At 39.1% G+C, this 144179-nt stretch overlaps 1 protein-coding gene and 1 pseudogene across 9 annotated transcripts; one reads left to right on the plus strand and one right to left on the minus strand.

The window, feature by feature from the left end:
- Positions 1 to 10615: 10615 nt before the first annotated feature.
- Positions 10616 to 10916, minus strand: LOC111094872 (annotated as a pseudogene).
- Positions 10917 to 18018: 7102 nt separating this feature from the next.
- On the plus strand, positions 18019 to 81483 carry MAGED1 (MAGE family member D1). 9 transcript variants are annotated; one of them, XM_038587460.1, is made up of 15 exons: positions 18037 to 18082; positions 31083 to 31149; positions 42783 to 42897; positions 75144 to 75217; positions 75963 to 76679; positions 77325 to 77993; positions 78118 to 78181; positions 78418 to 78497; positions 78670 to 78761; positions 78990 to 79069; positions 79163 to 79205; positions 79469 to 79531; positions 80321 to 80435; positions 80683 to 81068; positions 81274 to 81483. In XM_038587460.1, the coding sequence occupies exons 3-14, from the start codon at positions 42807 to 42809 to the stop codon at positions 81058 to 81060; spliced, it is 2466 nt and encodes an 821-aa protein (XP_038443388.1). In that variant the 5' UTR covers positions 18037 to 18082; positions 31083 to 31149; positions 42783 to 42806; the 3' UTR covers positions 81061 to 81068; positions 81274 to 81483. The 9 variants fall into 9 exon arrangements, with proteins under 9 accessions (XP_038443390.1, XP_038443389.1, XP_038443388.1 ...); XM_038587463.1 differs by having other exon boundaries at positions 42783 to 42870; XM_038587457.1 differs by lacking the exon at positions 31083 to 31149 and adding an exon at positions 64498 to 64706 and having other exon boundaries at positions 18038 to 18082; positions 42783 to 42870.
- Positions 81484 to 144179: the final 62696 nt, after the last annotated feature.

Genomic DNA, 144179 nt, shown 5'->3' on the forward strand with positions numbered 1-144179 from the left:
ATTCATTCCTCAACTCTGTGAGACAAGAACCCTGCAATCCTGCAACACTAGAAGCATTTTTTGTTCCAGTGAGGTGACTCTAGGTGGGATCTTGGATGGTGATTGGTCACTAGAAAGTCCAAGCCAAGATTAGATGCTTGAAGTTTTCAGCCTTATCAACCCTATCCCCATCCTCCAGAAATGGGACAAGGGCTGGAAATGGAGTTAATAATTGACCATACCTATGTGAGGAAGTCTCCATAAAATCCCAATAGTGTGGAATTCAAAGAGCTTCTAGGTTGGTGAAAACATCCACATACCAAGAGAGTGATGTACCCCAAAAGCATGGAGCTAGAAGTTCTGGTGCTCAGAACTATCCTAGACCTCATCCTATGTATCTCTTCAACTGACTATTCCTTTGTATCTTTAATCATATCCTTTAATAAACTGGTAAAAATAAGTGTTTCCCTGAGTCCTGTGAGTCACTGTAACAAATTAATCAAATATAAAGAGGGAGTTATGGGAGGCTCAGATTGTAATCCATCAGTCAAAAGCACAGGTCTTGTGGGCCTGAGTTCTTAACCTGTGGACCTGATGCTATCATCAGGCAGATAGTGCCAGAACTGAATTGAACTGAGTTAAATCATAGGACACCCAGCTGGTGCAGCAGATTATTACTTGGTGGGGGAAAAACCCACACACATCTGGTGTCAGAAGTGTTGTGAGTGTGGCAATACTGTGAAAATAAAGGAGAAACACATGAGGAGGACTGGGTTTTACCCTAACACAGCAGTTCTATAAGGTTTTCCTCCGTGTATTTTGATGCTCTTTTATTAGGTACATAAACATAATTGTTATGTTCTCTTACCTAATTGACTAATTTATCTTTATTAAATATCCTTATTTTAATGTGGTAATAGTCTTTGCCCTAAAATCTACTTTGTCTTTTCCTTACACTAGAGTTAACATGATATTTTTTTTATCAAACATTTTATTTTTATTCTTTTTGTCTTTAAAAGAAAAATGATCTTCTTATAGGCAGCAGATAGTTATTTCATTTTTATCCAACCTGCCAATCTAAGACATTAAACTGGAATGTTCAGACCAGTTATGTTTCATCATTATTGATACAGTTTGGTTTTGAGTAAATACTTTTCTATCTTTTATTTGTCCTATTTGTTCCTTTTTCTCTCATTTTCTGCCTTCTTTTCCATTAGTCAAGTATTTTTCTGAATCCATTTTATCCCTGTTTTAAGCTTATTACCTATAATTTTTAATTTTTTTTTATTTTCATGGTCTGTCTTGGATTTATGGCATACATTTTTAACTTACTGTAGTCTACCTTCATGTCATATTATACCAGTTTGGGGATCCCTGGATGGCTCAGTGGTTTAGTGCCTCCCTTCGGCCCAGGGTATGATCCTGGAGTCCCGGAATCGAGTTCCACGTAGGGCTCCCTGCATGGAGCCTGCTTCCCTCTGCCTGTGTCTCTGCCTCTCTCTCTCTCTCTCTCTCTCTCTCTCTCTGTGTCTCTCATGAATAAATAAAATCTTTAAAAATATATTATACCAGCTTGTGTACAATCTATGATCCTTAAAATAGCTTACTCATTTTTGCCTCTTGACCTTTATTCCATTGTTGTATACATTTTACTTTTACATATGTTATAAAACTTACAATATATATTATTATTTAGTTTTCTTTTAAAAAGTTTTAAATAATAAAAACATTTTATTATCCACTTTATTACCATTTCTAGATGAAAAATACACTTTTGTGTGTCTTCTCCACTCTCAGTACTTTACTATAAATACTATTTCACTTCTAACACCAGATGTGTGTGGATATGTGTGTGTGTTGGGGGATATAACCCCATACCAAACAATTATGCACTAGTTGAGTTTCCTACAATTTAATTCCACAGGTTAAAGTGTCAGTCCCACAAAATTGCTCCCCACAACTTCAGACACCAATAGCAAGTCGAAGTTGTTTCCTTTGATTCTGACCTACTTGATAGGGGAACAGGATTAGGTGAGGACAAAGCACAAGCCTGAGGCAGCACATTGACAAATCCTTGAAACAGGCAGAGGGACATTCCTCTACAGATTCAACTGCCTTGATGTTAATAATCTTGCTAAGAGCAAATGGCAATCTTAGCCCGACCCCCAGGATCCTGTAAGTCTACTTTAACATATAAAAATTTCTTTAGGGGCAGCCCGGGTGGCTCAGTGCTTTAGTACTGCCTTCAGCCCAGGGAGTGATCCTAGAGACCTGGGATCCAGTCCCACCTCAGCCTCCCTGCATGGAGCCTGCTTCTCCCTCTGCCTATGTCTCTGCCTCTCTCTCTCTCTCTCTCTCTCTCTGTCTCTCTCATAAATAAGTAAGTAAGTAAATAAATAAATAAATAAATAAATAAATAAGTAATTTTTAAAAAAAATTCCTTTAGAAATTTCCCTTTATCTCTAAACCACCAAGATACGTGCTGGCAATCATCCTCCAAGCACATGGCCCACTGATATACATCTGAAGGGCCTCATGACTCAGGTTATATTAGATGGTAATAAATGACCTTTTCCCAACAATGGCTAGCCCCGTCAAGGTTCTGGAAACCTTGCTTCCAAAATTCCTTAGAGAGTACGCCATCCTCAAACCCCTCCCAACTCCCAGGTATATAATCAGCCACCCCTCATAGGCCCAGGGCAGCAGCTCTTCCTGCCCATGGGTCCTGTCCCTGTGCTTAATAAAACCACCATTAGCACCAAAGACGTCTCAAGAATTCTTTCTTGGTCATCGGCTCTGGACCTGACCCCACCAAACTTCATCTATATTCCAAAACTTCATCATACTATGAATCAGAGTTTCATATTATCCCTCTTCAAGTTTGATTAATTTGCTAAAGCAGCTCTTATAAGGTAGAAAAATATTTACTTACTAGATTACTGATTTATTATAAAAGAATATAAATCAGGAACAGGCAGATGGAGGAGATACATTGGGCAGAGTTTCCATGCTCTCTTCGGGCACACAATTCTCCTTACATCTCCAAATATTCACTAACCTGGAAGTTCTCTGAACCCATTCATTTGAGTTTTTCATCGAGGCTTTATTACATAGGCATGATGGATTAAATCTTTGGCTATTAGTGATTGAACTCAATCTCCAGCCCCTCTCCCTTTCCTTCAGTTTGGGGCAGGGCAGGAGCAGGGGTGTGGGTGTAGATAGAACTAAAAATTCCAACCCCGTTATCAAGGTTGGTTCCCCTGGCAACCAGCCCGCATCCATAGAGGCTTTCCAAAAGTCGCTCATTAGCATAACCTCAGGTACGGTTGAAAGGGGTTTGTTATGAATAAAAAGAGACATCCACTTCACCTTTATGCTCTGAAGCTATTTCAGGAACTGAGGACAAAAGACCAAATACTATAACAAAAGATGTCCCTACAGCTCTTGAGAAATTACAAGGATTTTATGGGACGCCTGGGTGGCTCAGCAGTTAAGAGTCTGCCTTCAGCTCAGTGCGTGATCCTGGAGTCCCTGAATTGAGTCCCTGGATAGAGTCCCTGGATAAAGTCCCTGGATCAAGTCCCTGGATGGAGTCCCCGGATCGAGTCCCACATCAGGCTCCCTGAATGGAGCCTGCTTCTCCCTCTGCCTGTGTCTCTGCCTCTCTTTGTGTGTGTCTCTCATGAATAAATAAATAAAATATTTTTTAAAAAGGAAATTACAAGAATTTTATAAAACATGTGCCAGGAATAGTGAACAAAGACCAAATATGTATTTATTATAAGCAGCAATATCACACCATTTCTGGCCATCTTCATTCCTTTCTATAGGTGCATATTTTTATCTATCATTTTCCTTCTGCATAAAACACTTTCTTTAACATTTCTTATAGTAAAGGTCTGCCAGTGGTAAATTATTTCAGCTTTTTGTGGAGGCCGAGAAAAATTAAGGCCATCCCACCTAAAGTTTAGCATTAGCACAAGTACAGCCATCTTAGGCCCCTGTGAATAAGAGCTGAACCTTATGGGAAAAACTGCAGAATGTCCTCAATGTCCTCGGCAGGGAATCCCATATCAGAAAGACAACAGAGCTCAGAATTGCCCTCGGCAGAGAATCCCATATCAGAAAGACAACAGAGCCCACGCCCATGGTAGAAAGTCCCATATTAGAATGAGAACAGAGCTCAATGCCCTTGAAAGCCCCACATCAGAATGTAAACAGAACTTGGAGAAATTCTTCCACCCCTTCTGAAAATCCCCTAGACCAGCCTATAAAAAACCCAGCTGTAACCCACTTCGGGGTCCAAGTCCCTGCTTCGCTGTGTCCGGCACACTTGGATCCAAGCTCTAGCTTGCAAATAAACCCTCATGCGCTTGCATCGGTGTGGGCTCCTTGGTGGTTTCTCGTATTCACAATCTTGGGGACAACATTTTGTAAGTCTGAAAAAAGTCTTTATTTTACCTTCACTTTCGAAAGATATTCTTGTCAGATATGGAATTTTACCTTGACTTTTTTTTCTCTCAGTATGTTAAAAATGTTTCCTCACTGTATTGCATGCATTGTTTCCAAGGAGAAATAAGATGTCATCGTTATTTTTGTTACTCCAGACATAACATGCCTTTTATCTCTGGATGTTTTAAAGATTTTCTTTTTCACTGGTTTTAATAAATTTGGTCATAATATACACAGGATGTAGATTTCTTCATTTTTCTTGTGCTTGGAATTTATCTTCCTGGTTCTGTATGGTTCTGTATGTTTATAGTTTTCATCAATTTAGAAATTTTCAGCTGTTATTTCTTCAAATTTTCTCTATCTCCTTCCCCTCTCCTCTTTCAGACCCTCCAATTACCCGTCCATTTGTCACTTGGTAAATTGTCTCACAACTTACTGATCTCACTGATACTCTGTTCAGTTTGTAAGGATTCATTTTTTTCCTCTGTGTTTTATTTTGGACAGCTTATACTATCAACTACATTAATCTTTTTTTTTTCTGCAGCCTAATCTGCCATTAATTCTATCCATCATATTTACATTGAACAAAGTTTAGTTTTCATCTCCATTATGTCTATTTGGGTCTTTTTATAAATATTCCATCTCTACTTAATTTTCTGAATAGATGGAATATAGCTATAATGTCTATTTAAATGTCTATGACTCCTAATTCTTTTTTAAAAAAGATTTTATTTATTTGAGAGGGAGACAGAGAAAGTGAGAGAGAGCACAAGAGCAAGGGGAGGGAGAAGCAGACTCTCCACTGAGCAGGAAAGCAAGGTAGGGCTCAGTCCCCGGATGCTAGGTTTAAGATCTGGGCAAAAGGCAGACACTTGACTGAGCCGCCCACTGCCCTTATGCTCCTAATTCTAACATCTTTATCAGCCTTGGATCAGTTTCAATTGTTTTAATTTTCTCTTCGATGTAATTTATATTTTTATGCATTCTTTTCATTCTTTGTGATGTTTAGTTGTATATTAGCCAGACATTGTAGATTTTACCTTGTTCAATGCTGAATACGTCTATATTCCTTTAAATATTCTTGACATAGTTCTGTGACATGTTAAGGTACCAGGACATACTTGGATCCTTTTGAGTCATGCTTTTTAAGTTTTGTTACAGGATTGGAACAGTGTTCAACCTAGGCCTAATTATTTCCCTACCAAAGCCACCCTTCCGCATACTTGATCCAGTGCCCAATGATTTTTGAGGTTTTTTAGTATGGCTGGTGGGAACAGGCATTGTTTCTGGTCCTGAATTCACCCCACAGTTAGCTCTAATTCTTTTGGATGATTCTCTACCTGGCCTGGAGGGTACTTTCCTCAAATGCGTGTTCTGATCAGTCCTTAGCTACATGCTGAAGGGGAATCTTTGTAGATATCTGGAGTTTTACCTCTATGCAGTTTCTTTTCTTTAGTACTCTTTCTTGAAAATTCTAGCCATCTAGATCTCTCTGGACACTTAGCTCTATCTTCTCAATGTAGGGAGTCCATCAATCTTTTTTCAATTCTCCCTCCTTGAACCATAGCCCAGAAAAATCTCTCACAGCAATAGACAGGGAAAATCTTTGAGCTCACCTCATTTGTCTCCAAACTTGAATCTCTGGATCTCCAGTATCTTGAAAACTGATGTATCGTATGATTTGAAACATTTACTTGTTGTCTCAGCTATGAGAGTATTTCTGATCTTTTTTACTCTATATTGCTCATAAGCAAAAGCGTCTATTCTTTTTTCTTAATATCTTCTAGATGTAGGTATTTTACAGACAGTAATATGCACTACTCATATATGTACAGCTCAATTATTTATATATCTGTGCAATCACCACGAAGATCAAGATATTAAACTTTTCAAGCACTTCTAGAAGGCTCCCTCATCCCCCACCATTGCTCTGTTTTATTGAAAACTACCTTGTTCAGGGACGCCTGGTGGCTCAGTGGTTGAGCGTCTGCCTTCAGCTCAGGGCGTGATCCTGGAGTCCTAGGATCAAGTCCCACATCAGGCTCCCTGCATGGAGCCTGCTTCTCCCTCTGCCTATGTTTCTGCTTCTCTCTCTGTCTCTCATGAACAAATGAATAAAATCTTAAAAAAAAAGAAAGAAAACTACCTTGCTCTTCATTTTGACCTTGAAGAAACTTACGCTACTGTCAGAATAAAGCCATATAATTTTATTGCTGCCACACTTCAACTATAAATCCCTGTCTTCTATAAGTAGTCTCATTTTATATATTCTGTATTTTTTTTGCAGTTGGCAATTTCAAAATACAGTAAACTTTTTGCTTTTTTTGTTGAGGTATAATTGACATATAACATTATATTAATTTCAGCTGTATAACATAGTGATTCAGTACACATATATATTGTGAAATGATCACCACAAGTCTAGTTAATATCTATCATTATACATAGTTATACAAAAGAATTTTTTTCTTGTGATGAGAACTTTTAAGGTTTACTCTCTTAGCAACTTTCAATGCAATGCAGTATAGTTAATATAACTATAGTCAACACGCTTATATTACACCCCAAAATATATTTATTTTATAATTGGAGGTTTATGTCTTTTGACCCCCTTCACCCATTTTGCTGACCCCCTACCCTCTGCCTTTGGCAACCAGGTGTTGTCTGTGTCTGAGCTTGGTTTTTGTTTTGTTTTAAATTCCACTGTAAGCAGGATCATATGGTACTTGTCTTACTCTGACTTATTTCACTTAGCATAATGCCCTCAAGGCCCATCCATGATGTTGCAAATAGCAAGATTTCCTTCTTTTTTGGATGAATAGTATTCCACTGTGGAGTGTGTGTGTGTATAACACATCTTCTTTATCCATTTTTCCACTGATAGACACTAAATTGCTTACATATATTGGCTATTGTAAATAGTGCTGCAATGAACATGGGGGTCCATAGATTCTTTTCAAATTAGTGATCTTATTTTCTTTGGATAAATATCCAGAAGTGGAATTCCTGGATCATATGGTAGTTCTATTTTTAATATTCAAATAAGCTTCATACTATTTTCCATAGTTGTGACACCAATTTACACTACCATTAGCAGTGCAAGAGTGTTTCCTTTTCTCCACATTCTTGCCAACAATTTTCCCCAAAATACTGGGCCTAAATGTACAGTAATGGTCATAATATACACAGGACAGTTTGACACTAAAACCAGTTTGACACTAAAACCCACCCCAATCTCACTGTTATCTGTTGTTTATCATTCACATAGTAGAATATTGGTAGATGGTAGCAAAAATGAGTGATGCTAATGGAATTATGATCATGATTTTAATCGGGAAAAATAATGACTTACTCTTTTTCTTTTTTTGTCTATGCAATAAGTCAAAGTTTTTGTTTTTAAATGATATTCTTTTCTGAGTTTACGATTTTTTTTTTACCGTATCATTATTTTTAATGTCCAATGTTTATAATATGAAGGCCGGGGCTTTCTCCTCAACTCAAGTTTATAAATTTTCAATTGGCTTGTGAGGCCAATAGGGATACTTCTTCTTGTCTAATTTGGTTTCTGGGAAGACTTCATTCAGGTCCTCAATGGTCATCTGATCAAATGGAATTATGTTCTTCATCTTCTCCAGCTCTTTTTCATATTCTTCAATCCTGGCCTTTGAGAGGGACAAAAATTCAGCACAGCTTTTCACATCTTCTTTTTCCTCAGCATCCACCTGAACAGTGTATTTATCCTCTGGCACAGGAAACTTCAGGGCATTAAACTTCTTCTCAAAGTCATCTACCAAGCCAGCCTTTGCCACATTGGCCTTGTAGTAAGCCCAGTCAATAGCAGGTGGTTTCTCAGGAAGAGTAGCCAACCTGGAGGTAAGCATCTCATTCCAGGATTTCAGGGAGTTGGCAATGGCCTTCTGGTTTCGGGGTATGATCTCCCCAAAAGCTACCCAGTCAATGGTTTTTAGAGCAAGTTTTCGCCCAGCCATCTTGAGATCCTTCACCAACCCCGGCAGCCCACGGTCCACAGCCGAGTTTACAGATTTTTTTGTCTGCCAATTACCAATATTTCATGTTTCCCATACCTCAGCAACCAATAAATAAAATAATACTTTAAAAGGAACATTTCTTTTTTAAAAAAACAGTACAATGATATAGAGAAGTTTATTAATTCATACAAGTAATTTCTCAGATCGATACAGTGAAAGGCTAGACTGATCTGGGGGGGGAAATCCTTACATGATAGCAAAATATCTTCTAGTCTCCATAAACCATCTGTAATCACTTGCTAAGAAAAAAATTCCATAACCACATAGGTCATGCAGACTTGTTTTTATGCCATGTGTATTTGTTTTCTTTCAAAGTGAGCAAAACAATGTAACCTTTTACTTTTTATACATTTCAAAATCTTACTTTTATTAATGGAGCTCCCCACCCCAATTCATCTTATTAATTTTTTTTAAGATTTTATTTATTTGTTCATGGGAGACAAAGAGACAGAGAGAGGCAGAGACACAGGCAGAGGGAGAAGCAGGCCCCATGCAGGGGGCCTCACGTGGGACTCCATCTTGGGTCTCCAGGATCATACCCTGGGCTGAAGGCAGTGCTAAACCGCTGAGCCACCAGGGCTGCCCAATCCATCTTATTACTAAATAAGAATGAGATAAGGGGTGAGAAAAAGATCCTTGATTGTTTTTTCATTTTCTTCCTTTTCCCTCAGAGTAAACCAAGAATTCATCAAATATTTTCTAAAGTCAGAAGGATAACAAAAGACTCGATTTTTTCTTCACAGAAAAAAAAATAGACTAAATAAGTAAATAGCATTCAAATCTCAGTAACGAAATAGGCCCCCAATACAGCTTTAAGATAGTTCCATTTAACAGGGAAGTGTTAGAATGGAAAAGAAGGTTCCTGAGAGGCACTCATTTAACAAATAAATTATAGCTTAAATTATTACTGTATAGAATATACCTGGCAAAGGCAGAAAGAATGAACTTTTTTCCTCCTTTCGTGAACTTTGTGAGCTATGATGGGCTGTAAATCATCCACCATATTTAAGTCATGTTTATTTAAAGTTCTCCTAATATTAGACATTTTTGTGGGAATAAAAAACTTAGTAAACAACTATTTCTTTCCCCCTCCTTTTCTAGCCACATAAGCCAGCTGTAGTGGATGACACAGATTTGTAAAATATTCCAAAGGCTGCCACCGTGGAGGCTGAGAAAAATTAAGGCCATCCCACCTAAAGTTTAGCATTAGCACAAGTACAGCCATCTTAGGCCCCTGTGAATAAGAGCTGAACCTTATGGGAAAAACTGCAGAATGTCCCCAATGTCCTCGGCAGGGAATCCCATATCAGAAAGACAACAGAGCCCACGTCCATGGTGGAAAGTCCCATATTAGAATGGGAACAGAGCTCAATGCCCTTGAAGGTCCCATATCAGAATGTAAACAGAATTTGAGAAATTTTTCCACCCCTTCTGAAAATCCCCTAGACCAGCCTATAAAAAACCCAGCTGTAACCCACTTCGGGGTCCAAGTCCTTGCTCTGCTGTGTCGGGTATACTTGGACCCAAGCTCTAGCTTGCAAATAAACCCTCATGCGCTTGCATCAGTGTGGGCTCCTTGGTGGTTTCTCGGATTCGCAATCTTGGGCACAACAGCCACAGTCCCAAGAACTAGAAAAAACGCCACCCACTAAAAAGCATCAAGGTAAATGTAAATACAGTGTGGTTCTAATTTTTTTCATACAATCTCAGACAACCCCAAGTAACTTTATAAATATCTTATGAAAAAAAGCAATTTTAAAACCCATCAAAACTATTTAAAATATTTAAGGGCAGAGATCTCAAATTTCCTTCAATCAGGCCAGAAATCATCACCAAAAATTATGATCACAGTTACAAATAGAATGGGTAGAATGTTTAAGTTTAGGATAACCAAAAAAGCCCATGTAACTTTTTAAATATAATTATTTACTCAAATATACTGTAAAAAGGAATGGTGACAACTCAGGAAGCAAAAATAAGCTTGCAAGTGAAATTTCTAGAAGCTCATGGAAACAATACCATCCCATATTGCAGATGCCAAAGGAAAAACAGTCAAATGGGATTAAGAGTACTCTGGTCATCTTCGTTTATTTGGTCGTGCAAGGTGTTAACTATTTTCACTGCCTGTATCACAGTTAGTCCACAGGAGGGGCTGTTGGATCTTGTCCATTATGAGGACTGGTTGGCTTGCCAGTTAGGTTGGATCCTCTTAAATTAGGAGGTCTCAGTAGAAACAAGATCACTGCAATAACCATCCAGGTCATCAAGATCATGGTAATACTGATGCCATTATCACCAGAGGGCCCTGGTAATTCCTGAAGACATGCTGTCTGTGCAGTAGGACTGAGACTGCCTCAAGAAATTGATCAGCCTTCTCATTGCATGCTGCTCATGAGAGCAAACACATTCACGAGGATCGAATCCACCTTCTGCCATGATTGCCCAGCTTGATTTAACTTGACTGTTTAAATCTGCCCAGACAACAACCGATGGGTCGGGGAAGATGGGGGCTGGGACCAAGGCTCCGCAGAAAGACCGCCTGAAGCTTCCGGAACTGGCTGCTCGGGCGCCCGAAGCCGCTGCTGCTCCTGGCCGCTGGCTTCCTCCCCTCCTCTGTTTTCGGAATATTTCTTTAATTCTGTTCTCACTTAGTCTTCAGAAACTTCAGTTCTTGCCAAATTCTACCTAAATGGCTTTGAATAAACCTAGGGAGGTTTAATATGCCTCCAGGTTTCCTCACCTTGATCATTATCAAAATTATCTCAGATTCCATCCTCAGGGAATTGTTATGGTTCCTTTTATTTTTGCATCCTGCTTTTATTACCATAATCTTTCTCAAAAACTCAATCTTGGGCAGCCCGGGTGGCTCAGCATTTTAGCGCCGCCTTCAGCACCTGGGATCAAGTCCCACGTTGGGCTCCCTGCACGGAGCCTGCTTCTCTCTCTGCCTGTGTCTCTGCCTCTGTGTGTGCGTGTGTGTCTCTCATGAATAAATATAATATTTTTTTAAAAACCCTCAATCTTTGGGTCCCTGAGACAGGGCTGGTTGACGGTCTGAATAACTGACAAGGTTATATTTATAATTCCTCTCTTCGTGGCTTTGATATACATTTTCCTGATGGCTAATGATGTTGAGTATCTTTTCATGTACTCACTCGCCATTTGAGGAATGTCCATTTCTATCTATCGCCCATATTTTAAGTTGAGTTATTTGTCTTTGTTTTTGAGTTGTACAAATTCTTTATATATAATATATACAAGTCCTTTATCAGATATATGATTGACAAACATTTTCTCCCATTTTGAGGGTTTTCGCTTTCTTGATGGTATCCACTGAAGCATGAAAGATTTTAATTTTGTAAGTCCAAGTTCACCTATTAGTTTTTTATTTTGTTATTTGGACATTTGTATCCTATCTAAAAGGACTTTGTCTAACTAGTAGTCAGAAAGATTTACTTCTATATTTTCTTCTTAGATTTGCATAGCTTCAGCACTTATATTTAGTCCTATGATCCACGTTTTGCTAATTTGTGTATATAGTATGAGGTAGGGTTGAGGAAGCTTCATTCTATTCCTAGTTTGATGTTTTGTTTATTTATTTATTTATTTATTTATTTATTTATTTATTTAATTTATTTATTTTCATGAAAAGGTGTTGGATTTTGTAAAATGCTTTTTCTGTTTGTCCAAATGATTATTTGGGTTTTGTCCTTTATTTTATTGATATGATATCATCTTACTTTAATAGATTTTCAGATGTTATACCAACTTTGCATTTCTAGAATATATTCCACTTGATCATGAAGTATAATTCTTTAATTCTATAATTCTTGTCAGTGAGTTTGGTTTGACAGTATTTAAAAAAATTTTTTTTTATTCATGAAAGACACACAGAGAGGCAGAGACATAGGCAGAGGGAGAAGCAGACTTCCTGCAGGGAGCCCAATGTAGGACTCAAGGCAGACACTCAACCACTGAGCCACCCAGGCGTCCTGATTTGTTAGCATTTTATTGAGGATTTTGGCATAAATGCTTGTGGTTTTCTTTTCTGCTCATGCTTTTGTCTACTTTTATTTGTAGGAAAATACCAGCCTTACAGAATTTGGAAAATGTTTCTCTTCTATTTTCTGTAACAATTTGTAAAGAATTTGTATTGATTATAATTAGTTATTTAAAAGAATTTGGATATGGGCTTTTTCTTGTGAGAAGTTTTTTAAATTACAAATTCAATCTCTAGTTGTTATAGGTCTACTCTGATTTTCTACTTCTTGAATTTGTTTCAGTAGTTTGTTTCTTTCTAGGAATATGTCCATTTCACCTAGGTTATCTAATTTATTGGCAAACAGTTATTCATAGTATTCTCTTACATTCTTTCTCTTTCTTTAATGTCAGTAGTAACAACTGCTGTCTCATTACTTCTTTTAGTAATTTGAGTCTTCTCTTTTTTTTCTTGTTCTGTTTAGCTAAAGATTTATGAATTTGTTAGTCTTTTCAGAGAAACATTTTTTGTTTATTTTGTTGATTTTCAATTTATTGAAGCTTATTTTATGGCCTAACATATTGTTTATCCTGGGTAAGGTTCCATGTGTACTTGAGAAGAATATGTATTCTACCTTGTTAAAGGGGAGTTTATTATTAAGTCTCGTTTCTTTATATTGTTGTTCAAGTCTTCTGTTTCCTTGTTGATCTTCTGCTTTGTTGTCCTATACATTCCTGAAAGTGGAGCGTTAAAGTTTCCAACTATTGTTGAATTCTCCTTAACATTCTTCAATTCTATGACTTTGTTTCTCTTCTTTGGGGCTCCAGTTTTAGGTGCATATGCATCTGTGTTTGTATTTTTAATATCTTACAGATGGATATACTCTGTTATCATTATAAAATGTTTTTATTTACTTGTAATAAATTTTTCTGTTTTCAAGTCTATTTTTTTCTAATATTATAGCCATTCCTGCTTTACTTAATGCTGAAAAATAGAATGTTTTCCCTTTAATTTCTGGAACAAAGCAAAAAGATTCTTCTCATCACTCCTAGTCAACATCGTAGCGGAAGTCCAAAATGGTACAACTACTCATGAAGAAACAACATAATACTAATTGGAAAGGGGAAAACATTTTGCAGTTTCTTAAAAAGTTAAGTTAAAACAACTTAAAAAGTTAAGAAACAACATAATACTAATTGGAAAGGGAAAAACATTTTGCAGTTTCTTAAAAAGTTAAACTTCCACGTACTGTAACCATTCATGACCAATCCTACTCCTAGGTATTTCTTTCGAGATATTAAAACTATATTCATACAAAAAACTGCATATGAATATTATAGTCTTTTAATTCATCATCTCCAGAAGTGAAAACTACCCAAATGTTTCAATTGGTGAATGGATAAAAAATTTGTGATAATCTATACAATGAAGTACTATTCAAAAATAAAAAAACTAATGAACAAATGATACATATAACAACTTGGATGAATCTCAAAGGTGTTATCCTAAGCAAAAAAAGCCTGTCTCAATAGGTTACTTGTTCTATGCTTCCATGTATGACATTTTAGAAAAGCAGAAACTAGATTGAAAGAAAACAGGAGGGCAGCCCTGGTGGCCCAGCGGTTTAGCACCGCCTTCAGCCCGGGGTGTGATCCTGGAGACCCGGGATTGAGTCCCACATCGGGCTCCCTGCATGGCGTCTGCTTCTCCCTCTGCCTGTGTCTCTGCCTCTCTCTCTCTCTCTCTCTCTGTGTGTGTCTGTCATGAATAAATAAATAAATAAAGTCTTTAAAAAAATTTTTTTTTAAGAAGAAAGAGAACAGGAGTCTTTGTTAGGATTTGTGGGTAAGGAAGACTGTGTGACTAAAACAGGATATCATAGAGACTTTGGGGGGTTATGGGATTGTTATGTATCCTGATTGTGGTGTGGTAACATGAATCTATGCATGTGTTAATGTTCATGGTACTGTTCATACCAAAAAAGTAATCTATTATGTGTAATTTTAAGAAAAGACAGATCTCTTTATATGTAACAAGGTGAAACACATGCCTGCATATATAGTTAAGTAAAAAAAAATATTGATGCAAAATGGTTTGTATTATATGCTATTGTTTGGCAAAAATGTTAAAAAATATGTGTGTGTTTACTTTATGTATAAAATATCTTTGAAAGAATAACTAAGAAACTCACCAGATGACTAGGGGCCAGGTATAAGGTAGAAAGTTTTTACTGCATATGATTTTGTGTCAGTTTTGGGTACCTGTTTAAAATTATTCTTTTTAAAAAAGATTATTTATTTATTTACATGAGAGAGAGAGAGCAGAGTAAGTGGAAGAGAACATGAGTAGGGGGAGAGTAGAGGAAGAGGGAGAAGTAGGCTTCCTGCTGAGCAGGGGCTTGATCCCTGGACCCTGGATCATGAACTGAGCTGAAAGCCAGATGCTTATCTGACTGAGCCACCCAGGCACCTCTAAAATTATTCTTTATATCTTTATTATAATATATGATATATAGAAAATAATGCATGTGGTTATAATGGGCACCCAGAGGCAAGAACTACAGCTTTATAAATTCGTATTTATTATGTTATTTTGCTTATTGCTTGTCTTCCTCACTAAAATGTAAGTTTCAAATGTGTGAGGATTTTTTTCCACTCCTTTAATTAAACATGTATCTGTATTGCCTTGAACAGTGACAAGCACACAGTAGTTGACTAACAAATGTTTGTCGAGTGAATAAAATAAAGTGATAAGAACAAGGTACATGGTGGAAGCAGAAAAGAGGAACAGTTGTCTGGTTTTGATTAAGGAGTGGAAGGAAGAGTCAGCAAGGCTTAATGATAGAGATAAAATATGAGCTGATCTATGAAAGGTGATACTAGATAGCAGGGTGTGAAAGCATGTAGATTTGAGGTCTCAGTGCGCTTTCCAAATTGTAAGCACTTGTATGAGACTTTGACTTAGGGTGGGAAAAGGAAAAGCTGAGTAGTTAGAGAGGAGCCTGGAGAGAGAGAGAGACAAAGTTAGACTACCAAGGTTTTTGTATACCATGCTAAGGAGTTGGGATTTGGGGAGAAACATGGAGGGTTTGAACTAAGTGATCCTGATGACTGAGAGAAATGGATGAAATCTGTAACTATTCATATATCATCCTTTCAGTGAGTTTTTCCATAATAGCATTCGTCTCCTCTTCCCCTGTGTACATTGCTATCCTACTTACTTGCTTTGTTTCTTCATAATACTTGTCACCTTCTGGTATGTTTTTTCTTAAATATTTTATTATCCGACACAAAAATGTAGTTCCTGTGAGGGCAGAAATTTTTATCCATTTTGGTCATGGCTCTATCCTCAGAGCCTGGTGCATATTAACTGTTCGATAAATATTTGTTGCATGGATTTGTCAAAATTTTGAATGTGGAGGAAGTCGAGGAAAAATTATCAGATTTCGATGCCTCTGGATTTCTGATAATCCACTGGCTAACTTTTCCACCTCAATTCCCAAATACAATTAATTATTAATAGCATAAGCCCCTAATTTTCTGTATTTATTCTTTGATTACACCAATATCCTCTGAATCAACCTCTCTGCCTCCAGATTGCACCAGTACAACCCATTTTCTGTATTCTGGTTTTAAATATTACTAAATACTTTCTTGCTTAAAATTTTTCTTTGGCTTTCTGTTTTCCTCATAATTAAGCTCAAACTCCATGATCCTTCCTTCTCTGGCCTCTTCTAACATTCAGATTCATGACCCATTACTACTCCTTTCACAGTATACTTCAAGTCCACTGCCATTCTTCCCTTTCATTCGTCCATTCAATAATCTATTCAACATTAAACAAATCTTTATTGAGCACTCTCTAGTAGATAAGGTGTATTTTAGGTTTTTAGTATTCACCAATCAATGGGATAGTCATAGTTCCTACAAGGTCTCCTTTACCTATTATTTTGTCGCATTATAGCGTTGCTACTTGTTTATGTATTCATTTCCCCCACTGTTTGGAGGGTCTTGAAATCCAGGACTGAGTCTTATTCTTCTTTATATGGGCAATATCAGGAACGGAACCTTACGCTGAGTGGTTGTTCAGAATCTGCTGTTTGAATGACAAAATATGAGTTAAAATGTTGAAATGAACTATAAAAATACCATCAAAAGTAAGAACCTGGTGCTGGCCCCTGTCATTTCCCTGATCACATTTTGGTTATTTATTCATCTGACAAACATCAATAATCACCTATTTTATGCCAGGCTCTTATGTGTTTAAAATGTCACGTTTAGCTCCTAAGCTGTGGGTTCCTACTGCAATGCCCATGAGTGTAGCGCAGTATTTGGGACATGGTAGATGCTCACTGTATAGTAGTAGATTGACTGAAAATAACCACAAAAAAGGAAAACAGGTACAGATTTTGGACCCAGTGTTTTCTGGAGGTAGTGGCAATAGGTGATTCAATATTGAACTTTTAACCAGAGTAAGGATTATTCTTATTATTGAAAATTTTGGGAATCCCTGGGTGGCTCAGCGGTTTAGCACCTGCCTTCAGCCCAGGGCATGACCCTGGGGACCCCGGATCGAGTCCCACGTCGAGCTTCCTGCATGGAGCTTGCTTCTCCCTCTGCCTGTGTCTCTCATAATAAATAAATAAATAAATAAAATCTTAAAAAAAGAAAATTTTGTCAGTTGTCATTTTCTTGGGGGGGGTATATACATATACAAGAATGCTTTCTAGATGAATTTACCTTTATTTGTTAATTTGAGTATAGCATGTAACTCTTTGGATACTATTCCGAGACAAAAATGATTCAGATCTAAGATTTTTTAAAATCTCGAAATCGAAGTATGCCACTTATAAAAATGAACTTTTTACTCAACATGGTATGTTAGAAAATGGTAAACCAGTATGGCAAATACATAACTGTTGGCATCCAAGAGTCAAGGCACTAAGGGTTAGGAAGGTATTTTAAGGGCTAAATCAATAAGGCGAGGTGACAAATTTGGATATGTGGGGTTTGGCTGAAATAATGCAGTTCTTCGGATGACTAGAGTTAAAATTTCTTTTTTTTAAAGATTTTAGGGCAGCCCCGGTGGCTCGGCGGTTTAGCGCCGCCTTCAGCCCGGGGTGTGATCCTGGAGACCCGGGATCGAGTCCCACATGGGGCTCCCTGCGTGGAGCCTGCTTCTCCCTCTGCCTGTGTCTCTGCCTGCCTCTCTCTGTGTGTCTCTCATGAATAAATAAATAAAATCTTTAAAAAAATAAAGATTTTATTTATCCATAAGAGACACAGAAAGAGAGAGGCAGAGGGAGAGGGAGCCCGATATGGGACTCAATCCCGGGACTCCAGGATCACGCCCCGGGCCAAAGGCAGGCTCTAAACCGCTGAACTACCCAGGCGACCCTAGAGCTTTAATTAGTAAAAAGTTACTGTCTCTGAGCCGGTTCACATCACTAACCAGCTTCTGATACGCTGAAAGCCAGAGCAATAAAGTATTGTAAAAGCTTGCTAGAGAGGCACAGGAAGTTGCCTGTAAAGGGGGCGTGGCGTCGGAAAATAAGTTTCCGCCAAACGAAGGAAAATAGCGCTTCCGGTTACGCCATCGTTGTGTCGGGGCTTTCTTCACTGAGGTGAGTGGAAAGAAAGAGGCTCATAATTTTCACAAGTGAGTCTCCAAACCCTCCCGGGAAGCTTTCCTCCTTGCTTCAACATGGGGTGGAAAGATTTCATCCCCAGAGCACATTGTGTGAAGGATGTTTCTGACGCTTATGGTTCCGGTCGCCTGTCTACCTATTCTGAAGATGGCAGGCTGTCCTCCCTCTCTATTTTTGTCCTTTTATCCCTGGTCATTCTTCACCTCTCCTCGTTACCCCAGATCCTCTTCCTGATATTTCTGAGCCTGGGCCATTTCCTCTACCACAGATTTTTTTCCTACCTCTTAACTTCCACCTTCTTCCCCGGCCCCTTTTAGCCTCAAAACTTTTGCAACCCCCTTCTCCCGTTAGGAATCTACGCCCTTCCTTTTTCTTCAGCTCCAGTACTTTACTTTCCACCCCCCCCGCCCCTCCTGCCCGCCTCTTTCAGAGTCCTTTGAATTAAAAACTTGCCAAAACCAGGTGTGACTTCAGTTTCAAGGTCAACTCTTTTATTTCCTTAAAATAAGCAGTGGCAGAAATTTTAGTCCTAAGACACAGGAGCTTGTTCAGATTATTATATTATTGCTGAGTTTATTTTTACTCTTAACCAAAATGATACATCAGAAACTGCACTGATTTTAACCCTCCTGACATAAAAAAAAAAAAAAATTGGCACAGAACTCAATCCCCACTTTTTAGAGGAGCAGTCATAGGGGTTTTGCCTGTAAAACTTGTGTCAATTCTTGATGGTCGAAGCTTTCCCATCTCCTTTAGAACTTGTCATAGGACAGAAATGGTTGACGGATATGACATCCAATCACAAATTTATTTTTTCATATGAGTTATGCCTATTCAAATCTTTTTCTGGTCTTTGGTGGCAACATTGAACAGCAAGCTGACAGATTTTCAAAGTTTTCCTGGGAACTTCGCAAGTATTCTCTATTTCGTGCAAGGTGAAATATATTTTTCTGTTCCATTCATCATGTTTACTTTGTCTCGTGAGAACGTTAGTTAATCACAATTTATTATTCAATTTTTTACCCAAGAGAGGGGATATGATCATTAAACTTAAAATGAGTGTCAGGATTATTCAGGCTCTAAAGAGGAATTTATTCACCAAGAATTCCCTTGAACAAGCAATTTATTCCTTTCCTCCTGTAACTAGTGTGTTATACTTGCCAAAATAAGACGTAAATCTTTTTCTGGGCTAGGTGTAATTTTCAGTTCGTTTAGAAAAAAGTCAGGCTCGACTTCATGATACTAAAACACTTAAAAACTTTTTTGAAGGGTATTGCTGATGTCTCTGTATTCTCTAGTCAAGTTATAGTAACACAGCATTTAAATATCCCACGGCTTCAACCCAGTGTGCAACCATCATTTATTCATCTAAGAATTTTTTTATTGAATAACTTTATGTGTCAGACAGTGTTAAGCACTGAGGATACAACAGTGGAAAATAAAAAGCTTATTAAACTTTAGTTGAGAGACAGTAAATGAATATATAGTAAATATGAGTAAGTTGTAATGGAGAGGAGATGTAGTATTTTAAATAGGGATGGTGAGGAAGGCTTCCCTGGTAAGGCAACATTTGAGCAGAAACCTAAAGGAAGTGAGGGCACGAACTATGTACAGCTATTAATGGGAAAAACAGGATATATCTTATGTTGGTGTCTCTGTATTTGTTCACTCTGCTTCCACACCCCCCTTGCCCATTGTCACTTTTTTGCATGGCTTTAATGTAGCACTCTACATACTGAAATAACCTAATCCAGGCACATACATTTCCCATATTCTTTTGTTTTTTAATCTTGGCGAGCTTCTTGCTATCAATTAGGTATGTTGTTAGTTACCAGCCCTCTAGGAAGACATGTCTTTACATACATTTAGGTATGTTGTTAGTTACATACCTAATACGTCTAGAAGACGTATCTTTACATCCATCCTCACGTCTTCTTCAATCTTTTATCCGCAGTGCATTGTGTGCTATCCTACAGCATATTTGCTTACCTCTCTCACTGCTCTTATCACTGTGTGCTCATGATATGTTGCCCATAAATGTTTGGTATGTTAAATTGGAGGAATTGAGTACTTGTCTGTCTGTACAGGCAATCTTTTAAATATAGTTGGCCCTGGGATGCCTGGGTGACTAGGTAGTTGAGCATCTGCCTTTGGCTCAGGTCGTGATCCTTGGGTTTTGGGATTGAGTCCCGCATCAGGCTTCCTACAGGGAGCCTGCTTAACCTATGTGGTGGTATTGTTTGATCTTTCATTTGTATTCACAATTTATTTGTAATTGATTTCTTTGTATGTTTTCAGTATGAGTTATTGGTATGCGTAAAGGCCCCCCTTTTGTACATTTTTTGAAATGGACATTCAAGGGTGCCTGAGTGGCTCAGTCGGTTAAATGTCTGCCTTTGGCTCATTTCATGATCCCAGGGTCCTGGGATCAAGCCCTGTATTCGACTCTTTATTCAGCGGAGAGTCTACTTCTGCCTCTCCCTCTGTGCCCCCACTTCACCTCATGCTCCCACTCTTTAAAAAAGCAGATATTTAATCAACCTAATATCACTATTGAAAAGATAGCTATTTCCCTCCTATAGAGTCATGTTTTTCATAAATCAAATGACTAAGTTATTTATGTGGGTTTATTTCTTCTGAATTTTGTTCTGTTTGGTTAATTTTTCTATCCTTATATAAGTACCACTGTTATAATGGATGTCCTTTTATAATATATATCATATGTATATAGTCATTTAGTCTTACAGTTTTGTTCTTTTTTTTTCAATAATGCCTAGTGATTCTTGGTCTTTTGAATTTTCATATGCATTTTTAAAAAATATTTTATTTATTTACTCATGAGAGACAGAGAGAGGGAGAGGCAGAGACAGAGGCAGAGGGAGAAGCAGGCCCCGTGCAGGAAGCCGGATGTGGGACTTGATCCTGGGTCTCCTGGATCATGCCCTGAGCCAAATCAGACGCTCAACTGCTGAGCCACCCAGGCGTCCCTCATATGCATTTTAGACTCAGCTCATCAATTTCCACAAAAATTCTTCTTGACATTTTGATTGAAATACCACTTAATACATCCATTTGAGAAACATACATCATGGCACTTTACCCTTAAATATCTCAGTGTTTATCTCCTAATATTAGGGACATTTTATAGATAATTTAATTACCATTATGTCACCAATAAAAATTAAGAATAATTTCCTAATATCATCTAATACCTATACATTTTCTTTTTTTAATTAAAAGTTTTTTTAAAGATTTTATTTATGACAGAGAGACAGAGCATGAGTGGGGATAGAGGGAGAGGGAGAAGCAGACTCCTTGCTGAGCAGGGAGCCCAATGTGGGGTTCCATCCTAGGACCTGGGATCATGACCTGAGCCGAAGGCAGACGCTGAACCGACTGAACCACCCAGGTGCCCCACTTAATCCGTTTTCAAATTTCTTTCTTTTTCCCAATGTGCCTTTCATAGCTGATATTTCTGTTTTAAAAAAGACAAGTGGTGCTTACTAAGGTTCTATTTATCATCAGGCAATGTATAACATTTTATTTAATTAAAACAAAAAAAAGAATTATGATGTACAAATTCTTCCATTTAATAGGAAAGGAAAGGAATCAAATTGGTTAAGAAACTTGTTCAATTACAAAGCTTCAAAAGCTGGGACGCCTGGGTGGCTTAGTGGTTGAGTGTCTATTTTCGGCTCAGGGCATGTCCCGCATCGGGCTCCCTGCGAGGAACCTGCTTCTCCCTCTGCCTATGTCTCTGCCTCTCTCTGTGTGTCTCTCATGAATAAATAAATAAAATATTTTTTAAAAAGCCTCAAAAGCTCTTCACATTCAAATGCATAGTTCTATAATATCCCATGCTCTTATCACTGTATATCATATACAAAAGAATAAAGGTAAAAATCAAATAATAAAGAGGTAGGGAGAGGAAGAAATCCTGCTGAGGGACCTGTTATTTATAAAATGCAAAATATAAGTCTTAAAGCTGGTATTTAAAACCATCACCCATAAGGTATATTTATATTTTTTGAGATGTTTTTGTTGTCCTTTTCTCTATTTGTTCAACTTGTGCATATTTATATATTTAGTACTTTTCAATCCATTGCAGTCATCATTTCTTCTGTTGATCAAACTATCCAGTTTGGAAGAAGCTAGTTGGAACCCTTGACGTTGGCTCCTTTTTTCATTTATTACTAAAATTTTCAAATACATTTAAAGTTAGTAAAATAGACAAACATGTATCCATTCCACAGCTTCAACAATTAATACCATTTGTACAAATTCCTTTGATCTTTTCTCCTCACCCACTTTTTTCCCTGGGGTATTTTAAAGCAATCCCAAACATTATGTCATTACACAGGTAAATAACTCACTATACATCTCTAACTCTTAAATGCATTATACTAAGTAACCACAGGGCCATTATACTTAATAGGATTAACAGTAATTCCTTATATTATCTAATACCCAGGCTATATTCAAATTTCCATGATTGTCTCAAAGATGTCTTTTTAGGGGCACCTGGGTGGCTCAGTTGGTTAAGCATCCGACTTTTGATTTTGGCTCAGGTCATAATCTCAGGGTCATGATATCAAGCCCTGCATTGGGCTCAGGATTCTTTTTCCCTTGCCCTCTGCCCTTCCCCCCGCTTGTGCATGCACACACTCTCAAATAAATAAATCTTTTAAAAATCTATTATTTTTTTTAAAGATTTTATTCGTGAGAGACACAGAGAGAGGGGCAGGCTCCATGCAGGGAGCCTGATGTGGGACTCGATCCCGAGACCCCAGGATCTTGCCCTGGGCTGAAGGCAGGTGTTCAACTGCTGAGCCACCCAGGTGTCCCATTAAAAAGATATTAATAAAAATGTCATTTTATATTTGCTTTGTTTTGTTTTTTAAAGATTATTTATTTATTCAGGAGAGACAGAGAGGTGGAGACATAGGCAGAGGGAGAAGCAGGCTCCATGTAGGGAGCTTGATGTGGGACTTGATCCCAGGATCATGGGATCATGACTTGAGCCAAAGGCAGATTATGCTTTGTTAAATCTGTATCTAAACAAGGGCCACTGTTTATTACCACTGGATATTTTTCTTTTAAGTCTTTTCCTAACCATCTGTAGTCACCCCCCCATTTTAAAGACCACTGGTTTATTAGAGAAACTAAGTCACTTATCCTATCAACAAATGGATTTAGATGATTGCTTCCTTGAGGTGGTATTCAGTTTTTCCACTGCATGTTTCTGTTCACTGGCATTTAGAACTAGAGGATTTATTAGATTCAGTTTCAATGATTTTTTAAGGGAAGAAATCATTTCAGGTAGTGATATGCACTTTCTATGGCATTTCATCATATCTGGTTTAACTTTTTAACTGGTTCTGGGGTTGATTTTTGTTTTCAGGTTTTGTCAGCCTGATCTCTCCATTGTAGCACCTCCTCTCAACCTTTCTCCTATTGATTTTAGCCATTGAAGATAATTGTCTAAATTCACTATTTCAGTAGTAGTTGAAAAAGAGTGGTCTAATTTTATCAATCCTTCTGCATTTATTAGCTGAAATTATTTTGTAAAAAATACCTTTTCTTTATTAGCTTTTTTTTTGTCCCAAAATATTTTAGTAAAAGTCAGGATAAATGTTTTTTTTCATCTATCAGAGTAATGGGTTGGTTTCCTAGAGACTTTCGTTGTTTTCTTCAGTATCCTTGGGAATTCATGGATTTTTATGTATTTTATTGTATATATCTACTGTGATTTATTTTTGATGCCCAGACTGTGTCATCTTAGAAATTAGGAGACTTTTCTGTTTGGCTCCTGTATCCTTTACATGATTTCATTAGATCTTGGCCTCCTTGGTTTCTTTTTTTTTTAATTTAAATTTTAGTTAGTTAATCTGCAGTGCAGTATTGGTTTCTAGAGTAGAATTCAGTGGTTCATCACTTATATGCAGTGCTCATCACAAGTGCTCTCTTTAATACCCATCGCCCAGGGGCACCTGGGTGGCTCAGTCGGTTAAGCATCTGCCTTTCGGCTCCGGTTGTGATCTTGGGGTGCTGGGATCGAGCCCTACATCGGGCTCCCCACTCAGCAAGGAGTCTGTTTCTCCTTCTCTCTCTCCCTGTCCTCACCATTTGTGCTCTTTCTCATGCTCTCTCTCTGTTAAATAAATAAGTAAAATCTTTAAAAAAAAAACCCCACCCATCTAGCCTTTTCTTGCTTTCTGACACAAGATATTTTAGGCTCATTAATAATGAGTACATTTTCTGCGCCAGTCCTGGAATCAGCCATTTTGCAAGGAGGCATATATTCCTTCAGTAGTGATTGGTACTAAGAAAGCAAGATGTGAGTGCTCAGGGGATTATTCCTATTTTCAGTCACACTATGTGACCTTCTGTTTTGCCCTTTTCCTCACCTTTTTGAATACAAGTGAATGACTCCAGCAGCATTCCATTGAAAATTAGCTAAGTGTGGCTTTCATTTGTTTATGTAGTCATTCATTCAGTGAAAATTTATAGACCACACTACCTTGTATCTGGTCTCATGCTGGATACAGGCGATGTAAAGGTAAACCTGACTGGTTTCCTGTTCTTGATGAAGATTCATTATAGTGGGGGTATGAGTAAATGAACAGACAGTGTCTAAAGAGTATGATGAGTACTATGGTGGGTATCGGCAAGTGAGGGCAAATGATAGGCCGTGAGGAGGCCCAGAAGGAGCATTTGCAAATGATTTGGAAGGGAAGATAATGTTTGATATTGGATAAATAGAGGAAATATGAAGGTAGAAGAGCTATGAGGTGTGTTCTAGTCAGATGAACCTAGAAGAAGTGGGGGTGGGAATCTAGATATATTTAAAGAAAGGCACTTGTGTTGTTGGTTTTAACTGGAACATAAGTTTTATGTAGAGGAAGAGAAATGAAACTGAGATATAGATAAGGGCCAGGATATTGAGAGCCCCTAAAGTCAGGTCAGAAAAGTAGGATTTCACTCTGAAACCTATGAGGAAGAAATAATGGAATTGTCCTAAGTGGATGAGATATACAGTTCTCTTTGGGATGTACTGATGATGTGCGGGGTGGGCAGATGGGAGTGGGACAGTAGGAGACTCATGAGGAGGATAGAGGTGTAGCGGTCCAGGAGAGAGACAATGTCATGTTACACTGCACCTTATATTTGTGTGTGGTATATGGGAGAGTTGTGTGTGTGTAGTAGTACATCTGTTATAATCTAGTGTAATACATAATATATACATACACAAACATAGAGTACAGTGTAGCATGACATTTTATATATAATATATGTGATAAATATTACAGGTATATAAGATCTGTGCATACACATGGACATAGTGTTGCATGTCTATAATTCTATATGTGCATATATATCCTGGGGCCATCTCATTGCAACAGGTCTAAAATAGAGAATATTTCAGTGAAGAAACATTGCCCAAGGACAGGACAGCTGAAGAGTGGAAAAGGGCTAACAAATACTCCCTCCTTGACCAAATGGGAGTCATGCTCCTTGGAGCCCTCATTTCAACTAGATCTTATCTTTGGGCATGGTCTTTGACCTGCCTAGTCCAGTTTTAGAAAGAATCCTGCTGAATCAATTTAATGCGACTTTCCCCTACCCCTGATATATGTGATCATCCTGGTCTGCCTTCAACAAGAATTCTAAGTCTGTTTAGCAAGATTTCCCTGTTCTTAATGTTTCCTCTTAATTTTCTACCCATTGAGCCCCCCTCCCTGCATTCCCATCCAGATCTACTGCTTAGCTATAGATTCCCAGGTGTCTTTACCCTATTCAGATTGCAGTCCATTTTCTCTTCCCTATTGCAATAGTCTTGACACTATCACAATAGTCCTTTTAATCTTATCATTTTAACAAGTGTCAGGATAATTTTTTCTTTAACAGGCCCCACCAGAACTTTTGCTGATTGTGTTTCCTCCTTCAAAGCTCCACCAATTGGCACTGAGGCCCAGTTGTGTATCCTTAAGTAATCTGAGAATTCCTCTTCCTCTTCTTCATGGGATTCAAGAGTATGAGGAGGAATGAGATGATTGCTCAGCATTCCCCAGAGGTTGGACTGTAGCCTTAACAGTTATCTCTGGGAGAGTGGAATGATAATCAAAGATACTGAATCTCCTTTTATGAGTTTCTGTGTGTCAGGCACGGTTGTATACTAATGAACATGTATTGTGTTTGTCTTTTAAGACTACTATCTTAAACTTTTTAAAATATAAAATGTGAAATTTCTGTACATAATTAGATAGGATGTAGACTGAGAGGGTTCTATTTAATCTAATAGATTTAGGGGAAACCAGGGCAGCGAGTATGTATGGATCAGTGTTAGTGAAGGCTCATGTGCTGAGGACTAATATAATTGGTGAAAGTGTTGATGAAATGAGTGTAGACTTTGATGTCAAAGATCTTATCTGAAAAGTAGAATAGATAATAGGTGGTACATGTATATTTTTAAGATGAGAGATTTGAAAATGTTTAGGTGTTCTGCAGGGGAGGAACTGATAAAAACAGTTTAAATAATAGGAGCGAAAGGGGATAACTAGTGAAACAAAATGTAGAAAAGATTTGTAGAGACATATGAAGTACAGGCCATGAACAAGAGAAGGGGCATTACTTTTGACATTGGAGTTAAGGAGAGTCAGAAAGGGATGTTTTTAAGGTTTTGGAGAAGCAAGAAATAGGGGGAGTTTCTTGGTGCCCCTTTATTCTCTGTGAATAAGGTAGTAAGGGCATTTTGGAGTGTGAGAGGGGATGGCCAGGGGCCAGAGCAAAGAGGAGGAAGCTTGCAACTTTCTTTAGAGAATGAAAGAAGATTTATAGGCAGTATTGAACACCTATCTAGGTTGGAAATAAAATGTTTTTAGTTTTGTCTTTTTATCCAGGTATGTTAAGCTGCCTAGAAGTAGGAGCAAAGAAGGCAAACATTGGGTTTGATTTTAGACTGAATGGGGTGGTGATGATTGTGGGTGGTAGAAGGTTTGAGGGGCGAATAAGTTGTTGAGGTTACTGATGAGATTTGTTCAGGTTATAGGCCATGGGATCTAGTCTCGTCAGGGAAGAGTATATTCTCAGAAAGATTATTCTGTGGATCCAGAGAAAGAGAAGCTGTGTGAATATGTGCATGGGCGTGGGAGAAGTTACATAGAAATTTCAAAGCTCAAAGAGTAGAAGTAATAAGGTGATATGGCAGACAAGAAATTGTGGTCAGAGTAGGTTATTGGAACTTAGGATTTCAGAGGAAAAGTAGTTCTGGATGATGAGTAAGTTGAAGTAGAGGAGGTCAAGGAGCTGTGAAGCTGGGGTGATGGACAAGTTAGCTATGGGATCATCAAAGATATTTCAGAAGATAAAAGGTGATAAAAAGAGTAGAGAGGAAGACAAGGAAGATGCTATATTTTGTGGAGGGAGTGAGTATAGCTCTGAGATAGATGGCATGAAAATCAAAGGAGCAGAGATTTTCTTTTTTTTTTTTTTTTTTTTTGAGGCAGCCAGTTTATTCACATCTTCATTTAAGTTCTTCAAGTCTCTCAAATGTAAAAGGCAAAGTCCCTGCACTCTCACCTAAGATACAAATTAAGGTGATATTCAAAATATTTATCGGCTAGTACAAAGTGGACACCAGGTCCTCGTGCTCTTACCCCGGCCTCCCCTTCAGCCTGTGCTTGGTTGCTTTCACGTAACCACTTTGTGCTTCAACAACGTAGATTCCATCTTACTTTGGCCCCTGAAAGATTCAGAGCTTCAGAGCTCATCTTATGTCCCAACTTTAGTAACAATATGGCCTACCAAAGCATGCATTTCAAAGCACAAACGTTCTTTGTAATCATGCTACTTCTGCCCATTTGTCCTTAGCCAAAATAGTAGTCCTAAATTATACGTATGCATACATTTCTATTTTGTATATCTACATATTTTATGATATATGCATGATATAAATATGCTTAGGATATAAACGTAGAGAGTGGTGCGTGTGTATGATGTTAAGTGTCCCAGAGAGGAGCAGAGATTTTCATAGCAGAAAGAAGAAGTAGGGAATGGAAGCAGCAGTGGCTAGCATGAGTTGTTGCCCTTAACCAGCTTAGCAGTATATTCCTTGGCCTTGGCTTTGTTTGTTTCAGTTCTGTCTTTGTCTCTGTCTTTGCCTTTTGGCGGTGCATAACCAGGATTAGGGCCAAGAAAGAACTGGTGGTAAAATCTTGAATGTAAGAGCTAAGATAGCATTCTATATTGATCTCTATTCTTGGAGAGACTTGAACAACTGCCTTTAGCAACTTTAAGGTAAATGGTATGGCTGGTAGGACCCTGGCTTGCCCAGGTGTGTGTTTCCAAAAATCCTATTGCAAATGGATATGATAGCCAGTCCCTGCAGCTTTTATAGAAGTAGATGCTTTTTTTTATAATAATATTAATCACCTCAGAAAGGTTGAGAACACATGCTTTAAGGAACTTCCATAGGAAGGCCCTGGATTATTCCTTTTTTTAAAAAAAAAATTTTAAATGTGCAATGTAACAAAAATACAGAAAGTTGCATAAAATGTAAATGTACACTAAAGTGAATAATTATAAAGTAAGGACCCATAAAAGAACCTTCCAGAACCAAAAAACAGAACATTGGAAGTTATTCAGAAGCCTCCATTTGTAATCCTCTCTCTCTCTCCCAGAGGTAACCATATTTCCTGACTTGACTTTGTCTATGTGTATAGACACATGTGTACATATACACCTATTTATACATTTTACTGTTTGTAGACACTTGGTTTGCCTCCCATTTTTGCTGGTAAGAACATTCTTGTACACATCTGTTGCATCTGTGCATGAGTTTCTCTAGGATACATTTATGGCAAAGGGATTATGTGGTAATAGTATGTGCATCCTTTCAACTTTATTAGACAATGGAAAAATTGATCTTCACAAGAATTGTACCAGTTTTGACTATGAAATGTATGTGGATTTATACCTTGTTTTTTTTCCTCCCCCACAGTTTTGAGGCCAGAAAACTATGGCTTGGAGATGATCAGGGTCAGCCAGGACCTGTAATTGGCTGTGGATATGGGGGACTTGGTTACTATTTCACATTTCTCCTGGAACAGTTACATTTAGCTGCTTCAGGGGTATTCTACAGGAGAACCTTGGTTTGGTTTTATCTTTTCCAGAATCTTAAGGCCCAAGAATTGGGCACCACAATTGAATGTGGTTGCCCAGCTTCTGAGGCCATTTGAGAATGAGGGAGGCTGCTTTATTATTCTGTGATACACATAGTTGATTTTAGCAATTATTTTTTTATTTTATTTTATTTTATTTTTTAAATTTTTTTAAATTTATTTTTTATTGGTGTTCAATTTACCAACATACAGAATAACCCCCAGTGCCCGTCACCCATTCACTCCCACCCCCCACCCTTCTCCCCTTCTACCACCCCTAGTTCGTTTCCCAGAGTTAGGAGTCTTTATGTTCTGTCTCCCTTTCTGATATTTCCCACACATTTCTTCTCCCTTCCCTTATATTCCCTTTCACTATTATTTATATTCCCCAAATGAATGAGAACATACAATGTTTGTCCTTCTCCAATTGATTAGCCAAGGGTTCTGTAGGGGGGCTTTGAGCCCGTTGTCTCTTCTTCAGACTCAAGGGTCAAGAATCAGAACCAGGAAGTTAATAACCAGCATCTGTGGATGGCAGAGTATAAAGACTAGTGTAGTGGCTTAGATGACCCTGTGTCTTTGGAGGGTCCTTGAACAACTGTCTTTAGCCCACTCTCTCCTTATTCTTTTCTTTCCCAGAATCTGTCCTTTAGGGAGCCCTTGCATAGGGCCAGGAGGGCCCTGGCTTTTTTCTTTCCTTGCCAGAGTTCAAGGTTTTATAGAAGTAAATTGTAGTGATTAAAAATTAGGAGTTTATTAACTTTCAGAAAGTTGACAAAATGTTCTATATGAAGATGTGAAATATCATACATATATATTATTGATTTTTAATTTAATTTAATTTTTTGAAAGATTTTATTTATTAATTCATGAGAGACACACACAGAGAGAGAGGCAGAGACACAGGCAGACGGAGAAGCAGGCACCACACAGGGAGCCCGACGCCGGACTCCAGGATCACTCCCAGGGCCAAAGGCAGCGCCAAACCACTGAGCCACCGGGGCTGCCCTTGATTTTTAATTTTAAAACAGATAATGGAATAATAATTCCAAATTTTAATTACAATTAGTATTTAATGTACCTTTTGGACCTGACTATATTTTTTAGATATTTCACAAATATGAATGCATTAGCATATTTACACTTAGGAGATGCTTATTTCATGTTTTAGTTCATTATTTCTTTACTTTTTACTACTGTTACTACTTTTGCTTTCTCTATACATGTTGAGAATTTGAATTTTCAAGATAAATCATTGAAAACAGTGGCATGTTGTAGCTCTTCACTTGATTTCCTTTCATCCTTTGGCTGCTACTTGTGTAAAGTTGTTTTAATGCCTTGACTACAACCTCTCACATATTTGCAAGGCAAAGATATTCTAGAAAACATGTCATCTTTCTTTATTATCAGTTGGACACTAAACTAACCCTGTTATCTTTTACATGTTGTGCTTTGCTTTATATTACATGCAAACCCAGCTGAGGATGCCCATCTCACAGACACTGCTTGAATAGTGTGTTATTCATAGGTTTGGCATACCAGGGTACTGGGGTTTACTAGTTGGGAATGTTGGAACCGAGTGGGGGTGGGGAGAATCAGCATGCTTATGAGAAAACTATCTCATCTATGGCAAGGTGAAGGGTCGTTCTAAAAATACTGAAGGGTTTAGGTAAGCTTATTTTTTAAGGAGGGGGGATTCTAGAGGCCACTAAGGAAGGATTTCAAATGGGAAGGAGCACAGTGAACTGATAGTTTGAAGGGGAAATGGGCATAGCTTACTACTTTTCACTCCCTCTATTTATCTTCTTGGTTTTCAGGAAAATGTTTTCCCCAGGGCCCTGAAAGACAAGAAGTATGAGTGAACAAAAGGGGAAGTCATAGAAGGTGAGAAGGGAAATATACATAGTCTAAGAATATCGGAAGTGCTGGGATACTACTGGGAAAGATAGAGTGGAAGCCTTAGAAAAGTTAGATATACCATTAACTATCAATCAATTAAGTAAGCAAATATATAGTGATCTAGACTCTGCTGGATAATGAGGACATAGCTAAATTAGATGTATTTTCTACTGAGTCTGGTGGATGAGATAGACACAGACAATTGCAACAGGGAGTGCTATGATGGAAGGGAGACTGTACTGTCAGTAGAAACATGGAAGAGGGTCCTCCAACCCATTCTAGAACTCAGTGAAGGCCTCCTGGAAGGCATCAGGTTGAGAACTTAATTTTGCATAGAAGTAGCCATTAATCTGGCAGATAAGAATCCCTGAGTGTGGGGCCTAGCGAGCTACTGGTCATTAGACCATGTAGCTACCTGAGTATGCCATATAGCTTTTGAGTTTGGAAAGTACCTGAAGAAATGGGAAGTTCAGAAGCCATTCTGGTTTAGTAGAGCTAGGGAACAGGAGTCAAGCAGAAGTGAATAGTTTCAAAATGGTTACAATGATTGATTGATTGATTGTATATATTTTTATTGGAGTTCAATTTGCCAACATATAGCATAACACCCAGTGCTCATCTCGTCAATTGTCCCCCTTAGTGCCCATCACCCGTCACCCCAACCCCACGCCCACCTCCCTTTCGATTACCCCTTGTTCGTTTCCCAGAGGTAGGTATCTCTTGTGTTCTGTCACCCTCATTGATATTTCCCACTCATTTTTTCTCCTTTCCCCTTTACTCCCTTTCACTATTTTTTATATTCCCCAAATGAATGAGACCATAAATGTTTGTCCTTCTCCAATTGACTTACTTCATTCAGCATAATACCCTCCAGTTCCATCCACTTTGAAGCAAATGGGGGGTATTTGTTGTTTCTAATGGCTGAGTAATACTCCATTCTATATATAGACCACATCTTTATCCATTCATCATTCAGTGGACATCAAGGCTCCTTCCACAGTTAGGCTATTGTGGACATGGCTGCTATGAACATCGGGGTGCAGGTGTCCCAGCGTTTCACTGGATCTGTATCTTTGGGGTAAATCCCCAGCAGTGCAATTGCTGGGTCATAGAGCAGATCTATTTTTAACACTTTGAGGAACCTCCACGCAGTTTTCCAGAGTGGCTGCAGCGGTTCACATTCCCACCAACAGTGCAGGAGGGTTTCCCTTTCTCCACATCCTCTCCAACATTTGTGGTTTCCTGCCTTGTTAATTTCCCCCATCCTCACTAGTGTGAGGTGGTATCTCATTGTGGTTTTGATTTGTATCTCCCTGATGGCCAGTGATGTGTAGCATTTTCTCATGTGTTTGTTGGCCATGTCTATGTCTTCCTCTGTGAAATTTCTGTTCATGTCTTCTGCCCATTTCATGATTGGATTGTTTGTTTCTTTGCTGTTGAGTTTAATAAGTTCTTTATAGATCTTGGAAACTAGCCCTTTATCTGATAGGTCATTTGCAAATATCTTATCCCATTCTGTAGGTTGTCTTTTAGTTCTGTTGACAGTTTCTTTTGCTGTGCGGAAGCTTTTTATCTCGAAGAAGTTCCAATATTTCATTTTTGCTTTTGTTTCCCTTGCCTTCATGGATGTATTTTGCAAGAAGTTGCTGTGGCCAAGTTCAAAAAGGGTGTTGCCTTTGTTTTCCTCTACAATTTTGATGGATTCTTGTCTCACATTTAGATCTTTCATCCATTTTGAGTTACCTTTGTGTATGGTGTAAGACAGTGGTCTAGTTTCATTCTTCTGCACGTGGCTGTCGAATTTTCCCAGCACCATTTATTGAAAAGACTGTCCTTAATCCAGTGGATATTTTTTCCTGCTTTGTTGAATATTAGTTGACCATAGATTTCAGGGCCCATTTGTGGGTTCTCTATTCCATTCAGATGATCTGTGTGTCTGTTTTTGTGCCAGTGCTACACTGTCTTGATGATCGGAGCTTTGTAGTCCAACTTAAAATCTGGCATTGTGGTGGCCCCGGCTCTGGTTTTCTTTTTTAATATATCCCTGGCTATTCGGGGTCTTTTCTGATTGCACACAAATCTTAAGATGATTTGTTCCAACTCTCTAGAAGAAAGTCCATGGTATTTTGATAGGGATTGCTTTGAATGTGTAAATTGCCCTGGGAGCATTGACATTTTCACAATATTAATTCTTCCAATCCATGAGTATGGAATATTTTTCCATCTCTTTGTATCTTCCTCAATTTTTTCAGAAGTGTTCTGTAGTTTTTAGGGTATAGATCCTTTCCCTCTTTGGTTAGGTTTATTCCTAGGTATCTTATGCTTTTGGGTGCAATTGTAAATGGGATTGATTCCTTAATTTCTCTTTCTTCAGTCTCATTGCTAGTGTACAGAAATGCCACTGATTTCTGGGCATTGATTTTGTATCCTGCCGCACTGCCGAATTGCTGTATGAGTTCTAGCAATCTTGGGGTGGAGTCTTTTGGGTTTTCTATGTACAGTATCATGTCATCTGCGAAGAGGGAGAGTTTGACTTCTTCTTTGCCAATTTGAATGCCTTTTATTTCTTTTTGTTGCCTGATTAGTGAGGCAGGACTTCCAGTACTATGTTGAATAGCAGTGGTGAGAGTGGACATCCCTGTCTTGTTCCTGATCTTAGGGGAAAGGCTCCCAGTGTTTCCACATTGAGAATGATATTTGCTGTGGGTTTTCATAGATAGCTTTTAAGATGCTAAGGAATGTTGCCTCTATCCCTACACTCTGAAGAGTTTTGATCAGGAATGGATGCTGTATTTTGCCAAATGCTTTCTCTGCATCCATTGAGAGGATCTTATGGTTCTTGTTTTTTCTCTTGCTGATATGATCTATCACATTGATTGGCTTTAGGAATGTTGAACCAGCCTTGCATCCGGGGATAATTCCCAGTTGGTCAGGGTGAATAATTTTCTTAATGTTGGCTATTGGCTAGGATCTTTTTGAGAATGTTAGCATCTGTGTTCATCAGGGATATTGGTCTATAATTCTTTTTTGGTGGGGTCTTTGGTTTTGGAATTAAGGTGATGCTGGCCTCATCGATCGAGTTTGAAGGTATTCCATCACTTTCTATCTTTCCCAACAGCTTTAGTAGAATAGGTATTGTTTCTTCTTTAAATGTTTGATAGAATTCCCCTGGGAAGCCATCTGGCCCTGGAGTTTTGTGTCTTGGGAGTTTTTTGATGACTGCTTTAATTTCCTCCCTGGTTATTAGCCTGTTTAGGTTTTCTATTTCTTTCTGTTCCAGTTTTGGTAGTTTGTAGTTTTCCAGAAATGCGTCCATTTCTTCTAGGTTGCCTAATTTATTGGCGTATAGCTGCTCATAATAAGTTTTTAAAATCATTTGTATTTCCTTGGTATTGGTGGTGATCTCTCCTTTTTCATTTGTGATTTTATTAATTTGAGTCTTTTCTCTTGTGTTTTTAATAAGGCTGGCTAATGGTTTATCTATCTTATGAATTCTTTCAAAGAACCAACTCTGATTTTGTTGATCTGTTCTACAGTTCTTCTGGTCTCTGTTTAATTGATTTCTGCTTGAATCTTTATTATCTCTCTTCTGCTTGGTATAGGTTTTATTTGCTGTTCTTTTTCCAGTTCCTTTAGGTGTAAGGTTAGCTTGTGTATTTGAGTTTTTTTCCAGTTTTTTGAGGGAGGCTTGTATTGCAATGTTCCCTCTGTTATTTCTGATGTTCCCTAGTTCCGTCTCAGGACTGCTTTTGCTGTATCCCAAAGATTTTGATTGGTTGTATCTTCATTCTCATTAGTTTCCAATCTAATCTCATTAGTTTCCAAAGAATCTTTTTAATTCTTCCTTAATTTCCTGGTTGACCCTTTCATCTTTTAGCAGGATGCTCTTTAACCTCCACGTGTTTGGGTTTCTTCCAAATTTCTTCTTGTGATTTAGTTCAAGTTTCAAAGCATTATGGTCTGAAAATATGCAGGGGACAATTCCAGTCTTTTGGTATGAGTTGAGAACCTGATTTGTGACCCAGTATGTGGTCTATTCTGGAGAAAGTTCCATGTGCACCTGAGAAGAATATGTATTCAGTTGCTTTTGGATGTAAAGTTCTGTAAATATCTGTGAAATCCATCTGGTCCAGTGTATCATTTAAAGCTCTTGTTTTTTTGGAGATGTTGTCCTTAGAAGATCTGTCGATTGTAAAAAGCGGTGTGTTCAAGTCTCCCAGTATCAGTGTATTATTATCTAAGTATGTCTTTACTTTGTTTATTAATTGATTGATATACTGCAGCTCCCACATTCGGGGCATAAATGTTCATGATTGTTAGGTCCTCTTGTTGCAAAGATTCTTTAAGTATGATATAGTGTCCCTCTTCATCTCTTGACTACAGTCTTTGGATAAACTTTAATTTATCTGATATATGAATGGCTACCCCTGCTTTCTTTTGAGGACCATTTGAATGGTAAATGGTTCTCCCACCTTTCATTTTCAGGCTGTAGGTGTCCTTAGGTCTAAAATGAGTCTCTTGTAGACAGCAAATAGATTAGTTTTTCTTTTTTATCCAGTCTGAAACCCTCCGCCTTTTGATGGGATCATTAAGCCCATTGATGTTCAGAGTCACTATGGAAAGATATGAATTTAGTGTGATCATAATACCTATTCAGTCCCTGTTTTTTGTGGATTGTTTCCTTGGACTTCCTCTTTCTTTTAGAGTCCCCCTTAATATTTCTTGCAGAGCTCCTTGGTGGTCACAGATTCTTTCAGTTTCTGCCTATCTTGGAAGCTCTTTATCTCTCCTTCTAATCTGAATGAGAGCCTTGCTGGATAAAGTATTCTTGGCTGCAGGTTCTTCTCCTTTAGGACTCTGAATATATCCTGCCAGCCTTATCTGGCCTGCCAGATCTCTGTGGAGAGGTCTGCTATTAACTAATACTTCTCCCCATAAAGGTTAGGGATCTCTTGTCTCTTGCTGCTTTAAGGATCTTCTCTTTATCTTTGGGATTTGCAAGTTTCACTATTAAATGTTGAGGTGTGAGTGGTTTTCATTGATTTTTTTGGGGGGCGTGGGAATCTCTCTACCTCCTGGATCTGAATGCCGGTTTCACTTCCCAAGTTAGGGAAGTTCTCAGCTATGATTTGTTCAAATACAGTTTCTGGTCCTCTGTCCCTTTCGGCGCCCTCAAGAACCCCAATTAAAGGAAGATTTTTCCTTCTGAGGCTGTCGTATCCTCCAGTTCCATCCACTTCGAAGCTAATGGTGGGTATTTGTCGTTTCTAATGGCTGAGTAATATTCCATTGTATACATAAACCACATCTTCTTTTTCCATTCATCTTTCGATGGATGCTGAGGCTCCTCCCACACTTTGGCTATTGTGGACATTGCCGCTATAAACATCGGGGTGCAGGTGTCCTGGCGTTTCACTGCATCTGTATCTTTGGGGTAAATCCCCAACAGTGCAATTGCTGGGTGGTAGGGCAGTTCTATTTTTAACTCTGAAGAACCTCCACACAGTTTTCCAGAGTGGCTGCACCAGTTCACATTCCCACCAACAGTGCAGGAGGGTTTCCCTTTCTCCACATCCTCTCCAACATTTGTGGTTTCCTGCCTTGTTAATTTCCCCCATCCTCACTAGTGTGAGGTGGTATCTCATTGTGGTTTGGATTTGTATTTCCCTGATGGCAAGTGATGCGGAGCATTTTCTCATGTGCGTGTTGGCCATGTCTATGTCTTCCTCTGTGAGATTTCTCTTCATGTCTTTTGCCCATTTCAGGTTGGATTGTTTGTATCTTTTCTGTTGAGTTTAATAAGTTCTTTATAGATAATGGATACTAGGCCTTTATCTGATACGTCATTTGCAAATATCTTCTCCCATTCTGTAGGTTGTCTTTGAGTTTTGTTCACTGTTTCTTTTGCTGTGCAAAAGCTTCTTATCTTGATGAAATCCCAATAGTTTATTTTTACTTTTGTTTCTCTGGCCTTTATGGATGTATCTTGCAAGAAGTTACTGTGGCCAAGTTCTAAAAGGGTGTTGCTTGTGTTCTTCTCTAGGATTTTGATGGAATCTTGTCTCACATTTAGATCTTTCATCCATTTTGAGTTTATCTTTGTTTATGGTGTAAGAGAATGGTCTAGTTTCATTCTTGTGCATGTGGGTGTGCAATTTTCCCAACACCATTTATTGAAGAGACTGGTTTTTTTCCAGTGGATAGTCTTTCCTGCTTTGTCGAATATGAGTTGACCATAAAGTTGAGGGTCCACTTCTGGATTCTCTCTTCTGTTCCATTAATCTATGTGTCTATTTTTGTGCCAGTACCACACTGTCTTGATGACCACATCTTTGTAGTACAACCTGAAAATGAAATAAAAGGCATTCAAATTGGAAAAGAAGAAGTCAAACTCTCCCTCTTTGCAGATGACATGATAATGTACATAGAAAACCCAAAAGACTCCACCCCAAGATTGCTAGAACTCATACAGCAATTCAGCAGTGTGGCAAGATACAAAATCAATGCCCAGAAATCAGTACACTAGCAATGAGACTGAAGAAAGCGAAATTAAGGAGTCAGTCCCATTGACAATAGCACCCACATGCCTAAGATACCTAGGAATAATCCTAACCAAAGAGTGAAAGGATCTATACCCTAAAAACTACGGAACACTTCTGCAAGAAATTGAGGAAGACACAAAGAGATGGAAAAATATTCCACGATCCTGGATTGGAAGAATTAATATTGTGCAAATGTCAATGCTACCCAGGGCAATTTACACATTTAATACTATCCCTATCAAAATACCATGGACTTTCTTCAGAAAGTTGGAACAAATTATCTTAAGATTTGTGTGGAATCTGAAAAGCCCCTGAATAGCCAGGGTAATATTAAAAAAGAAAACCACAGCTGGGGGCATTACAATGCCAGATTTCAGGTTGTACTACAAAGCTGTGGTCATCAAGACAGTGTGGTACTGGCACAAAAACAGACACATAGATCAATGGAACAGAATAGAGAATCCAGAATTGGACCCTCAACTTTATGGTCAGCTCATATTCGACAAAGCAGGACAGACTATCCACTGGAAAAAAGACCATCTCTTCAATAAATGGTGCTGGGAAAATTGGACATCCACATGCAGAAGAATGAAACTAGACCATTCTCTTACACCATACACAAAGATCAACTCAAAATGGATGAAAGATCTAAATGTGAGACAATATTCCTTTTATCTCGTTAAGCCTCGTCGTTATGACCTCCAGTTTGGATTGCATCTCATTTAATTGATTTTTATTTTCGGCCTGATTAGTTCTAAATTCTGCAGTCATGAAGTCTCTTGAATCCTTTATGCTTTTTTCTAGAGCCACTAGTAGCTTTATAATTGTGCTTCTGAATTGGCTTTCAGACATTGAATTGTAATCCAAATTTTGTAACTCTGTGGTAGAGAGTACTGTTTCTGATTCTTTCTTTTGTGGTGAGTTTTTCCTTTGCTCAGTGCAGAATGGCTAAAAATAAGTTGTACTGGAAAAAGGAGAAAAAGAGAGAAAAATAGGAGTGTAGGGGAACAAAGAGAAAACAAAAAACGAGGGTATCCTCTGATTCTATATACTGTAAATCCCTCGACTTCCCCTGGAACTTTCTAGTGCTGCTTGGTCAATAACTTGCTTTTCCCCTTCTTCCAGGTGGTCTTCTGGGGGAGGGGCCTGCTTTGCTGATTTGAGGTTGTGCACCTGGGGGAGCTGCCCAGCCCCCTGCCAGGTGTATGGCTCAGTGGGAGCTGTTTATCTTGTGAGGCCCCTGCTCCCTGGTGGCCCTGCTCAGTTCCAGGCACTAGGTGACACCAGGAGGAACAACAGTGGCGGTGGCCAGCTTTCCAGTTCTGGAGTCAGCTTCCACAGGAACTACCGCAGCTCCCAGTCTATGGGTTCCTGGATGCTCCAGGGTGAGGGTGCTGATCTGCACAGCTCGGGGCCACCCAGAGGCAGGAGCTTCCTTGCTGCCCTACATCCTCCCGGCCTCCGCTGAGTGCCGGATATTGGGCTGTGTCCCCCAGCGCCCTCGGCTCTGGGGCCTGCACTGCTGGAATCCCGTTCCCGGGGCCACATGGAGCCGCTGCCTGAGTTGCTCCCAGGCTCGCCAGGCGTGAATTCCAGCCCTTTCGGGAGCTTGCCCCGTGGTGTGTGGTGCACTCTCCTCCGGGGAACAGTTCCTCTGTTAGTGCTCCTGGTAGCATGATGGTATCCCTGCCCCTCCTGGGATCCTGCCCGAGTTCCCCGGGAGCGCCTTTCCATCTGGGAAGATTTGTACAGTTTCAGCTTCTCCCGGACTGGCCTTTCCTGTCCTGGGGGCATTCGCCATCCCGCCCTAGCTCGGCTCCTGACGAGGGATCCTCCCCCCTAGGATGCTTTTCTATTTCATTTTTTCCTCGTCTTCCTACCTTGATAGAAGCACGAACTCTTCTCACTGTAGAATTCCAGCTGTTCTCTCTGTAAATCTCAGGCCGAATTCATAGGTTTTCAGGATGATTTGAAAGTTATCTAGGTAAGTTGGTGGGGACAGGTGACTTGGGGACCCTATTCTTCTGCCATCTTGCCCTGCCTCCCTCTCTGTATAAGTTTTATAGTTTTCTTTTCACAATTAGTTTCTAGTTGGAATTTATTTTTGTGTATTGTATGATGTAGAGAATTTATTATTTTTTTCTCAATGATATATCATTGGTTCCGGGACTATTTACTGCATAGTCTCTTCTTTCACCACAGATTTATAATGCTGTGCCTATCATATACCAAGTTGTAATAGATGTATATGTCTGCCCTTAGACTTTCTTTCTGTTCTATTGGTCTATTTTACTGTATCTATACTAATACTATATTGTTAATTACAATAGCTTTGTAATGCATGTTAATATTTGGTAGGGAAAGGCCTCTTATTCCTCTTCCTCAAAAGTACATTTTTTACCCTTCACTTTTCCATACAGATTTTAAGGTAAGCTTAATATGATCTATATGAAACATTGAGATTTTGACTTGAACTTCTTCGTATTTATTGGTTTATAGATTCTGTTACATCTTTTCAACAATGCAAGTGGTTCATCCCTCCTTTTGTCTAGATATCTTTAATACCTTTGAAAAAATGTTTTATAGTTTTCTCCATAAGGGTGTCATGCATATTCTTTTAGAGGTATTTCTATGACCTGTAAGTTTTTGTTGCTCTCATGAGTATTTTTAAATTACATTTTTTAACTGATTGTGACTGGTGTATGGGAGTGTTTGATTCTGGTGCACTGTTTTTAGATCCATTCACTTTGCTTACCTGCTTCTCTAGGTCCAATTGTTGTTTATAGGTTTTGTTGAATTTTTATATAAACTTTATATAAAACATACTTAGAAGTATGTAAATCTTAACTATACAGCTCACTGAATTATCACAAAGTGTTTTGGGCTTGTTAGTGTAATTTGTGAATAATTGTAATTTTTCCGCTTTCAGCCCTATGCCTCCAAATATTGATATCATTTTGTATAAAATAAAATAGAATTTCTTTTCTAAAGCAATTTCACTGAAGTGTTTCCGAGGCTTTGTGCTCTAAATAGTGGTGTTTGATATGTAAATACTTTTGAAGTTATCAAAGAAAGGAAATTATCTTTATTTGGAAATTCCAACAGTATTTAATAAAAGAGCCTTGATCACTTCTGCAAAGTCCCATTTGCTGTGTAAAGTCACATATTCACAGGATCAGGACATCTTGGGAAGGTTATTATTCTGTCTAGTATACCAGGTTAATGAGTTAATAAACAAGATATCTAGTTAGAATTACACATTCCTTTTGTAGGTTATTTTCATAGTTTGTCAATTTCTAAAGTTGTGGGAGTCCTTACAAAATGTCTTTCTTTAAATAGTACTTCTAAGGAAAGATTTGTATTAACAAAGAATAGAACTAGTTGGTAAGTTATTATTGATAAGTCTCCGTATTGTAAAAGAGAACTAGATTGACATTCTTGTTAAAATGTTTCAATTTAACATCTTTTAAATTTAGATTATTTGAAATAAGTGTGAAGTACTATGGTTTCTATCCCTCCACAGCTGGAGGGAAGAGAGTACAGAACCTTTATGTCTCTGTAAGTTTCCTTTTTGTTGATTGTGAAGATTTGTATTTGTAAAGTTAGGCTCTGGATTCCATAAGTTAATTTTAAATAAAAGGGAATCTGGAGCCTAATTTTGCTTGTAGAAATGGAGAAAGGGCTGAAAAGAATTTTATTATCAATGAAACACTATATTTTGTGCCTTGTATAAGATTCAGTGTGATCACTTCACAAGGCCCTGACGCCTGTTAAGTGAAAGAGAGAAGTTTGAGCAGTTCAGAGTTTTAAAGAATCCTCTCTCTGTACTTTCCACCTTTTTGTCTCTTTGTACTGTACTCTAATAATTTTTTTTACAAATTATTAATCTCTTGATTAATGCAATCTCTTGGGTTTTTCATGTGAGATGCTATATTTTTCTTCCAAAAGTTTGATTAGGTTTGTGATATATTATGTATTATGGTTTCCTGATGCTTGGAAATATCTTCAAGTTTGTTTACTTCTTTATCTGTAGTAAAGTTGTTGTCTTACAGTTTGTTATTTGCTAACCCCAGTGTTACGTCTTTTCTTTTATCAGCTGATCCTGCTGTTTTGCCTCTTTATCTAATTCGTCTCAAGGATCCCCAGGGCTAGTCATGTAATTTAGCCTGAACTGCAAAATGACCTGCTTGCATTCATTCAACCCCCTGAGAGGGTAGCCTTTTGGCATCCCTACTTATTGTAGGGAGAGTCTCCTATTAGTTTTCCTACTCTGTGTAGATCTGACTTTAATCTGTCTCTTTTGCCTACAAAACAACCAAAATGAAAGTTAAAATTTTATTGGGAATGGATAGATATCCTCAGGGCAGAAATTGCCTCCCTGCATACCTGTTTCTCTACTCTAGATTCCCCTTTTCTCCTGCTGTGCCCTGTTGTTTCCATATTTTAATTGCCCTCTATTTTTACTGTTTTTAAGTAGATGTTGTTTCTCTTTTGTCAAAAATTTGTTTTGTTTTCAGCATGAGGGTTTGTCCAAAAAGCCTTGTGGGCAATTACCAGAAATATGAAAATTTTCCTGTAACTCTTTCCTACATTTTCTTTGAGATTAAGTTTAGGCTCAGAACTTTTCGTTACCTTGTAGGTTTTCTTTACTTTATGGATGAAACATCCAGGGCTCAGAAAAATAAAGATACTTGCCCAAGATCATATAGCAAGTAAGTAGTAATACCGGTTTTGAGCCCAGCTCTGTCCAGCCCTGAAGCCTGTGTGCATAACCAGTTCAGTGCACAGCATCCTTTAGATTCCATTGTTTTTTGTGCCTGGAATATGGGACATGTAGGAGAGTAAATGTCATATTGTTTTCTCCTATCAGGTTTTTCTCCCTCAAAGTCAGCACTCTCTCTTGTTCCTGGGGCACCATGCATTTCTATGCCTCTTTCAGAAGATCCATGCCTGTTTACGAGACATCCTATTAAATAACAGACCCTCTTCTACCACCTACACTGTACCTTTCAGAACTGAATTTAGGGGCAGTTTCCCAGCTTTAACTACAAAGTTTTATGTTCTTTTTAACTGCAGGATTTTCCACCTCGAAAGACCAAAATGCATTCCCAGCTCAATTTGGAAAGATCTAAGGACAAAGGGATCGAGGAAGAAATTCTCTTAGGTGAGCAAAGAAGGGAGAATGAAACAGGTAGGAGCTTGAGAACTTGTTTTGTTAGTGTTAGGATGGTTTTGGATTTTGGTTGGTGAATGCCCATGGCACCTTGACTTGGTGGAAAACACAGGAGCTTTGGAGCTGGACATACTTGAATTGACACTCGGTTCCCTTACTTACTCACTCTAAAATATTCGGTAAGCCAGTTCTCTTTTCTGACATCAGTTTCTTCAGCTAGACGATTTGAATAATACCTATTTCTCAAGGTTTCCATCTGAAATATAATTAATATATTTTGGTGAAGTGTTGTGTTTGGTACATGCTTACTAAGTATTTGTAGTATTATTATCATTATTGTTACAACTATAGGGGCAGAAAAATGTTCCTTTTTTTTCTAGGTGTATTTAATTTTCTGTTTGCATTTCTTTTTTGTGAATGGTTTACTCATGTTCTTTGCCCATTTCTGTATGTGGGTCTATCATTTAGTTGATAAAATTTTGACTAGGAATAGTGTCTACTTCAAAGAGGGAAATTTCAGAAAAAAATCAAAATTCTAAAGAATGTTATGGATCTAGAATCCAAGGCTGCTTCATCATAATCTCTACTGTAGAGAAGACTTGGCATGTGATGACAAAGGCTGAAGGAAAGCTTGGCAGAGAAGTATCTAATATACTCCTTTTTCTGTGGAAATCTGCTGTGGGCACAATACCGCCACTTAGAAAAAATAATCCTACCGAAGAAGACTGTAAGTACCTTGACTGAGGAAAGACTGAGCTAGATGTTTTTATATGAGGAAAACCTGTAGGAGAAAAAGCAGAGAGGTATGGTTTATTTATTTATTTTAAAATTTTTATTTAAATTCAATTAATTAACTAATCAACATAGAGTATATTATTAGTTTCAGAGGTAGAGTTCAATGATTCATCAGTCTTGTATACCCAGTGCTCAATACATCATGCCCTCCTTAATGTCCATCACCCAGAGATGGGGTAACTGGGTAGGTAACAGAGGTATAGTTTATAGGACTAAAACTCTGCAAAGGTTTTAGAATTTGTGAGATGCTGGAAAATTTCCAATGGGTAGAAGCGCTACATGTATGATTAATGTCTAAAAGCCTTTTGTCGATGTTGAAGGCTGATGCCTCAGAGTACTCATAGTAGAGAGAAACCCTATGAAGGTAATAAATATAGAAATTTCTTGTCATGATGCCCAGCTTATATGACATCTGAGAATCCCCACCTGAGAATTTATTAATTCATATGGCTATGAAAACAAGGGAAGGCCTTCAGGCAGAATTTAATTCTCTTTTCAACACCAGAGATTTTATAGGGTAGGAAAACTTTCCCAGTGTGAGAGAAATTACAGTGAGTAATCAAGCTTTTCCAACATACGAAAATGCACAGTGGAGAAACTCTATGAATGTGTTGACTATGGGAAAGACTTCAGGACAAACTCATACTTTTTTTTTAATGTAAGAGAGTTCATAGAGAAGAACTCTATGTTTGCAATGCTTGTGGGAAGACTTGCAGATCCCGCTCAGACCTTACTCAGTATGAAAGAATTGGTAGTGCAAAGAAACCTTATGGTGTGTAATGAGTGTGGGAAAGGGATTTTGGTGATATCAGTCCTTATAGAACATCAAAAAATGTATAATGGAGATGGAAGGAGGAGATCCTTGTTTAGCATCTGTAAATTCATAGTGGAGGGAAACTGTACCCATAATAATAAGCCTTCATTTAGAGGCTAAGTCTTAACTATCATCAAATGATTCATAGAGGCAGGATCTTCTATGTATGTAAAAAATGTGAATCTGCTTTCAGTAGGATTTAGTCTTATTTGACGTCAGTGGGTCCATAGTGGAAAAGAATCTTTCAGATGCAGTGAATGTGGAAAAGCCTTCCATTTGAAGTATAATCTTACTCAGCATTAGACAGTACAGGCATCTTACTAACGTAATGCTATGGAAAGGTCTTTGTGAGAAAATCAGATTGTAGTAAAAATGAAAATAAAGATTCATAATAAAAGTTGATTAAAATACATTTTTCCCATATAATTATACACCTACCATGTGCCAAGCAGTATAAGAACTTTATGTAGTCTGTTTAATCATTTAACTGTTGCAACAATCATGTAATATAGGAACTCTCATCCTTGTTTTACATGTGAAGAAACTAATGAAATGAGATGGAAGAATTTTCCCAAGGTCACATAGCTATCACTGGAAGAGCCAGGATTTGAATGCTACATCATTTAATTGTTATGGTTTTATAATGACAATGTGTAAATATTCAGAGATGTGTTAGCCTTTATTTGTCACTAAGAAATGCATTCCAGAAATTGGAATTCACTCGTCAGTGCAATGAGTTTTGGAAGCCTTATGTCAATTTTGGGATCTGGTAGATACTCCCAGAAACTCCACATCGGGCTTCATAAAATGAAGTAAGGGTTATAAAGAGTTAATCCTGTAACTCTCTTTGAATGGGGATTACCTCTGGAAAGATTTCATTAATAGCAAAATTCTGTTCTCAAATGTCCATCCTAACCACTTCTCATGGCTTAGACAATTTGGTGTACTATAGAGAACACAGACTTGGGGATTAGCTTGGACAGCTTCATCATCAGGAAATAAGGGAGAGCAGCAGTCCAATTCTGAGTAGAAATGGAAGACAGATGTGCTGGGAGCTTTAGGAACAGAGCCAGGTCATTTTAGGAATTATAACTAGACAAGCCAAAATAAACAGAATCTAGCCCATAAGATGTAGAGAAACTAGATTATATACTATGATTTTCCTCCTTGGATGGGTATAGATACAGGTTGCTTGTCTGTCACCCAGTATTCAGAGGAACTGCTACTTGAAATTGCACAGGAATATTAATTGTTCTAGCAGTGAAAGATCAGTGTGACTTCCAGAAACCCAAAGTATAAGAAATAATAATAAATTGATTTTTATACCCTCTCATTCTAAGGAGGCAACATGGTATAGCAGAAAGTATCTGGGTTCTAGAACTGGATATACCTAGATTTATTTCCCAGCTTAACCACCTTCTAGCTATGTGACTTAATTACATTAACAAATCTCTCTGAGCTTCACATTGTTCATTTTTAGGTCAGAATATTAATACCATGCCCAGTTGTGAATATTCGAAGGATTATAAGGGATATAAAGTGTCTAGTATAATGCCCGCCACGTAGTACGCACTTAATGAATGTTTGTTATTATTTTTGTTGCCAGGGCCTCAAGCCTCTATAATACAGAATTCTTCCACCCTTGTGGTTTTACAGCTGTGTTGAGATATTGATCCCTTTAGACCATGGGGCTTCTGCTAACTCATATGGTACCTTTGTGTAAATTGGAAAATGGTACCTCTTTATCAAAATACTTTATTACTACTTGTTAGAAAAATGTCATAATCAATATAAGTATCTATGATGTAATGTGAATGATATTCTACAGAATCACATGATGCACAGTTTGTGCCACCTGCATTTGGTAGGCTAAATAATGGACCTCCAAAAATGCCCTTTTTTTTGAGAGAGAGTGAGAGAGCATGCACAAGTGATGGGGAAGAAGAGGGGCCGAGAGAAAGGGGGAGAGTGAATCCCAAGCAGGCTTCACACCCAGCACATAGCCTGATGCGGGGGCTCGATCTCACGACCCTGAGATCATGACCTGAGCCAAAATCAGGAGTTGGATGCTTAAGTGACTGAGTCACCTGGGAGCCCCACAAAATGTTTGCCTCTTAATCCCCAGAACCTGAATGTAAACTTGATATGTTACCTGAAATGGTCGAAGGGACTTTGCAGGTATGATTAAGATTTTGAGATGGCAGAGATTATTCTGGACTGTTAAGGTGGGCCCAATGTAGTCACAAGGGTCCTTATAGGAAAGAAGATCAGAGTTCTAGATAGATGATGCAATGAGGACAGAAGCAGAGGTCAGAGAGGAAAGAAGATGTTAAGCTGCTGGCTTTCATGATTAAGAACCAAGAAGTGTAGGCACTTGCTAAAAACTAGAAAAAGCAAGGAAATGGATTCTTCCTTAGAGCTACCAGAAGGAATGTAGCCTTGCGAACCCATTGTAGATTTGTGACTGCCAGAATTGTAAGAAAATAAACTTATACTGCTTTAAGACACTAAGTTTGTGATAGTTTGTTGTGGCAGTAAGAAATGAATTCCCTGCACAGGCGGCCCAGTTTGCCTGGAGTCTCCAGGCCAGTTACTTGTGGTCATGAACAGTCTTATACCTCCATGAGCTGTACATAAATCATCATTTTATTTATGCGTTAATGGATTTTGGTATTTGGGAAAAATGCTCCAAAAGATTGTTTTTCCTTTGAGAAAGAGGTTTTTAGTCTCCATTGTACTTTTCCAGGGGGTCTAGATATAGAAGGAATGAATAAGATAAATTGATCCATTGTTTCTCTAAGTATGATAGGCCTGTTACCTGGTTTCTCAGGTGTAGTACTTTGCTTGTTATCAGATTTTTGATCCTCAGAGATGAATATTTTTCTGAATGAATTGATAAAGCTGGAGTATAAATCAGAACAACAGTATATGGGGTTTTGTCTTTGATGACAAGATGTCTCTTCAGTGGGTGATGTTGGATGCACATGGACAGAACTTACCTCTCAACACCCAATTTTTGCTACAACATTCCTTTGTTATATGGGCCATTGCTGTATTCATACTGTTGCAAAGATGGTTTAGGAGATACTCTGCCTAATCCCATATTAATTTGCTTAGACGAACTCTGATAATTATTGAGGCACATCATTGTGGTGCCCTGCACTCCAAGAAGAGAATTGTATATCTCATGCCAATTCCAACTGATTGAAGTAGATTTTCATGGTATGCTGTCTTGAGAATGACTCTGAGGTCCAGGGCACTATATTGGGGTTGATTACTGATGTCTGCCATGGATGTGAGATTGGTGTCAGACTGGCCTCATATATTACATCCTCATGATGACTCTTACTTATTCAGAAACATTTGTTAAGCATCTTCTCTGTGCCAAGCACTGTGATAGATGCTTTGAGTAGAGATGTTAATAATATCCTTCTGCTCCCAGAGGAGCTGATATTAGTAGAAGAGACAGGTAAACAAATATACACAGTAGAATATTACACATGTTTGATAAAAAATACATATGGAATACATTAGAGACATAAAGGAGGAAATAGTTAATTCCAGTGGGTGGGAGAGGGTTCCAGAAAGAAATTAATGCTTAAGTATTGAAAGGTATGTAGATGCTATCAGTGTTAACTGCTGGGGCTGAGGAATAGAAGAGTTAGTCCAAGCAGTGGTGGTATGAGCAGAGATTTATATGAAATATCTCTGTTTATAGTATGTTTATGGTCCCTTTAAGAAGCTAAGTGTAGTTGGAACATAGAGAATGAGAGAGGATGTAATGAAAAGGAGACAGTGGGTTAGATCAGGGAGAACCTTGAATGCTATACTAAGAACAGTGGAGAGATATTTGGAAATTTTAATCAATAGATTAACAGAATCAGATTTGTATTTTAGAACTATCCAGTGGATGAGAATAAAATGGGTAAACTGGAAAAGATAGAACTGGGTATAGGAAGACTAATTCAGAGGCTATTACAGAAGAGAAGAGATGTTGAAGCCTGAGTTAAAGCAATGGGAATGAAATGAGAATACAAATGTGAGAAACTATGATCACTGGGATGCCTGGGTGGCTCAGTGGATGAGTCTGCCTTCAGCTCAGGGCATGGTCCTGGGGTCCTGGGATCGAGTCCCGCATCGGGTTCCCCATGGGCTGCATACTTCTCCCTCTGCCTATGTCTCTGCCTCTCTTTCTGTATCGCTCATGAATAAATAAAATCTTAAAAAAAAAAAGAACTCAGTCACTGACTGGATATGGGAGCGGGGCAATGGAGAAGAAGGAATCTAGGATGATCTTCCATTTTCTTTCTGCCTTAGGTGGTTGAGAAGACATAAAAGCCATACTATGAGGGCTGCCTGGGTGGCTGAATTGATTAAGCATCTGCCTTTGGCTCAGGTCCATGATCCTAGGGTCCTGGGATTGAGCCCCACATCTGGCTCCCTGCTCTCAGCTTCTCCCTCCCTCTCTGCCCCCCTCCCCTTGCTTGTGTGCACATGCTCTCTCTTGCTCAAATAAGTAAAATCTTAAAAAAAAAAAAAAAGTAGGGAACCCTGGGTGGCGCAGTGGGTTTAGCGCCTGCCTTTGGCCCAGGGCGCGATCCTGGAGACCCGGGATCGAATCCCACGTTGGGCTCCCGGTGCATGGAGCCTGCTTCTTCCTCTGCCTATGTCTCTGCCTCTCTCTCTCTGTGACTATCATAAATAATAAATAAATAAAAAAATAAAGTTTTAAAAAAAAAAAAGTGCCATTCCATGAGCTGGAGAATTTAGAACGAGGAACAGATTTGAGTTGGGGGGCTAGAAATGATGAGTTTCAATTTTGAGCATGCAAAATCTCAGGTACCTTCAGAGTGTCCAAGAGGAATTATCCAGTAGGCAGGCAGGAATTTATTCTGCTGCCATGAAGTAAGATTATGGATAGATTTGGAAGTCATCAGGGATAGAGGTGGTGGTTTTAAGGTATGAATGAGATTTCTCCAGGGGAGTGTGTGGAGTGAGGGAGAAAAAGGCAGGGCCAGAGAGCATAGCAGAATCCCAGAAACACAGGCATTGTAATGGAGGGAGGGCAAAGCAAGCTGAAAAAGAGCTGCAGGGAAGGTAGGAGGGGAACCAGAGGAACTTGTGCATTCAAGTTGTGCCCTCTTGTGGTGGTCTGAGTTTCTTTCCCAGAATAAATCTCTTTCCTGTGTTCAGTCTCCCGTCTCTCCTGTCCCTAACTGATTTGGACCTATAATTCTCAGCCCCACTCTTCATGTAAGACTGGGACTACTGGGTCCTTTGGCAGTTACTTCTCAAGTGTAAAACTCCTCTTTGCACAATTTAAGAGCGATTTGGAACATCCCCACCCCTCAAAGAGTTGTAAAAGAATTAAGAAGCAAACATTGGAGGCCCTTCAGTTTCTCTCTTTATATCTTCCCCACCTCTTTTGATCTGTACTGTTGGCCACATTAATTTCAGTAAATCCCAGTTCTCATCACATCCCTTTCCTTTATAATTAAATGGCTCCCTTTACAACGAAAATATATTTTTGTTTTTATTATATGTATAATAGTATAATATATATTCTGTATTAATGTAAGACCTATATATGGCTTAAAAACCAAATAGTAACAAAAATAGTAGTATTTACCTTCATCTTTTCCCACTCACCAGGCTTAAATACCCGAAGTAGCCAGCTTTGAAATCTATTGGCTATTTGTTTTGGTTTTTATCTCAGTTCATGCTAAACAATATGGCTATACCAGCATAGCTTGGAGGTGCTGCAGGTTCAGTTCCAGACATAGAATAAAATGAGTAAAATATTTATGGTTTCTCAATGCATGTAAAAGTTATGTTTATACTATACTGTAGTCCATTAGGTATTCAATAACATTAGGTCTACAAAAACAATTTACAGACCTTAATTGGAAAATACTTTATGGCTAAAAAATGCTGACCATCCTATCATCTCAGCTTTTGGTGAGTTGTAATCAGTGATCACAGATCACCATAGTAAATATAATAATACTAAAAAAAACTTGAAATCTTGCAAGAATTACCAAAACGTTGCACAGAGACACAAAGTGAGCAAATCCTGTTGGAAAATTGGTACCAATTGACTTGCTTGATGCAGAGTTGCCACAAATCTTCAGTTTGTAAAAAAAAAAAAAAAAAAAAAAATGCAACTATCCATGAAGCTCAATAAAATGAAGTGCAATTAAAATATGCCTATATAATGGGATGAGTACTGGGTGTTGTATGTTAGCAAATTGAACACCAATAAAAAATAAATTTATAAAAAATGCCTATAATATTTCTTGCATTATTTCAGATATTAACTGTTGATTGCCTGTTATAGTAGATGAAGATTAAACTCTTTTTCTCTTCCACTTTTCTTCTCCACCTCTTTAACATCGTTGTAGCATATATTTTGGTTAATGATAATGTTTATGTCATAATTGTGCAAACACTGTACACTAAAGATACAAGTGATTAATTGTGATTACATTTCTCTTGTATACATTTTTGTCATTTCTAGAGTTAATAATTGCTTTTCATCTTCATATTTTTAATATATTCCTATCTTTTCCATCAGATCTATCATGTCTTTTTTATTTCAACACAAGTCAGATTATCCAAACAAATTTTTTTCTGGAAATCCCCTTTCTAGGGCCTTCTGTTCTGCTTCAGTCTGGACTATTTCCATTCCTGATTCCTGGAAGCTTTTAGAATTTCCATTTTATAACTGATATTTAGAAATTTCATGATCATATGTAGATATTGCATCTATTGTGCTGGACACTTGGTAGACCCCTTCAGTTTGTATGTTCTTGTACTTAGGCTCTAGAAATTTTTATTATTTATTTTTATAATTTGTGAGCTCCATAAAGACAGTGATTTTTATTTGTCTTATTTCTGTGTCCCCAGTGCCTGAATAATAATAATAATTCCTGATATATGATAGGCACTTATTTGTTGAACGAATTGCTATTTACATTTAAAATAATATAAATAAAGTGACGCCAGTAAACCCACTAGCCAGGACAAGTAATAGAACATTAGTAGTACCTTAGTGTCCACCCTCCCCACGTGTCCTTTTCTGGTCTCAGTCCTGTCTACTTCCACCTAGAGATAGCAGTAGTCTATGTATTAATAATCACCTTGGTCTTCTCCTTCTTTTTTTTTAAAGATTTTATTTATTTATTCATGAGAATACACAGAGAGGAGAGAGAGAGAGGCAGAGACACAGGCAGAGGCAGAAGCAGGCTCCATGCAGGGAGCCTGATGGGGGACTTGATCTCGGGTCTTCAGGATCGCGCCCCGGGCCGAAGGTGGCGCTAAACCGCTGAGCCACCCGGGGTGCCCTCACCTTGGTCTTCTTACAGTTTTATCACCTATATGTATTACTGGGTGATACTATATACAGCATGTTATTTAGTTTAAAAAAAATTGAAAAGCAAGTGGAAATCTAGTTGAATGAGGAATGGGTACTATTGCCCTTGTTAAGGTCTTCCAGGAAAACAGGTTCTGGGTCAGACTGACTTCACCTTCCCTGAGAATTTAATAAAGCCATTTCTGGGAAAATTAGTGAATGATATCATGAAGTTTGGTGTTACTGATGAGAATCCTGTGTGTGTGTAGTGTACTTTTTCCAATTTAGGCAATTTTTCCTTTCTATCTGTAAGCTTATAGGATGTTTTCTTTATTTTTTGAGTTCAGGAATTTGATCAGGGTATGCCTAAAGTGTGTCTTAGAATGTAAGCTCCATGAAAGCAGGGATTTTTTTTTTGTCTCTTTTGCTCACTGATATATCTCAAGTGTCTAGAAGAGTGCCAGACACATAATAGATCCTTATTAAATGTATTGATAAGATGACTGTATGAAGTATAAATTAATAAATGGATGGGTGAATGGATAAATAAATCAATCTTGTCTGGAACTCTGAGGGCCCTTTCTATAGCTGAGAGAAATTTTCTTCTGTCATTTATTTAATATGGCCTTTCTTCTCCATGTCTCTTTTCTCCTTTATATCTACCCACCCATAGTCACCTGGTAGGTCCCTAAGTATCTTGTCCCTCACTGACTCTATTACTTTATAATAATAGTAATTCTTATTATTATTTCAGTGCTTTGATATAAATCTTGCATTTCATTTTCTAGTCCAGTAACTCAGAGCTCATTAGTGACCCATCATTTTCATTTTATTATTTAATTGGAATGTTTTAAAGCTTTGAGTTTCCAGAAAATTTTTGATATGTGTGTGCTGTACTTGACTTTTCTTAGGTGTTGTTATTACTTTTTAGTCAGGTTTTCACATATCTTATCCAACAGTTTTTATTTCATTTTGTTGAGACATACTTTTGTTTATATGTTTGTTTTTATGAATGATCACTTTTTAAGCCCTGATGTAAATAGGAAAAGGTGTATTTGGGTCAGTACCTCTAGAACACCAACTATGTGTGAGTATGAAAAGTGTTCCTTTGCAAAAGAGGTCACATATGAATTCTAATCCTTACTCTGCTGTATTTCTAGAGAACAGTTGGCATTTCTTCACAACACTGATTGTCCCAGGGTAGAACTGAAAATTCCAATATTTGGGCCTAGTAACCTTGGACACAAATTGTACTCTGAAATGGTGTTCTTTCATGGACAGCAGACAAACACAGTATTTAAATTTGTATGCAAAGGTTCAAAAACTAGCATGAAGCTAACTAGCAAAAAGAATGAAAACTAAAATGACTGTTAGATCTAAATTTTCAGAGAATTTGTTGTTAACAAGCACATCCTATGAGACTAAATTCTAGTTTTGTATTAAAAGGTTTCTTACTTTTTAAGAAATGATTCTTATTGATCTTTCTTTAAAAAAAAAGATTTTATTTATTTATTTGAGAGACGGTGAGCAAAAACACAGAGGGAGAGGGAGAAGCAGACTCCCTCTGAGCAGAAAGCCTGATGCCAAGGCTCAATTCCAAGACCCCGAGATCGTGACCTGAGCCAAAGGCAGACGCTCAACCCATTGAGCCACCCAGGTGCCCCTTGTTTTTTTTTTTTTTTTTTTTAGGATTTATTTATTTTGAGAAGAGAACAAGGCTTCCATACATCTGGATGAATGGCTAAGCCCCTTTCTGATACTCCATATAAGGTTTGCCACCCCATCCCATGACAGAGCTCTTTGGTTTTGCCCTCCTAGGACTTAACAGTATGGCCAGGGAAGATAGATCTGGTTGGTGCCTGCTCCCCACCATTCTGATTAAGTAGTACCTACTGTACAATGGTAACTCTACTCCTTCAGATTTTGGACTCCCCAAGCCAGAGGAACTGAGAGTCTAGGGATGGTGGACATTCACTTTTCTTGTTTAGACCTAATCTTAGTTGTTGCCAAATGTTTGTCTTAAGTGCTAATCAAAAACAGACTTCACTTAGAGACTTCTCTGTGTTAAAACATGGATAAAGCCAATAAAGAATTTCCATGATTTCAGTGGTGTGGGAATTGTAAGCAACCAACCAATAAATAACACTTGTCTTCCCTGCCTAGGTTCAGAACCAAGGAATCAGAAAGATGGAGATCAAAATATCTTCATTAATAATAAGGATGGTTGGAGAAGGTGGTTTTGGTGTGAACTTCCTCATGCTGGGCCCCAGAATTAGGTAGACGTATCTAGGCAGTTACACACAATGCTGAAAGCCAAGAGACTCCAGGCCAAAAGTAGGCCCCTATTGCATGGCAAAGAGATAGTCAGAATGCATGTTTTCTATAAGCATACAGACCCCTGGGAGAAAAGCAGAGAGCAAGGGCGTGAGCCAAGCACACTCAGGTATGTCTCTCAAACATACTAGTCTTATAACTCATTCATCCTCCAGTGGGCAGAAAAGCAGGAGTGCTAGTCTACTTGAAGTTCTTCTGCATGGAAACATGAGAAGTAAAGATTAAGTGTTCCCTCTAACATCTCAGTGATATATTCAGTATTGCCATTTGCTTGAAGCTCTCTGTCTCTTCAGGACCAAAAATATCACAATTTTGCTGTAGTGAAACAAGCTATTAGGATATTTTAGGAAGACTTAAGTATAGTGCAAATAGCTTAACTGCATAGATCATAATTAAAGACACATTAGTGAAATGTTTAAAAACCTCATCTAAATACTGTAACAAAACATGAAGAAATGCTTCTTGAAGGCAAATATATCAAAAGGAATCCATTCACAACTATTTACCAAGTGGGAACATTAAATATTGTACCTTTTGAGTGTGATATGTACCTCTACTTACTAGAGCTTTGAAATGAGGCTTTGGGTGAGAAGTTTCTCTGTATTATCTGGGTTCATGTAGTATCCGCATGTAGGGAAAGTGTGTACATATAGGTAGGGAGAAGAAAAGGAAGGGAGAAAAGGAAATGGGACTTCAGGGGATGGGCACCATGTGTAAAATTGTGGATGATTTGGGCCATGTGTTTGCAGAGATGGGGAGAGTATTGAGTGACAGTGGGATAGTGGGAGTGATATGGGCAAGCAAGATATATGTGATAATCATGACATTGGGATCAATGTGAATGATGGGGGAGAATGGTCTGAAATCACTGAAAATGAAGGGGGGCAATGTGAATGATAGTGACAGGACAACATCAGAATGTATGTGATAATGGTAGTTAAGGACGGGAAGTATGTCATACTGTGGAAGATGAGAACTGTGCGTGTGCATGTGTATGGTTGTGTGAGAGAGTAAGAAAGGAGAGAGTAGTGTTAAAGGACACAATGAGAAAGTGGGATTGTTGTGTGTAAAAATGTGGAGGGATATTTCAAGTGGTCATAGGAGGACGTAAATGGTGTAATGGGGAAAGTTTAAGTAATGATAGAAGATTCATAGTGGAAGTGATAGGGTTAGTGTTTGTATATGTGTCATGCTGGGGGAAATGAGAAGTATATTTACTTTCGGGAGCAGACAGATGCAGTGAGTATGTGTGATAAGGGGGAATGGAAAAGTTTTATGATAATTTGGAGTGTGGATATCATGAATGCCTGAGGGGGGTTGTTGAATGAAGCATATGGGAAAATGCAGAGTATCAGGTGTCAGTGAGGAACAGGAAAATTATGTATGTGATAATAGAGGCGATGTAGGTATTGGTTGTGAGTGTATATAATAGGGAGATGGCATTAGCATGTGAGAAAGTTTTGGAAGATGATGAAGGTTTTATAGTGGGGTTGTGAACTATGTGATTGTGAATGTGTTAGACACTGATAGTCTAGGGATTGAGTGATTATAGGTGTGACGGGGTGGCAGTGGTATGTGTTGATTAGAACTAGTTGTATTTGACAGTGAGTCATGGTACTGTATGGACATTGTGTGTATAATAGTACAGGATAGAACAATGTATGTGCAGAAATGGGAGTAATAGAGTAGTGTGCATGCTAGTGGGATAGTTTGGAGAATTGGGACAGTGTGTAGAGATCATAAGTCATAAATCATAGACATTGTAAGTCATAGAGGGAATCATCTGTGAATGAGATAGTCTGTTAAAGACTGTGTACATGCAGGAGAAATTTTTCATGTTAACAAATCTGAAAATGAGTTGTTTAACATGATTAGGGAGTGTCTTTATCTTATCTAAAATCCAACGGATTGAGGTCCAGGACCTCCATGATTTTATCAATGTCTCAGGCCCCTCACATACACATACTTTTTTGATTCATGATCTTTAGCATGTGGTTCCCATCTTTCAGGTGCCTCGTGGTTGCAGGATGCCTTATACAACTTTATCCATCATGTCTGTCTCAGGTAGGAAGGTAGGGAAGAGGAGAGAACAAAATACCTTGTCAGTAGAAGTAGTCTCCTTTTTACAGAGCTTTCCCCAAGATCTTACCCAACAATTTCCACTTACATCCATTGAACAGAACTGACACATATGGCTACCACTGTCTGCAAGGGGGTCAGGGAAATGTAAGTTTACAGCTGAGAACGTTGTCACCTATAATAAAAGTTGAGGTTTATTTAATAAGAAAGAAGGGATGCTAGGTAGGATATAGCCAGGAAAGAGTGGTTGCAGATATGAGAGAGAGGGTATAATTAAAAGATCAAAATCCCAGAGGTAACAGATATAGGTAGGATTCAGCGTACAGGGGTACTATAAGACTGGCATAGTTCAAGATGCTGGAGATACCAGGGCAAACAAAAATAAACATGTTTTCTCTGCCCTCATGGAGCTACTGTCTTCTAATTTAAGACAGACGATCACAGACCCAAATATTTGTGAGATTGACATTGTAATAAGTGTTATAGTTTAAAGAGAGTTTGACCTACTCTGGAAGGCCAACGAAGGAGGAAGTGACAATTGAACTGAGACCAGAAGGTAGGTAGGTTCAGAATTTATATATATATTTTATTGGAGTTCGATTTGCCAACATGTAACACCCAGTGCTCATCCCGTCAAGTGCCCCCCTCAGTGCCTGTCACCCAGTCACCCCATCCCCCCTTCCACTTCCCCTTCCACTACCCCTTGTTCATTTCCCAGAGTTAGAAGTCTCTCATGTAGATTCAGAATTGATTGGTTGAAGGATGGATGGATGGTTGGGATGGGGGAAGAGTATTCCCAGAAGAGGAAATGGCATGAACAAAAAGCACTTAATGTGCTGTTTATTTTTGTATTTTAATTTTATTTCATTTAGAATATTTGCTGTTATGTCTTAAGTTCACTAATTTATTTACTAGTTAATTCCATCCAGTAAATTCATTTCAAATATTATGATTTTTATTACTAGACATGATTTGTACCTTACTAATAATGTCTCATTTCTCTACTTAATATGACAATTCTTCTAGGTTTTTGCACATAAGGAACACAGTTATAGTAACTTTTTAGGGAGAGCGACAGAAAGCACTTGTAGGGAGTAGAGGGAGGGGCAGGGGGAGAGAAAGATTAATTTAAGCAGGCCAGTGTGGTAGAGCCTGAGGCAAGGCTCAGTCTCACCACCCTGAGATTATGACCTGAACTGCTGAAATCAAGAGTGGATTCTTAACTGACTGAGCCATCCAGGCACCCCAGTTATAGTAACTTTTTAAATGAGCTTGTCTGCGAAATATAACACATATGAAAGTTGTGGGTCAGTTTGGATTGATCGATTTTTACCCCCTCACATTTTTCTGCTGCCTTGCATGCCTGGTTATTACTATTATTATCATTTTTGAATGCCAGGCATTACGAACTTTACCTTTTGAACTTTACATTTTGGTGAAATTTTGGTAAATTTTTTGCCTTTTGGTGCTAGATATCTTTGTATTATTATACATCTTCTTGACACTTACTATGAGATGCAGTTATTTGGAAGCAATTAAATCTTTTTTGAGTTTTGCTTTTAAGATTTTAGGCAGGACCACAGCAATGTTTTCCATAAAACTAATTATCCCAGACTACTGAGGCAAGTCCCATCTGAATAGCCCATGCCTCATGAATTAAAGAGTTTTTCTGCTGTGGATGGTAGGAACAGGCGGGAAGAGGCATGATCCCCCAGACCTGTTTGAGCTTTTGACACTTGTTCCCTCTAATCTTTTCAAGTGGTTCTTTCTCCAGCTTTGGGTAATTTACTTTTATGCATTAACTGATCAGTATTCTGCCAAATACTTTATGGCATCTTTCAAAATTTTTCAAAATTCTGCTTAAGTGCAGTTCTCTGCTTCTTGGTATTCTGTTCTCCGACCTCTAGCTGCTTTGGTCTTTCTGATGTCATCTGTCACCTCAACGAAGGAAAACCTCTGGGCTCTGACTGCATTCTCCTTCATTGCACTATGAGCTGGAAACATCCAAATTGTTAAAGCTCACCTCATTCCCCTGCCCCCTCCCAATCTCTCAGGGATCACGGTTTTTTACTGCCTAGTGTCTAATGTCTTAGAAACAATGATTTCATGTGTTTGTCCTTTTTTGTAGTGTTTTTCTTTTTTTCAGATTGGAGGGTAAATCCAGTCCCTGGCTTCCCTCTTAAGAAGCTATATAGTGGAGACTTGTTAGATAATCCTTTCCTTTTTAGTTTTCCTTTTTTCTCTTCCTTTTTTCTCCTTCTCCTCTCTTCTCCTTTGAGCTTGTTGGTTTCCTTAGTACTGCCAAGTATCAGATAATAAGTGACAGTTGTACTTCTAAAATTTTTGTTATCAAGATGAGAAGGAAGAGTCTGAACAAAATGAGAAACATATTCAACATCAGGGGTTTGAAGATTTTTGGATCACAGGGGACATGACCACATATATCAAGGGTAAATCTTTATACTTGAGTATAAAGTTAAAGAGACAGATTAACGTCCCTTCAAAGGATAGATGTTTAAGGCTTGGGATAGATACAGGATTGGCTCCCAACCAGGGAGCTTCCAAGACTATAGTAAATGTTGGAATAATCGTGCTCTAATCTCAGACACTGTCCTACATGAGGATGAACCCATACATAGGATAGGCAGCCTATGGTGTGGGTCACAGGATCTTAACTTTACCCAATTTCAGAGATTACAGGTCACCAAGAAGGTTATGATGGTGAGAAAACACATCTAAAGAGCATTAAAGAGCCTTTAGCCAGGCTTCTGATTTTGTTAACATCAGAAAATTCATCAGTAGAGATAAACCCTATAAATGTAATGATCATGGATCTTTCAGCCAGAGTTCAAATGTTAATTTGGTATAGTTGAATACAGAGTGAAGAGAAGCCATAGGAATGCAGTCTATGTTGAAAAGCCTTTAGGAGTGAGTCAAACTTGAGTAACCATCAGAAATTTCAATCTGGAGAGAAACTATTAAATATCCAAAATGTGTTAAAATACTTCCCTCTATTCTTATCCTATGCAGGCTTCCCCAAACTCTATAAGTGATTCTTTGGATCTCTCCTCTCATGGCCTTGACAAAGGAGGGAGACCACTCCTTATAAGACAAGGACTTATAACACTGTGAATTCTCTCATTTTTCCTGGTCTCTTAAGCACATTTGGTCAGAGAAGGGATAAAATATGTATCAGTAGGGTGACTAGTCTGCTATTCTGACTAAGTCTTGTAAGAATGTGTTGTTCAGAACTCCTTGGTGGCTCCCTTTAGGATAGGGAGATACTTGGTGTCTTTTTTTTTTTTTAAGCTATGTGGCTTTAACTAAAATTTTGAGGCAATATTAAAAGTCGCATTCAATATTCTGCTAAATTTGTATTGTGTTTTCTTCATGCTATAAAAGAAGTTTCTGTCATTGTTTAAACATCAGAATAATTTAGATATTTTGATTTCCAGCTAAGAACAAAGTTTCATAGGTAAATTACTGAGAAAGCATAGATTATTTTAGGCATAAGTATGCATTTCTGAATTACTTTCCATAAAAATGAATATTTACTTGGGTTTTGAATGGGTAAGGACACCCCTAGTGTTTTTCTAAAAAATGGAGGAAATGACAGTGGAAAAGAAAGTAATAGTTTGCAGGTTATCCTAGATCAAGAATTCACGAGCAAGATTGATTGCTATTATTTCTTTTCTTTTCTTTTCTTTTTAAGGTTTTATTTATTTATTTATTTATTTATATTTATTTATTTATTTATTTATTCAAGCCACAAACCAAAAAAAATGTATTTGCAATGAATATGATAGACATAAAGTTAATATCCTTAATGTTTAAAAAACTCTCACAGAAGTAGAAATGACTAAAAAACACTGAAAGTGTGTTCCCCTTCATTAATCACAAAATGAATACAATTTAAATCAATTAAATATTTTGTTTAACCAGACTAATATTTTTAAAGCAAATACTTAATATGATCAAGGGTACATGAGAACTCTTCTATATTACTAGTGTTGTAAAAACTTTCTGGAAAGCATTTTGGTATTGAATAACAGCCTTAAAATGGTTCATACCCCCTTGACCTAGTAATTCTATTTCTAATAATATATCATAAGGAAGTAATTGGAGATATGCACAGAGCTTTGTGGGGAAAAATCACCACAATGATAATCTGATGAACAAAAATAAATGGAAACTACACCTTTGTTAATTAGTTGAGTAGATAAATTTATATAATGGGATATTATATAATTATAAAGAAGTTTGCAAAGGCTTTTTAATATCTTGGAAAATGTTTTATCAGAATAATTATTATATAACATTATGTTCTAAAAATTTCAGATGCAGTGTATGTATCATTGTGCATGTGGGGGTGTATGTGCAATGTTGGAGTTGGTATGGACCATCTTTTCAGTGTTTTTCAGATGATTCTTGTGTCATTAAATGAAATCAGAAAATGCCTTAAGCTCAAGTATGTGATGACTTAAGTCCAGGTCTATATCCGTTATAGTTGTTAATGCTTCATGATTCTCAAATTAGGTGGTTTATAAGTTTTATATTGATGCTAAACATTGAGGACACCTGTGGAGCTAAATCATATCCCAGGTATCTAAGAACATTTACATTCAGATATACCTGTGAATTTTCCAGTGCAAATGACAGGTCTCCAAGTCATAAGATACCAAAAGCCCATGTGGTACAATTATCTGATGAGATATCAAACAAACACCCTCAAACTGCATAGAGGTTCTACTTGCAGGCTTCCTCCTCTTGTTTCTTCTGATAACCTTCTCCCTAAATGAAATGTTAATTGCTGTGGTGATGGGAGTGAGGAATCAATTGGAAGGGAATAAGAAATTGTTCAATGTGAAGGAAGATGTAACCTATTTAAGTTTATGCCAAGATCATTTGATATAATCTTGGGAGGTCACTTTGCCTTCTCTTATGGTGCAAATTGGCATCACAAACTCAATAAAAATATCTCAAAATTGTGCAGGTCTAACTGGACTAAGTTTTGTTCATATTTGACTGAAATCCAGTAGTCCTTGAAAACAGGTAATAAATGTGTTTTTTCTCATCATTGTTTCCCCAGGACTTACACAATGCATAGCATTTAGTAGGCATACTTTAAAATTTCTTTTAAAATACTTGCACATATATAAATCAAGTTAACTTCTACCCAAAAACACAGAAGAAGGATTTAAGAATTCTGTAGTGCGCATTTTGAGGCAACATAATGTTTTTATTAAATTTTTTAAGTTTTTAAATTCCAGTATAGTTAACATACAGTATAATATTAGTTTCAGGTGTACAATACAGTGATTCAGCAATTTCTAAAGTTTTTTATGATTTATGTATTCATGAGAGACACACAGAGAGGCAGAGACATAGGCAGAGGGAGAAGCAGGCTCCCTATGGACATCCTAATGTGGTACTTGATCCTAGGACCCTGGGATCACTACCTGAGCCAAAGGCAGATGCTCAACCACTGAGCCACCCAGATGCCCCTGATTCAGCAATTCTATACACAACTCAGTGCTCATCATGATTAAGTGTCACCTTTAATCCTTGTCACCTATTTCACACACACACCCACTTCCCCTCTGGTAGCCATCAATTGCTTTCTGTAGTCTGTTTCTTGGTTTCTCTCTCTCTTTCTCTTTTTCCTTTACTTGTTGGTTTTGTTTCTTAAATTGCACATATGAATGGATTCATATTGTATTGTCTTCCTCTGACTTATTTTGCTTAGCATTATACCCTCTAGCTCCATTCGTTCTTTGTTATGGCTTAATATTCCACTGTATATATACATCACATCTTTATCCATTCATCTGTCAGTGGATTGCTTGGGCTGCTTCCATAATTTGGCTATTGTAAATAGTGCTGCAATAAGCGTATATCCCTTTAAATTAGTGTTTTTATATTTTTTGGGTAGATACCCAGTAGGAAGCACCATAATGTTTTATGTTTGGGTCTCAATGTATAGAACCTATGTAGAAATTTCAAGAAGGACCCATTATTTTGCATGATTATTCTATCATTAACTCCTCTATGATTTTGGTTTTAGTATTTCTTCATGCATATCTGTTAAATTATGATTTGTGTATTATTTATATTATGCCGCGAACTTTTTCATCTAAAATGTTTTGCCTTAAAGTACTATGTCTGATATTAATACATCATTTGTTTATTGTATGCCATAATTTATTCCATTCTTTTATTTTTGATATATGTTTATGTTTGAAATGTTTCTCTTATGTGTTGCATGCAATAATGGAGAAATGTATCGCATAAATTTCCTTTGATTAAAGCACGCCAAATTATCTATAATTGCAGTTTTCTAAAAAATATTTTATTTATTCATGAGAGACACAGAGAGAGGGACAGAGACATAGGCAGAGGGAGAGGCAGGCTCCCTGCGAGGAGCCCAATGCAGGACTCGATCCCAGGACTCTGGGATCACGCCCTGAGTTGAAGGCAGATGCTCTACTGCTGAGCCACCCAGGCTCCCCTATCATTGCAGTTTTGATTTCCTCTTTGAAGGAAAGCTTCATTTGTCCCCTCTCCAATGCTCCTGTTTTTATGTAATTACAAGTTTCTGCTATATATTGTTTTCCTTCTGCTCCAAGAAAATCTTTTAACATTTCTTGTAGGATAGATCTAAAGGTGATGAATTCCTTGTTTTTGTTTGTCTGAGAAAGTATTTCTCTTCCACTTTTAAAGGATACTTTGCTAGATATAGAAATGTAGGTCAGTGGGTTTTTTTCTTTAATGTTTTAAATATTTCACTCCACTCTCTTCTTGCTTGCATGGTTTCTGATGAGAAGCTTTTAGTTCTTAACCATGTTCCATTATAAATGAGAAACTTTTTTCATCTAGCTTCTTTCAAGATTTTCTCTTTTTTTAAAAAAATATTTTATTTATTCATGAGAGACACAGAGGCAGAGACGAAGGCAGAGGGAGAAGCAGGTTCCCTGTGGGGAGCCTGATGTGGGACTCGATCCCAGGACCCCGGGATCATGACCTGAGCCAAAGGCAGACGCTCAAGCACTGAGCCACCCAGGTGCCCCTCAAGATTTTTTCTTTGTCTTTGGTCTTATGCATTAATTCTCTTTGAGTATTAATGTGCCTCAGTGTAAATCTTTTAATATTTACCTGTTTGATGTTCTTTGAGCTTCCTGGATCTGTACTTTGTTGTCTTTGTTAATTCTGGAAAATTCTTAGCCACTATTATTTGCAATATTTCTTCCACTTCATTCTTCTCCCTCTGTGTTCCAGTTATGCATATGCTGCATATTTTGAAATTTTCCCACAGTTCTTAAATGTTCCTTTTTAAAAAATTATTTTTCCTGTTTACCTTTCAGTTTAGAAAGTCTCTCTTAATCTACCTTCCAGCTTTCTTCAGCTATGTCTAGTCTACTAATGAGTCACCAAAGGCATTCTTCATTTGTTAGGATTTTTTTCTAGCATTTCCTTTTGATTCTTAGAATTTCCATCACTCTGCTTATTTTACCCATATCTATTCTTGCGTGTTGTTTGCTTTTCTCATTAGGTCCTTTAACATATTAATTACAGTGTGTTGAATTCCCCATCTGATAAGTCCAACACTCTGTCATATTTGAGTTTTATGTTTCCTTTGTCTCTTCAGACTTTTTCTTCTTGCTTTTTGGTGTGCCTTCTAATTTTTTGTTGAAAGCTGGACATGATATACTAGGTAATAGATAGATTGGTCTCTAGTGTGAAGATTTATGTTAATATTGTTAGGACTGGGCTTTGTTTAAAGTTTCCATTAGCATTAGGTGCCAAAGGCTCCATATTCTTTCAGCATCCTTGATTTTGTTTCCTCTCTTGACTTTAGGCTTCCTTAAGTCTTCTTCCTTAGAGAGTCTTTGTTTTGAAGTTCATTCAGCTGTAACCCACTGTTAATATACTGGAGCCCCTGTTGGTGTGGTGGTATGGTATGGGAGAAAAGAGAGTGTTTTGTAAGATTCCAATTAAATCTCAGAGTTTTAGTGGGCCTGTGACCTTTACAGATATTTCTTCTTGTGTAGTCCCCCTCTCTGTGACCCTGTCTTAGATGAGATAGGAAAACTAGAGGGGTTTGGAATGAGAAGGATGTCCTTCTTCCATGGCTCGGGAACAAGGCCCTGGTAATCTTTTCTCCTAGAAATTAGGCCTTTGTTATGGAGAAGGCTCTGGGCATATTTCATAAAGATATTCACAAAGATTCTTCCCCTCTTCCTGCCAGGACTACAAGGGTGTCTTTTTTGGACCTGCACTGTGAGAACCTGGTGAGATTCCTGGAAGTAAAGCCCATGAAAGTGTGCCTCCCCCCAAGACTACCACTCCCAGGAGTTTCTCACTTTCACTCTAGTCCACACTCAGCCTCCAGCATCTTGTCAAAATTATCAGTTAAGTGTTCCTACAAGTTTATAGCTCTAGTGGCTTCTGTTTCAGGTAAGTATATCTCATTTGTGATTCTGGATTTGCCTGTTCCTCAAGACTTCAGGATGGTGGTTTATTTTAAAACTTCATTTCTCTGTCGAGTCCAAGAAAAGTCATTGATTTTTATTTGTTTAGCCTTTTGTTGTTTTTAGCACTTCTTTTCAAGGCTGTGCCTCCAGCTTCACATTGATTGTGTTAAGAAGAAAAGCAGACAGGAAGCAAAGAGTCAGTAGCTATTGTGGGTTCCTGAAAACTGAAAAAACCTAGGCCCTGTATTTCAGGGATAGGAAGAAACCCCAAGGTAGGTTTGTGAGCTCCTCTAGCAATGTGGCTTCTAGCTTCACTTCCTGGGTAAGACCAGCTCCTTGTTGATGAAGACTACAAAATAGATAGAAATGGTTGTATGGTGTCCGTAGGGATTTTGAGCTTTGGGTTTCCTCACATAGTTTCTCTCAGCTCAGGATGTCATGGGAATATAAGGATATGTTAGGCAAAGTCAGCCGCACAGAGTTGAACAGGCCCCATCGCAATAGATATGATAGGAGAAGCAGAATGTTTCTCATGTATAAGAGTGGTATATGACACCCTCAGAGAGACCCCAAGAGGGTTTTGTAGTAAAGAATGAGGCTCAACTCAACAGCTACCTGCTTAAATAGACACTGGTAAACCAGCTATCTATCACATGAATGTCAGAATGGATATAGGAGACTCCACGGAACCCATTCTGATGGTTTAACACTAAGGTCTCATAAATTAGATACAACCCCAAAGAAAGGGATGAGGAGAACTCCATACTGCTGGAGATTGAGTTTCAACCACTCAAAAGATTGGGAAACTGGCACAGAATTTATAAATTGAGTTGCAGAGAAAAAGAAAACTTATTATTTCCTGCATACCTGAAATGTCAGATAACATCCATACCTGATGAACAACCAGCAGCAGAAAGTATGTGGTAAATGATGAGTATTGCAAACAAATTTATCTATTCAAAATGTGGGGCACATGGCTCTTACTAGTTGAAAACCACAGTGGTCTTACCTTAAGAGTGACATAATGTGAGAAATGACCTTGGGCACTTTGGTGGGTACCAAATATAAAGGGAACTGGGTATTTAAGGAGAAAAAAGAGGAACTTCTTATAGTGGACATTCTCTCTGCAGAATGAAATCTGCCATTTGTGAGGTGTGACTCCACATCATTTCTTCTTGTCCCCGTCCCTCTTACTTCAAACACACTCTTTTCTCCCGTATTACTTCCTTTGCTCCCTTCTTCCCCATTTTCTTCCTTCTCCTTTTTTTATTTTCCTTTCTTTTCCATCTACTTATTAATCTCTCTCCTTCTGTCTCCCTTCATACTCTTCTACATCTTTTCTTCCTTCTGCATTCTGGTTCCTTATTCTCTTTCTTACTGCTTTTTCTGTTTCAACTTAATATCTATTCTTTCTCCACTCTTATTTTTCCTTATCTTAATTATTCCATTTATTTACAAGTATTTTCATTCATCCTTTCTTTGATCCTTGTTTTCTTCTTTTTTCTTTCCTTCTTCCATCTATTCCTCTTCTGCCTCATTCTTCAAATTTTCTTTCTCCATTTCCCTCTTTATTCATGCTCCCTTCTAACAATAGGATGATAGAATAGACGGTAGTTAAGGTGTACTTAAAATAGTAGAATCAACAGGAATAGGTGGTGGATTAGATTTGTGACTAAGACAGAGGAAGCATTATGAATAAGTAAAATAAGAAGAGAAACTACTATATATAAAAAAATATATAAAAAATAAAAAGAAGAGAAACTACTAAATATGATTTTTAAAACTACTTGTAAAAAAGCAACAAACATTCTAAATTGGGGAAATGGTAAAGTCATTTCAGGAAAAAGAAAAGTATGTTACTTACTGAAATTATTACCCCAAATTGTTCTTGATGTTTTAGCAAATCATCTAAGACAACAAGATAAGTGCTGTATATATTGTAAAATAAGAGATCAAATTATTTTTCTTATAGTATGATTGTACATTAGAAATGCCAGTTAGTTGTACTTTTTCTTTTTAAAGCATCAGAATTGAGGACTTCTGCTTCCAGCAGGAAGGGCAAATGGTGTAGATGTACTTTTTCCTATTGATCCTTGGGGATTATATATAAACCAAACATGAGAAGACCTTGAAAGTTAGAGATAAGATGGCATACCCTCTAGGGAATTTGGATCCCAAAGAATGACATGGTGGTGAGTTCCCTGGGATTTCTTTTGGCCTCATATATCCCAAACCAGATGCTGGGGAAGCTTGCAAACTAGAAACACGTAAGGACATAGATCAAAAAATAAAAAGCCCCAACATCTTTATATACCTAAAAGACAAAGATAGAATAGCAAGACAGAAAAAAATTTTTAGACAGTAACTTCCCTACTTTAGCTAAATGCCAGAGGGGAGACTCTGGCCCTACACTTACCAACAAAAGCCAACGAGAGACTGTATACTTCCATTCTTGCCCTACACTTACAACAAAAGCCAACGAGAGACTGTATACTTCCACTCTTGCCCATGAGGTCTTTAGTCTCCTGACAGAGTGTCAGGGTAGGGCAAATGGGGAGTGGGAATAGCCCAATCTCCACAATGTCAGAAACCATGTGGGGACCCTGGATCTCCATCCCTAAAGATGATAATGAGATGCATCTTTCCCTAACCAATGAAGTCATGTTAAAAGAAGCTAGTGGAGAATTGAGATTTTTATCACCACCCAGCACTAAAAATGATACACATTTACCATGTAATGAGGTACCCAGGTCCCTCCCAGTGAGGCTGATATCAGTAAAACCTTAATATGAAGCTGGAACTCTCACTTAGCCATCAATAAAAAGGAGATCTTCTCTCTCAGGTGTCAGTGGAGGCTGAGTGGGAATGTGGACTTACCCACATGTGATAAAACAGAAGATTTAAATAAGATTCAGATCCTCCTACTATGCAGAATATCTAGGATTCATTTGAAAATGACTTGTTATATCAAGAACTATGATAATTACGACTAGAATGAGAAAAGACAGTCAACACACATCAACACCAAGATGACACAGATATTAGAATCATCTAATAAGGATTTTTAAATAGCCATCATAAACATGTTTCTTTTTTCAAAAAGATTTTATTTATTCATGAGAGACAGAGAGAGAGAGAGAGAGAGAGGCAGAGACAGAGACATAGGCAGAGGGAGAAGCAGGCTCCATGCAGGGAGCCCAATGAGGGACTCAGTCCGGTACTCCAGGATCACACCCTGAGCTGATGGCAGATGCCCAACTGCTGAGCCACCCAGACGTCCCTCATAAACATGTTTCAGTGAGCAGTTGTGAGCATTCTTAGAACAAATGGAAAAAGAGAAAGTCTAAACAAAGAAACAGAACATCTTCCAAAGAAATAGAAAGTATAAAGACAAGTCAAAAAGAAACTTAAGAACTGAAAAATCTAATAAATGAACTTTAAGAAAAACCTCAATAGATGACTTCAACAGTAGAATAATATGACAGAATGAATCTGTGAACTCTAAGATGGAATAGAAATTATTCCATCAGACCAAGAGAAAAGAATAAAGTGAAAAACAAAAACAGCCTCAAGCCCATGTTGGACTATTACAAAAAATTTAACATACTTGTCATAGTCACAGAAGAAGAAAGAAGGGCTAGAAAGTAGCTGAAAATTCCCCAAATTTGGAAAAAAGCATAATCCTATAGACTTAAGAAGCTGAGTGAACTCCAGAAAGGATACAGCCAAATAAATTTACACCCAAGGCGCATCATTTTCAAACTTCTGAAAGCTAAAGACAAATTAAAAATATTGAAAGCCACCAGAGAGAGAAATGATACCTTACTTGTAAGAACACCAAGTCAATGACAACAGACATCTCATTAGAAACCATGAAGGCCCGGGGGCACCTGGGTGGCTCAGTGGTTTTTTATATATATAGATATCTCAAAACATAAATAAAATAGACTTTGTCGTAATCCATTTGGGTTGCTATAATAGAATACCACAGACTAGGTATAAACAACAAATTTATTCATCACAGTTCTGGAGACCGAGAAACCTAAGATCAAGGCACCAGCATGGTTGCATTTGGTGAGGGTCTTTTCATAGCTGGCCTTTTCTCACTATGTCCTCACATGGTGGAAGGGATTAAAAGTATCTCTGGAGCCTCTAAAGCACTAATCCCTTTCATGAGAACTCTATTTTCACAACCTAAGCACTTCCCAAAGGCCCACCTCCTAATACTATCATCTATGGTGAGGTTTGGATTTCAACATGAATTTTGGAGGGGTACAAATAGAATAGCCCAATTCTACAAAAAAGTTTAGCTCATCGGAAGGCAAGAAATAGAGAAATGAAAAAGAGAAAGAAGAAGAAAAATGAATTAGAAAATGGGCAAAAGACAAACAGTTTACCAAAGAGGATATATGGATGACTATAAATAAGTACATGTTAAAAATCTTCAACATCATTAGACATTAGGGAAATGGAAATTAGAACCACAATTAGTTATTAGTTCACATTTATGAGAGTGGCTAAAAAAATGCAACAGATGCTGGCAAGGATTTGGAGAAAATGGATCACTCACACGTTGCTGATGAGAATGAAAAATGATACAACCACTCTGGGAAAGTTTGGCAGTTTCTTATAAAACTAACATGTACTTACTGTAATACCCAGCAGTTGCACTGTTGAGCATTTGTCCCAGAGAAATGAGAACTTCTGTTCACAGAAAAAAAAATTGTAGACAAATGTTTATAGCAGCTTTATTCATAATAGCCCAAAATTAGAAACTACTCAGATATGATTCAGTGGGTGAATTGTTAAACCGACTGTGCCACATCTATATCATGGAATAGTACTCAGCAATAAAAAGGAACAAACCATTGATACATACATATAACAGTTTGGGTGTATCTCACAAGCATTATACTGAGTGAAAAAAAAGTCAGTGTGACAAATGGTGTGATTCCAGTTTTATAACCTTTTTAAGTGTCAAAATTATAAAAATGGAGAACACATTAATGGCTGCTAAGGGTTAGGGATAGTGGAGGGAAGGTTGATGAATGTGAGTGTAAAGGGGAGTACAGGGAAATCTGTGGAGGTGGAATAATTCTGGATATTGATTGCTGTGGTGATTACTACAGAAAACTCCACATGTGATAGAACTATGTATGTATACCAATGTCGTTTCTTGGTTTTTATATTGTATTATAATTTTATAACTGTGCCCATTGGAAGAAGTGGTTGAAGGGGTACATAGGACTTCTCTGTACTATCTTTGCAATTTCCTATGTATCTATAATTATTTCAAAATAAAAAGTTAAAACATTTCTAAAGTAGAATTAATAAAATAATTTGTTATTTCAAAAATCATGCCATAATTATTAGCTGGGTGGCTACCATTACTGCCACCAGTGAACACTGGATACTAGCTGCCCGTGGTCCTGCTACCAATACTGCTCCTAGAAACTGGATTTTCTTCTGGCTGCTGCTCCCACCACTACAGATATGGCATGAATTCCTTCATCGCATCTCTGAATCACTCCACTCAGACTAAGTGTTAGGTTGGAGTTGTGATTATTTATGCAGTAAAAGCATTGACTCCACAGGTGTGTGGGCTCTATAAACCCTGTGATTTCCAGAAAATATCTACACATTCTAAAGATAGGTCTGGCTCTTGACAAACTCCCAGGGGAAAATCTCCAAGCCCTTGGAATATCCTGCTTGATTAGAGTGCCTTTTGGTTCGCTTGGAACTTTGGGCCATACTAGATTGTTAACAGTGTGATTTATAGTGGGCCTGTGGCCTTGTGGTACCTCTGTAAAGCCTGGAGGTTGAGTAGCTAAGGTCAGCCACGCTGGTGTCCCGTGCCTACCTGACTGATCCCCAGTAAAATTCCAGCTTAGGCAAACTTCCCTGGTTGCCACATCTTGCTGGGAGATTGAAGCACGACCATACAACTCCACTGAGAGAAGACAACCAGAAGCATATGCCTGGTTTCTCCTGGAGTCTTACCTATGTACCTTTTAGTTTTGTTGATTTAAAATCAGTATGCTTTCACTGTAATAAACAATAGCTGTGAATATAACTATTTTTCGGAGTTCTGTGAGTCCTTCTAGTGAATCAAATGAATCATTGAATCCCAGAGTAGATTTCAAGACCTTGCCACATTGGTAAATCCTAGATCACATTCTCTTGGCTGCTAAGGGAATGTAAAAAAGTGAATATCTGGCCCTCAAGGCTTTTGCAGTTGAACTATTATGTAATATAGAGTATATTCCCTTACTAAAATGTGAAAAAAAATAATTGAAATGTAGGGTGGATCTAGTTTTCAATAAGTATCTGTAAGACTATATAAAGTAAAGCAGTCCTAAAAATAAGACAAAAACAGACAACACAAGATAAATAGATAAAAGACTTGCACAATTACTTTACAAAAGAAATCTAGAAGTTCCGTTATTAACATATGAATGTGTTTCACTACTTACATCAGAAATGTAAATTAGGGCAGCCTGGGTGGCTGGCTAAGCGGTTTAGTGCCGCCTTCAGCCCAGGGCCTGATCCTGGAGACCCAGGATCAAGTCCCATGTCAGGCTACCTGCATAGAGCCTGCTTCTCCCTCTGCCTGTCTCTGCCTCTCTCTCTGTGTGTGTCTCTCATGAATAAATAAATAGAATCTTTAAAAAAATGTAAATTAAAACCACAGGAGATAGCCAATAAAACCGACATCACATTGGCAAAATGTTGGAAAAAGTTTTTATATTGCCAAGCACTGTAGAGGATGTCAGTCTTAGTCCTGGGAATCTAGTGTCACAGGAATGAAAAACATGAAGCATAAAATACAAGGATATATGTACGAATATTTTATTTCAGTGTTGTTTGTATGTACGTGCTCCCCAAAACCTTGAAACTAAAATGGCCATGAGTGGTGAAATAATTGACTACATCATGGGACATCCCTATCATCGAATATTATGCAGCAATGTAAAAGAATTAATAGATTAGTGTTAAATAAATATGCATTAAAGTGTATATGATCTTAATTTTTGTAAAATGGTTAAAAATAACATGACTTTTTGAACATGGAAAGATACAAAAATGGTTGTTAAAATGCATGTTTGGCAGAGTAGGGTATAAGTGGAAGAAAGGAGTGGGAGGCAAGTAAGCAAAAGAATGCAATTTAAAATATGTATGGCATACATAGTCCCATTTATGTAAGCATATATATGCACCAAGTATTACATGAAAAGGTAGCATCAAATCTTAACAAATATCTCAGGTCGGTGCCATTTGGAGTGATGTTTACTTAATTTCTAAAATAATGCTTAAATTTTTATTTTTATTTTTATTTTTTTAAAGATTTATTTATTTAGAGAGTGTATGTGAGCGAGGGAGGGACAGAGGGAGAGGAAGAGAATCTCAAGCAGACTCCATACTGAGTGCGGAGCCCGACTGGGGTCTCGATCTCAAAACCCTGAGATCATGATCTGAGCTGAAATCAAGAGTCAGACACTCAACCGACTGAGCCACCCAGGTGCCCCAATGTTTAATTTTAATGACAAATATGCATTGTTTGTATAAGGAAAAGTAAGTGAATTCATCACAGGAAGGAAAAAAGAAAAAATACCTGTCAGTTTTCTTGCTTGAGCAATAGGGTGGATAGTGTGATTTATCCATTTATTAACAAACATTTATAAGCATATAAAATACACCAGGTATCATTGTAGGTACAGGGTATTTATACAGCAATGAATAAAACCAAAATCCATCTCCCTAAAAGGTTTTATTCTAAGTGGGAGAGAGTGACATAACTAAAGGAGAAACACAGCGTTGGTAAGGAAGAGGATATATACAAAGGAATCAGTTTGAGACCTGTTAGATTTGAACATATTAGGAATATCCAGTTGCAGAAGTGAGGCAGGCAGTTGAATTATGGATCTAGAATTCATAGGCCAAGTCAAGACTGGAGATACAGATACAGAAGCAGGTAGCATATAAAATGGTGTTTTCAGACCTCCTTTCCTGAGTCTGATCACGTCCCACTGCAGACATTTTACAGAGGAAGTGCTTAGGAAAAACAGGCAGCTGACAGGGGAGGTTGCTATGCAACAGATGAGGAAAGTCATCCAGCCAGGCAGAATTGATGTTGGCCCTTGGGGACCAAATGCTGCCATCCTTCCTAGTATTAGCTTTCTTTCATATGCAGACTCCCGGCAGGAGCTGTTGCCAGAACAAATGTGAAATGTACCAAGGTCTGCCTTGTATTTTTGGAAAGTATCCGTTCAATTTGAGTCATTTCACATCTGTATATGATTTTCTGTCTGAGTCTCCAGTCATCTGGAAGCACAGCAGCATGTGTGTCCTTCGGTTGGACTCCAGGCAGTGCTATTTGTGCTTCCCATTTTGTATTGAGAAGCTGGCTCAGAGAAGTGGAATGACCTGAGTCAGTTCACACAGCGAGGGATAGAACGGCCCAGCAATTTGTCCCAGGAATTGAGGCGCAAGGCCTGGAAGGAACCAGGGTAAACATTTACACAGAATCAGGGTTTGCCATGGTTCAGGCACACAACTGCCTGATTGTCCTGGCTGCTCAAGCAGGCACCAAGAAGGCCTCAGGGGTAGCGGTGTTCATGCCACTCAGGGGGGGAGACCCGACAATTTGAGCAGGGAATGGGCCCCAAGGAACAATTCCCACACTTGGATGTATCCATATAGAGGGGGTGGGGACTAGGAATCTCTATCTGGGTACACCTAAATGCAGAGCATGAGCTTAGGTCTTGGAGAACACAAACCTTGCTTGTTTGGGACAGGTGTTGACAGTGCAGGGGAGGTGTATGTGTGGGAACTGTCGCTCAAACTGGAGAGGAGAGGGTGCCTCAGTTCCCAGGCCAGCACTAGTGGAACATAGGTTTTGGAGTCAAGAAGACTCCAAGGCCCACATTTTGCATTTGCTCTTTACTGGCTCTGTGGCCTTGTCTGGTTCATGCAGTGTGTCTGTGCTTTGGCTTCCTGACCTGTAAAATGGGGATGCTGACATCCACCTCCCAGGGCTGCTGTGAGAGACAAGTCCCAGCACAGATTGCGCTGTGGTGGTCAAGCTGTTCCCTTCCCTCCCTTCCTCACCTGCGCAAAAAATATGCGCATGGCTGGAGCTGCACAAAGGGCACGAAAGAAGCTAATGTTTATGACCCTGGGATCTGTTGAGAGAGATCATACAGATTCATGTGGCAGGTGCACACTTTTTCTACCTCTTACAACGTATTCTCTCTGGCCATTCCTTCTCCTGGGTCCCAAAGTCGGAGAGCTTAGCGGGAGCCTAGCACTTGTTGCAGTTAGAGACCCCACACGGACACCTCCTTATTAATGACCTAAGTGTTGCTAAGCGGGGGGTGGAGATTCTTGCCGAACGAAAGGACAGGACTGGAGGGGCCGCTAGAGGGGAGGGATAGAACTGAGACGCATTGCGGAAAAGGTAGGGGGCCAGTGTGTGGGCAAGGGGTGGGACCTAAAGGCACAGCGCATCTGTTTGGGGGAGGGGATGTTGTGGAGGGGGGTGGGGCCGTGGTGTACTGTCGACCTGGTTGGTAGTGGGGTGGTGTGTTGGCAAAGGGGCGGGATTGCCTCCCACTGCACATGCGCACCATGGCGTTAAGGACGAAGCTTTTGTTGGGAAAGCGGGCGGGACTTTTATTTGGTCGGTCAGTTCTTGCGCATGCGCACAACTATCTGAGGCGGTGGGTGGTATATTAGGCGGAGAGGCGGGGTCGTCCTAGCTGCCGCGCTGGCATTTTCTCCTGGACAAGGAGAGGGTGCGGCTGCGGAGAGCCGAACACTGCAATCCCGATCCTCTGAGTCGTGAAGAAGGGAGGCAACGAGGGGGTTGGGGTTGGGGCCTGAGGCAAGGTGAGAATTAGCCCCCAGACAGGGCATCTGCCCCCTGGTGCGGGCCACCCATTTTTCATTTCAATCCCTTTACCCCGGATTCTGATTCCCCTTCCACTCCCCTAATCCCCATTCACACCCTTCACCCGATCCTCCCTTACTCAGAACCCCTGTTCATCCTCCGAACCCCTCCCATCGTTAAAAATCTCCACAGATTTCTCGAGCTTAATCTGTACTGTCATACGATTCCTCCTGATTGGAAACCTCCATTCAATTTACCATATGCGCGTCCCAACCCATTCCCCCTAGATTCAGAACTGTTGTTGGCTTTCCGAATCCCGATTTGAAGCTTCTCCCGGGTCAGTAGCTTCTCAGGATTCAGAGCCTCCATCCTGACATCCATTCACTTTTCCCACTCTGATCCAACCGGTTCCCCTCACATTCAGCGCCTCGTTCGCCCCCACAGTCAAATCCCAGACACCCCCCCCCCCCATTCAGTCCTTCGCATTTGCCCTTTGGAGTATAACGCCCAGCTCCTCCTACCCCCACCCAGGCTCTGCTCTTGCCAGAGGGACTGGAGCCATGGCTCAGAAAATGGACTGTGGTGCGGGCCTCCTCGGCTTCCAGGTGAGATATTCACTCCCCACCCCACTATTTACCTAGCCGATAGTTCCCTGGGGCCCCTTTGGCCGCCCAAAACCCTCGATCTGATTTTGCCCTCTTCATGCCTAGACTCCATCGCTTTTCAAATTCCCATGGTTTATCGGGGGGGAGGGGCGTCCCCTTTCAGCCATCAATCCCTGCTTAGAGAAAGGGGAGACCCTGTTAATAGTGAGGGCAGTCTATCCAGAGAATGCGGGTTGGGTAAGGAACCATTTTTTTCCTCAGTCCTGACGCTTGTAGAGAGAGCAGTCTGCCACCCCCTCCCCCAACCTCCGGCCGCCACCCTCTCTTCTGCATTCCCCACCGCTGAGACCCCCCCCCCCTTATTCTCCTCAACTCCTCGAGGCGGCACCCTTGCTCTGGCTCCCCTCGCGTCCGCCCTTAGCTTCTGCCGCACACCGCATTGCTCTGCTCTAACCTCCTCCATCAACCCCCACCGCTCCCTTCATTCTACTTCTTCCCCACTATTCATTCCGCCCCACCCCTCACTTAGTCCCTGCCCCACTCCAGCCCTACCACACGTTTTGTTACCACTCTGCCTCCCATCGCCCCTTGCTGGTGGTCTAGATCTGTGCCTCAGCCTTTTTGCACCATCCGCCTGCCTGTACCTTCCCAGCACTGCTCCCCCTACCCTCCTGCTTCTACTTCGGAGGCCCAGAAATTTCATTCCCACCCCCCATCCCCCCCCCCCCCCCCGCTGTATTTGCAGGCTGAGGCCTCCGTAGAAGACAGCACCTTGCTTATGCAGACCCTGATGGAGGCCATCCAGATCTCAGAGGCTCCACCTACCAACCAGGCCACAGCAGCTGGGCTGAATGCTAGTGCCCAGAGTTCACAGCCCCCAACATCCAGTGAGATGGCTGATATTCAGGTTTTGGCAGCTGCCACTAGGCCCAAAACAGCCTTTAAGGCTCAGAATGCCACCACAAAAGGCCCAAATGGTGCCTATGATTTCTCTCAGGCTCTTAATGCCAAGGAGATGCCCAATGTACCACCTAAGGCAGCCTTTAAGTCCCAGAATGCCACCCTAAAGGGCCCAAATGCTGCCTATGATTTTTCCCAGGCAGCAACCACCAGTGAATTAACTGCTAACAAGTCCGAGATGGCCTTTAAGGCCCAGAATGCCACTACTAAGGTGGGCCCAAATGCCACCTACAATTTCTCTCAGTCTCTCAGTGCCACTGAGATGGTTAATGCTCAACCTAAGACAGCCTTTAAGGCTTGGAATGACACCACTAAGGCCCCAACAGTTGATACCCAGACCCAGAATATTAACCAAGCCAAGATGGCCACTTCCCAGACTGAGGTAGAGACCAACCCAGGTATCCCTGAATCTGATGGTGCAGCTGCACAGACATCAGCAGATGGTTCCCCTGCTCAGAATCTGGAGTCCAGGACTATAATTCGGGGCAAGAGGACCCGCAAGGTGAGATCCCTGCTAGCTTCATTTTGCTTTGGGCTCTCTCCTTTCTTCTCTGAGTTTCATTTGTTCTCCACAAAACAAAGCATACATATGTAATGGCCTGTGTTGAGTTAGGTTGTAGGGGATAATAAGGTGAATGTCATAATTTCTGCCCTCTGAATATCCAGACTAATGGGGAGATGAGACATGGACAGGTAATATGTACACTATGTAATTCAGTTTACATTTTCATAATAGCCACCATGTGTTAGGTCTTGAGCTAGGCATATTCACACAGGTTACCTCATTAAATCTTCAAGGTATTACTAGCTAAGGATAATAGTCCCAGTTTTACAGAGAAGGAAACTCAGTCCCAGAGAGGTGAGTGACTTGAGTGATTTGTCCAGGGTGGTACAAGCAGAGCCAGTGTTGGACATAGGAAGAGGAGAAGCCTCAGGCCCCACCCTTGGGTTGCTCCTGGCCTGATTCAGAGATGAAACTCCTGCCTGGAAGACAGTGAAAGACAAGCCCAGGACTCAGGGTGACCATTGACTAGTGGGTCAGGCTGTCACTACAGGTGAGGGTTTTAGAGGGCCTTCCTGGAATAGATAGGGTGAGGACACAGAAACAACTGGTGACTCTGGACTTTCCTTCTCTCTGATGATGCAGATTAATAACTTGAATGTGGACGAGAACAGCAATGGGGATCAGAGGCGGGCCCCACTGGCTACAGGGACGTGGAGGTCTGCACCTGTTCCAGTTACCACTCAGAACCCACCTGGCGCACCCCCCAATGTGCTCTGGCAGACCCCATTGGCCTGGCAGAACCCATCAGGCTGGCAAAACCAGCCAGCCAGGCAGACCCCACCAGCACGTCAGAGTCCCCCAGCTAGGCAGACCCCACCAGCCTGGCAAAACCCGGTTGCTTGGCAGAACCCAGTGATCTGGCCGAACCCAGTGATCTGGCAAAATCCAGTGATCTGGCCAAACCCCATTGTCTGGCCCGGTCCAGTTGTCTGGCCAAACCCACTGGCCTGGCAGAATCCACCTGGATGGCAGACCCCACCTGGATGGCAGAACCCACCAGGCTGGCAGGGTCCTCCAGATTGGCAGGGCCCTCCTGACTGGCCACTACCACCTGACTGGCCTCTACCACCTGATTGGCCACTTCCCACTGACTGGCCACTCCCACCTGACTGGATCCCCACTGATTGGCCAGTTCCACCTGACTGGCAGAACCTGCGGCCCTCACCAAACCTGCGCCCCTCTCCCAATTCACGTGCCTCACAGAACCTGGGTGCCTCACAGCCCCGAGATGTGGCCCTTCTTCAGGAAAGAGTAAGAACTTATTCCCAGTCACTTTTTCCTCTCTTCCTTTTGTCTTTATTGGCCTTCTATCTATAATCCAATCAAGTTTTCTTGAAGTATCAATAAATTTAATGATTTCCTTTTCCCCTTCCAGGCAAATAAGTTGGTCAAGTACCTGATGCTTAAAGATTATACCAAGGTGCCCATTAAGCGCTCAGGTAGGCATCCAGTGCCCTCCCCCAAGCACACTCTCCTTCCCCTCACCCCATGCTCTGTGGACATCCCTTTGCTTATATGTCCCCTCGCCTTCCATGGTTTTAATCCCCTTTCCATGGCTGATTCTTCATTTTTCATCCTTGAGGGTCCTGACTGTGTTCCCTTTAGCAGGCCTGGCAAAGAGGATGTAGCTCTGTGGCCTCTGCTCAGCTCAGGTGCTCTCTTCTCTCTCCTACAGAAATGCTGAGGGATATCATCCGTGAATACACTGATGTTTATCCAGAAATCATTGAACGTGCATGCTTTGTCCTGGAGAAGGTGAGAAGGCAGCCCTGAGGAACACAGGAATGAGGGAAGATTTTGATATCAAAGATGTGTGGGATTCCTACTGGTAATTTAGAGCTGAAGACTCACAGGGTGGTAAGCAACTGAGCATGGGTAGTTGATGCTGGATTTTGTAATTTCACAGTCCATTTTCTTGTCCATGTAGAAATTTGGGATTCAACTGAAGGAGATCGACAAAGAAGAACACCTGTATATTCTCATCAGCACCCCCGAGTCCCTGGCTGGCATATTGGGAACGTAAGATGGGAAAAGAGGTGGAACATTGCCTTTCTCAGTGGTGCTTTTTTTCCCTGGGAGCATCAAGTAGTTCGGGGTCCAAGATTCAGGGTCGTATACCAGGTCATGGTCGGGACTGTGGCAGAAATAGCCCTTTGCTGAGGAATACTGGGGAAGCTAGATGAATAAGCTGCCTGAGCTGTTTCATACAAATGGCTGCTGAAAATATCTTTTTTTGTACACTTTTAGGACCAAAGACACACCCAAGCTGGGTCTCCTCTTAGTGATATTGGGCGTTATCTTCATGAATGGCAACCGTGCCAGTGAAGGTGAGTGGCTGGACCTGCAGCTGGGGATTGGCTACCACCTGATTTCCATGCTCATCTTCCATCCCTTGTCTCTCCCCTTGCCTCCCACTGCAGCTGTCCTCTGGGAGGCACTACGCAAGATGGGACTGCGTCCTGGGTATGATTGGGCTCTCTCATCTCTTGCCTGTTCATATCATCCTTTGGCAACAGAGGATGGTCCCAGGATTGCATCAGCCTGGTGGTATAGGGAATTGGTCTGGGGAGGTACCAGAGCCCAAGGATGTGACCTGGGTGGATGGGCAAATAGTTCTGAACTCTATGCCTCTCCTCTCATCTCTGATCTCCACTAGAAAGCTCTTTTCTTTTCTTTGGGCAATGTCATAGTCTTTGATTATGGGTTTCTTTTTTTTATACTATCAGTGTGAGACATCCTCTTCTTGGAGATCTGAGGAAACTTCTCACTTATGAGTTTGTAAAACAAAAGTAAGTGATGTCTAAGGGTTTTTTTCTGGTCTTCATGAGTTCTGTGTGCTAGTCAGCCTCAGACAGTCCTTACTATGCTCATTTCTTACACTATACCTATATATCCCCATAGAAAAACACATACATACTTGGAAGTGTTTATTGAGTATCCCTGCTTGTGGTTGGATTTTTCTGCAGTATTATAGTTATCTTGCAGGTGAAGTCTGTCCACTATACCCACAGTAGACATTTCCAAGGCTGAGGTTTACATTGCATAGTAATCATTGCAATGGGCCAACTGTGGCTCAATAACAAGATTACAAGAACATGGAGCTAGAGCTGTGACACAAGGGGAGAGATTAAGTGTTGCCCTTTCTATGACCCTATATAAGCCACCCTGCAGTTTTAGGTGACTGCTTAATGTAGAAGCACTGGTACAGGAATTTGAAGGCCTGACTATTAGAATATAATTAAGCTAGGTTTATGGGGCAGCTGGGTGACTCAGTTGGTTAAGTGTCTGATTCGATCTCAGCTCAGGTCTTGATCTCAGGGTCGTGAGTTCAAGCCTCAAGTATGGAGCCTACTTTAAAAAAATAAATTTAAAAAAGAATATAATTAAGCTAGGTTTAAGAATGAGTCTGGGTGGGATTGCTACCTGAAATTGGGGGTATCAAAATAGAGTATTATGCATTGTTGGACTACTATCTGGGTGGGATTGCTACCTGAAATTGGGGGTATCAAAATAGAGTATTATGTATTGTTGGACTACTGTTCTTTCTTGGGTAGAAACAAAGACCTTTCTGCTCTAAGGTACCTGGATTACAGACGAGTGCCCAACAGCAACCCTCCTGAGTATGAGTTCCTCTGGGGCCTCCGTTCCTACCATGAAACTAGCAAGATGAAAGTGCTGAGATTCATTGCAGAGGTAATAGAGGAACTGCTCCAGACTTGATAGGTCAAAAGATGAGGTGTGGCTGGCTGGAAAGGGTCCAGAGCAGGGATAAGACCTTAGATACTGCACGTGGTACTGCATTACTGGTGGTATTGATTGTTGCTGTTACGTAAATAGTAGCACAAAGTAGGGCACTAAATATATAGCAAGTGCTTCATAAATATTAACTCCCATTATTACGGGTTTTGTTTTATTTTCTATTTTCTGTTCTTCATCTCAGGTTCAGAAAAGAGATCCTCGTGACTGGACTGCACAGTTCATGGAGGCTGCAGATGAGGCCTTGGATGCTCTGGATGCTGCTGCAGCTGAGGCTGAGGCCCGGGCTGAGGCGAGAACCCGCATGGGGATTGGAGATGAGGCCGTATCTGGGCCCTGGAGCTGGGATGACATTGAATTTGAGCTGCTGACCTGGGATGAGGAAGGAGATTTTGGCGATCCCTGGTCTAGAATCCCATTTACCTTCTGGGCCAGATACCACCAGAATGCCCGCTCCCGATTTCCTCAGACCTTCACTGGCCCCATTATTGGCCCTGGTGGTACAGCCAGCACCAACTTTGCTGCCAACTTTGGTGCCATTGGTTTCTTCTGGGTTGAGTGAGATGTTGGGTAGGTATATCACTTTGGTTTGGGCAGTTAGGGTTATCGGGAGATACAGGGTCCATGGGAATGTGTTTATGTCACAACCTGGGAGTCCTAGAAAACCCATGGTGGGGAGGTGAGGGAAGTATAGGGAAGCATATACTTGGTATATTTCTTACTATTTGATATATATCACTGATTATTTGGGTTTTTTTCTTTCTTATGTTCACAGATATTGCTAATCAGTTGCAATAGTCTTTCCCCTGAGTGAGGCTGAAGCCTCAGATTCCTTCTAAACACAGCTATCTAGAGAGCCACATCCTGTTGACTGAAAGTGGCATGCAAGATAAATTTATTTGCTGTTCCTTGTCTGTTGCTTTTTTTCCCCTTGTGTGCTGTCAAGTTTTGGTATCAGAAATAAACGTTGAAACTGCAAAGTGAATTACGTGTGCTCTCTGTTTTTAACACATTGGGGAGAGATTGACTTGTTTATATGGGAAAGAGAGCGCCTCACTTCTAGCCTGAGGGGCAGATTAGCTTTCAATTGGTAAAAATATGGGTAGATTCCGTTAATGGATTGGAAAACAAAGGAGGAAGTAATGAACACAAGTGTTAATGAGGTCCAAGAACCAGTATAGTTTACCTTAGAAATATTACCTCAGGAACTCATGTGATAGGCTGCTAGGAGTCCTGGAGTGATGATGCTTAAAGAGATGAGAGACAGGGTGTAGGTGGTCAGACAGTTGAATTTAAGAAGGCAGAGGAGGTGGAACCCCAGTTAATGACAAAGTCCAGAGAGTGGGTGGTTGAAGGGGAGTGAAGATAACTGTTTCTGGTGATGCATCTCCTGAGATTCTAGGGTGTTGGTTGTATGTGGAAAGTGAAACAACTCCAGGATGGGGGCAAGAGGAGGAACAGAGAACACTGTGATCCAGGTGCTGGAGTCTCCTGTGTGAAAAGGAAGATCTCATACTCCTAGTCACATTGCCCATAAAGAGATGGGCTCATAGGGCCCCCTTCATCTCTGGAAATGCTACCCAGGAACTTGTCCCTCTAGAAAGCCCTCACAATCCCCCTGCCCTGCCCCCCACAACAGGACCAGGGCCTCATCACAGAGACAAGTTCTTATGGATAGTGAAGGAAACCTCACATTGGCCTCTTCTCTCCTCCTGCAGGGAGAAAGGAATCTTTATCGCTTAGAGAATAAGAATTGAGAAAGTAAGACGGGCAAGGTTTTATGGTTTTATGTAAAGCTAGACTGCCTTTCAGTGTTACTGTGAACAAGGACCTGGCTTGAGCTACTGAAGTCTTCACTAGAACTCTGAGGATGAAATTAGGCCTAGGCCATAAATTCCTCAGAGGCTTGGTGATACTTAAGCATGTGGGCAAGGGCAGAAACAGGAGCTCCCAGGGTAGAAAAAAGCAAGAGCAAAGGTAATTTAGCCTCCTGGGAAGGTCTCGAGAGTGGGAAGGGACAGTGTCCAGGGTTTCCTCAGATTCTGGAGTGATGTCCACATTCTAGGGGGATAGAGCCCAGGATTAAAAGGAAGGAGTCAGCACTGTGAAGCCCCAGCCCCTCACCTGCCTTTTGTCCTCACTGCCAGGCTCCTTTCCTTCAGCCAGGCCTGGATCCTGACCTTTTCTCAGGCAAGCTTCTGGGGAATCTCAACCTGAGGACTTTGGGGTAGGGGTTGCTATAGCCCTGCGTCTCTATGGCACCTCAGGCCTGAGCCACAGTTCCTGCATTTCTGGGTGCTGATTATTCTACCTGTTGGTATGAAACACCCAAGTGCTGAGGGATTGGGCCAGCCTTTCTCTGCAGGTGGGTGCTTTCACCATGTGCCAGCTCAGGCCACAGAATCCCTCACCTACTTCAAGTTTCTCCTGGTTTGTGTTTACGGCTCCCACATTCAGATAGATGGACTCCACTTTGCAGCCTCAAAAGAACAGCCTGCCTATCCATAAGATCCCTAAGTTGGGGTCTTTCTTTGAAGTGCCATTCGCTCCCACACCCCTACCCCCAGCTCTACCCTGTGTGGAGATTGTGACTGCTCTCTAAGGAAGGAAATGTAGACCAGCTGGGTGATGTATGGGGAAGACACCAGGTCTAAGAGAAGACAATGGGATGTTCTCCCAACTGCCCCTAATAGTCTCAGAGTTCTCTGAGCCTCAGTTGCTCAAATGGGAATGGAAAGATAAGAATAGATCACCTCTGGGGCCTCCCCCAACTCTTGTACTCTGTGAGACAGCAATCTAATCTATATAATAGTGATGGAACTCTCTGGGTATTCTAAGCTGTGCTAGGAGTTGAAGTGTTGGAAGAGTCTTGGGACAATCAGTCCCAGGTAAAGTTTATTTAGAGAAAAACGTGTTTAGGGCAACATCAGAGGTGTGGAAGGTCACAAAGGAATTCTGGAAGCCTGAAGAGAGGAGGGGTTGTATCATTGGAGCCTGGGGATAGCAGAAAGGCCCAATACCCATGGAAACATTCTTAACTCTGTGGGGATTGTACCCTACTCTGGGCTTTAGTACACTGTCTGCCCTGGTCACACCCCAGAAGAGATTTGATTCTGTCCCTTCCTTGCTCAGAAAATTCAAGTGCAATGTGGACAGTTGCCAAAATCTATTGAATCTATTGAATAAGTTCTTTAAATTAGATAAGAGTATTATATTGTTAGTGATGTGATTTTGATTATTGTACTGTCTTCCGTAAGAAAATGCCTTTGTAACTTACATTCAAACTATTTTAAAAAGTGTGTGTGTGTGTGTGTGTGTGTGTATGTGTGTGTGTGTGTGTGTGTGTGTGGAAAGAGAGAGATGATAAATACAATAAATGTTAACATTGGAGAATCTAGGTTAAGTGTATACAGGAACTTTTTACTATTCTTGGAACTTTTTTATCGGTCTTATCTTAGATCAGAATAACAAGTAAAAACTAAAAATTATTTTTATTTTAACAAATTTCACTAAAGTTTGCTTATCCACTTCTTGCCATTGCACCCTTTGGAAAAAGGACACTGTAACACAATGCAGTTATTCTTCATGCAAACAAAAGTGCCTTCGCTCCTCTCTAAAGAGAAAAAAACCCCTAAGTTTCATGAATTGTTGCATCTAGATCCAAATCCAGGGATAATGGTTTATCCTAATTAGCAGAGATTTTGAATGAAGACATTTGGGGAAATGGACAAAAAAAAACCTTTAGGGAAGTGGTATATTAACTTCTTGGGGGCAGATCAGGAGCATGAGACTAGTATGTTAGATGTGAATGCTCACCAAAAGGCTTTCTCAGTAATCAGGTGGGCAATATGACCTACTCAGTGGTGGTCAATAAGCCTCTTTACTTAGCTACTCCTGTGCTTGCTCAGTGGGCACCTGTACAAAATGGTCACAGAGCATGAACAGGGGCTGTATATGGCCTCAGCAACATGGTTTCCCCTCACAAGGGCTGATGTGACCACCCTCCTACCAATTGTTGAGTGCCCAACTTCTGAGTTAGGACTATACTGAGTTCCTGGTATGTACCAATCTCAAGGGGACCAGTCAGATACCTGAGAGTATGGTAATTACTTTGGATCCATTATATCATGGAGAAATTACTTGGCCTTATGATTTCTCTGGAATAAATATTTTAGATATGGATTTGCCCTTTCTGCCTGCAGTACTTCTCTCAGCTCCACCATCTGTGATCTTACAGAGATCCCAGTTGTGAAATTTCATGCAATGTTGCTTCTGATCAAGGGACTCACTTTAAGACCAAAAGTGTGGTGATTGTCTTTTACCCATGGAATTCACTGGTTTTATCATGCACTGCACCACTCAGAAAAAAAGTTGTCCTTATACAATGACCCTATTGAAGACAGTTATATCACCAGTTGAGAGATAATGTGTTAGAGGTACTGTCTTACAATATATAGTATACAGTATGTATTCTAATCTAGTCACCTCTAGATATAACACCATCTAGTCAAGAACCAGGATTCCTAGGTCTAAGAACTAAATGATGGAAATTAGAGTTGTTTCTAAAGACCTATTCATAAAATGTTTTGTTTATGGTCCCTGTGACTCTGGACTCTACCAGATTAGAATTTTTAGTACCTAGGCAAGACATATTTCTATCAGGTTCCTCAACAATGATTCCATTGATTTGGAAGTTGAGATGTCCACCTGGCAGTTTTGGAATCATCATGCCAATGGAGAAATAGGTAAAAATGGGCTTTTGTACTGGCTGAGGTAATTGATTTCAGTTTTCATGAGAAAGTAGGGTTGCTGCTACATAATGGGGACGGAAAGGAGTGTGCAGTCAGGAGATCTTCTGGGGTGCCTTTATCACATCCCAAAGTGGTTAAAATTATTAGGCTACTACAGCAACCCCATAATGTGCAAGGCTACCAATCCCTCAGACTACACATAAATAAATGTTTAAATCATTTCTCTAGGTAAGAAGCCTATCTGACTGAGATGGTGACTCGATGACAGAAAACATGATATATAGTAAAGAAAAAGTTTATACCAATTTTGACCAGGTAACCAGTTTTAGAAATGAAGACTACAATAGTTACTCATATTTTATTTTTTATAATAAGTATATATTTATATATTTTAATGTACCCCATTTTATTTATCTTTTACCTACTATTTTATATATGGTGAGCTGGTGGCAGTTGAGTTTTTTATTCATCCACATTATTCCAAAATATTGATATAGCATTCATTTGAACTAGAGGAAGAATGGATGTCATCTGAAGATCCTAAACATGAATGTAGATACTATGATTGGTAAGACTTTATGTTTATCTCCATTTGAGGATGAGTGAGTGCATTTTGCTCATATGAAGAATAGTTGCATGTTGTCATTTTTCCAAACTATGGGATGGCAAAAGTATGTGCAGATGTTGAACAAACATACTGTAGTGAATATCTCTCTTGTAGGTATCCATTTATCTTTCCTAGTGGCACTCAATTTCCTTTTAGGTAATACAGTTCCCTCATTTTTGTGGTAGATGAAACTGTGGTAGACAGGATTTAAGGATGGCACACAAGATCTCCATCCCTTGGCTACATAGACTTTTTAGTCATTATTCAAGAAAATACTAATCTAGTTGATGCTGTGAAGAGATTTTCCACATGTAATTAAGAGACCAAATCAGTTGAACTTAAAATATAGAAATCAGCTTGGGTGGGCCTGACCCAATCAGGTGATACCTTGGAGGGGACTGCTCTCTTACTGGCAAGAAATATTGGAAGAGTGAGAGAGATTTGATGCATGAAAATTCTATATTCCTGAATTTGAAGGTGAGGGCTATGTGGCAAAGAATATGGGTGGCCTCTGTGAACTAAGTGAGGCCTTTAGCAGATAGCCAACAAAGAAACAAGGACATCAGACCTACAGCTGCAAAGACAGGAGTTCTGACAACAATCTGAATAGCTTGGAAGTGGATACTTCCCCAGAGGCTCCAGAAAGGAATGTAGTCCTGCCAACCCCTTGATTTCAGGCTTGCCTAAACAGAGTCAAACCCTGCCCAGACTTCTGACTTACAATTACTATGAGATAATAAATGGATTTTGTTTTAGTCACTCGAGTTGTGGTCATTTGTTGGGCATTAATAGAAAACTAATATATAGTCTTTGTGAGATGACATGTCCAGATGTTTGCCTACCCCTATTGAAATAGGGTAAGCCAAGTTCTTCCTTTCCTTGTTCTAGTATTGCCAAGAGGCAGGCATACAATCTACTCTTACTCAATAACATGCCCCTTTGTTGCACTTTGAAACTTAAGTGATTGACACGGGTGAAAAAGAATGGTTTATGTGATTTTATCCCCAGAACAGAATCCTGATCAGACAACTCCCATCTTTGTGTTTCCGATCCAATTCTCAAGTTACTTTCTTCAGTCGCCCTTCAGTTCTGTGAGTCTGTGACATCTTTCTAGTAACATCCATTTATTTACATTGGCAAGAAAAACTTTTTTTGCTTATGACCAATAATGTGTTGGGGACAGCTTGTAACTGTGTGCACTTTATCCTGCATTTACATTCAGTGAAATTGGTAACCTGAAATTGGTTGTGGTGGGATTATTTACTCCATGAAAAGTGGCAATGGCTACCAATCAAGGCTTTTTTCTTTTTTTTGGCAAGTTGTTAAATGTTTGATAATTTTTTTATAAATTTATTTTTTATTGGTGTTCAATTTGCCAACATCTAGCATAACACCCAGTGCTCATCCCATCAAGTGCCCCCCTCAGCACCCATCACCTAGTCACTCCCACCCCCCACATCCCCTTCCCCCACCCCTAGTTCGTTTCCCAGAGTTAGGAGTCTCTCATGTTCTGTCTGTCAATCAAGGGTTTTTATATTTGTTTTGAGAACCAGTTGTTTACCATTTACCAACACACCATTTCTCACAATCAAAATCATAAATGATGGAACATGTGAGTGCATGGAAAAGGCTGGGATAGTATGAGCTCTAGGAGGCCAGAGGCAGCAGGGTGTTGTAGAAAGAACTTGGACTTTGCCATCAGAGAGCAATTCAGATTCTAATTCTGAATCCTCTAATGAGTGATTTGGGGCAGGTATTCTCTCCTCTCTGTGTCTTAGCTTACCCATTTATGAAAGTATATGAGGAAAATAAAATACTTGGGGGAAAAACAGCACTTTGTGTTTATGACATTTCTGTGCACTCTCCTACATTTCTCAGCTGCATTGCAGTTTTGTTGGGGTCTTATGACTATTTCTAGCTGATGAATGGTAGTGATATATGCACTTCCAGGACAACAGAACATACATCTTCAAAATATTGTATGCCCAGTGGAGTCCAAGTTGGGTGGTTCTCTGGGTGAGTAGTCAGATATCCTGGTGGAGGCAAAGCTGGTGGTAGTAGAAAGAGAACAGGGAAAGACCAGAATGGTCTTTAAATCTGGGTCCAGCTCTAATTTCTCTGCCAGTGTACCCAGCTATAAAAGGGCTCAAATGCAGGAGTTGATTTTAATATTTCTTTTGGAGTGGAGGGGGTAAGTGAAAGACATAGACTAGATTGGGAGACCTACTCCAAAGGTGACAAGTGGGACAAGTGTAGATTGGGGCCAGGTTGAAGAAAAGCTTCAAAGATCAGACTGAGGAATTTAGACTCTCTTCTGGGACATTAGCCATGCACATGATGTTCTTTTTTTACCCACTAGTGTTAGTGTCCATTGATGATTCTTACCTCATTCAATTATTACTATGCTTATTGTCCAGAGATGATTTTCTAGTTTCATCACTCTACTTTGTAAAGGCTGGATTTCTATGTTGATTATTTTTTTGCTGTAGAGAAATTTATCCTCCCATGTAAGAATGCATATAAGTATGTATGTACCAGTGTTGCCTCGTTGATATTATTCTATTCAATGTGTTATAATCCTTTACTAAGATTAATTGTTTAGATATGATAATAGTTACAGATTTAGTCAGTAGGAAACACTTCAAGTTGACTCCTGAGTCCATTTAAAATATCCCCATCATTTTAAGCATTTCTTACATCTGGCCCAACAAGATATTACAGATTCATCTTGAATGTTTCCTGCCCCAACCATCATACATTTCTTCATGGAGCCCTGGCTTTCATCAGTGGGTAGTAATGCTTATAAACCAAGACCTGGGTGTTAAGTGCACTCACTGCTATTGTAGTATCATTGCTGATAGACTCTCTCAGAAGACACATCTTGGAGATATATATATATGTATATGTATGTGTGTGTGTCCATATTTTAATCTATTTTATATCCATATTAAAAACCATGTTCATATCATTATCCAAATTACAGTCCAATATAGGACTCATTTCAACTTTCTTCTTTCAATAATTGTAACCCACTTCTCGGACAGTAAGAAACATAGCTCCCATTATCCAACTATGTATATAATTTATTTATTTACTCAATGCCAGTTGTCACAGACATTAGTTTCAGAATTTCTAACCCATGATTCTTTTTTTTTTAAGGTTTTATTTATTTATTTATTTATTTATTTATTTATTTATTTATTTATTTATGCGAGATCCAGAGAGAAAGAGGCAGAGACACAGGCAGAGGGAGAAGCAGGCTCCATGCAGGGAGCCTGACGTGGGACTCGATCCTGGGTCTCCAGGGTCATGCCCTGGGCCAAAGGCAAGCGCTAAACCACTGAGCAACCTAGGCTGCCCTAACCCATGATTCTTGAGGAAAAATAAAATCAACAGCAAAAGCAACAATAAAATTATTACTTAGAGTTCCACTTTTTGTGTATTTTTTATTTTAATTCTAGTATAGTTAACATACAGTGTTCAGATTACAATATAGTGAATCAACAATTCATTACATCACCTCTTGCTCATCATAAGTACATTCCTTAATCCCAGTCACATATTTCATAACCCCCCACCTACCTGCACTCTGGTAAACCACCAATTTGTTCTCTACAGATAAAAGCTGTTTCTTGATTTCTCTCTCTCTCTCCTTTTCCTTTCCTCATTTGTTTTGTTGCTTGAATTCCATGAGTGAAATCATATGGTATTTGTCTTTTCCTGACTTATTTCGCTTAGCATAATACTCTTAGATCTATCCATGTCATCGAAAATGGCAAGATTTCATTCTTTTTTAATGGCTATTTTGAATATTCTGTTATATATATATATAATATATATATATATATAGCACTTTCTTTATCCATTCATCTGCTGATGGACATTTCAGCTGCTTCCATGATTTGGCTATTGTAAATAATGCTGCTATAAACATAAGGGTGCATATATCTTTTTGAATTAGTGTTTTCATTTTGCTTGGGTAAATACTTGAAAGTGGAGTTATTGAATCATATGGTAGCTCTATTTTTCACTTTTTGCAGGACTTTCATACTATTTTCTACAGTGGTCGCACCATTTTGCCATTTTGCATTCCCACCAACAACATAAGAAGGTTCCTTTTTCTCCATCATTACATCATTGTAAACACTTTTTAAAAGATTTTATTTATTTATTAATGAGAGACACACAGAGAGAGGCAGAGACACAGGCAGAGGGAGAAGCAGGCTACCCCCCGGGAGCCTGATGTGGGACTCGATCCCAGGATCCCAGGATCCCAGGGTCACAATCTGAGCTGAAGACAGATGTTCAACCACTGAGCCACCCACGCACCCCAACACTTGTTTTTTATTGCGTTTTTTTATTTCAGTGATTCTGACAGGTGTGACGTGATATATCATAGTTTTGATTGGCATTTCCCTGATGATCAGTGATATTGAGCATCTTTTGCATCTTTTCATGTGTCTGTTGCCCATCTGAATGTCTTCTTTGGAGAAATGTCTATTCATGTCTTCCCATTTTTAATTAGAATACTTGGGTTTTGGGTGTTGAGTTGTAGAAGTTCTTTATATATTTTGGGTACTAAACATTTATTGGATATGTCATTGGAAATATCTTCTTCCATTCCATAGGTTACCTTTTAGTTATGTTGACTGTTTCCTTCCCTGTGCATAGCATTTTATTTTGATGTAGTGCTAATAGTTTATTTTTGCTTTTATTTCCCTTGCTTCAGGAGACAGATCTAGAAACACATTGTTATGGATGATGTCAGACAAATTACTGCCTGTGCTCTCCCTTAGGATTTTTACGGTTTCAGGTTTTACATTTAGGTCTTTAATCCCTTTTGAATTTATTATGGTGTATGGTGTAAGAAAGTGATCCAGTTTCATTCTTTTGCATGTAGCTGTCCAGTTTTTCCAACACCGTTTGTTGAAGAAAGTGTCTTTTTCCTATGGGCTATTTTTTCCTACATTGGGAAGATTAATTGACCATATAATTGTGGGTTTATTTCTGGGCTTTCTATTCTGTTCTATTGATTTATGTGTCTTTTTTGTGCCAGTAACATACTGCTGTGATTATAACAGCTTTGTAGTATGACATGAAGTCTGGAATTGTGATACTTCCAGTTTTGCTTTTTCTTTTTCAAGATTGATTTGGCTATTTGGGGTCTTTTGTGGTTTTGTACCAATTTTAGGATTGTTTCTTCCAGTTCCATGAAAAATGTTAATGGCATTTCAATAGAGAGTGCATTAAATGTGTAGATTGCTTTGGGTAGTATACACATTTTAACTACATGCGTTCTTCCCATCTATGAGCATGAAATGTCTTTTCATTTCCCTTTATCCTTTTCAATTTCTTTCATCAGTACAGTACTTTTTTGAGTACAGATCTTTCACCTGTTTGGTTAGGTTTTATCCTAGGTACTTTATTATTTGGGGTGTAATTGTAAATAGGGTTGTTTTCTTAATTTCTCTTTCTACTACTTCATTATTAGTGTATAGAAATGCAACAGGTTTCTGCACATTGATTTTGTATCCTGCAGCTTTACTGAATTCAGTTATAACTTGTAGTATTTTTTTTGGTGGAGTCTTTAGGGTTTTCCATATAGAGTATCATGTCATCTTCAAATTGTGAAAGTTTTACTTCTTCCTTCCTAATTTGGAGTTCTTTTCTTTCTTTTTGATGCTTAATTACTGTGGCTAGGACTTCCATAGACGTGAATAGAAGTGGTGAGAGTGGTATGTTCCCTCTAAACCTACTTTGTTGAGGTTTTTTTCTTTTTATCATGAATGGATGTTATATTTTGTCAAATTCTTTTTCGGCATCTACTAAGTTGATCATATAGTTCTTATTCTTTCTCTTGTTAATGTGATGTATCATGTTGATTGATTTGTGAATATTGAACCACACTTGCAACCAAGGAATAAATCCCACTTGATTGTGGTGAATGATTTTTTTAATGTATTGATGAATTCGCTTTGCTAATATTTTGTTGAGCATTTTTTGCATCTATGTTCACCAGATATAATGGCCTCTAGTTCTCTTTTTTAGTAGTGTCTTTATCTGGTTTTGGTATCAGGGTAGTGTTGGTGTTATAGAATGAACTTGGAAGCTTCCCTCCTCTCTTATTTTTTGGAATAATTTGAGAAGAATAGGAATTAGCTTTTCTTTAAATGTTTTGTAGAATTCGCCTGTGAAGCTATCTGGTGCACTTGAAAAGAATGTGTATTCTGCTGTTTTAGGATGGAATGTTCTGAATGTAACTGTTAAATCCATCTGGTCCATTGTGTCATTCAAAGCCACTATTTCCTTGTTGATTTTGTTTTCATGATCTGTCCATTAATGTAAGTGGGGGTATTAAAATCCCCTACATTATTATTGTATTACTATCAATTAGTCCCTTGATGTTTATTATGAATTGTTTTATGAATTTGGGTGCTCCCATGTTGGGTACATAAATACTTATAATTGTTTTTAGCATCTTGTTGGATTGTCCCCTTTATTATTATATAGTGTCTTCTTTGTCTCTTGTTACAGTCTTTGTTTTAAAGTCTATTTTGTCAGATATAAGTATTGCTACTCTGGCTTTCTTTTGACACCCATTTGTATGATAAATGTTTCTCCATCCCCTCACTTTCAGTCTGTAGGCATCTTTAGGTCTAAAATGAATCTCTTGTAAGCAGTATATAAATGTGTCTTATTTTTTTATCCACCATGTCACCTTTTTATTGAAACATTTAGTTCATTTCTATTCAAAGCAATTTGTTGATAGATATGTATTTATTGCCATTTTGTTACTTGTTTTGTGGTTGTTTCTATAGTTTTTCTCTGATCTTTCCTTCTCTTGCTCTTTTTCCTGGTTTGTTCGCTTTCCTCAGTGATATATTTGGATTCCTGTCTCTTTATTCTTTGCATGTCTGTTAATCGTTTTTGATTTGCGATTACCATTAGGTTTATATATAACAACTTATGCTTATAGCAGGATATATCGATGGTCACTTACGTTTGAACCCATTCTTTTTTTTTAAATACTTCATCTATTTATTTATGAGAGACACACACACAGAGAGAGAGGCAGAGACAGAGGCAGAGAGAGAAGCCGGCTCCATGCAGGGAGCCCAACGTGGGACTCCATCCCAGGACTCCAGGATCACACCCCGGCCAAAGGCAGGCACCAAACTTCTTAGTCACCCAGGGATCCCCTGAACCCATTTTTTACTCCTCTCTCCCCCACCCATATTTTAGGTATATGGCATCATATTTTACATAATTTTATTTTGTGAATTCCTTGATTGATTTTTGCAGATATACTTATTTTTTACGGTCTCATTTATTGTCTTTCCTTTCCATTCAAAGAGTCCCTTTTAATATTTCTTGTAAGACTAGTTTAGTGGTCATGAACTCCTTTTTATTTGTCTGATAAACTCTTTATCTCTCTTTTTACTCTGAATAAGATATAGTATTACTGACTATAGATTTTCCCCTTTCATCAACTTGAATATATCATGCCACTCCCTTCTGGCATACATAAGTTCTGCTGAGAACTCTGCTGATAGCCTTAGGGGTTTCCCTTGTATGTTACTGTCTTCTTTGGTGTTGCTGCTTTAAAATTCTTTTATCACTACGTTTTGCCATTTTCATCACTATGTGGCTTGGTGTGGACCTCCTTGGGTTGATTTTGTTGAGGGATCTCTTTGCACACAGGGGTGTCTCCTTTTTTTATTTTTTTTTTATTGGAGTTCAATTTGCCAACATATAGCATAACACCCAGTGCTCATCCCGCCAAGTGCCCCCATCAGTGCCCATCACCCTGTCACCCCAACCCCCCGCCCGCCTCCCCTTCCACTACTCCTTGTTCATTTCCCAGTGTTAGGTGTCTCTCATGTTTTGTCACCCTCACTGATATATTCACTCATTTTCTCTCCTTTCCCTTTATTCACAGGGGTGTCTCCTATATGTGATGCATGTGCCCTGTTGTTATGGTTGAGCCACTTTTTCTTTATGTCTAGTCATTGGCATTGACTTTCTGCCTTTGTGGGCAGGGATTGTTCTCTGTATTGTTAGTGGGCCAAGCTGCAGATGCTTTGAGCTTGAGTTGAGTCAGACCAGGCATTTGCCAGAGATGCAGTATCACCAATCTGTAGGATGTTTTCCCTGGATTGTACCCTAAGAAGCTGTCATTGGTGGATGAGGCTGGCAAACAGACCAGTTGTCTGCACCAGCCCACTGCTGGGGCCTCCATCATACTGTTGTATGAGGTTATCTTCCCCTTTCTCTGGGGCAGTATTCACTTTGGAGTGGTGGTGGCCACTGTAGGGGCTATTTGCACACTGCCACACCTGCAGCACTGCCCCGTGTGGGCTCTGGCCAAGAACACATTGGAGAGAGTGGATGGGCAGAAACACAGCATGTGGGAGTGGAATGGCACTGCTAGCAATTTAGGTAGCCATTCCCTCAGGTGCCATGTGTTCATGATGGGGAGCAGAGGAAGGAAATGGCACCTGCCCATTTCCTTGTTCCCCAGCAATTTCTGTCTCTCCAGGGCAGGCATTGATATAAGTAAATAACTTTCCCTATATGTGCAGGCACATTTTAACCTGCTGCTTATATGCTGTATCTCCAGAGGCTGTTTGTTGTGTTGTCTTTTAAGGTCAGGGACTCAGTTTCCTCTCACCCTTCTGGCTCTCCCAAAGATGAGTCTGCTGATTTTTTTTATAATAAATTTATTTTTTATTTGTGATCAACTTGCCAACAAACAGAATAACACCCAGTGCTCATCCCATCAAGTGCCCCCCTCAGTGCCCGTCACCCATTCACCCCCACCCCCGGCCCTCCTCCCCTTCCACCACGCCTAGTTCGTTTCCCAGAGTTAGGAGTCTTTATGTTCTGTCTCCCTTTCTGATATTTCCCACACATTTCTTCTCCCTTCCCTTCTATTCCCTTTCACTATTATTTATATTCCCCAAATAAATGAGAACATATAATGTTTGTCCTTCTCCGATTGACTTACTTCACTCAGCATAATACCCTCCAGTTCCATCCACGTTGAAGCAAATGGTGGGTATTTGTCATTTCTAATGACTGAGTAATATTTCATTGTATACACAGACCACATCTTCTTTATCCATTCATCTTTCGATGGACACCGAGGCTCCTTCCACAGTTTGGCTATTGTGGCCATTGCTGCTAGAAACATCGGGGTGCAGGTGTCCCGGCATTTCATTGCATCTGTATCTTTGGGGTAAATCCCCAACAGTGCAATTGCTGGGTCGTAGGGCACATCTATTTTTAACTCTTTGAGGAACCTCCACACAGTTTTCCAGAGTGGCTGCACCAGTTCACATTCCCACCAACAGTGTAAGAGGGTTCCCTTTTCCCCTCATCCTCTCCAACATTTCTGGTTTCCTGCATGGTTAATTTTCCCCATTCTCACTGGTGTGAGGTGGTATCTCATTGTGGTTTTGATTTGTATTCCCCTGATGGCAAGTGATGCAAGCATTTTCTCATGTGCATGTTGGCCATATCTATGTCTTCCTCTGTGAGATCTCTCTTCATGTCTTTTGCCCATTTCATAATTATTGGATTGTTTGTTTCTTTGCTGTTGAGTTTAATAAGTTCTTTTTTTTTAATTTTTATTTATTTATGATAGTCACAGAGAGAGAGAGAGAGAGGCAGAGACATAGGCAGAGGGAGAAGCAGGCTCCATGCACCGAGAGCCCGATGTGGGATTCGATCCCGGGTCTCCAGGATCGCGCCCTGGGCCAAAGGCAGGCGCTAAACCACTGCGCCACCCAGGGATCCCCAATAAGTTCTTTATAGATCTTGGAAACTAGCCCTTTATCTGATACGTCATTTGCAAATATCTTCTCCCATTCTGTAGGTTGTCTTTTAGATTTGTTGACTGTATCCTTTGCTGTGCAAAAGCTTCTTATCTTGATGAAGTCCCAATAGTTCATTTTTGCTTTTGTTTCTTTTGCCTTCCTGGATGTATCTTGCAAGAAGTTACTGTGGCCAAGTTCAAAAAGGGTGTTGCCTGTTTAGGATTTTGATGGAATCTTGTCTCACATTTAGATCTTTCATCCATTTTGAGTTTATCTTTGTGTATGGTGCAAGAGAGGGGTCTAGTTTCATTCTTCTGCATGTGGATGTCCAATTTTCCCAGCACCATTTATTGAAGAGACTGTCTTTCTTCCAGTGGATAGTCTTTCCTCCTTTATCGAATATTAGTTGACCATAAAGTTGAGGGTCCACTTCTGGGTTCTCTCTTCTGTTCCATTGATCTATGTGTCTGTTTTTGTGCCAGTACCACACTGTCTTGATGAACACAGCTTTGTAGTACAACCTGAAATCTGGCATTGTGATGCCCCCAGAAATGATTTTCTTTTTTAAAATTCCCCTGGCTATTTGGGGTGTTTTCTGATTCCACACAAATCTTAAAATAATTTGTTCTAACTCTCTGAAGAAAGTCCATGTTATTTTGATAGGGATTGCATTAAACGTGTAAATTGCCCTGGGTAACATTGACATTTTCACAATATTAATTCTGCCAATCCATGAGCATGGAATATTTTTCCATCTCTTTGTGTCTTCCTCAATTTCTTTCAGAAGTGTTCTATAGTTTTGAGGGTATAGATCCTTTACCTCTTTGGTTAGGTTTATTCCTAGGTATCTTATGCTTTTGGGTGCAATTGAAAATGGGATTGACTCCTTAATTTCTCTTTCTTCAGTCTCATTGTTAGTGTGTAGAAATGCCACTGATTTCTGGGCATTGATTTTGTATCCTGCCACGCTACCAAATTGTTGTATGAGTTCTATCAATCTTGGGGTGGAGGCTTTTGGGTTTTCTATGTAGAGTATCATGTCATCGGCGAAGAGGGAGAGTTTGACTTCTTCTTTGCCAATTTGAATGCCTTTAATGTCTTTTTGTTGTCTGATTGCTGAGGCTAGGACTTCCAGTACTATGTTGAACAGCAGTGGTGAGAGTGGACATCCCTGTCTTGTTCCTGATCTTAGGGGAAAGGCTCCCAGTGCTTCCCCATTGAAAATGATATTTGCTGTGGACTTTTCGTAGATGGCTTTTCAGATGTTGAGGAATCTTCCCTCTATCCCTACACTCTGAAGAGTTATGATCAGGAATGGATGCTGTATTTTGTCAAATGCTTTCTCTGCATCTAATGAGAGGATCATATGGTTCTTGGTTTTTCTCTTGCTGATATGATGAATCACATTGATTGTTTTACGAGTGTTGAACCACCCTTGTGTTCCGGGGATAAATCCTACTTGGTCATGGTGAATAATTTTCTTAATGTATTGTTGGATCCTATTGGCTAGTATCTTGTTGAGAATTTTTGCACCCATGTTCATCAGGGATATCGGTCTGTAATTCTCCTTTTTGGTGGGGTCTTTGTCTGGTTTTGGTGATTTTTTTTTTAATTCCAGGTTTTTAGTCCCACTCCTTATAAGAACTCATGAAATTCAGTCCCTCTTGGGCAGCCTGGGTGGCTCAGCGGTTTAGCGTCCCCTTCAGCCTAGGGCCTGATCCCGGAGACCCGGGATCAAGTCCCATGTCAGGTTCCCTGCATGGAGCCTGCTTCTCCCTCTGTCTGTGTCTCTGTCTCTGTCTCTCTCTCCTCTCCTCTCCTCTCTCTCTCTCTCTCTCTCTCTCTCTCTCTCTCTGTCTCTCATGTTAAATGAATAAATCTTAAAAAAAAAAAAAGAAATTCAGCCCCTCTGGTTTTCAAAGCTAAATGTTATGGAGATTCATCTTCCCCTTACAGGTGCCATAGTGTGGAGCTCTTGGTCTCTCCCCTTTCCATGCCGAAGGCATCGCCCCCCACCCCATGGACATTCCTGCAAATCTATTTAGCTCTCAAGTGCATCTCTGCCCTTCCTACCCTTTTTGAGGTGGCCTCTTCTACACATTTAGTTGTGTAATTTATTCTGCCAGTCTTTGGGTCATTTTCTGAGTTACTTACACTGCTATGAGTGTTCTCTAGTGTTATCAGTAGGATAAGATGTGCCTAGGGTCTTCCTACTCTGCCATCTTTCCCAGAAGTCTTCCTAGAGTAAATATTTAAGTTGGTTTTTATTGTTAGTCCTAAAGAATGCAATGGAAATAATTTTCAAAAGTCACTTGATCTTGCTTCCAGAATTATGGACTAGGTATTTTTTTTTAATTCCTGAAAGGAATACAAATTTCTGACTGTTACTGCCAAACACCATGGAAAAAGCTACCATGCACCCCACTCCTTATCCCCACTGAAGTTTGGGTGGAAAGCTTAGATTTCTACCCTTACCTGGGTGTAAAGAAACACTCCAGATTCTGACCCTGCCAGGATGGTGTCAGACAAGATGGGTGGGGAGCCAGGACTTTTATCCTTTCTAGGTAGTAACTACTTCAGTCCCTCACCTCAGGTGTCATGAAGACATGTTGGAGAGATTGGACCTCCATTCCAATCCAGCAGTAATGAGTAGTCCTTCCCATTCCTGACTGTGGTGGTGTAAGAGAATACCTAGCAGACAGTCAGAAATTTCATCACCTCTAGGGTAAAGAGTCCACCCTTGTTCCTAGTAGCCTTGGTGGAGACCATGTGAGGAGCCTAGACTTCTACATTCACTCAGCAGTAATGGGTTGGTGTCAGAGGAGACCTGTATTGAGCCCAAATTATCACAACCCCTTATCAGTAAAAAGGCCACCATCCCACTGTGTCAGTAGAAGCCACGTGGGGTATAGTAACAAGGCACTTCTGTCTTTCCAACCAGTGGTATCACAAGAAGCCTAATGGGAACCTGAACTCCTGACTATGCACAGCAGTAATAAGGAGTCTCTCTTGCACTCTGGGTATCAACAGAATCCACATAGAGAAACTGCACTTCCACTCTTCTGTAATAGGAATGAGGCAATGCCATTAAACCACTGGAGTACTGTCAGAGGATGCAATAAGATTTGAATGAGATATCAAGTCTTATCACAAAATACTCCCAAGTTTCCAGATTACAGTATGAAATCACTCATCATAATAAAAACTGAATTTGTTTTAAAAATATTTTATTTTTTAATGTTTATTTTTATTATTTTTTATTGTGGCAAAATACATACAACATAAAATTTACTACATTAATCATTAAGTATACAGTTCAGTGGTATTAAGTACATTCATATTGTGCAACCACGACCACTATCCATCTCCAGAATTCTTTTCAAACTTGCAAAACTGAAACCCTTACTCATTAAACAATAACACCTCATGACCCAAACTCTGGTAACCACTATTATAATCTCTGTTACTATAAGTTTGGATTTTTTGTAGTTTTTATTTATTCCACATATAAGCGAGTTCATGCATTATTTGTCATTTTAGGTCTGGCTCATTTCACTCAGCATAATGTCCTCCAGGTTAGTCCATGTTGTCACAAATAGCTGAATAACATCCCATTATATATATTATTAATATATTAATGTTATTATTACCATGATTATGTATTATATGTTACATATATTATGATATAATTAATAATCAATATAATTAATATATAATTTATATCACATTTTGTTTACCCATTCATCTATTTATTTATTTATTTATTTATTTATTTATTTATTTATTTATTTTTATTTTTATTGGAGTTCAATTTGCCAACATATAGCATAGTACCCGGTACTCTATCAACCAAGTGCCTCCCTCGGTGCCCATCACCCATGGACCCCAAACCCCCGCCCAACTCCATTTCCACTACCCCTGGTTCATTTCCCAAAGTTAGGTATCTCTCATGTTTTGTCACCCTCACTGATATTATAACTCATTTTCTCTCCTTTCCCTTTATTCCCTTACACTATTTTTTATATTCCACAAATGAATGAGACCGTATAATGTTTGTACTTTTCCGATTGACTTATTTCACTCAGCATAATACCCTTCAGTTCCATCCATGTCGACGCAAATGGTGGATATCTATCATTTCGAATGGCTGAGTAATATTCCATTGTGTACATAGACCACATCTTCTTTATCCAAACATCTTTTTTTTTTCATTCATCTTTTGATGGATACTGCGGCTCCTTCCACAGTTTGACTATCGTGGACATTGCTGCTATAAACATCGGAGTGCAGGTGTCCCGGCGTTTCACCTGCATCTGTATCTTTGGGGTAAATCCCCAACAGTGCAATTGCTGGGTGGTAGGGCAGATCTATTTTTAACTCTTTGAGGAAACTCCACACAGTTTTCCAGAGTGGCTGTACCAGTTCACATTCCCGCCAACATTGCAAAATGGTTCCCCTTTCTCCGCATCCTCTCCAACATTTGCTCTTTCCTGTCTTGTTAATTTTCCCCATTCTCACTGATGTGAGGTGGTATCTCATTGTGGTTTTGATTTGTATTTCCCTGATGGCAAGTGATGCAGCGCATTTTCCCATGTGCTTGTTAGCCATGTCTATGTCTTCCTCTGTGATATTTCTCTAATAGTCTTTTGCCCATTTCACAGCAATCCATTTCATGATTGGATTGTTTGTTTCTTTGCTGTTGAGTTTAATAAGTTCTTTATAGATCTTGGATACTAGGCCTTTATCTGATACATCATTCGCAAATACCTTCTCCCATTCTGTAGGTTATCTTTTAGTTTTGTTGACTGTTTCTTTCGCTGTGCAGAAGCTTTTTATCTTGATGAAGTCCCAATAATTCATTTTTGCTTTTGTTTCTCTTGCCTTCATGGATGTATCTTGCAAGAAGTTACTGTGGCCAAGTTCAAAAAGGGTGTTGCCTGTGTTCTCCTCTAGGATTTTGATGGAATCTTGTCTCACATTGATATCTTTCATCCATTTTGAGTTTATCTTTGTGTATGGTATAAGAGAATGGTCTAGTTTCATTCTTGTGCATGTGGATGTCCAATTTTCCCAGCATCATTTATTGAAGAGACTGTCTTTTTTCCAGTGGAAGGTCTTTCCTGCTTTGTCAAATATTAGTTGAGGGTCCACTACTGAATTCTCTATTCTGTTCCATTGATCTATGTGTCTGTTTTTGTGCCAGTACCATACTGTCTTGATGAACAAAGCTTTGTAGTACAACCTGAAATCTGGCATTGTGATGCCCCCAGCTATGGTTTTCTTTTTTAAAATTACCCTGGCTATTCGGGGTCTTTTCTGATTCCACACAAATCTTAAGATGATTTGTTCCAACTCTCTGAAGAAGGTCCATGGTATTTTGATGGGTATTGCATTAAATGTGTAAATTGCCCTGGGTAACATTGACATTTTCACAATATTATTTCTTTCAATCCAGAGCATGGAACATTTTTCCATCTCTTTGTGTCTTCCTCAATTTCTTTCAGAAGTGTTCTATAGTTTTTAGGGTAGATCCTTTCCCTCTTTGGTTAGGTTTATTCCTACGTATCTTATGCATGTGGGTGTAATTGTAAATGGGATTGACTCCTTAATTTCTCTTTCTTCAGTTTCATTGTTAGTATATAGAAATGCCACTGATTTCTGGGCATTGATTTTGTATCCTGCCACACTGCCAAATTGATGTATGAGTTCTAGCCATCTTGGGGTGGAGTCTTTTGGGTTTTCTATGTACAGTATCATGTCATCTGCAAAGAGGAAGAGTTTGACTTCTTCTTTGCCAATTTGAATGCGTTTTATTTCTTTTTGTTGCCTGATTGCTGAAGCTAGGACTTCTAGAACTATGTTGAATAGCAGTGGTGAGAGTGGACATCCCTGTCTTGTTCCTGATCTTAGGGGAAAGTCTCCCAGTGCTTCCCCATTTAGAATGATATTTGCTGTGGACTTTTCATAGATAGCTTTAAGATGCTAAAGAATCATCCCTCTATCCCTACACTCTCAAGAGTTTTGATCAGGAATGGATGCTGTATTTTGTCAAATGCTTTCTCTGCATCTATTGAAAGGATCATATGGTTCTTGTTCTTTCTCTTGTTGATGTGATCTATCACATTAATTGCTTTATGAGTGTTGAACCAGCCTTGCATCCCAGGGATAAATCCCCCTTGGTTATGGTGAATATTCTTCCTAATGTATTGTTGGATCCTCTTGGCTAGTATCTTGTTGAGAATTTTTGCATCCATGTTCATCACGGATATTGGTCTATAATTCTCCTTTTTGGTGGGGTCTTTGTCTGGTTTTGGAATTAAGGTGATGCTGGCCTCATAGAATGAGTTTGGAAGTACTCCATCTCTTTCTATCTTTCCAAACAGCTTTAGTAGAATAGGTATGGTTTCTTCTTTAAACGTTTGATAGAATTTCCTGGGAAGCCATCTGGCCCTGGACTTTTCTGTCTTGGGAGGTTTTTGATGACTGCTTCCATTTCCTCCCTGGTTATTGGCCTGTTCAGGTTTTCTATTTCTTCCTGTTCCAGTTTTGGTAGTTTGTGGTTTTCAGGAAATGTGTCCATTTCTTCTAGATTGCCTAATTTATTGGCATATAGCTGCTCATAATATGTTTTTAAAATTGTTTGTATTTCCATGGTATTGGTAGTCATCTCTCCTTTCTCATTCATGATTTTATTAATGTGAGTCTTTTCTCTTTTGTTTTTAATAAGGCTTGCTAATGGTTTATCTATCTTATTTATCTATCTTTCAAAGAACCAACTCCTGGTTTTGTTAACCTGTTCCACAGGTCTTCTGGTCTCTATTTCATTGAGTTCTGTTAGAATCTTTATTAAATCTCTTCTGCTGGGTGTAGGATCTGTTTGCTGTTCTTTCTCTAGTTCCTTTAGGTGCAAGGTTAGCTTTTGAATTTGAGTTCTTTCCAGTTTTTGGATGGATGCTTGTATTGCGATGTATTTCCCCCTCAGGACTGCTTTTGTTGTATCCCAAAATTTTGAATGGTTGTATCTTCATTTTCATTAGTTTCAATGAATCTTTTAAATTCTTCTCTAATTTACTGGTTGACCCTTTCATTTTTTAGCAAGATGCTCTTTAACCTCCACGTGTTTGAATTCCTTCCAAACTTCTTCTTGTGGTTTAGTTCTAGTTTCAAAGCATTATGGTCTGAAACTATGCAGAGGACAATCCCAATCTCTTGGTATCATTTGAGACCTGATTTGTGACCCAGTATGTGGTCTATTCTGGAGAAAGTTCCATGTGCACTTGAGAAGAATGTGTTTCCAATTGCGTTTGGATGTAAAGTTCTGTGAAATCCATCTGGTCCAGTGTATCATTTAAAGCTCTTGTTTCTTTGGAGATGTTGTGCTTAGAATATCTATTGATTATAGAAAGCGCTGTGTTCAAGTCGCCAAGTATAAGTGTATTATTATCTAAGTATGTGTTAACTTTGGTTATTAATTGATTGATATGCTTGGCAGCTCCCACATTCGGGGCATAAATATTCATCATTGTTGTTAGGTCCTCTTGTTGCATAGATCCTTTAAGTATGATATAGTGTCCCTCTTCATCTCTTACTACAGTCTTTGGAATGAACTTTATCTGATATAAGGATTGCTACCCCTGCTTTCTTTTGAGGACCATTTGAATGGTAAATGGTTCTCCAATCTTTCATTTTCAGGCTGTAGGCATCCTTAGTTCTAAAATGAGTCTCTTGTTCACAGAAAATAGATGGGTCTTGCTTTTTTATCCAATCTGAAACCCTGCACCTTTTTATGGGATGATTATGCCAATTCACGTTCAGAGTTACTATTGAACAATATGAATTTAGTGTCATCCTGATACCTATTCAGTCCCTGTTTTCCTGGATTTTTCCGTTGGACTTCCTCTTTCTTTTACAGAGTCCCCCTTAATATTTCTTGCAGAGCTGGTTTGTTGGTCACATATTCTTTCAGTTTCTGCCTATCTTGGAGGCTTTTTATCCTTCCTTCTAATCTGAATGAGAGTCTTTCTGGATAAAGTAATCTTGGCTGCAGGTTCTTCTCATTTATTACCCTATATATATCATGCCAGCCCTTTCTGGCCTGCCAGGCCTCTGTGGAGAGGTCTGCTGTTAACCTAATACTTCTCCCCATAAAGTTTATGGATCTCGTGTCTTTTGCTGCTTAAAGGATCTTCTCTTTATCTTTGGAATTTGCAAGTTTCACTATTAAATGTCAGGGTGTTGAACAGTTTTTATTGATTTTAGGGGGGGAATCTCTCTATCTCCTGGATATGAATGCCTGTTTCCCTTCCCTCATTAGGGAAGTTCTCAGCTATGATTTGTTCAAATACAGTTTCTGGACCTCTGTTCCTTTCAGTGCCCTCAGGTACCCCAATTAAACATCGATTTTTCCTTCTGAGGCTGTTATTTATTTCCCTAAACCTTTCCTCATAATCTTTTAATTGTTTTTCTCTTTTTTCCCCAGCTTCCTTCCTTTCCATCAACTTGTCTTCTATGTCACTCACTCTTTCTTCTACCTCATTAACCCTCATCCTTAGGACCTCCAGTTTGGATTGCATATTATTTAATTGATTTTTAATTTCGGCCTGATTAGATCTAAATTCTGCAGTCATGAAGTCTCTTGAATCCTTTATGCTTTTTTCTAGAGCCATCAGTAGCTTTATAATTGTGCTTCTGAATTGGCTTTCTGACATTGAATTGTAATCCAAATTCTGTAACTCTGTGGGAGAGAGTACTGTTTCTGATTCTTTCTTTTGTGCTGAGTTTTTCGCTCCAGTCATTTTGCGCAGTGCAGAGTGGCTAAAAATAAGTTGCACAGGAAAAAGGAAGGAAAAAGAGAATAAAAAGGGGGGAACAAACAATAAACAAAAGGGGTATCTTCTGATTCTACATACTGTAAGTCCCTAGACTTCCCTTGGAACTTTTCTGTGCTGCTCCGTCAAGAAATTGCTCTTCCCCTGTCCTTCCAGCTGGTCTTCTGGGGGAGGGGCCTGCTGTGCTGATTCTCAGGTGTGTGCACCTGGGGGAGCTGCCCCACCCCCTGCCAGGTGCACGGCTCCATGGGAGCTGTTTATCCTGTGAGGCGGCTGCTCCATGATGCCGCGCTCAGTCCCAGGCACAAGGTGACACCCAGAGGAACAACAACAGTGGTGGCGGCCATCGCTCCAGCTCTAGAGTTAGCTCCTGCAGTAACTACTGCAGTCTCCCAGTCTGCAGGGGCCTGGATGCTCCAGGGGCGGAGAGTGCTGATCTGCAAAGTTCGGAGGTGCCCGGCAGCAGGAGCGTCCTTGCTGTCCTGTGTCCTCCCATCCTCCGCCTGTCCCGGGGGGAGCTCCGTAACTTGGGCTGTGTTCCCCGGTGCCTTGGGTTCTGGGGTCTCACCACTGGAATCTCACTCCCGGGGTCCCGCAGCCCCTTCCCCACAGAGCCGCCACCTGAGCTACTCTCAGGGCCCCGCTGAGTGCACGCTGCAGCCCTTTATGGAGCTCAGGCCGTCGTGTGTGGCACACTCTTCCCCAGGGTACACTTCCTCTGTTAGTGACCCCAGGAATCTGGGGGCTCCACTGCCTCTTCTGGGATCCTGCCCAATTTCCCTGTGAGCTCCTTTCCGTCCAGGAAGTTTGGTAAAGTTCCTGCTTCTCCAGGCCTGGGCTTTCCTTTCCTGTAGGCTCTTGCCACCTGGCCTTAGCTTGGCTCCTCACAGTGGCCCCTCTCCCTTGGATGCTTTTTTATTTATTTATTTTTTCCATCTTCCTACATTGATATAAGGGCAAACTCTTCTCACTGTAGCGTTCCAGCTGTTCTCTCTTTAAATCTCAGGCCGAATTTGTAGGTTTCAGGATGATTCGAAAGTTATCTAGGTAAGTTGGTGGGGACAGGTGACTTGGGGACCCTACTCTTCTGTCATGTTGCCCCACCTCCTCTACCCATTCATCTATTGATGGACACATAGGTTATTTTTTTGAGACATGAATTTTTAAAAATTTAAATTCAATTAATTAACATATAACATTAGTTTGAGAGGCAGAGGTTAGTGATTCATCTGTTTTTTTTTAAAAGATTTTATTGATTTATTCATGAGAGACAGAGAGAGAGAGGCAGAGATATAGGCAGAGGGAGAAGCAAGCTCCCCGTGGGGAGCCCGATGTGGGTCTCAATTCCGGGATCATGCCCCGAGCCAAAGGCAGATGCTCAACCACTGAGCCACCCAGGCATCCCTCATCAGTCTTATATAATACCCAGTACTGAATACCCAGGACATTACATGCCCTCCTTAATGCCCATCACCCACTTACCCCTCCCGCCATCCCCCTCCCCTTAGCATCCCTCAGTTTGTTTCCCATGATTAAGAGTCTCTCATGGTTTGCCTCCCTCTCTGATTTTATCCTGTTTTATTTTTTCTCTCTTACTCTATGGTCTTGTGTTTTGTTTCTTAAATTCCACATAGGAGTGAGTTCACATGATAATTGTCTTTCCTTGACTGACTTGTTTCACTTAGCATAATACCCTCTAGTTCCATCCACATAATTTCAAAAGGCAAGGTTTCACTTTTTGATGGCTCTGTAGTATTCTCTTGTATATATATATATATATACCACCTCTTCATTCATCTATTGATGGACATCTGGGCTCTTTCCATGGTTTGGCTATTGTGACATGGCTGCAATAAGTATTGGGGTGCAGGTAACCCTTTGGATCACTACATTTGTATCTTTGGGGTAAATACGTAGTAGTGCAATTGCTGGGTCAGAGGGTAGCTCTATTTTCAACTTTTTGAGGAAACTCCATACGTTTTTCCAGAATGGCTGCACCAGCTTGCATTCCCACCAACAGTTTAAGAAGGTTCCCCTTTCTCTGCATCCTTGCCAACAGCTGTCATTTTCTGACTTGTTAATTTTAGCCATTCTGACTGGTGGGAGGTGGCATCTCATTATGGTTTTGATTTGTAATTCCCTGATGCCAAGTGATGTTCAGCACTTTTTTTCATGTGTCTATTGGCTGTTTGTATGTCTTCTTTGGAGAAATGTCTGTTCATTTCTTCTGACCATTTCTTGATTGGATTATTTGTTCTTTGGGTGTTGAGTTTGATAAGTTCTTTATATATTTTGGATACTAGTTTTTTATAGAATAAGACATTTGCAGGGATCCCTGGGTGGCTCAGTGGTTGAGCATCTATCTGCCTTTGGCTTAGGGCGTGATCCCAAGATCCAGTCCCACATCAAGCTCCCTGCATGGAGCCTGTTTCTCCTCTATCTCCCTCCCTCCCCCCTCCCTCTCTCTGTCTCTCATGAATAAATAAATAAAATCTTTAAAAAAGAGATTTGCAAATATTTTCTCCCATTCTGTCAGTTGTCTTTTGGTTGTATCAACTGTTTCCTTTGCTGTGCAAAAGCTTTTTATCTTAATGAAGTCCCAGTAGCTCATTTTTGCCTTTGTTTCCCTTGCCTTTGGAGACGTGTCTATCAAGAAGTTGATGTGGCTCAGGTCACAGAATTGCTATATTTGTTCTTCTCTAGGATTTTGATGGATTCCTGTCTCACATTTAGTTCTTTCATCCATTTTGAGTATATTTCTGTGCATGGTGGTAAGGAAATGGTCCAGCTTCATTCTTCTGCATGCAGCCGTCCAATTTCCCCAAACCATTTGTTAAATAGACTGTCTTTTTTCCATTGGATATTCTGCTTTGTCAAAGATTAGTTGACCATAGAGTTGAGGGTCCATTTCTGGGTTCTTTATTCTGTTCCATTGATCTGAATCTGTTTTTGTGCCAGTACCAAACTGCTTGATGATTACAGATTTTTTGTTTTGTTTTTATTGAAGTTCGATTTGCCAACGTATAGTATAGCACCCAGCACTCATCCAATCAAGTGCTCTCCTCGGTGCCCGTCACCCAATCACCCCAACTCCCCTTCCACAACCCTTTGTTCGTTTCCCAGAGTTAGGAGTCTTTGTAATAGAGCTTGAAGTATGGTATTATGATGCCTCCAGCTTTAGTTTTCTTTTTTTTTAAATTTTATTTATGAGAGAGAGAGAGAGAGAGAGAGACAGGCAGAGGGAGAAGCAGGCTCCATGCAGGGAGCCCGATGCGGGACTGGATCCCGGGACTGCGGGATCATGGCCCTGAGCCTAAGGCAGACACTCAGACGCTGAGCCAGCCAGGCTTCCCGGGACTATAATGTTTAATACCCATTTCTGTCTCAGCGCTTTCTCTGAGACACACCGTCCACTAAGGGTATGTCGGGGATGCATAGGAGTGATTGGGTGCTTGGAAAAACAGACGCTTCAAGCGTCATTTCTTCACGTCAGCAGATACCGTGTGGCGAGGCTCTGCATCACAGGCGGGAATGCCTCACCCCTGCCTGCACGCACACAATGCTGCGCGCACGCTCACCGCTGGGAGCCGCCAGTGCGCGTGCGCCTTGCTCTGAGCAACCGTTGCCGGGCATGCGCATTGCTGCCCGCCATTCCGGGAGTGGTACTGAGATCGACTGGTCAGGGTCGCTTTCTCTCTGTCCTGAGCGTCCTCGCTACCTTACTTGGAGCGGTAGGCCTCTCTCTCTCTCTCTCTCTCTCTCTCTCTCTCTCTCTCTCTCTCTCTCTTTCTCTCTCTCTTTCTCTCTCTCTCTCTCCCACATCATATAATTTATATACAAAAAGCCCATAACGAATATTATTCTCAGTGGGGAAAAACTGAGAGCTTTTCTCCTAAGGTCAGGAACATGGCAAAGGTGTCCAGTATCACCACTGTTGTTCAAGATACTTGAAGTCCTAGCCTCAGCAATCAGATAATAAAAGGAATTAAAGACATCTGAATTGGCAAGGAAGTAAAACTCTCACTCTTCACAGATGATATGATGCTACATGCGGAAAGTCCAAAAGAATACACTCCAAAATTGCAAGAACTCATACAGGAATTCAGCAAAGTGGCAGGATACAAAATCACTGCACAGAAGTCAGTTGCATTTCTATGCACTAGCAACGAGACAGAAGAAAGAGAAATTAAGGAGTTGATCCCATTTACAATTGCACCAAAAACTATAAGATACTTAGGAATAAACAAAACTGAAGAGGTAAAGGATCTTTACTTGAAAAACTACAGAATACTCATGAAAGAAATCAAGAAAGATACAAAGAGATGGAAAAACATTCCATGCTCATGGATTGGAAAAACAAATATTGTTAAAATGTCTATGCTACCTAGAGCAATCTATACATTCAATGCAATCCCTATCAAAATACCATCAATTTTTTCACAGACTTGGAACAAATAATCCTAAAATTTGTATGGAGTCAGAAAAGACCCTTAATGGCCAAAGGAATGTTGAAAAAGAAAACTAGGGCAGCCTGGGTGGCTCAGTGGTTTAGCGCTGCCTTCAGCCCAGGGCGTGATCCTGGAGACCCAGGATGGAGTCCCAGGTCGGGCTCCCTGCATGGAGCCCGCTTCTCTCTCTGCGTCTTTCTCTGTCTTTATGATGTTGAGGTATGTTCTCCCTATCCCTACACTGTGAAGAGTTTTAATCAAGAAAGGATGCTGTACCTTGTCAAATGCGTTTTCTGCATCTATTGAGAGGATCATATGGTTCTCCTTTCTTTTATTAATAGAGTGTATCACATTGATTCCTTTGCAGATGTTGAACCACCCTTGGAGCCCAGGAATAAATCCCACTTGATTGTGGTGAATAATCCTCTAAATACACTGTTGGTTCCTATTTGCTAGTATGTTGGTGAGAATTCTTGCATCCATGTTCATGTTGGATATTGGTCTGTAATTCTCCTTTTTGGTGGAGTCTTTGTCTGCTTTTGGGATCAATGTAATGCTGGCCTCATAGAACAAGTTTGGAAGTTTTCCTTCCATTTATATCTTTTGAAACAGCTTCAGAAGAATAGGTATTAGTGTTTCTTTAAATATTTGGAAAAATTCCCCTGGAAAGCCATCCAGCTCTGGACATTTGTTTGTTGGGAGATTTTTGATTATTTTTTAATTTCTTTGCTGGTTATGGGTCTATTCAAGTAAAAGGTTAAAGTAAAAAAGTAAAAGTAAAAAGGTTACAAATACATGAAGGATAACAACTAAAAAATGAATATGTCAACCAAGAAAATCAAAGAAGAAATTTTAAAAATACATGGAAACAAGAGATGGAAATGGAAACACAATGGTCCAAAACTTTTAGAACGTAGCAAAAGCAGTCCTAAGAGAGATGTATATAGCTAACAATACAGGCCTCCCTTAAAATGCAATAAAAACTTCAAGTAAACAACCTAACCTTACATCTAAAGGAGGTAGAAAAAGAACACTGAATGAAGCCTAAAGCCAGCTGAATGAAGCAAATAACAAAGATCAGAGCAGAAATAAATGACAAAGAAACTTAAAAAAAAACCCAATAGATCAATGAAACCACAAGCTGGTTCTTTGAAAATTAATTTTATTTTTTAAAATTAACTTCATAACCCTGAGATCATGACCTGAGCCAATATCAAGAGTCAGATGCTTAATGGACTGAGCCACCCAGGCTCTATCACCAAATGATAGAACTTCTTCAACTTAGTAGAGGGTAACTGCAAAGAATCTGCAGCTAATATCATACTTAATGATGAAAGACTTAATGCTTTTCCCCTAAGGTCTGGTACAAGGCAAAGATATCCATTCTCACCACTCCTTTTCAAAATTATACCTTAAATCCTAAGCCAATGCAGTAAGGCAATAAAAGAAATAAAAAACATACAGGTTGTTATGGAGAAAACAAAATTGTCCTTGTTTGGTGTAGAAAATGTCAATTAATTCTTCAAAAATATAAAATAATTAAACTCCTATAACAAATACATGAGGGGATCAAGGTTATAGATTACAAGATCGACACATAAGATCCAAACCTATTTTTATATGCTAGCAATGTATAATAGGAAACTTTAAAAAACCACTGTAGATATTTAGCTCAAGCAAAAACAAAAGAGGTACATAGTATGATGGTCAGTTTTATGTTTCAGATTGCTATGTTATAGTGCTCAGTTATTCAATCAAATACTAATCTATGTTTCACTGTAAAGAGATTTTGTTGTCGTGATTAAAGTCTATGATCAGTTAACTTTAAGTAAGAAAGATTATTTTAGATAATCTGGGTGGATCTGAGATAACCTGGTGGGTTTCAGATACCTGTAGTCAACTGTGGTCTGAAAGGAAATGATCTTTCTGAAGAATTATCAGAAGATCAATAGTAGTCTAGTGGTAGGTCACAATGCCTATGTCAGTCACCTCACTTCATCTCATCACATAGGCATTTTAACCCTTTCACATCACCACAAGAAAAAGAGCGAGTACAGTATAATAAGATATTTTGAGAGAGACCATATTCACAAAATTTTTAAAAGTATATCTTTATATTCATTCTATTTTATTGTTAGTTATTACTGTTAATCTCTTGCTGTGTCTAATTCTTGAATTAAACTCTATCATAGTTGTGTAAAGGAAAAACATTAGTATGTATAGGGCTCAGTACTATTCATGGTTTCATGCATCTGCTGGAGGTCTTGGAACATATCCTCTGCAGATAAGGGAAAAACTACTGTACATGCATTGTATCAGTACCAATTTCCTGGTCTTGATATTGTGCTATAGGTGTGTAAAATGTCACCTTGGGAGAAACTGGGTAAGAGGTATACAATAACTATCATTTTTTGTAACTTCCTGTGAATCTATAACTATTTCAAACTAAAAAGTTTCAGAAAAGTTAATGAAAAAATCAAATGCTAGAGAAAATTGGAGCAACTGGAAATCTCATACATACATTGTAGATGGGAATGCAAAATAGTAAAAACAATTTGGAAAATGGCCTGGAAGCTTCATATAAAGTTAAACATGCATTTGCTATATAACTCAGCAATCACTCTTCTGGGTATTTATCCTTGAAAAATTAATTTATGATTAAATGGAAACCTGTACATGAATGTTTGTACCTATTCCATTCAAAATCTTAAAAATCTATAAACCAGTCAAATGTCCTTCAACAGGTAAATGGAATTTTAAAAATCTAGGGTATAGTAAAAAAAAAAGTAGAACGTACATCAGCTGTGGGCGGGGGGGGGGGGCAGGTGGCTCAGTCAGTTAAGCCTCTGACTCTTGATCTAGGCTCAGATCATGATTTCAGGGTCATGAGACTGAGCCCCACTCAGGCTCCATGCTCAGCACAGAGACTGCTTGGGATTCTTCCCCTCTTCCCCTGCCTCCCCCTTTACCCCTCCCCTCCCTCTAAAATAAATAAGTAAGTAAATAAATAAATAAAATAAATCTTTTAAAAAAGAACATACTTCAGCAATAACAAGAAGTGAACTATTGATATATGTAATAACCTGGATGAAACTCAGAAGCATACTTAGCCAAAGAATTCAGTCTGAAAGACTTACATAATGTATTGTCCTATTTATATGACATTCTGAAAGAGATAAAAGTAGAGTAATGTAGAACACATAGTGATCATTGCCAGAACAAGGGCTGGGGAGAGGGTGTGACTATAAGCAGGGATTTGTAACTAAGGAAGATCTTCTCTTCTCCCAAAAGAACATTTGTTTTTGTTTGTTTGTTTGTTCATCTTTTTTTCTTTTTGTTTTTAAGATTTTATTTATTTATTTATTTATTTATTTGTTTTTTTTTAAGATTTTATATATTTTTTTACATATTTTTAATTGGAGTTCAATTTGCCAACATATAGCATAACACCCAGTGGTCATCCCATCAAGTGCCCCCCTCAGTGCCCATCACCCAGTCACCCCCACCCCCCGCCCACCTCCCTTTCCACCACCCCGTGTTCATTTCCCAGAGTTAGGAGTCTCTCATGTTCTGTCTCCCTTTCTGATATTTCCCACTCATTTTTTCTCCTTTCCCCTTTATTCCCTTTCACTATTTTTTATATTCCCCAAATGAATGAGAACATATAATGTTTGTCCTTCTCCGATTGACTTATTTCACTCAGCATAATACCCTCCAGTTCCATCCACTTCGAAGCAAATGGTGAGCATTTGTCGTTTCTAACGGCTGAGTAATATTCCATTGTATACATAGACCACATCTTCTTTATCCATTCATCTTTCGATGGACACCGAGGCTCCTTCCACAGTTTGGCTATTGTGGACATGGCTGCTATAAACATCGGGGTGCAGGTGTCCCGGCGTTTCACTGCATCTGTATCTTTGGGGTAAATCCCCAGCAGTGCAATTGCTGGGTGGTAGGGCAGATCTATTTTGAACTCTTTGAGGAACCTCCACACAGTTTTCCAGAGTGGCTGCATCAGTTCACATTCCCACCAACAGTGCAAGAGGGTTCCCTTTTCTCCACATCTCTCCAACATTTGTTGTTTCCTGCTTTGTTAATTTTCCCCATTCTCACTGGTGTGAGGTGGTATCTCATTGTGGTTTTGATTTATATTTCCCTGATGGCAAGGAATGCGGGGCATTTTCTCATGTGCTTGTTGGCCATGTCTATGTCTTCCTCTGTGAGATTTCTGTTCATATCTTTTGTCTATTTCATGATTGGATTGTTCATTTCTTTGCTGTTGAGTTTAATAAGTTCTTTATAGATCTTGGATACTAGTTGGATACTAGTCCTTTATCTGATACGTCATTTGCAAATATCGTCTCCCATTCTGTAGGTTGTCTTTTAGTTTTGTTGACTGTTTCTTTCGCTGTGCAAAAGCTTCTTATTATTCTATTGATGAAGTCTCAATAGTTCATTTTTGCTTTTGTTTCTCTTGCCTTCATGGATGTATCTTGCAAGAAGTTACTGTGGCCAAGTTAAAAAAGGGTGTTGCCTATGTTCTCCTCTAGGATTTTGATGGAATCTTGTCTCACATTGATATCTTTCATCCATTTTGAGTTTATCTTTGTGTATGGTGTAAGAGAATGGTCAACTTTCATTCTTGTGCATGTTGATGTCCAATTTTCCCAGCACCATTTATTGAAGAGACTGTCTTTTTTCCAGTGGATAGTCTTTCCTGCTTTGTCAAATATTAGTTGACCATAAAGTCCACTTCTGGATTCTCTATTGTGTTCCATTGATCTGTGTGTCTGTTTTTGTGCCAGTACCACACTGTATTGATGACCACAGCTTTGTAGTACAACCTGAAAAAGAAATAAAAGGCATTCAAATTGGCAAAGAAGTCAAACTCTCCCTCTTTGCAGATGACATGGTACTGTACATAGAAAACCCAAAAGACTCCACCCCAAGATTGCTAGAACTCATACAGCAATTTGGCAGTGTGGCAGGATACAAAATCAATGCCCAGAAGTCAGTGGCATTTCTATACACTAACAATGAGATTGAAGAAAGAGAAATTAAGGAGTCAATCCCATTGACAATAGCACCCAAAAGCATAAGATACCTAGGAATAAACCTAACCAAAGAGGTAAAGGATCTATACCCTAAAAACTACAGAACACTTCTGAAAGAAATTGAGGAAGACTCAAAGAGATGGAAAAATATTCCATGCCCTGGATTGGAAGAAATAATACTGTGAAAATGTCAATGTTACCCAGGGCAATTTACACATTTAATGCAATCTCTATCAAAATAGCATGGACCTTCTTCAGAGAGTTGGAACAAATCATCTTAAGATTTGTGTGGAATCAGAAAAGACCCCGGGAATAGCCAGGGGAATATTAAAAAAGAAAACCATAGCTGGGAGCATCATAATGCCGGATTTCAGGTTGTACCAAGGGAGCATTTGACGATCACTCCAGACAACTTTGGTTGCCACAACTTAAGAGATGCTGCTAACTGACACCTCTTGGGCAAAGGCAAGGATGCTTCTAAACATCTTACAATGCATACAACAGCCTCTCACAACAAAAAATTATCCAGACCAATAAGTCAATAGTGCCAAGGTTGAAAAATCCTGCTGAAAGAGATAGCAAAAGGGAGTTTGAGAATGATGGAACTGTTCTCTATCTTGACTGTGACAGTGATTGCATAAATGGGTGCATGTGTTAAAATTCATAGGAATAAGGGAAAGTCAGTTTTAATGTATGATGATTTAAAAAGTAAAATAAATTAAAATTTTTATGTCAACTAAGTTGTAGAACCAAATAAAGCAGATGGGAGCTATTCAATACTGGTCTAAATATATAATAGTAATAAGCAGAGGGGCAAGCTAGAGGGTGTAGAATGCTCAGAAAGTATGCACAATGCTTTACATCTCAGGTCCAAAGTTTTTATGCAAAATAAATTGAGAAACATTGAGCACTAGCATACAAATTCATATCCAGTGTCTCCAAAGCCATACTGTTTCTGGAAATCATTTGTTCTACAAACTTAAAGTACTCTTTGAGGAGCTAATATTTTCCAAATAAATAAACATTTAAACAATTTTTTTCCTCTTTCTTATTTCATCTTCATTTATCTAATTATACTTAATTATTGCTTTTGGTTCTGAACAGAATGTAGGGTATAATCCTATTGTCAAATTCATTTATGTCAAGTTACCTTTATTTCTAGCTATCTACATCTTAATCTATCCTTTTATTTCACAAGTGAATGGAAATATGTATAAATAAATTTTTAGAATTAAACTTTAAATTTTGAGTTAACTATAGATTCTTAAAAAGTATATGATATTTTGAGATTGGTTTTTTAAAAATTCACATAATGCTTTTAAGATTCCTACATATTGGGATCCCTGGGTGGCGCAGTGGTTTGGCGCCTGCCTTTGGCCCAGGGCGCGATCCTGGAGACCTGGGATCGAATCCCACGTCGGGCTCCTGGTGCATGGAGCCTGCTTCTCCCTCTGCCTATGTCTCTGCCTCTCTCTCTCTCTCTCTCTCTGTGTGACTATCATAAATAAATAAGAAAAAAATATTTTAAAAAATAAATAAAAGATGAAGAGCGAGTCAAAGCGTTTTTTAAAAAAGATTCCTACGTATTGTTGCTTTTCAATTTTTAGTTCCTTTTTATTGCTCAGTAGTATTTCATGGTAGGCTGTATCACCATTTGTTTGCTCATTTACCCACTGAAAGACATCAGAGTCATGTTCAGTTTTAGCTATTATAAATAAAGATGTTATGGACATACATATACAGATATTTGCATGAGTCTAAATTTCCAATTCCTTTGGAAAATACCCACTAGTGGAATTCCTGTATATATGATAATTGCAGATTTAATTATATTTCACTGAATTATAACTCATATATAATAAATTTCATTCTTTTTTTTAAAATTTCATTCTTTTATAATGTTCAATCGAGTAGTTTTTAGTATATTCACAGAGTTTTGCATTCATTACCACTATCTATTCCAAAACACTTTAATCACCCCAAAAAGAAACCTATTAGCAGTGATTTCCCATTTCTCCTTTTTTATTTTATTTTTTTAAGATTTTATTATTTATTCATGAAAGACACAGAGAGGGAAAGAGAGGCAGAGATACAGGCAGAGGGAGAAGCAGGCTTCACGCAGGGAGCTGGACATGGGACTCGATCCCGGGGCTCCAGGATCATGCCCTGGGCCAAAGGCAGGCACCAAACTGCTGAGCCACTCAGGGATCCCCTCCTTTTTTATTTAAGAATTTGGCAATCACTCAACTAGTTTCTGCCCTATGGCTTTCCCTATTTTGGACATGTCATAAATAAAGATCATAAAATATATGCTGTTTTCTGACTGGCTTCATTCAGTATTGCTCCATGTTGTAACATATGTCAGTACTCCACCCCTTTTAATGGCTAAATAATATTTCGTTGTGTGAATTTGTCATATTGTGTTTATGTGTTCACTGGTTGATGGACATTTGGGTTATTTTCACTTTTTTGGCTACTATAAACAATGCCTTTATAAAAACATTTGGATACTAGTTTTTGCTTAGGTAAATGTTTTGAATTCCCCTGAATATATACGTAGGAGTAGAATTGCTGTTTAATATGGTAATTCTATGTTTAATTTTTGGAGGAACCATTATCCAAAGTGGATGAATTATTTTATATCTCCACTCATGCTTTACAAGAATTCAAATTTCTCTATATCTTCCCCAAAACTTGTTATTCTCCACATTTTTTATTGTATCCATCCTAATGGCTGTGATGTTATTTCATTTTGGTTCTGACTTACTGCCTCTAATGACTAATGATGTTAAGCATATTTTCATGTACTTGTTGGCAATTTGTACAGTATTTTGGGAAAATGTTGGGCCAAATCCTTTGATCATTTTAAAAATTGAGTTATTTCTTTGTTTTTGAGTTGTAAATATTTCTATATTCCAGACACCTATATATACCTATGTATACTTGTATTCCAGATATCTGTATTATTAGATATATGATTTGAAAATATTTTTCCCATTCTATGGATTGAATTCTCACTTTCTTGATAATGTCTTTTTGAAGCATGAAAGTCTTCAAATTTCATAAAGGCCAATTTGTACGTTTTTCTTTTGTCACTGTAATTTTGGTGTCACATCTAAGAAACCACTGCCTAAACCTAGTTCACTAAGATATACTCACATTTTCTTCACAGAATTTTATAGTTTTAGCCATTATATTTAGGTTCGTTATATATTTTGTGGTTTTTTTCTTTATGGTATAAGGAAACAGTCCAATTTAACTGCTTTTGTATATGGATATCCAGTTTATCAAGCATCACTTGTTGAAAAGACTATATACTTCTCCACTGAATTGTACTGATACAGTTTCAAAAATCCATTGAACATGAATATAAATTCAATTCTATTCCATCAAGCTATATGTCTATCCTTGTGCCAGTACCATACCACCTTGATTATTGTGGCTTCTTAGTAAGTTTAAAAATTATGAAGTGTGAGTCCTCCAACTTCATTCTTTTTGAAAATTGCTTCAGCTACTTTTGGCCAATAGTATTTTTCCTCCAGCTTTATTGAGGTATGATTGACTAATTAAAATGGTACATATTTAGGTTGTACATGATATTTTGATATATGTATACATTGTGAAATAATAACCATAGACAACCTAATTAACATATTTATATCTCACATTGTTATCCTATTTTTGTGGTGGAAACACTTAAGATCTTATCTTTTAGCTAATTTCAAGTATTCAATACAGTCTTATTAACTTTAGTCATCCTGTTATACATTAGGTCTCCAGAACTTATTCATTCTTTAAATAAAAGTTTATACCCTCTGGGACGCTTGGGTGGCTCAGCAGTTGAGCGTCTGCCTTTGGCTCAGGTCATGATCCCGAAATCCTGGGATTGAGTGTCGCATCGGACTCTGCATGGAGCCCGCTTCTCCTCCCTCTTCCTATGTCTCTGCGTCTCTCTGTGTGTCTCTCATGAATAAATAAATAAAAAATCTTTTAAAAAAAAGTTTATACCCTCCCTCTAATGAACAGTTTCCCTTTTTTCTCACTCCCCAGGCCCTGGTAACCACCCTTCTACTCTCTGTTACTATGATCTTATGTTTTTTTTTTAAACATGCTCTTTTTTTATTTTTATTTATTTATGATAGTCACACACACAGAGAGAGAGAGAGGCAGAGACATAGGCAGAGGGAGAAGCAGGCTCCATGCACCTGGAGCCCGACGTGGGATTCGATCCCGAGTCTCCAGGATCGCGCCCTGGGCCAAAGGCAGGCGCCAAACCGCTGCGCCACCCAGGGATCCCCCATGATCTTATGTTTTAACTTAAATTCCACACATAAGTAAGATCATAGAGTATTTGTCTTTCTGTGTCTGATTTATTTCACTTAGCATAATGTCCTTCAAGTTCATCCATGTTGTCACAAGTGACAATTTCCTTTTTTAAAAGGCTGAATAATATTCTATTGTTTTTTTCTCTACTCATTCATCTAGCAATGGACATTTAGGTTGATTCCATGTCTTGGATACTATAAATAAAGCTGCAGTAAGCATGGGAGGGTAGATACCTCTTTAAGATAGGGATTATTTCCTTTTAATATATACTCAGAAGTGGGATTGCTGGATTGTATGGTAGTTATATTGTTAATTTTTTGAGGAATCTCCATACTGTTTCCCATACTGGTTGTGCCAATTTATATTCCAAACAACAGTGCACAAGGGTTCCCTTTTCTTCATATCCTCATCAGTGTTTTTTATCTTTTGTCTTTCTAAGAGTCATTTTAACAGATGTGAGGTGATATCTCATTGTGAGTTTCCTGATGATTTTAATTTTAATGTTGAATGTCTTTTCATATACTTATAAGCCATTTGTTAATTGTGTTTTGTATGCCTTATAGCTTTTTTATCCCATCTTTCCTCTCTTACTGCCTTCCTTTGTGTTTTATTGATATGTTTTAGTGACAAGCTTGCATTACCTTATTTACCTTTATGTCTATTCTACAGATTTTTTGTGCATATCATGGAGAGTATATAAACATCTTAAAGTCATAACTATCTCTTTAAACTGACAATAACAACTTCAACATTATAAAAAATCTCCACTCCTTTACAGTTCCATTACCAATTTATGTTATTTACGTCAAAAATTACATCTTTATTGGTATATATATGTATATATATATGTATATATATATACATATATATATACACAATGGAATATTACTCAGCCATTAGAAACGACAAATACCCACCATTTGCTTCAATGTGGATGGAACTGGAGGGTATTATGCTGAGTGAAGTAAGTCAATCAGAGAAGGACAATCATCATATGGTTTTACTCATATGGGGAATATAAGAAATAGTGAAGGGGATTATAAGGAAAGGAGGGAAAATGAGTGGGAAAAATCAGAGAGGGTGACAAAACATGAGAGACTATTAACTCTGGGAAACGAACAAATGGTAGTGAAAGGGGAGGCGGGCAGGGGGATGGGGTAACTGGGTGATGGGCACTGAGGAGGACACTTAACAGGATGAGCACTGAGTGCTATACTCTATGTTGGCAAATCGAACTTCAATAAAAAATATATATAAAGTTATCTTTATATATTGTATACCCACTAATATAGATTTACAATTGTTTTTGTGCTTTTATCTTTTAACTCCTATATTAAAACTGGAATTATGAACCAAAATTAAAATAAACCCAGGTTTTATTTTTTTATTTTATTTTTTTATAATAAATTTATTTTTTATTGGTGTTCAATTTGCCAACATACAGAATAACACCCAGTGCTCGTCCCGTCAAGTGCCCCCCTCAGTGCCCGCAACCCATTCACCCCCACCCCCACCCTCCTCCCCTTCCACCACCCCTAGTTCGTTTCCCAGAGTTAGGAGTCTTTATGGTCTGTCTCCCTTTCTGATATTTCCCACACATTTCTTCTCCCCTTATATTCCCTTTCACTATTATTTATATTCCCCAAATGAATGAGAACATATAATGTTTGTCCTTCTCCGATTGACTTACTTCACTCAGCATAATACCCTCCAGTTCCATCTACGTTGAAGCAAATGGTGGGTATTTGTCATTTCTAATGGCTGAGTAATATTCCATTGTCTACATAAACCACATCTTCTTTATCCATTCATCTTTCAATGGACACCGAGGCTCCTTCCACAGTTTGGCTATTGTGGCCATTGCTGCTAGAAACATCGGGGTGCAGGTGTCCCGGTGTTTCATTGCATCTGTATATTTGGGGTAAATACCCAACAGTGCAATTGCTGGGTCGTAGGGCAGGAATATTTTTAACTCTTTGAGGAATCTCCACACAGTTTTCCAGAGTGGCTGCACCAGTTCACATTCCCACCAACAGTGCAAGAGGGTTCCCTTTTCTCTGCATCCTCTCCAACATTTGTGGTTTCCTGCCTTGTTAATTTTCCCCATTCTCACTGGTGTGAGGTGATATCTCATTGTGGTTTTGATTTGTATTTCCCTGATGGCAAGGGATGCAGAGCATTTTCTCATATGCATGTTGGCCATGTCTATGTCTTCCTCTGTGAGATTTCTCTTCATGTCTTTTGCCCATTTCATGATTGGACTGTTTGTTTCTTTGGTGTTGAGTTTAAGAAGTTCTTTATAGATCTTGGATACTAGCCCTTTATCTGATATGTCATTTGCAAATATCTTCTCCCATTCTGTAGGTTGTCTTTTAGTTTTGTTGACTGTATCCTTTGCTGTGCTTCTTATCTTGATGAAGTCCCAATAGTTCATTTTTGCTTTTGTTTCTTTTGCCTTCATGGATGTATCTTGCAAGAAGTTACTGTGGCTGAGTTCAAAAAGGGTGTTTGTTGCCTGTGTTCTCCTCTAGGATTTTGATGGAATCCTGTCTCACATTTAGATCTTTCATCCATTTTGAGTTTATCTTTGTGTATGGTGAAAGAGAGTGGTCTAGTTTCATTCTTCTGCATGTGGCTGTCCAATTTTCCCAGCACCATTTATTGAAGAGACTGTCTTTCTTCCAGTGGATAGTCTTTCCTCCTTTATCGAATATTAGTTGACCATAAAGTTCAGGGTCCACTTCTGGGTTCTCTATTCTGGTCCATTGATCTGTGTGTCTGTCTTTGTGTCAGTAACACACTGTCTTGATGACCACAGCTTTGTAGTACAACCTGAAATCTGTCATTGTGATGCCCCCAGATATGGTTTTCTTTTGTAAAATTCCCCTGGCTATTCGGGGTCTTTTCTGATTCCACACAAATCTTAAAATAATTTGTTCTAACTCTCTGAAGAAAGTCCATGTTATTTTGATAGGGATTGCATTAAACGTGTAAATTGCCCTGGGTAACATTGACATTTTCACAATATTAATTCTGCCAATCCATGAGCATGGAATATTTTTCCATCTCTTTGTGTCTTTCTCAATTTCTTTCAGAAGTGTTCTATAGTTTTGAGGGTATAGATCCTTTACCTCTTTGGTTAGGTTTATTCCTAGGTATCTTATGCTTTTGGGTGCAATTGAAAATGGGATTGACTCCTGAATTTCTCTTTCTTTGGTCTCATTGTTAGTGTATAGAAATGCCACTGATTTCTTAAACCAAGGTTTTAATATTTGTCCATACTTTGTTGGAGCACTTTATATTTTTATGTAGCTTCAAGTTATTGCCTAGCCTCCTTCCATTTCAGCTTGAATGACTCATTTTGGCATTACTTATAGGGCATTTCTAGTGATAATAAACTCCTTAGGTTTTGTTTAACTGGGCAAGTCTTAATTTCTCCTTATTTTTGAGAAATACATGTGCTGAATGTAGTGTTCTTGGTTGACAAGTTTTTCTTTCAGCCCTTTTAAAAAATATATTTTATTTATTCATGAGAGACATACAGAGAGAGAGAGAGGCAGAGACACAGGCAGAGGGAGAAGCAGGATCCCTGCATGAATCCCTTTGTGGGACTCGATCCCGGGACTCTAGGATCATTGGATCATGCCCTGGGCTGAAGGCAGGTGCTAAACCACTGAGCCACCCAGGGATCCCCATCTTTCAGCATTTTGAATTTATCATGCCACTCCATTCTGCCCTGAAAGGCTTCTGATGAGATTCCCACTGATAATTTTATAGAAGCTCCATTGTAGGTGATGAGTCACTTTTTTCTTACTGCTTTCAAAATTCTTTTTATTTGAATTTTGACAGTTTATTTATAACATGTCTCATTTGGGTCTTTTTGAGTGTATACCAGCTGGAGCTAATTTACCTTCTTGCATGTGGATATCCATTTTATTCCCTCAATATACGGAAAGTTTTGGGCCTGTTAAAGAAAAAACTCTCAGCCCCTTCTCTCTCTCTTTCCCCATTGGGACTCAGATAATGTGTTTTGGTTTAGTCAATATTTTCTACTCTGGAAAACAGTATGGAGGTTCCTCAAAAAGCTAAAAATAGAATTACCTTATAATTCAGCAATTGCACTACTAGATACTTATCCAAAGGATACAAAAATACTGATTTAAAGTGGTACATGCACCCCAATACATATATGCATGCAATGGAATATCATTTCTAACAACATGGATGGCAGTAGAGTCTATTATGCTAAGTGAAATAATTCAGTCAGAGGAAAACAAATACCACATGATTTCACCCATATGTGGAATTTAAGAAACAAAACAAATGAACATATAGGAAGGAAGAAAAAAAGGGAGGGAGGCAAATCATAAGAGACTACAGAGAGCAAACTGAGGGTTGCTGAAAAGAAGGTGAGCAAGAGATTGGTTAAATGGGTGATGGGTGTCAAGGAGTGCACTTGTGATGAGCACTGGGTATTATATGTAAGTGATGAATCACTAAGTTCTACTCCTAAAGCCAATTACACTACATGTTAGCTAACTAGAATTGAACTAAAATCTTGAAATTAAAAAATATATTAAAAAAATAAAATTTCCATAACCATGAAAAATAAGTTTCTCATAAGTCTTTTTAGGCTTTGTTAACTTAATTTTTTTCTTTTTCTTACTCAAAGTTTTCAAATGACTATCTTCATTGATTCATTTTTCTACTTAATCAAATCTGTTACTGATCTCCTTTAGTGAACTTTTCAATTCAATTATTTTATTTCTCTGCTCTAAAATTTCTACTTGGTTCATTTTTATAACTTTTATCACCTCATTAATATACTCATTTTGCTGTCATTTTGCTGATTTTTTAGGTCTGTCTGTGCTCTCTTTTACCTCACTGAATATCTTTATAACAATTATTTTATTTTTTTAAATTTAAATTCAATTAGTCAACATATAGTATATCATCAGTTTCACGTGTAGAGTTCAGTAATTCATCAGTTGCATATAATACTTACTTGAGAAATAATTTAAAATAATTGTCTTATAACACTCAGTGATGTGATAAGCCCTGGGTGTTATAAAACAATTATTTTAAATTATTTCTCAAGTAAGTCAGAGGCCTGCATTTCTTTAAGTTGATTTAAACAGACTTATTTTGTCCCTTTGAATGGGCCATATTTTTCTGCTTCTTTGAATTCTTTGTGATATTTTGTTGAGATTTGGGTATTTGAAAAAGAAACAGCCACCTCTCCAAGTCATTATGGATGGCTTTGTTCAGGGAAAAAGCTCCACTGACCAGTCCACCTTAAAGGCTCAGTGTACTTTCAAGACTTTTCTGATAGGTGTCTTCACTAGGCTTGTGCTTCTATTTTTATTCCAGCTCCTAGAGTATATAGCTGATTTTAAATAACTTAATTTCCTTAAGAGTCTCACCCTTGCTTCTCCTCAGAAGCTTTGGTTTTTTATTGTATCCTTCTGTCCATAATCTCTAGCCCCTTGTTACCTTTGGGTCTGCAGACCCCCTGAGACTCTATCACACCCACCTCTATTCTCTGGGGCCTCCAAGCTGATATTCGAACGATGTCCTTATACCCACTAGTGTCCTAAGTCAGGGGAGACAGACACCAGTCTCTTAGGCATCCCTAAAACAAGCTAGAATATTGCAAGCAAGTTCCATTCTTTTCCTTCTATCCTGAGGGAGGAACTGGGAACTGGGAATTGGGAAGTTTCCTCCTGACCATTCTGTCTTGTGCCAAGGAGCAGGTGGGCAAGAGTGAACAAAATGCTATGAAGTTTCCTACCATCTTCATTGTGGTTTTTCTTGTTTAGATGTTTTCTTGGTTGCTGCTGCTTTTCATCTGGGTTCTAGAATTCTCACAAAGCAATTTTGGTTTATGCAGTATTTCTGTGGAGGAATGAGTGTCAAGAACTTCTTTTCTTTAAAGAAGAAAATATATTTAGTTTTTATTAAAAACATTTCTTTGGGGATCCCTGGGTGGCGCAGCGGTTTGGCGCCTGCCTTTGGCCCAGGGCGCGATCCTGGAGACCCGGGATCAAATCCCACGTCGGGCTCCTGGTGCATGGAGCCTGCTTCTCCCTCTGCCTATGTCTCTGCCTCTCTCTCTCTCTCTCTGTGTGTGACTATCATAAATAAATAAATAAAAATAAAAAAAAAAACAAACAAACATTTCTTTGTTTTGTTCTAAATTTTCTTTAAGTTTTTATTTAAATTCTAGTTAATACAGTATAACATTAGTTTCAAGTATACAATATAGTGACTCAACATTTCCATACAACTGGTACTCATCACAACAAGTGCACTCCTTAATCCCCATCACCTGTTTAACCCATCCCCACACCCCTCTCCCCTCTAGTAACCATCAGTTTGTTCTCTATAGTTAAGAGTCTGTTTCTCCAATTGAGTGATGGGCATTAAAAAGGGCACTTGATCTAATGACCACTGGGTGTTATATGCAACTGATGAATCACTATATTCTACCCCTGAAACTAATAATACTCTATATGTTAACTACATTGAATTTAAATAACAATAAAAAAGAGTCTATTTCTTGGCTTCTCTTCTCTTTTTCCCTTTGTTTTGATTCTTAAATTCCACAGATGAATGAAATTATTGGCATTTGTCTTTCTCTGACTGACTTATTTCACTTAGCATAATACTTTCTAGCTCCACCCATGTTGTTGCAAATGCCAAGCAAGAATGAAAAAAGATTTCATTCTTTTTTTTATTATATATTTACCATATTGATGGACACTTGGGTTTCTCCCATATCTTGGCTATTGTAAATAATGATGCAATAAACATAGGGGTGCATAGATCCTTTTGAATTAGTGTTTTCATCTTCCTTGGGTAAATACCCAGTAGTGGAATTATTGGATTATATGGTAACTCTATTTTTAACTTTTTTAAGAACCTCCATTCTGTTTTTTTTTTTAAATAAATTTATTTTTTATTGGTGTTCAATTTACCAACATACAGAATAACACCCAGTGCTCATCCCTTCAAGTGCCCCCCTCAGTGCCCGTCACTCATTCACCCCCAACCCCCCGCCCTCCTCCCCTTCCACCACCCCTAGTTCGTTTCCCAGAGTTAGGAGTCTTTATGTTCTGTCTCCCTTTCTGATATGTCCCATTCTGTTTTCCAGAGTGTCAGCACCAGTTTGCATTCCCACCAACAGTGCAAGAGGGTTCCATTTCTCTGCATCAATGCCAACATTTGTTGTTTCTTGTGATTTGATTGTAGTCATTCTAACAGGTGTGAAGGGATATCCCATGTGGTTTTGACTGGCATTTCCCTCATGATGAGTGATATTGAATATCTTCTCATGTGTCTGTTGGCTATCTGTATATCCACTTTGGAAAAATGTCTGTTCATGTCCTTTGCCCACTTTTAATTGGATTATTTGTTTTCTTGGTATTGAGTTGTATAAATTCTTTATATTTGGGATATTAACCCTTTGTTAGATGTATCATTGCAAATATCTTCTCTCATTTGGTGGGTTGTCTTTTTGTTTTGTTGATTGTTTCCTTTGCTGTGCAAAAGCTTTTGATTTTGATGTAGTCCCAATAGTTTAATTTTGCTTTTATTTCCCTTGCCAAAGGAGACATATCTAGAAGAATGTTGGTAAGGCTGGTCAAAGAGATTACTGACTATGTTTTCTTCTAGGAATTTTATGGTTTCAAGTATCACATTTAGGTCTTTAATTCATTTTGATTTTGTTTTTGTGCATAGTATAAGAAAGTAGTCCAGTTCCTTTTTTTTCTTTTTGCATGTAGTTGTCCAGTTTTCCCAGCGCCATTTGTTGAAGACACTATGTTTTCCCCATTGCATATTCTTGCTTCCTTTGTTGTAGGTTAGTTGAGCATACAAACATGGGTTTATTTCTGGGCCATCTGTTCTGGTCCATTGATCTATGTGTCAATTTTTGTCCAGTACCATACTGTTTTGATTATTACAGATTTGTAATGGATCTTGAAATATGGTATTATGGTACCTCCAGATCTATTCTTTTTCCAAATTGCTTTGGCTATTAAGAGGCTTTTTGTGATTCCATACAAATTTTAGGATATTCGTTTTAGTTTTGTGAAAAATGCATAAACAGATCCAGATTTTAATAGTAAAGTCAATTTTTGTGCATAGTGTAATTTGTCTATGATCAAATAAGTTTCTGTCAAAGCAGTAATGATCTATGACATTGAGGTGGGGAAAGTTCTCCTACAACTGCTCCTTACCTCAGGGAAAGCCTTCTCTCCCAAGCCCTTTCCTCGTTTTTCCTTTAGAGGGAAGACTGATGTGATGGGCCAGATTCTGGAGAACTGAGAGCTGTACCACTGCACACTGTGAGGTGACACCCATGCATATAGGACGTATATGTGCTTTCTTTCTTACAATACTAAGTGGTAAGCTGAGCCAGTGCCGACTTGGAAAGGCTGGGTGCTGCCACATTACTCTCTTCCTTCCGTCTCACTGAAGATTTTGGAATGAGTCACCATTCTTGTACATTAGGGGTCAGTAGTGCATCTAAGATGCAGAATTAGAATCAAAGAGAATCTGTTTTATTCTGGAGCCCAAACCTTTGTTTCAACCCAACTTGATCAGAAGTCTACTTTTTTTTTTTTTTTTGGCCACATTAACTGGATATGATCATGTTCCTATCAACACACGATGTTCTGTTCTCTTGGAAGTTACCCTCCCCCCCTAATTTCACTGTTTTTCTTGATTACTTCTACCCTCTTTGATCCCTTTTTCTTTTTTTTTTTTTTTATCCCTTTTACTAATTAGCTCCAGGATTAATGTCTAGGAGACAAAATTAGCACATCATTATATTCAAACTTTTTTTATAAAATAATTTTTATTGGTGTTCAATTTACCAACATACAGAATAACAACCAATGCTCATCCCGTCAAGTGTCCCCCCTCTGTGCCCCTCACACACTCACCCCCTCCCCCCGTCCTCCTCCCCTTCCACCACCCCTAGTTCGTTTCCCAGAGTTAGGAGTCTTTATGTTCTGTCTCCCTTTCTGATATTTCCCACACATTTCTTCTCCCTTCCCTTCTATTCCCTTTCACTATTATTTATATTCCCCAAATGAATGAGAACATATAATGTTTGTCCTTCTCCGATTGACTTACTTCACTCAGCATAATACCCTCCAGTTCCATCCACGTTGAAGCAAATGGTGGGTATTTGTCGTTTCTAATGGCTGAGTAATATTCCATTGTCTACATAAACCACATCTTCTTTATCCATTCATCTTTCGATGGACACCGAGGCTCCTTCCACAGTTTGGCTATTGTGGACATTGCTGCTAGAAACATCGGGGTGCAGGTGTCCCGGCGTTTCATTGCATCTGAATCATTGGGGTAAATCCCCAACAGTGCAATTGCTGGGTCGTAGGGCACGTCTATTTTTAACTCTTTGAGGAACCTCCACACAGTTTTCCAGAGTGGCTGCACCAGTTCACATTCCCACCAACAGTGTAAGAGAGTTCCCTTTTCCCCATCCTCTCCAACATTTGTGGTTTCCTGCCTTGTTAATTTTCCCCATTCTCACTGGTGTGAGGTGGTATCTCATTGTGGTTTTGATTTGTATTTCCCTGATGGCAAGTGATGCGGAGCATTTTCTCATGTGCATGTTGGCCATATCTATGTCTTCCTCTGTGAGATTTCTCTTCATGTGTTTTGCCTATTTCATAATTGGACTGTTTGTTTCTTTGGTGTTGAGTTTAAGAAGTTCTTTATAGATCTTGGAAACTAGTCCTTTATCTGATATGTCATTTGCAAATATCTTCTCCCATTCTGTAGGTTGTCTTTTAGTTTTGTTGACTGTATCCTTTGCTGTGCAAAAGTTTCTTATCTTGATGAAGTCCCAATAGTTCATTTTTGCTTTTGTTTCTTTTGCCTTCATGGATGTATCTTGCAAGAATTTCCTGTGGCCGAGTTCAAAAAGGGTGTTGCCTGTGTTCTCCTCTAGGATTTTGATGGAATCTTGTCTCACATTGATATCTTTCATCCATTTTGAGTTTATCTTTGTGTATGGTGAAAGAGAGTGGTCTAGTTTCATTCTTCTGCATGTGGCTGTCCAATTTTCCCAGCACCATTTATTGAAGAGACTGTCTTTCTTCCAATGGATAGTCTTTCCTCCTTTATCCAATATTAGTTGACCATAAAGTTCAGGGTCCACTTCTGGGTTCTCTATTCTGTTCCATTGATCTTTGTGTCTCTTTTTGTGCCAGTACCACACTGTCTTGATGAACACAGCTTCGTAGTACAACCTGAAATCTGTCATTGTGATGCCCCCAGATATGGTTTTCTTTTTTAAAATTCCCCTGGCTATTCGGGGTCTTTTCTGATTCCACACAAATCTTAAAATAATTTGTTCTAACTCTCTGAAGAAAGTCCATGTTATTTTGATAGGGATTGCATTAAACGTGTAAATTGCCCTGGGTAACATTGACATTTTCACAATATTAATTCTTCCAACCCATGGGCATGGAATGTCTTTCCATCTCTTTGTCTTCCTCAGTTTCTTTCATAAGTGTTCTGTGGTTTTTAGGGTATAGATCCTTTACCTCTTTGGTTAGGTTTATTCCTAGGTATCTTATGCTTTGGGTGCAATTGAAAATTGGATTGACTCCTTAATTTCTCTTTCTTCAGTCTCATCGTTAGTGTATAGAAATGCCACTGATTTCTGGGCATTGATTTTATATCTTGCCACGCTACCAAATTGTTGTATGAGTTCTATCAATCTTGGGGTGGAGGCTTTTGGGTTTTCTATGTAGAGTATCATGTCATCGGCGAAGAGGGAGAGTTTGACTTCTTCTTTGCCAATTTGAATGCCTTTAATGTCTTTTTAAAGACATTATTGTTGTCTGATTGCTGAGGCTAGGACTTCCAATACTATGTTGAATAGCAGTGGTGAGAGTGGACATACCTGTCTTGTTCCTGATCTTAGGGGAAAGGCTCCCAGTGCTTCCCCATTGAGAATGATATTTGCTGTGGGCTTTTCGTAGATGCCTTTTAAGATGTCAAGAAAAGTTCCCTTTATCCCTACACTCTGAAGAGTTTTGATCAGGAATGGATGCTGTATTTTGTCAAATGCTTTCTCTGCATCTAATAAGAGGATCATATGGTTCTTGGTTTTTCTTTTGCTGATATGATGATATATTCAAACTTTTAATCCATGTTGTACTTTACCAGATTTTCTTAGTGTTTAGTATATTATATGGTATTTTGTGTTTGTTGCTATTTTTTACATGCCACACATATTCTATAATTTATTAGAAAATGTGCTTTAGTGAAAAGATCATGTGGTTTGAGTTCTGACTTAACAATTTTTTAGTTGTGCTGAAGGCCTTACATTGAAGGGTACTGGGAGCTTGCCCAGTGAATAATATTACAGGTTCTTCAGCATATGTGTCCTTTAGGAAAAGTCCTGGGAGGAGGTAGAGTGGCAATTTAGGGTAGGAGTGTCCCTTAGATAAATACCAGCTTCATATTGTCCGATTCTCACCAGGAACCTCATACTCTACTGTACATGGTAAACATACCCACCCAAATGTCATCACCTACATTAAAATGTCACATGTACCATTTAAAGGTGAACACTGGTGTTTGCAGACAGAGTTGGTGGACTACATGTATGAAAAGACAAGGTAAGTTTCTGCAATTCTTAGTTGTTTCAGCCATTTGCAGGGTCGTCATTCCCTTCCTGTTCTTCTTTCTGCTTCTTCCCCATTCATTCCTTAGAAGAATCTATCCTACTTAGCCCTTTTGTCACATGTTCTCATTTTTTGCATTCATATTAAGATATCATTAGTGCCCTTCTGCTTTATTAGGGCACATTGTGGTGCAAAAACATGTCTACTGATAACCTGAATGGGAATACTGGTTGTTTGGAGGTTGGGTCAAGGCCTCCTAAATTCTGGTTCTTAATCTGTTCTTATAATAAAACATCATTTTGTCTCTCAGTAGTTTGACCTTGTCATTTAGATGGCCCAAACTGGCAAACATATCCCAGGCCAACTTACTGATTTTTGCTATTTCTCAGTTGTCTCATTTATAGTTGAAAGGAACACATCAGTTTATCTTTAAGAGCCAATCATTTAGATATAACTAATTATAGTCTTTCCTTATACATGATGTTATGTACAATTGCCTTGAAATAGGTAATATATACTGATCAATGCCTTTTAGCAGTCACTGTTATATATTTTGAAGCATCACTATCATTTTCCAATATAAAATTTTCTCTTGCACAATAATCTCATACTTACAGGCTCATATCAACTATTAATATAAACATAGTCAAAATGGAATGAGATAAATTTCTCTTTGGTGATCAGTTGCCAAATATGCCTCCACATGAGCAGGTGGAGTCATCTCTGTAGCCTCCATAATCCATCCTAAACTGCCTGTTAACACAACAGTTTCTCCACTGTTGGAAAATCGATTCTCTGTTATCATATGGTATCATATCATACCATATCTGGTAAAGTTGCATTCTTTTGTCATCCCAAAATAAATCCACTACTTAGATCACACCCGTATCACATGGTGCCATCACTCAAATTAAGCCCTAGTGGAATGGTCATACCCTAAGTACTCCCTAATACAAGCTCAAGAAAGAGCAATAAAAGATGTTATGACAAAGCTAAATTTAATGCAATAAAGTGGTTTCAGAATGGAAGGCAATTTTCCATTTTAGTTCATATGAGTACCAAATATCTTGGCTAAAAGACTCCTTATCACCAGTGTTAACAATACTGGCCCATCATGAATTATAACACAAAATATATCTTAAGAAATATATAGCACCATCTGAGAGCTTTACATCAAGATTACTTTGGTGTTTAATTGTCATAGTTAATAATATATGTATCAGAGAACTAACATTTTCATGGCTCCTGAATGTAAGTTCCTTATTTAGTAGATTTATTTTTGTCCAGTGAATTAAAAATACCAGTGTATGGGTGCCTGGGTAGCTCAGTTGGTTAAGCATCTGCCTTTGGCTCAGGTCATGATCTCAGGGTCCTGGGATTGAGCCCCACATTGGACTTTCTGCTGAGCAGAGAGCTTCTCCCTCTGCCTCCCCCACCTTCCACCACTCGTGTTCTCTCTCTCTCGGTCAAATACCAGTGTATTTTGCTAAGAGAAGAGATTAGATAATACGCCAGTGTTCCCAAAAGAATAATGGATATTTTATACCAAAATATTCAAAAGATTCCCAAGAGTATCATTTTAGTAATGATAAATGCAACAGTTTGTTATTCACTATGTGAGAAAGGAGGCATCCACCACTTTTGCCCATTCCCTGCAATTGATGCTAGCATGAATTTTATAGAAACAAATCTCTGTTAAAATTATTTCAGCTATTTTTTCAACTATTCTTTCTTTCGAGAATAAAGATAAAACTCCTTGGCATGTGATTTTTATTTTTATTTTTTTACTGATGTATAATTAGCTTACATGCAATGTTATATTAGTTTCAGGTATACAACATATTAATTCAACAATTCCATACATTATTCAGTGATCACCATGATAAATGTAGTCACCATCTGTCACCACACAATGTTATTACAATATTATTGACTACATTTCCTATGCTGTGCTTTTCATCTCTGTGACTTATTTATTTTATAGCTGGAAGTCTTTACCTTTTGATCCTCTTTACCTATTTCACTCATTCCCCCAACCATCTTCCCTCTGGCAACCACCAGCTTGTTTTCTGCATGTGACTTTTAAAGGCTTCTTGTGTTTTGAACACTTCTGAAAGAAATTGAGGAAGACACAAAGAGATGGAAAAATATTCCATGCTCATGGATTGGCAGAATTAATATTGTGAAAATATCAATGCTACCCAGGGCAATGTACACATTTAATGCAATCCCTATCAAAATACCATGGACTTTCTTCAGAGAGTTAGAACAAATTATTTTAAGATATGTGTGGAATCAGAAAAGACCCTGAATAGCCAAGGGGAATTTTAAAAAAGAAAACCATAGCTGGGGGCATCACAATGCCAGATTTCAGGTTGTACAACAAAGCTGTGGTCATCAAGACAGTGTGGTACTGGCACAAAAACAGACACATAGATCAATGGAACAGAATAGAGAACCCAGAAGTGGACCCTCAACTTTATGGTCAACTAATATTCGATAAAGGAGGAAAGACTATCCACTGGAAAAAAGACAGTCTCTTCAATAAATGGTGCTGGGAAAATTGGACAGCCACATGCAGAAGAATGAAACTGGACCATTCTCTTACACCATACACAAACATAAACTCAAAATGGATGAAAGATATTAATGTGAGACAAGATTCCATCAAAATCCTAGAGGAGAACACAGGCAACACCCTTTTTTAACTTGGCCACAGGAAATTCTGGCAAGATACATCCATGAAGGCTAGAGAAACAAAAGCAAAAATGAACTATTGGGACTTCATCAAGATAAGAAGCTTTTGCACAGCAAAGGATACAGTCAACAAAACTCAAAGACAACCTACAGAATGGGAGAAGATATTTGCAAATGACGTATCAGACAAAGGGCTAGTTTCCAAGATCTATAAAGAACTTATCAAACTCAACAGCAAAGAAACAAACAATCCAATCATGAAATGGGCAAAAGACATGAACAGAAATTTCACAGAGGAAGACATAGACATGCCAGCAAACACATGAGAAAATGCTCCGCATCCCTTGCCATCAAAACCACAATGAGATACCACCTCACACCAGTAAGAATGGGGAAAATTAACAAAGCAGGAAACAACAAATGTTGGAGTGGATGCGGAGAAAGGGGAACCCTCCTGCACTATTGGTGGGAATGTGAACTGGTGCAGCCACCGTGGAAAACTGTGTGGAGGTTCCTCAAAGAGTTAAAAATAGATTCGCCCTACCACCCAGCAATTGCACTGCTGGAGATTTACCCCAAAGATACAGATGCAGTGAAACGCCGGGACACCTGCACCCCGATGTTTCTAGCAGCCATGCCCACAAGAGCCAAAGTGTGGAAGGACCCTCGGTGTCCATCGAAAGGTGAATGGATAAAGAAAATGTATACAATGGAATATTAGCCATTAGAAACAACAAATACAGAGGGAGGGGCAAGATGGCGGAAGAATAGGGTCCCCAAGTCACCTGTCCCCACCAAATTACCTAGATAACCCTCAAATCATCCTGAAAATCTATGAATTCGGCCTGAGATTTAAAGAGAGAACAGCTGGAATACTACAGTGAGAAGAGTTCGCCCTTCTATCAAGGTAGGAAGATGGGGAAAAAGAAATAAAGAAACAAAAGGCCTCCAAGGGGGAGGGGCCCTGCGAGGAGCCAGGCTAAGCCCTGGGCGAGTGTCCCCAAGACAGGAAAGCCCCGTCCCAGAGAAGCAGGAGCTTCACCAATCTTCCCAGGCGGAAAGGCGCTCGCAGGGAGTTAGAGCAGGACCCCAGGAGGGCAGGGATGCCCTCAGACTCCCTGGGAAACTAACAGAGCAACTGCGCGCCGGGGAGAGTGTGCCGAGCTCCCTAAAGGGCTGCAGCGCATGGCTGGACCCGGGAGCAGCTCGGAAGCGGCTCTGGCAGAGGAAGAGGCTCCGTGCAGAGGGGGCTGCGTGGCCTGGAGCACGAATCCAACAGTGCAGGGCACAGAGCACTGGGAGCCAGGACACAGCCCAGGATCCGGTCTCCCCCCGGGACAGGCAGAGGCCGGGAGGGCCCAGAACCGCAAGGACGCTCCTGCCCCAAGCTGAGCAAATCAGCAGCCCCGCCCCCGGAGCATCCAGGCCCTGCGACGGAGAGCTCCGTAGTTACTGCAGGGGCTGAATCCAGGGCTATAGAGCTGGCGGCCGCCACTGCGGTTGTTCCTCCTGGGGCCTCACGGGGTAAACAACCCCCACTGAGCCCTGCACCAGGCAGGGGGCAGAGCAGCTCCCCCAAGTGCTAACACCTGAAAATCAGCAAAACAGGCCGCTCCCCCAGAAGACCAACTAGACGGAGAAATTCCAGGGGAAGTGAAGGGACTTAAAGTATACAGAATCAGAAGATACTCCCCCGTGTTTTTTGTTTGTTTGTTTGTTTGCTTCTTGGCTTTTTGATTTCTGGTTTTTTCCCCCACCCTCTTTTTCCTTTCTTTCTTTTTCTTTCTCTTTTTCTTCTCTTTTTTTCTTTTTTTCTTCCTTTTTTTCTTTTTCTCTTTTCTTTCCTTCTTTCTCTCTTCTCTTTTTCTCCTTTTCCCAATACAACTTGTTTTTGGCCACTCTGCACTGAGCAAAATGACTAGAAGGAAAACCTCACCTCAAAAGAAAGAATGAGAAACAGTCCTCTCTCCCACAGAGTTACAATATCTGGATTACAATTCAATGTCAGAAAGCCAATTCAGAAGCACTATTATACAGCTACTGGTGGCTCTACAAAAAAGCATAAAGGACTCAAGAGACGTAATGACTGCAGAATGTAGATCCAATCAGGCAGAAATTAAAAATCAATTGAATGAGATGCAAACCAAACTAGAAGTCCTAACGATGAGGGTTAACGAGGTGGAAGAACGAGTGAGTGACATAGAAGACAAGTTGATGGCAAAGAGGGAAACTGAGGAAAAAAGAGACAAACAATTAAAAGACCATGAAGATAGATTAAGGGAAATAAACAACAGCCTGAGGAAGAAAAACCTACGTTTAATTGGGGTTCCCGAGGGTGCTGAAAGGGCCAGAGGGCCAGAATATGTATTTGAACAAATCATACCTGAAAACTTTCCTAATCTGGGAAGGGAAACAGGCATTCAGATCCAGGAAATAGAGAGACCCCCTCCCCAAAATCAATAAAAACCGTTCAACACCTCGACATCTAATAGTGAAGCTTGCAAATTCCAAAGATAAAGAGAAGATCCTTAAAGCAGCAAGAGACAAGAAATCCCTGACTTTTATGGAGAGGAGTATTAGGGTAGCAGCAGACCTCTCCACAGAGACCTGGCAGGCCAGAAAGGGCTGGCAGGATATATTCAGGGTCCTAAATGAGAAGAACATGCAACCAAGAATAATCTTGGCTCTCATTCAAAATGGAAGGAGACATAAAGAGCTTCCAAGACAGGCAGCAACTGAAAGAATATGTGACCTCCAAACCAGCTCTGCCAGAAATTTTAAGGGGGACTCTTAAAATTCCCCTTTAAGAAGAAGGTCAGTGGAACAATCCACAAAAACAAGGACTGAATAGATATCATGATGACACTAAACTCATATCTCTCAATAGTAACTCTGAACGTGAATGGGCTTAATGACCCCATCAAAAGGCGCAGGGTTTCAGACTGGATAAAAAAGCAGGACCCATCTATTTGCTGTTTACAAGAGACTCATTTTAGACAGAAGGACACCTACAGCCTGAAAATAAAAGGTTGGAGAACCATTTACCATTCAAATGGTCCTCAAGAGAAAGCAGGGGTAGCCATCCTTATATCAGATAAACTAAAATTTACCCCGAAGACAGTAGTGAGAGATGAAGAGGGACACTATCTCATACTTAAAGGATCTATCCAACAAGAGGACTTAACAATCCTCAATATATATGCCCCGAATGTGGGAACTGCCAAATATATCAATCAATTAATAGCCAAAGTGAAGAGATACTTAGAAAATAATACACTTATAGTTGGTGACTTCAATCTAGCTCTTTCTACCCTCGATAGGTCTTCTAAGCACAACATCTCCAAAGAAACGAGAGCTTTAAATGATACACTGGGCCAGATGGATTTCACAGATATCTACAGAACTTTACATCCAAACTCAACTGAATACACATTCTTCTCAAGTGCACATGGAACTTTCTCCAGAATAGACCACATACTGGGTCACAAATCGGGTCTGAACCGATACCAAAAGATTGGGATCGTCCCCTGCATATTCTCAGACCATAATGCCTTGAAATTAGAACTAAATCACAACAAGAAGTTTGGAAGGACCTCAAACACGTGGAGGTTAAGGACCATCCTGCTAAAAGATGAAAGGGTCAATCAGGAAATTAAGGAAGAATTTAAAAGATTCATGGAAACTAATGAGAATGAAGATACAACCGTTCAAAATCTTTGGGATGCAGCAAAAGCAGTCCTAAGGGGGAAATACATTGCAATACAAGCATCCATTCAAAAACTGGAAAGAACTGAAATATAAAAGCTAACCTTACACATAAAAGAGCTAGAGAGGAAACAGCAGATGGACCCTACACCCAGCAGAAGAAGAGAGTTAATTAAAATTCGAGCAGAACTCAACGAAATCGAGACCAGAAGAACTGTGGAACAGATCAACAGAACCAGGAGTTGCTTCTTTGAAAGAATTAATAAGATAGATAAACCATTAGCCAACCTTATTAAAAAGAAGAGAGAGAAGACTCAATAAAATCATGAATGAGAAAGGAGAGATCACTACCAACACCAAGGAAATACAAACGATTTTAAAAACGTATTATGAACAGCTATACGCCAATAAATTAGGCAACCTAGAAGAAATGGATGCATTCCTGGAAAGCCACAAACTACCAAAACTGGAACAGGAAGAAATAGAAAACCTGAACAGGCCAATAACCAGGGAGGAAATTGAAGCAGTCATCAAAAACCTCCCAAGACACAAGAGTCCAGGGCCAGATGGCTTCCCAGGGTTATTCTATCAAACGTTTAAAGAAGAAATCATACCTATTCTACTAAAGCTGTTTGGAAAGATAGAAAGAGATGGAGTACTTCCAAATTCGTTCTATGAGGCCAGCATCACCTTAATTCCAAAACCAGACAAATACCCCACCAAAAAAGGAGAATTACAGACCAATATCCCTGATGAACATGGATGCAAAAATTCTCAACAAGATACTAGCCAATAGGATCCAATAGTACATTAAGAAAATTATTCACCATGACCAAGTAGGATTTATCCCCGGGACACAAGGCTGGTTCAACACTCGTAAAACAATCAATGTGATTCATCATATCAGCAAGAGAAAAACCAAGAATCATATGATCCTCTCATTATTCAGAGAATGCATTTGACAAAATACAGCATCCATTCCTGATCAAAACTCTTCAGAGTGTAGGGATAGAGGGAACATTCCTCGACATCTTAAAAGCCATCTATGAAAAGCCCACAGCAAATATCATTCTCAATGGGGAAGCACTGGGAGCCTTTCCCCTAAGATCAGGAACAAGACAGGGATGTCCACTCTCACCACTGCTATTCAACATAGTACTGGAAGTCCTAGCCTCAGCAATCAGACAACAAAAAGACATTAAAGGCATTCAAATTGGCAAAGAAGAAGTCAAACTCTCCCTCTTTGCTGATTACATGATACTCTACGTAGAAAACCCAAAAGCCTCCACCCTAAGATTGCTAGAACTCATACAGCAATTCGGTAGTGTGGCAGGATACAAAATCAATGCCCAGAAATCAGTGGCATTTCTATACACTAACAATGAGACTGAAGAAAGAGAAATTAAGGAGTCAATCCCATTGACAATTGCACCCAAAAGCATAAGATACCTAGGAATAAACCTAACCAAAGAGGTAAAGGATCTATACCCTCAAAACTATAGAACACTTCTGAAAGAAATTGAGGAAGACACAAAGAGATGGAAAAATATTCTATGCTCATGGATTGGCAGAATTAATATTGTGAAAATGTCAATGTTACCCAGGGCAATATACACGTTTAATGCAATCCCTATCAAAATACCGTGGACTTTCTTCAGAGAGTTAGAACAAATTATTTTAAGATTTGTGTGGAATCAGAAAAGACCCTCGAATAGTCAAGGGGAATTTTAAAAAAGAAAACCATAGCTTGGGGCATCACAATGACAGATTTCAGGTTGTACTACAAAGCTGTGGTCATCAAGACAGTGTGGTGCTGGCACAAAAACAGACACATAGATCAATGGAACAGAATAGAGAACCCAGAAGTGCACCCTGAACTTTATGGCCAAACATAGTCAGAAGTTGTTGTGGCCAAGTTCAAAAAGGGTGTTGCCTGTGTTCTCCTCTGGGATTTTGATGAAATCTTGTCTCACATTGATATCTTTCATCCATTTTGAGTTTATCTTTGTGTATGGTGTAAGAGAATGGTCCAGTTTCATTCTTCTTCATGTGGAAGTCCAATAACTGTTTTCTAACAACATTTTTACTCACAAATTGCATGGCATAAACATGAATTTTTGTTAAAGGAGATATTGTTAGTATTTGGGTGAAGTGACTAGGGAATTAAGATAAAGAAAATAGAAGAGGGAGAAGGCTCAAGCCCTGCTCAAGGCACTTCTTGTCCAGGGTAAAGAGTTTAACTTTTATTTTAATTGCAATGCATCTCAGTAAATACCAACATTCAGTCATATTTTCAATCTAGAAACACTTGGGTCTTCATCACAAATTCCTTTCCCTCATTTCCTTTTCCACATTCAAATGACCACCAAATCTTGAATATTCTACCTTAAATATATACCAACTTCTCTCCCTTTCTACCATCCTACACGATGCCTCCAGTATCTCTCTTTACTGAGATAAAGAAGTCAAGTGAAGGAATACATGATGATTGTGAGAAGAATATATTCAAGAGGTCAGTTTGGGACATACTAATTTTGAGAGTACCAACCAAGACATATCCAACTGGAAAAGTAAGGTACGCAATTGGATAATGGTTAGAAAAGTTATAGACCAAGTTAGAATTGGAGATACAGATTTAGACAACATATAAAATGGTGTTTCAGGGACATGTGGATGGCTCAGTCTGTTAAGCATCTGTCTTTGGCTCAGGTCATGATCCCGGGTCCTGGGATTGAGCCCCGCATTGCATTGGGCTCCCTGCTAAGCAGGGAGTCTGCTTCTCTTTCTCCCTCTGCTTGCCACTCTCCCTGTTTGTGCTCACTCTCTCTCTCTCTCTGTCAAGTAAATAAATAAAATCTTTAAAAAATAAATTAAAATGGTGTTTCGGATCTTTTCTGACTGTTCATATTCCATTATGGACACTTCACAGAGAAAGTGCTGAAGAAGCCATTAGAAACAACAAATACTCACCATTTGCTTCAACGTGGATAGAACTTGGAGGCTATTATGATGAGTGAAGTAAGTCAATCAGAGAAGGACAAGCATTATATGGTCTCATTCATTTGGGGAATATAAAAAATAGTGAAAGGGAATAAAGGGGAAAGGAGAGAAAATGAGTGGGAAGTATCAGAGAGGGTGACAGAACATGAGAGACTCCTAACTTTGGAAAACAAACAAGGGGTGGTGGAAAGGGAGGTGGGCAGGGGGGTTGGGGTGACTGGGTGATGGGCACTGAGGGGGGCACTTGATGGGATGAGCACTGGGTGTTATGCTATATGTTGGCAAATTGAACTCCAATAAAAATTATACAAAAAAAGGAAAAGAAAGTGCTGAAGAAATACAAGCAGCTGACAGGGGTGGTTGCTATGCAACAGATGAGGAAAATCATACAGGCAGAATTGATGTTGATCTTTGGGACCAAATGCTGCCATCCTTCCTAGCATTAGCTTTCTCTCATATCCAGATTCCCGGCAGGAACTAATGCCAGAACAAAGTGAAATGTACAAAGACTTGCCTTGGATTTTGGAAATATATCATTTCAATTTGGGTCACCTTACATTTGCATATGATTTTCTGCCTTTTTTAGTTTCTCCAGTCATCTTGGAATCATAACAACATGCATGTCCTTTAGTAAGACCCCAGTAAGTATGTCTTACACCTTATATTTTGTATATTAAGAAACTGGGCTCAGAGATGTCCAGTGACCTGAGCAGGCTCACACAGCTAGCAACATTCTGGCCTGGCACTCCATCCCTGGAATTCTGAAGGCTGGCCCAGATTCTTTTTGTAAAACAACAGCTGCTCTAGGCCATAGCCCTGGAAGGAACCCAGGCAAGCATTTACTCTGAATCAGAACTTGCCATGGCTCAGATACACAAGTGCCTGATTATCCTGGCTGCTCCAGCAGGCACCAGGAAGGTCTCGGGGGCAGCATGTTTGTGCCACTCACAGTGAAAAGACGTGAGAGTTGGGGTTGGGAGTGGATCCCAAAGAGCAATTACCACACCATGGTAGAGTAGGCGAGGGGTGAAGCCTGAGGAATTTCTACCTGTATCCTAGATGCAGAGCTTCAGCTTGGGTTTCAGAGAACACAAACTTCACTTGTTTGGGACAGGTGTTTGCAGGGAAGGAGAGGTGTGTGTGTTGGGGAGGGGGTAATGTCACTCAAACTGGAGAGGGGAGCATGCCTCAGTCCCCAGGCCAGCACTATCGGGATGCGGGGTTTGGAGTCAGGAAGACTCAGGCCCACATACTGCATTTTCTGTTTAGTAGCTCTGTGGCCTTGTCTAATTCATACAGTGTGTCTGTGCATCAGCTTCCTAATCTGTACAACAGGAATGCTGACATCCACCTCTCAGGGCTACTGTGAGAGGAAGATAAGGCCTAGTACAGATGCTATAATACACAAGCTATGCCCTTCCCTGCTCTCCTGCCCACCTGCACACACAAAGTAAGGTTATGGCTGGAACTGCACAAAGGGCAGGGAAAAAAGATGTAGGCAATTCATGAGTGAGGGGCTCACATGGAGCCAGTTGGTATTCGCTAAGGTAATTGCCTTCCCCCTTAGTGTATTTTCCATATGTTCTTCTTTTTCATGAGGCCTAGAGCTGAAGAGATGCTTAGTAGTTGTTTGGTATAGAATTTCTTCCCTCATAGAGATCTATTTCAGAGAGGCATATGGATTCTTGGACTGATCACTCTTATGGCTAGTCATGTTGGTCACCAGATTTCAAGTCATGGGTACTCTGCAAATATTCAGCCTGGAAAGGCTGGCCAATGACATTTAGACTGAAAAGAGACTAATATATAGCAAAAGCCAATACATTAACTTTTAACTGGCTGGTGATCAGTCTTGTACACCCCTTCTCTCAGTAAAGGAAAACAGTCATGGTCCTCTTGGAGTCTTTGGCATCACAATGAGGAAAGTTGGTCAGTCATTTCAGTAGTTGAAATTCTTTAGTTGGGATTCTGCAGGTATACATAGGCTGTGTAAAGAATTTCTGGTCACAAGTTCCAACTGTCCTGTCAGCAGCTGGGTTACTCTTTTATAGGTACACTGCCTCACACAAAGAGACACATTTTTCTGTTGCTTGGGTGACCCCTCCACAGATTTCATACAGACCATTCCTCTTCTGCCTATATAGCCCTTCATGACACAGGACACAATATCACTAATTAGGTATTAATATCAATGTAGCATTGCCTTTCCCATATGACATTCTGGCCACCTTGATGGGAGGAGTGTCCCCAGGCTTCTTACATCTACAGATGCTCCCTTGGGTCAATCCTAAAGATGTTTCATATCATTATTTTTTTTCATATCATTCTTTAAATGGTGATTTTTTCACCATTCCCTAAGGCTGTAAAAATATTCAAAAACAGCATGAAAGTATGGATTCACATCATGCATAATGTAATTGAAAAATCTTATATTGTTGAGCAATTTTCCAATTTTCACTATTGTATATGAAAAATGAATAATTTTGCTCTTAAATATTAAAGTAAATAAACCTATGAGGGTTTTTTTTGCTGTTAGTTATTGAAAGTGAAATCATTGAGGAAAACGTATGAATATTTGTAAGGCCTTCATGTATATATTTGTCTCCGGAACAGCTGTACCAATTTATAGAGCTACAGCTATGTGTGAATGCCAATTTTACTGCACAATCACCAACACTGGCTACTATTCTCTTTAAAAATTTGCCAATCACATATTTGAAAAATAAGTGGTTTAATATTGCTGTATTTGAGAAATATATTTACTCTTTTTTGATTATAGAGGCAATTCATAATCTATGTACAAAATTGGGAAATACAGAAAGAAATGAAGACCAAAATAAGAATAAAATATAATTTCACAACAATATAACCAGTCATAATTTTAAACATTTTCTTTACACTTGTTTATTTATCCTGGCTCTTTTCTTTCTTTCCACATTCCACATCCAACCAATCCATAAGGAAAATATTTCAGTTTTATTTTCAAAATTTATGTTTGCAATTTGACTATTTCTTACCAGTTCTATAGTAATCACCCTGGCTCAAACCATTATCATTGCTCATTGCTCATATGGACCATAATAATAGCATCCTCACTGGTCTCCCTGCTTCCACTGTGTCCCATTCAGAAAGATCTTGCTAAAATCTCATGCCCCTCCTCTGCTCACAACCTTTTCATATCTCCTACCAAACTTCGAGTACAACTAAAGTCCTTGGAGTGATCTATAAGGTCCAACATGATTCACTCATCCCCTCTCTAATTTCATTGCCATAACCCTCTCACTCATTCCAGTCATACTACATTGGCTTCCTCCTGGATATTAAATATACCTGGCTTGCTTGCTTCTACTTTAGGTGTTTACTCAGCGGTTTCCATTGCTAGGAATACTATTTTACAATATAACTGCATCACTAATTCTCTCACAGTGAAGAAATTTCTCAAATAAGCACCTTTTGAGTATTCTGATCCCCTTAATCTGCTCTATTTTTCTTTTACCCATAACTCTTACTTGTAATGTATCGTGTAATTTAGTTATTTTTCATATTATTGTTTATAATCTGTTTCTCCACTAAAATTAACATCCACAAGGAGAGAGAGATGTGTTTTATGTTTCCAAAGGACATTGAACAAGGACATGACACAAAGAAGGCACTCAATAAATACTTCCTGAATCTATCTATCTATCAATCTATACCTATATCTATATCTATATCTATATCTATATCTATATATCTATATCTATCTATCTATCTCAATTAATGCTTGAGCTATTTAATGGGCCTCAGTAGGAATAAGACAAAGGAAAGGTTATTTTGTTGCTCCACAAAGGTAAAGAGTTGATGAGGGATTTAAAAGAAAAAAAAAAAAACTAAACTAGGAGCCAAGAAAATGGTGGAAGCTGTCTAGGAGCTTGATGTAACCCCTTCCATCCAATTCCAAGAACTTTTCTAAATTTCACAAAATCTCATGTGCTGTTTAGTCTGAGTGAATGTTTTGGAGGATGCGGATGAGATAGGTGATATGACAGTTGTAAGTTAAGAGACATATGGAAGTACACCCAACAATAGCATAATATACATTCTTCTAAAGTGTATAAAAACCATTCTCCAGGAGAGACTACATGTTAGTCCATAAAACAAGTCTTAAAAGATTAAAATTTTTAAATATTGAAATTAAAAAAAGTGTCATTCCTGATCATAATAGAATGAGACTAGAAACCAATAACAGAAGGCAAACTGGTAAATCCATAAATATGTGGAAACACAGCCTTCAACAACCAATGGCTTAAAGAAGTCAGAGAAAAATTAGAAAGTACTTGGAGACAAATGAAAATGAAAACAAAACACACCAAAACTTAGGGGATGCAGTGAAAGCAGTATTAAGGGAAAGATTAGAGTTATGAAGACATATATTAAAAAAGAAGAGAGATCTCAAATAAACAACCTAACTTTCTAACTTGAGGAACTAGAAAAAGGAAAACAAACTAAACCCTAGTTAGCAGAAGGAAAGGAATAACAAAATTAGAGCAGAAATAAATAAAATAGAAAATTAAAACAATAGAAAAAATCAATGATAGAGTGGATTCTTTGAAAAGACCTACAAATTGACAAATATTTAGTTATATTGCCTAAAAAAGGAGAAGATTCAATCAGAAATAAAAGAAGACATTACAACCAATGCCACAGAAATTAAAAGGATTATAAAACATTATTATGAACACTTGTACACCAACATATTGAGTAACTTAAAAAAATAGTTTAGGGCAGCTAGGTAG

The sequence above is a fragment of the Canis lupus genome, chromosome X (assembly GCF_011100685.1).
Source record: "Canis lupus familiaris isolate Mischka breed German Shepherd chromosome X, alternate assembly UU_Cfam_GSD_1.0, whole genome shotgun sequence".
Classification (NCBI taxonomy): Eukaryota; Metazoa; Chordata; class Mammalia; order Carnivora; family Canidae; genus Canis; species Canis lupus.

Excerpts from the sequence above, each read along its gene's own strand:
- MAGED1 (XM_038587457.1), top strand. The coding sequence starts at position 64,565 with ATGAAAGTGTGCCTCCCCCCAAGACTACCACTCCCAGGAGTTTCTCAC. Across the intron at positions 76,680-77,324 it reads GGGGCAAGAGGACCCGCAAG|ATTAATAACTTGAATGTGGA; the intron begins GTGAGATCCCTG and ends CTGATGATGCAG. Across the intron at positions 78,762-78,989 it reads CTGGCTGGCATATTGGGAAC|GACCAAAGACACACCCAAGC; the intron begins GTAAGATGGGAA and ends GTACACTTTTAG.